At 31.3% G+C, this 144,179-nt stretch overlaps 6 protein-coding genes, 1 long non-coding RNA gene and 1 pseudogene across 10 annotated transcripts; 6 read left to right on the forward strand and 2 right to left on the reverse strand.

Moving 5' to 3' along the window:
- The first annotated feature begins 33,026 nt into the window (after window positions 1-33,026).
- LOC149498371 (Pectin lyase-like superfamily protein) lies at window positions 33,027-37,670 on the forward strand. The gene is made up of 4 exons (XM_089717568.1): window positions 33,027-33,413; window positions 34,249-34,627; window positions 35,786-36,045; window positions 37,339-37,670. The coding sequence occupies exons 1-4, from the start codon at window positions 33,034-33,036 to the stop codon at window positions 37,484-37,486; spliced, it is 1,167 nt and encodes a 388-aa protein (XP_089573694.1). The 5' UTR covers window positions 33,027-33,033; the 3' UTR covers window positions 37,487-37,670.
- An 8,474-nt stretch (window positions 37,671-46,144) lies between these two features.
- Window positions 46,145-54,050, forward strand: LOC105629440 (choline-phosphate cytidylyltransferase 2). 2 transcript variants are annotated; one of them, XM_012211034.4, is made up of 8 exons: window positions 46,146-46,420; window positions 46,877-46,990; window positions 47,321-47,416; window positions 48,006-48,048; window positions 48,126-48,281; window positions 48,441-48,521; window positions 53,347-53,445; window positions 53,544-54,050. In XM_012211034.4, the coding sequence occupies exons 1-8, from the start codon at window positions 46,254-46,256 to the stop codon at window positions 53,745-53,747; spliced, it is 960 nt and encodes a 319-aa protein (XP_012066424.1). In that variant the 5' UTR covers window positions 46,146-46,253; the 3' UTR covers window positions 53,748-54,050. The 2 variants fall into 2 exon arrangements, with proteins under 2 accessions (XP_037492864.1, XP_012066424.1); XM_037636936.2 differs by lacking the exon at window positions 47,321-47,416 and having other exon boundaries at window positions 46,145-46,420.
- A 778-nt stretch (window positions 54,051-54,828) lies between these two features.
- Window positions 54,829-56,368, forward strand: LOC105629439 (anthocyanidin 3-O-glucosyltransferase 6). Its single transcript, XM_012211033.4, has one exon. It carries the CDS (start codon window positions 54,876-54,878, stop codon window positions 56,280-56,282), a length of 1,407 nt encoding a protein of 468 aa, XP_012066423.1. The 5' UTR covers window positions 54,829-54,875; the 3' UTR covers window positions 56,283-56,368.
- Window positions 56,369-71,394: 15,026 nt separating this feature from the next.
- On the reverse strand, window positions 71,395-78,740 carry LOC105629438 (Tetratricopeptide repeat (TPR)-like superfamily protein). Of its 3 annotated transcripts, XM_012211031.4 has the most exons (3): window positions 75,894-78,740; window positions 75,120-75,412; window positions 71,395-71,899 (listed from the first exon to the last, which is right to left on the reverse strand). In XM_012211031.4, the coding sequence occupies exon 1, from the start codon at window positions 78,707-78,709 to the stop codon at window positions 76,214-76,216; it is 2,496 nt and encodes an 831-aa protein (XP_012066421.1). In that variant the 5' UTR covers window positions 78,710-78,740; the 3' UTR covers window positions 71,395-71,899; window positions 75,120-75,412; window positions 75,894-76,213. The 3 variants fall into 3 exon arrangements, with proteins under 3 accessions (XP_012066421.1, XP_012066422.1, XP_012066420.1); XM_012211032.4 differs by lacking the exon at window positions 71,395-71,899 and having other exon boundaries at window positions 74,800-75,370; XM_012211030.4 differs by lacking the exon at window positions 71,395-71,899 and having other exon boundaries at window positions 74,800-75,412.
- Window positions 78,741-83,535: 4,795 nt separating this feature from the next.
- LOC105629448 (uncharacterized) lies at window positions 83,536-89,984 on the forward strand (annotated as a pseudogene).
- A 6,999-nt stretch (window positions 89,985-96,983) lies between these two features.
- Window positions 96,984-99,092, forward strand: LOC149498372 (uncharacterized). Its single transcript, XR_016319391.1, has 3 exons — window positions 96,984-97,185; window positions 97,316-97,385; window positions 98,894-99,092. It is a non-coding gene; the product is annotated as an uncharacterized LOC149498372 (long non-coding RNA).
- Window positions 99,093-118,306: 19,214 nt separating this feature from the next.
- On the reverse strand, window positions 118,307-119,239 carry LOC149498373 (uncharacterized). The gene is made up of 2 exons (XM_089717231.1): window positions 118,746-119,239; window positions 118,307-118,658 (listed from the first exon to the last, which is right to left on the reverse strand). Exons 1-2 carry the CDS (start codon window positions 119,163-119,165, stop codon window positions 118,524-118,526), a joined length of 555 nt encoding a protein of 184 aa, XP_089573357.1. The 5' UTR covers window positions 119,166-119,239; the 3' UTR covers window positions 118,307-118,523.
- Window positions 119,240-123,394: 4,155 nt separating this feature from the next.
- LOC149498374 (uncharacterized) lies at window positions 123,395-124,792 on the forward strand. Its single transcript, XM_089717230.1, has 3 exons — window positions 123,395-123,551; window positions 123,737-124,420; window positions 124,602-124,792. Exons 1-3 carry the CDS (start codon window positions 123,410-123,412, stop codon window positions 124,631-124,633), a joined length of 858 nt encoding a protein of 285 aa, XP_089573356.1. The 5' UTR covers window positions 123,395-123,409; the 3' UTR covers window positions 124,634-124,792.
- Window positions 124,793-144,179: the final 19,387 nt, after the last annotated feature.

Genomic DNA, 144,179 nt, shown 5'->3' on the forward strand with positions numbered 1-144,179 from the left:
TGGGTTGTGTGCTTATGCAGAAGGGCAAGGCGATTGCTTATGCTTCCCGACAGCTTAAGCCACATGAGAAGAACTACCCTACTCATGATTTGGAGTTAGCAGCTATTGTGTTTGCCTTGAAGATTTGGAGACATTACTTGTATGGTGAGAAATGCCACTTGTATACGGATCATAAGAGCCTTAAGTATCTGCTTACGCAGAGAGAGCGTAACTTGAGGCAGCGTAGATGGTTAGAGCTACTCAAGGACTATGATTTCACCATTGATTACCACCTGTGTAGAGCTAATATAGTGGCAGATGCACTTAGTAGAAAGGCATTAGTTGCTCTTTGTGCTATGAATGCACGCTTATCTATGACTAGAGATGGTGCTCTTGTAGCAGCGCTTATGGTGAAACCTAGCCTACTGCTGCAGATTAGAGATGCACAACAGGGTGATGAGACTATTTCCTTGTGGAAAGGCCGAGTCAGAGAGGGTAAGAAGAAGGGATTTGAGATTAGAGATGACTGCTTGTACTTTAGGGATCGGATCTGTGTACCTAAGATCCCAACTTTGAGGAGGAGTATCCTAGAGGAGGCCCACAATAGTTCGTATTCTATGCACCCAGGTAGTAATAAGATGTATCGGGATTTAAGAGTGCAGTATTGGTGGCCGGCTATGAAAAGGGACATTGCAGATTTTGTATCGAGATGCTTAACCTGTCAGCAGGTTAAAGCAGAGCATCAGGTCCTATCAGGTTTACTACACCCTATCTCTATTCCGGAGTGGAAATGGGATAGGATTACCATGGATTTTGTGATTGGGATGCCTACTACACCTAGAAAGAAAGATGCTATTTGGGTTATAGTTGACAGATTGACTAAGTCAGCGCATTTTCTTCCAGTTAGGACCAACTATACGATGGAGCAATACGCGGAACTCTACATTGATGAGATTGTGAGATTACATGGAGTTCCTTCTTCCATTATCTCTGATAGAGACCCGAGATTTACTTCGAGGTTTTGGAAGAAGTTACATGAGGCTTTGGGTACTAGACTGCATTTCAGTACAGCTTTTCATCCTCAGATAGATGGTCAGTCAGAGCGAGTTATTCAGATTGTAGAGGATATGCTGAGAGCTTGCATCATTGAGTTTGAGGGTAGTTGGGAGAAGTACATCCGACTTGCGGAATTTGCCTACAATAACAGTTATCAGTCGAGCATTCAGATGGCTCCCTTCGAAGCACTATATGGCAGGAGATGTAGGACTCCACTATGTTGGTCAGTGTTGAGTGGGGGCAAGATTATAGGTCCAGATTTGATTCGAGACACAGAGGATAAGGTTAGAATTATCAAAGATAGATTGAAAGCAGCTTCAGATCGTCAGAAGTCCTATGCAGACTTGAAGAGGAGGGATATAGAGTATGCAGTGGGTGATATGGTTTTCCTTAAGGTATCTCCGTGGAAGAAGGTATTAAGATTTGGAAGAAAGGGTAAGCTTAGTCCTAGGTTCATTTGTCCATATGAGATCATTGAGCGTGTGGGTCCGTTGGCCTATAGACTAGCTTTACCACCAGACCTGCATAGAATACATAATGTCTTCCACGTATCTATGTTGAGGAGGTATCGATCTGACCCATCGCATGTGATATCAGTTGAGTCTATTACCATAGAGCCAGATTTGACTTATGAGGAGGAACCGGTGAGGATACTTGCTAGAGAGATTAAAGAATTAAGGAACAAGAGAATTCCTCTAGTAAAGGTCCTTTGGAAAACTCACAAGACGGAGGAAGCTACATGGGAGAGAGAAGATGACATGCGACAGCAGCATCCTCAGTTATTTACACCAGGTAAATTCGAGGACGAATTTCTTTTAAGGGGGGGGGGAGAACTGTAATAGTCTGATTTTCTTTTAGTGTCGGTAATAGTGATTTACCGGTCAGCGAATAGTACCATCGGTTCGAGACTTGGTATTATTTTAGTCCGTACAAATTGCTATGCATATTGAATATTTTATTTACTATTTTTGGAGCATGTTTGCATGATTTAGGCGGGTAGAAAATATTTCATGAATATTATTGGAGAGTTTATGTATTAAATGACTATTATTTCTAGTGTGGTATAGTAAGAAATAAATGAGGAATTATTTTAGTGGAGTTAAGTTAATTAATTGGTGGAGTGAAATCATAAGTAGAAGAGAATTATTTGAGGAATATTTAGAGCCATTGGATGAGATTACTTAGGACTTGATCTTAGCCACACATTTGGCATTTAATGAGGAAGTCAAATTTGACTTTGTCACCTTAAAGTTAACTTTCTTTTTCTTCTCTTCTCCTTCTCCAACGCCATTTTTATCTTCTTCCTCTTCCTTTATTTTCTTCATTTTCTTACCTCCAAAATACCTCCAATCTACCTAATTAAACCATGGAATAGTACTTAATTCTTAAGAATTAAGTAGTAAAAGGTGAGATTGGTGATTAAAAGCAAAGAGAATTGAAGTTACCATTGAAGCAAGTAAGTTGTGGTTTTTGAGTTTTGTGAATTACGAAGTAGAATTCATGGTTTAGACATGTTTGATGCATTAAATCATGCTCCAACTATTTCTTTTGTCAATTTTTGATTTTAATGTTGATTTCTCATACTTTGAAGAGGTTGGAGAACCATCCTCAAAAGGTGAAGAGAAAGCCAAGGAGTAAGGCTTTCCAAGCTTATTCAAGCTTGTTCATAAGGTTAGTGCAATCATATTCTCTTTCCCCTTTCACTTGTTTAAGTTGTTTTTTTACATGGTTAGGTTTTTGAATGTATTTTGGGAACTTTGTATGTTTTGGTTAAATTGATGAATTTTAATGTTAGATATGTTCTTAAGTGGGATTGGAAATCATTTTCGACCCCTTTATGCTCCCCATCTGTTTCTAACTTCTTCATAAAAGTTGTAGCTCTATTTCTCAGCTTTCCAAAACATCTTCTTATGTCTAATTCCAATACTTGTAGCTCAACTTATGATTTAAATACCAAAACTGGTTCTGTTATGGTATCTTACCTGTATATCTGAAATGATTGTCCATTTTAACCAGCCAAATGGCAAAATAATGTCTTATGTTCTTCATAAAAGTTGTATCTCTACCTCTTAGCTTTCCAACACATCCTCTTGTGTCCAATTTGGAAATACGTAGCTCAGCTTAGGGCTGAAACACCCAAACTGACTCTGTTCTGTCGGGCCACATGCATCACTGAATTGAGTGCCCATTTTGACCACTATAATGACAAGATTCGGTCTGAGTTCTTCATAAAAGTTGTTTCCCTGTGTCTTGAGACTTCTATCATTCTGGATTGGTTTAATTTGAGTGTTTGGTTAAGTAGGAATTCAATAAACATTGAACTTGGTTCTGCTGAATCAGGTCTGATCTGTTGGTCTGTGTTCCTAGCTTTTTTTTGCTATCTTACCGATTCATCTGGGCTGTGGTCCCTCATAACATTTGTATCATTTTGTCTTAGCTTTTTAATGAATCTGATTTCATTAAATTTAGAGACCCATAACTCAAGTTATGTTTGAAAAACCCAGAAAAGGTCAAGTTTATGAAAATGCCGAAAATTTCTTGATTTATGTACTTTTATAGTATATTAAATATATATACTATCTTAAAAAGAATGTGGTAATTTTTGTAAGTTGTAAGTTGAGAAATTTTGAAATGATAGGTATTTTGAGTAAGTAATAAAGTCCTTTGTGAAAGAATGATTTTGATTTGGGCTCTACTATGCATGATTGAAATGTGGTATGATGAGATTGATTTTGTTATGGGAAGCTATGATCATATGATAGGGTTATCAGCCCTTATAAATAGGCGGACGCGCTTATTTGTGTGATGCGGGTGGCGCTTTCATAGGCCACGATTGTGTGATGGGGGTGGCGTTAACATAGGCCGCGATCAAATCTGCTTATGTTCATTCTGTATTAGTACGAGCCTTAACTAAAGAATAAATATATTTGTATTTATAATCGTTTTATTGCTTTCAAAGTGTTTGAATTAAATTAATGCGATTTCAGTGTTTATATAGTTGAGTAATTTAAAGCATTTGTGAGACTTGCCTTGACTATTCTTGTTATTTTAATTGTTGGTTATTTAGCACCACTGAATCTTCCACTCAGCGCGTTGATTTTTATCACGTGCAGGTTAGGAGCGGAGGATGTTTTTCAAGACCAGAAGAGTAGCATCAGAGCAGATATAACATTTTGAGTAGGATATTTTGTAAATTGTGATTTTTGGCATGTATATACAATATTGTGTTATGGAGGTTGTATATACTAAGTTTATAATTTATTAAGAGTTATGTTTTTTTAAGGAAAAAACATCTTATTATATTTTTGGTGTATAATGATTATATATTCCTTGAAAAGAGAATGTGTTTAAAATATTGTGATGGAACCTAAATATATTGATGGATATTTAGAAGTACTTGTGGCATGTTGTGTTGAATTGGAGTTTTGGGGTTTGGAGAAAATTGAAAGTATATATTTTTTTTTGTGTGGTAAGTTAATGTTTTGGGGAACTTCTTGCGAAATTTTCGTAGGAATTTCCTTAAATATTATTTTTTTAAAAAAATAAATGTTAATTACTTGCCACCTTATGAAAATGTAACCACTTCTCATTTGTGATTTAGCTTTAATAAATGACATAAGACGGTGCTCCGGCACCGATTGTGGCATCCGCCCTCTGGTTCTCCTGGATTGGCCAGTGGACGTTACATATTTAATATAGACATCAATAAGTTTTTGAAACCTAATCCAACTAATAAAAATTTAAAAATTAATATTTTATGATAATAACCAACACTTTTCAATCTTAATCTGTCTAAAACCATTTGACGATATATATTCTTCTTCCATTTAATCTCAATTCTCATGTATTTTATCTCTATGCCTTTTTCTTTAACAATGATTTATAAATAACCTTAAATCAAATTAATTTAGGTTTAAATAGCTAACTATTTGGCTCTTTGTTTGTTGAGTTTTTGATTTTCTTTTTTTACAATTTTTAAGTTATTTATTTATTTTCCTATTTTTTGATTGGATTGTATTTTTAAATAATATATTTTTTTATTAGTTTGTAGATAATCTTTTTTTGTTAAGTATTTTAGTTTTTTTATAATTTTTAAGTTATTTATTTATTTTTCTATTTTTTGATTGGATTGTATTTTTAAATAATATTTTTTATTAGTTTTTAGAGAATAAGATTTTAAATTTTTTTGGATTTATTTATAATTTGTTTTTTTAATAATAGTTTTTTATTTTTTATTTTTCTAATGTTGCTAGTCTACCTATAAAATGTTAACGTGAGCATTATGTTCTTCAATCCATGAAAGTGTCAGATCTCATTTTGAGTGATGTTAATTTTTTTTTTTTTAAGGTTTCTATTGTTTCTAATCAAATACTTTCTTTTAATCAAATACTTTCTAACCAAATATTTTTTTTGATTCTCTTTATCACTTTTACCACCGATCTGTTTACATAGATGGAGGCTTTTTCGTCATATTCTTCCGGCGTTGCTTCTAGTCACAACTTGATAAATGTTCTTATCTCAATTAGACTTGAAAATTTTGTTTCCCAAAAAGTTTGAACTTTATTTTTCTTTTTTAATTTTTTTTTTTTTTGTTTTTTTGTGTTCTGGATTGCATCGCCAGTTGTCCCGTACAATTAGCAGGCGTTGTTTGGATACACTCCCACATACATGAGTTGTACCCATGAACTGATTTTATCATATATATATCTTCATGAATATTGTACATAGTTTTTATGTTGTCCTAAGAAGATTATAGTTATTTATTCAATTTGTAGATTTATTTTTGACAATTTCTTATATCTCAATTAGATTTCAATGTTACTTATAGTTAATTTCTTATTTTTTATAGTTAATAGCTGCTTGATATGTTTGTCTAACTACCGTTATCTGCCTAACCACTGTAACTACCATGATTTGGCATATCTAGTTAAATTCAATTTGCCTAACCATCGTACATATGTGCTCTTTATTTATTTTTATCTTATCCATTTTTTTAAAATTTATTTCAATTTATTTATACTACATATTTTAGTAAAATAAATTTTCTTATACAAATCAATTTGTATTTATATTATAATTTAAAATAATTTATAATCGATACTATTATCTTTTATCCTATCTAATTTTTTAAAACATTATATTTGAAAATAAAATTTAATAAGATAATTATGATTTTTTTTTTCAAAACTAAATCTCCTTATTAAATTTTTTTCCCACACTTATCTATATATTTTAATTGGATAACTTTATTTTTTTCAAATTTATTTTAAGATAACATAAAACTAAACTATTTACCTTCTTTATTTTTTATTCTCACAGAAATATCTATATCTTAAAATTTATAAAATATTAATAGAATATTAATGGATATATACATATTATTTTATAAATATATTTTATCTATTAAAATTAAAATTTATTTTTTTCATTTATTTATATATTTAATTGGATAATTTATTTTTAAAATTTATTTAAAAGTAATAAAATTATTAGATATATACATATTTGTTTAATTAACATATAATTATACTGTTTTTCACAACTATATATCTATCTATTAAAACTAAAAATTAATCCCTCATTTATCTATATATTTTAATTAATTTATTTATTTTTGTAAATTTATTTAATATTAATAGAAAATTAATGGATTATGCACATTATCAAATAACTAGATAATTATGAATTTATTTTTTTAAAAAAATTATATCTATTTATTAAAATTAAAAGTTATTTCGTCATTGATTATATATTGCAATTGGATAATTTATTTTTCAATTAATTGAAAAATAACAGATATATTTCTTCATTTATCTATATATCTTAATTGAATAATTTATTTTTAAAAAGATTATTTTAAATATTAATGGAAAAGTAACATATATATATTTATATATTAAATAATTAGAAGTTTGAAATATTATACGTTAGCTTGCAAAATCTATCATATGTCTAATTTGGCATTTATATTAACTAATCTATATAAATATTATACGTTAGCTTGCAAAATCTATCATATATATAATGTACTTGCAATTGATATGTAGTACTCGTGTAATTGCTACAATCATAAATAAGACATTAATTAATTGATTTGTTATATGTATCGAGTTTGTTCATTAATTTGCATTATCAGCTTACTAATAATTTTCTATCCTATTGTTTACCTATGTAAAACTAAAATGTAAAATTAACTAAGAATATATTTAAAAATATTTATCATATTGTAAATAATGTTATAATTTTCTTATTATAAATCATTTTGATATTTCCATTAATAATTTATTTCAAGAATAATTTTATGTTTCTTCCTAAACATTTGATAACTCATAATAATCTATTAAAAATTATATTATAATTCACTACAATAGTTATTAAAATAATATTTCAATACCCGCGCGCGAAGGATTTAAACTCGAGACCTCTTATTCTTTAAATCTGCTAGGAGAGATAGGAAGACCAATCAGATCACACATTGGCACTTTTTACCAATACTTGTTCTTTTATGATGTGTATTATACGTTGACTTTACTCGTTAAATACTCGTGTAATTTTTTTATTTATATAAAGGAATATAATAAACATGTCTTACAATGTAACAACTAATTGAAAAGAAAACAATGTTTTTGCTTCTCTTTAATAAAAAAATATAATTTTGTTATTAATTAATTATATAAAATAACTAAAAATTTGCATTTCCCAAGATGAAGTTAAGCTGAAATTTTGTCAATTGCATGTAATATTTTTTTTCCAAGTCTTTTATACAAAATCTAAAAATAAATTGCTTGAAGTTCTCAACTCCATATAGGGATCAATATGCAAACAACTATGACTGCAAAAAAATATTAATGTTGCTATCGAATATTGCCATGGACGCAACTCTGTAGCTATTTTGCTATCGATTGGCTACGCTTAGAGATTGAAAAATTCTAATAAAAAGAAAGAATAAATGAAAAAATTAGCTACAGAGTTTTGAAACTATTCTGTAGCGATTTAACTATGGAAACAAATTTCGTAGCTAAATTTCGTAATTGTTTTTTGCACATTTCAGTAGCCACGAAATAGCATCAATATAGCTACAGATAAAAAATGTATTTTCGTGCAAGATAGATAGCTATGAAATCCGTAGCTAGAATGTTAGCTACAGATGTATGGTTAATAAAACGATGTTGTTTTAATTAAATTTTTTATATTCTTATATTCAAAAATAGCCTTCAAACTTTGTAAAAACTTAAATTTTCAGTTGGACATAACCCTCTTTCTGACATAACCCTCTTTTCGTTCATCATTGTCACTCCTAGCAGAGAGTTTTGGCCAGAGGGAGTTTAGTGCAACTTTAGAACTGACAAGAGAGTTTGCGGCAATTGGAAATTCAATGTTGGGCCTCCTTTGCATAGTAAGTGTCTTTTATTTTCTGCATTTTGAGATGATAAACTAATCAACTACCTTTCTTTCTCTTAACAAAAATTTTTTCGCCATTACACTTTTAGGCATTTTTTAGAGAATGGAAGAGAAAGAAGAGAGTTTGAGATTTTATTGCCTAAATTGTGAATTTTCTCTCTTTTGTTTATGATGGCATTTTTTATTTTGGGAAAGCATGGAAAATTTCATGCTCTGTAATTAGTATCTATAATCTAAAAATTTCTTTTTGGTTATTATTTTGTTGATTATTTTCTAAGTGCCATAATCTCAATTCTTTTCTTTTGTTTTCATTTTCTGTTGAAGAAATCTACTATTACTTAAACTGAATCTGCATTTCAAGGTCCAGCCTCATATATAGGTTCAATCTTGGTATTCTTCTTCTTATATGTGTTAAATTTTATCATTTTCAACTACTTTAGCTGTTTTGTTAAAGCTTGATTTTGTATGTGCAATTATTCTTTACTAAATCACCTCTGATGAAATGTAATTTGGAGACCATTATTTATTTAGTACCTTTATATCTTTCCTTATTTTTTATTTATTTAGTAATTGCAACTTTTGTCTCTCAATGTTTTCAAAGATGTATCAGATTCTGGGTAATTTATTTTCAACTAGTTGTTGATAGTTAATTGAATGTGTTGATTTAGTTTAGTCCTGTGTTTCTAGTTCTAGAGATTAGACAAACTGAATATTTTTCATTTTATGAAAAAGCTTACAAAATCAGACTCTGTCTTTATTTGTGACTATGAGTAGTTATTGATTTTTTCACTATCTTAAAAAGATGGAAAGATTTAATAGAGAGGAAGATGAAATGAAATGAGATAACTGCAATATTTTTTATTCTTTCTTGTTTTCTTTTTACTCAGTGATCTGTCATAGCAAATTCATCATTTCTTCTCTTCTTTTCCATCTTGAAGATGGGTAGAGAAAAAGTTATACTTATTGATGCTATTCTCCCTTTTGGTTATGAACTGTTGATGTGTGACACGGATATGATTTGGTTGAAGGTAGGTTATATGTAGTAAACTGTTTCTTTTAGGATAAAAGATCTGCATTACTGGCATTATTCTTGCGAAAATTATTGTATTTTTAGTATGTGTTATTTAAATGAATGGCCTCTATTTTGTTTGTTAGCACTTTCTTTGGTTAGTGAACTAAGGTTTTTGTCGGAACTGCTCTTACAATGAATATTGCCTGGTCCAAATAGAAAGGCTCTTTTGTATTGAATAATGTCTGGTCAAATGTAGTGGATGAAGCAGAAGAAGAAGATCCATATATCTACTCAACATCAGACGATAAAGACTCTGAAGATGATGAATTAGATGAACCTTAGAATGAATGAACTTTGTCAAATTTCCATTATGTTGTATTATTTTCATTATTAGAACAATGTCACATGGACATATTAATATAGACATATTAATTACCAATTGTTTTAGTTATTTATATAAATCATTTTCATTATTTTACATGTATGTAACCAAATGATACATATACCATAAATGCAGTTTATAGAAATATGGGTAGAGGTAAGGGTCGAGATAGTAATACTCATGGTCAAAGTTCATCCTCTTTTACGGGTAGAGGACCTACTAATTTAGGCTGCAGCACATGCTCAACAGGTCATGGTTCACAAATTCCAACTAATGGGACTCAACAACCTCAAACACATCATACCTCAATTTAGGTTGAGGCATCAAATCCTTTACTACAGTCATATGTCGAGCCATCTAGTTCAACTCCACGACCCCCAGCCCTACGTGTGCCCTCTGAGGCACTTCCTAAACCTTCATCGACAGTGCACAACCATCTTCTTCTCAAGGAACAACTGCTACAATGAATACCCCTTCTGCACCTCCATCTGGTAAAAAGACCATTCCATTAGTGGGTGATGTGTAAGTACTCATGACTTTTGGCAATAACATTTTATCTATTATATTACTTAGTTCATTGCTTCATTTTGAGTATACATATATATATTACTTACATATACATGTACATATGTGTGTGTAATACTCTAACTATATGAATATATGGTCGTATCCAACAGGATGGAGCCGTCTGATGATAAATCACAACTTATCACTAGCATTTTCCATGAGAACCTTGATAAGGATGGTGACAGGTTTTTTCACAAGTGTACGAAATTGCAAACAAGTAATAAAGAGTGTGTAGGGTATCAATCCCACGAGGATTGTATACCAAGTGCCAAAATTGTGTTAACCTACTATTATTTAAACGATAATAAGAAGAATAATTTTAAAAATAAAAGAAATAAAATAAAGTGATTAAAAGGAACTCAAGCAAGTAATTATTGAAAAGAAATTAAGGATTAAAAACTACTAGGGATTTTGACTTCTCTTAATTCTATTCGATTTATTCTATTAGTTTGATAATCAATTTTAATTGTTCAAATAGTGGAAACAACCCTCAAATCACCAACAAGCTCTCCCGATGTAGTTATTTTAACTCGATCTAATTACCTATTTTCCAATAGCGCAATCAAACATGAATTAAATCATTAAGTTTTATGGTTTGTTTGTGAATTCATAACCTAAGGTCGTTAACTTATGAAAACCCCCTATGAGTCAAACCATATAGCTTCTGCATCAAGTTATTATTCTCATGTAATTTATTACATTTTTGATATCAAAAACCTTTCTCCCAATAATGATTAATAAAATAAATCAATCTAGGGGAGAAACTCTGCCTGGAAGCATTAAGTTTAATAATATTATAATTTGAACAAAGAAAAGCAAATCTAATATTATAAATTAGGATAGAAATTAATCTACATCAAATCCCTAGTATGAGAATTTAGTTCAACATGGTAATTAAATAAAACTCAATTAATCTTGTAAATAATCTCATAAAGAATAATAAACAAAAAGAGAGTTTAGAAATAAAAACTAGTCAACAATGGGCTTGGGCGATTTTCTTGAATCTTGACACCAATCCTGAACACTTGAAATCTTAAAGAAAGAAAACTAACTAGAGAACAAGAGAATCAGAGATCAAAGACGCCTTTAATATAGCTAATCTCTTTCTTTATATAGATTTCTTGGGGAAACTTCGACTTCATTAAGGAAACAGAATCTTTAATGAGGAAGAAATCGTTTGGGGGTAAGAGACTATTAGGCTTTGTATTTCTTCCAAATTAGGATTCTCCTAGCGGCTTGATAGATTTAAGCTTGAATGACATGTCAGAAGCGTTTTGTACAGGTCCATGCAAGCGGCACGGGCTAGAACTGACGTTTTCGACCTAAGATAAAATCTAGTCTTCAGCACGGGCGTGCTATTTGGCTCAGCCTGGGCGTGCTAGGCTTTGAGTCCCTAAGGTGGTTGCAGCACGGGCCGTGCTTGGATGAGCACGTTCAAAGATCGACAGCTACTTGTGGCACGGGCGGGCTAGACTCCGAGTCTTCATAGTAGTTGTTGCATGGGCCGTGCTTGGATGAGCACGTTCAGAGATCGACAGCATCTTGTAGCACGGACATGCTCTTTGGCACGGTTTGGGCATGCTAGTCTCTGAACCTCTGTTGAATTTATCTTGAACACAACATGGGGGTGCTGGATAACATGCTCAGGGCGTGCCAGCCTTTTTGCTTAGGTACACTCTTTTCTGTATTTTTGGCCGGTTTTCTATAAAAATGCTACAAAATTCCCACAGTCAAATGAAATGTGATTCAAGAAAGCTTTAAACAAAATATAAATAAAATTAAATAAAAACTAATTAAAGTAATTAAAAATACTAAAAATCCTAATAAAAACTATATTAAAAATAATATAAAAATAACATCTATCAGATGGCTATAGTTGGAAGAATGTGAGTTTAGCTACAAAGCAATTCTATTGGATTGAGTTTCAGGTCAGTTACTATTCTAGCATATATATAATTGAAGAATAATAGAATAATCAAAGTAATAATATATAATAGCATTAAAATATTAATGTTCACATTTGAAATAATTGATGTATTATATGATGATATTACCTTAATGAGAATATTTTGAGATACACCATGAATTTTGAACTTCTAACAAGGGAGTTAAGTCCAACTTTTAAAGGAAACTTTGCCGAAATTTTGTTTAATAATATACAAAACTATTTGTTTTTCTATTCATTTTGATTAAAATTTTATTCTGTTGTTATATTGTATATATAGAAAAACTTCCATTGGGATGAAGCGATGAATGAGCTTATAAAGATTACATGAAAGAGAAAGGCAGCTGAGAGATATAGGGATATGCTTCATAAGCTTAAATGTCATGGAAAAAGGACTGTTGTCCAAGATGATGTTTAGAAGAAGTGGAATGAGGATTGGAAAGCACAAGATTATGTTGCAAAGTCTAGACAATTCTCAAACAATCGGTGTACTAAGAAGGGTGGCAAGTGATTTGGTCCATCTCGTCATACTGGAGGCTCTATCTCCCATGCCGAACATGCATGACGTATGATATGTTCCCAACTTCAATTTATTAATTAATTTTAGTGTTTACCAACTGCTATTAATTTAAACATTATTTTGAACTTAATAGGGTGTAGAGACTGGATCAATTCCTCTGCCATGTAAAGAACAACGATCCACACAGCAACCTGAAGGTAGAAAAACTCCTATTGATGAGTACCAGTTGTATTTGGAGACTGCAGGAGGAAAATATAAACGTAGAGTCTGAGGAAAATATAAACGTAGAGTCTACAGCATTAGCTCCCAGGCTTCCCTCTTATACCCGCATTTTGGTATGAGTGGCAGCTCATTTGGTGCCTCATCGACTTCGTCAGATGCCATGGAGTTGATTCATTCACTGAAGGAATGACAAGACGCATTTAACAGATTGCTTAAGCAATAAACAAATATGATTGCCCAAGTTCATAGGCATTTGCAAAGCAAGTCGAGCCAGCCACCGGAATCCTCAGACCATTCAAATTTAAACCCTAATGCTCCTACTTCTAGCTCCCGTGTTGATCCTATGACAGATGAAGACGAAAATGATGTTCAAGGCTTGGATGGTTAGAGGGATATCTCTTGGTGAACTTTTCTTTGTTGAATATCTATGATTAAAATGTTTGCATATTGGAACTTAGATACAAATACGTCTAGTATTAAACAAGTGTGCTAAATATGTTTGAATTATGGAGAATATATGTATAGTTTCTTTTCCATATTTGCTTTATAATTTATATTTTTAACAGATTTGCTGAGTCCAAAATAAAAAAAATTTTAAATACCTAGTAAAATAGCTACAGATTAGCTATGAATTAGTTATCGATACATTTAGTTATGAATTAGCTACACAATTTTGGAAACATATATGTTTAACTCTAGCTACAACATTGCTACAGAATAGCTATAGATTTTCGCCACAGAATTGCTATAGATTAGACATAGAAATTTTTAGCTAGGATTAGCTACACAATTTTGAATACAGATTTACAATAAATAGCTATGAATTTGTTACAAAATGGCTACCGAATTAGCTAAGGCATTGCTACCATTTAGAGACCAAATATGTAGCTACAGATTAGCTACACATTTTTGGATACTGATTGGACTATTTATTACTATAGATTTATGGTAGCTATTTCATGGCTAAATAACTACGTATTATAAATTTGTAACTATATTTTTAGCTACAAGCGTTTTAGGGACGAAAATATTCCATAGCAATTTGCAATTAGCTACAGATTTATTAAACTTAGCTATGGAAAATTTCGTAGCTATATCCCAATTTTCTTGTAGTGTATGTTGGTAATGAAAGATCCTTTCTCAAGTTTATAGATAGATATAAATGAGTATAAATCCAAAAATTTCAGACTCTATATATTTATTTAGAAAAAAAATTAAAAAAAAATTAAAATCTCAAAGGTCTAATTATCTTTATATCTATTTTAAAAATTATTTTAAAAAATACATGCAATTAAATCATAGAAAATTAAATACAATTGAATAAATTTTTTTAAAAAAAGTAGAATAAAATATTTAATAAAAAGGAGGCTCTTAAATTTTCTCTTTATTTTATCTTTAATATAGAAAAACTGGAGGTTATTGATGCCGTCATTATAATAAATAATGTTATTAGCCGCTTTCTCTTTCTCTCCCAAACCTAAAATCTAAAAGCTCTTTTTTCTTCTTCCACGGGTGGCCACCGGTGGCCACTCCTTTTCCTTTTTTCGTTTATTTTTTGCAAATAATTCTCAGATCTGAGTTATTGTCGCCTAATTATTGAGATTTATTGTCGCCCATATCTTGGAATTTTATTTTTAAATCTAATTTTGAGTTATTGTTATCACTATTATGGTGATTTTATTTTGCGTCTTTTGTTATTTAGATTATGCAAAAAGAAGTGCAGATCTCTGGAAGAAATTTGAAGATAATCAGATCGGACTTGTAGAAAGACATGGAGTCAAACATTGGCCATTAATAGCCACCAAGTGGAGCAAGCGATCGCCAGTGACACAAATATTATGCTCTGTCAACTCGATCAGATACTTCAAATCAAGATAGTGTTTTCTTTGTATGAGTGGTTTATTATTAGGCTTCCTATACAAAAATATAGAAACATATTGATTTGTATCTCATATCTGTATACAATTTCCTTTTAATGAAATTTCTATTTTGATTTCTTCTCAAAAAAAAAAAATATAGAAAAACTGAAAATAAAAATGATAGCAAATATACCTACTTTTTCTCATTAATTCAAACTTTTGTAATCTACTTTTTCAAAAAGATTTTATTAGACTAAAAAAGGAAAAACTTTTGTATTTGTTATATTAGTCAAATACTATAATTCCATACTTTCATTGTTTTTGTTAAATTAGAATTATAAAAAAAATTTTAAAATACAATAATATGTAAATAATCCAAATACATGAAAATCAAAGAGAAGGAATATATTTTAAAAAATTATTTTAATTTCATTGTATTTAACTAATAGACTCTAATAGTAAATTATTTAATAATATTTTAAAAAATTCAGAACATAATAAATTAGAAGAATTTAAGTTTTATTTTCAATACTTAAATTAAGGTTTTCGATTTACCTCATAGAATATCACATGAGAAGGAAGATTGTTCAAAATTTGGAGGATTGCTCTTGCCCCTTGTGTCGGACAGCAGTGGAAACTATGGATCACGTTCCTCTGAAATGGCCTTTAGCTAAAGAGGTATGGATGTCACTGATTAACTGGTGGAGAATTCAAGGAGTTTTACCCAATAGCATTGTGGAACTAAGCTGACAATTGGAAACTTAAATTTTCTTCAAGGATTGGGTATGGGTTGGAACGCTTTATTCTTCGTTACGCTTTGGACAATTTGGTTAAGAAGAAATAAGCAGTTATTCTCTAATGAAGAGCAACAGAATGAGGTTATCATAAACATGATCAAATTGAGAAGTTTCGAGCTGCTGAAGGCAAATTTTCCAATGATGCCTTATTGCTTTAGTGACTAGATGTGTTTCCCTATTCTTGTGCAATAGTGTTGCTAGAATAAAACAAAGAAAAATGCACCAAGTTGAATCTCAATCATTAGTGCCACCAGAACATTGGACCTTGAAATTCAATGTCGATGGATCCTCAAGAGGCAAGCTAGGAGATAAAGTTATTGGTGGTGTGCTTAGAAATGCTTTAGGTAATGTCTTACGTCTTTTTCTTTTAGATATGTGGGTGTTGTGGACTCAAATGAGGATGAATTCTTAGTCATCCTAAATGCGATAGAAGTATTCTATGATTCGCAATATAATAGTTGCCCATTGATTATTGAGTCTGATTTAAGCAATGCTATCACATAGGTTATCAACAAAAATAAAAGGACCATGGGAATGGTGGAAAAAATTTAACAAATTTGATGCCTTAGTTAATGTTTTATATTAGGTTCAGTTCTGTCATATAAAAAGGGGAAGGAACTCATTAGCAAATTCCTTGGCAAAAAAAGGGGTAATAGCTACAAGATCTTTTTTGGCATGATTATAAAATTGTATCTGATATACTTATGTTTTTTTGTTGATCAGTAGTTTCTTTTCTCCTCTCATGAAAAGGAACAGCTGCTATTTGCTCTTGTATTTTGGTCTATCTATTGGTTATGGATTTAGATTTTCCTTACTTTTCTAGGATATGATAGGCTGTATTGGGGAAAGCCTGATGGCTTAGGTGTAGTGCCCTGATTAGTTGAGTTTTATCTGAACATATGTTTATTTCTATTTAATTCTTAAATAAAAATTCTTCTTTGTTGATAAAAAAAAATTAAGAACATCAAAATTTATTAATTATAAAAATCATTGGATAATAATATTGCAAGATTAAATAGAGAATATAAATATACATATTTCTCGAACGAAAATGCATAAAAAATATAATTAAAAGAATATTCAAAAGGATAAATAATAGAATCTATTTTCCCAACTTAAAAGACATAAAAAATATAACTAAAAGGATTTTCAAAATGATAAATGAACATATTTTCTCCAATTGAAATGCATTAAAAATCTAACTAAAATAAACTAAGGCTCATATAGGAAATCCTATTATCTCCCATATTTCCAAATTTATATATAATAGTAGATTAGTCCGAGAACTAAGATATTCTAAGATTATTTAAAACAGAAAAAATAAACATATTTCAATATTATGTTAGTGGTTAAGTGAGTGTGTATTTAATTTTATTTAGTTATATATTCAATTAATCAAGACAAGTTATAATTTTTTATCTTTCAAAAATAATAATTAACTTGAGCTAAAAATTACCAAAACAACTTAATATTTGTATGGAATTTTGATTATACCAAAATAATTAAATAATTAAAATTTATATAGCTAATTTTATATTATAAATTATTGACAACTATATTTATATGATAAAATATTATTATAAAATAGTGTTGTCAATTAAAGTTACTTCAAAATATATCATTTATCAAATTAATAATAAAAAGTAATAATTACATATATAGCGTAATTAACAAAATATGTTTACTTCGTTTACCAATTAAATTGAATTCATAATCAAAATCAAATTTATATGTTTTAGCAATTTAAAAAAGTAAGTTTTTCTTCCGTATAAAATAAGCAAATATCATTTGAATTTTGTCATTCTACTCCTAATATTGAGATAGAAAAAAAGATAACATGAAAAATACAACACAAGCAATCGGAAATCCCACATAAATGCGGGAATAATTAAATAATTTATAATATTTTACCTCTGACTAAGGTTATTTTACAATATATAAAATTTCATTAAGGGCACTATAGTTAATTCTACTATTTCCCCCTTCATTCCCACTTTTATATATAGTATTAGTTCTTTTATGACGTGCGTGCAAATCGAGCTAAAGGTTTCATTCCCACTTTTATATATAGTATTAATTTTGTTACTTATATAATATTAAAGTATAAATGCTTATCTAAATTAAAATAAATACAAAGATTAATTACTATTGCACTTTAAGTATACAATGAATTTTTTAACATGTCTTGTACTGTAGCATCTAAATTGAAAAGAAAATGTTGTTTCTGCTTCTCCTTTTAATAAAAAAAATAATTTTATTGTTAATTAATTATATAAAATCACTATAGATTTGCATTTACTGTATTAAAAAAATTCTATGATTTTGCGATGCTATGACATTAATTTAATAAATCAATACTTACTTTACATAGTCACAATATTAAATATAGTTTTGATCTTTACATCAGCTGTTTTCGTCGTACGAAGTTAAGCTGAAATTTTATCAATAACATGTAATATTTTAAATTCCATATCCTTGCATAGAATTTAAAAACAAATTGCTTAAAATCCTCCACTCCACATGAGAATCAATATGTAAACGACAATATTGATAATGAAATATACTTTCTCAAGTTTAAAGAAGATATAAATTCAAAAATTTCAAAGTCATATGTAAAAAATATTTGAAAAAACATTAAAATCTCAAAGGTCTAAATATCTTTATATCTATTTAAAAAATATATCCAATTAAATTGTAGAAAAATTAAATAAAATTTCATAAATTCTAAAAAAAAAAGAATAAAATATTGAAAAAAAAAAGAGCTCTTCAATTTCTCTTTATTTCATTTTTAATATAGAAAAACTGACAAAAAATGATAGCAAATTTAAACATTTATAATCTATTTTTTAAAAAAGATTTCATTAGACTAAAAAAAGAAAAAACTCTCTTTTTAATATTAGTCAAGTACTATAATTTCATACTTACATAGCTTTTATTAAATTTTAAAAAAAATATTAAAATACAATAGTATGTAAATGATTCCAATAAACGTACATCATCCTCTCCAAAAAATTAAAGAGAAATAATACATTTAAAAAAATTTTATTTTAATTCCATTATAATTAAGTGATAAAGTATAATAATAAAGTATTTAATCACATTTTAAAAAATTTAGAACATAATAAATTAAAAGTATTTAAGTTTCATTTTCAATAGTTGAATGGAGGTTTTCGATTTACCTCATAAAAAGCAATATAACCTAAGAACATATAATTAAGAACTAAAAAAATCTATTAATTATAAAAATCATTGGACAATAATACTACAAGATCAAATAGAGCACATACATATTTTCTTGAATTGAAATGCATTAAAAAATCTAACTAAAAGGATGTTCAAAATGATAAATGGAATCTATTTTCTTCGATTAAAAGATATTAAAAATTCAACTAAAAATAATATTCAAAAGGATAAATAGACTTATTTTCTCCGATTAAAATGCATAAAAAATCTAATTAAAATGTTATATTAGGAATCTCAAATTGTACTAAGACTATTGTAGAAAATCTCATTATTTTCTCCTCTATTCCCACATTTATATAGATTATAGATTATAAATTTATTTTATTACATATTAAGTTAAAGAGAGCAAAGACATATATAATAAATGTTGGAAGTATGTAAGATATATTTAACTCTAATATTTAATTTAAAATTCTTAAAAATTGAATAAAATTAAAAATATATATAGGAAATAAAAGAATTTTTAAGTGTATAGTTAACGTTAATTATTTATAAAGTATAATATTTAAAATAAAATTTAATTGATCATCATTAAGATTATTTTAGAACATTTTACATTTCAGTAAGGATGCTATTGAAAATGTCATTATTCCCCCTTGTCCCACATTTATATATAGTTTAAATAGATTTAAAAATTTTTTAAAGTTTCATTAAGCAATGAGATGATAAGGGAACATTAAGCACAGTCATTTAGATTGTAGACAACATAATAATATTTACATGCCACATGGTAAAGTTTAAAAAAATAAAAAAAACTTAAAAGTTTTAAATCCTTGACATACGGTATAGTTTAAAAATTAACACATAAAAATTTTCAAATGTATTAAAAAAGTATTAAGTTTAAAAAATAAAAAAATTAACAATTTAAATGTTTAACACACGGTAAAGTTTAAAAAAATAAAAAAGAAAATAAAAGTTTTAAATAATTAACACATGGTAAAGTTTAAAATAATAAAATATACAAAATTTCAAATGTATTAAAAAAGTATTAAAAAATTCTAATTTATCACTTATTAAAAACTCAAGTTATTTAATAAACTCAAACTATTATTAATTATTCAATGACTAACAATATTTTAAGATTTCTAAACTTTCACTAAAAATATTATAGATAATCTCATTATTTTCCCGTCATTTCCACTTTTATATATACTTTGTTTTTTTTTTTTTTAAGGATAAATACAGAAGATATTATAAATCAAAAGAGGATAAAATCAGCTTGTACAAGAACATCTAAAGATGAGGAAATTTCTTGAATCCATATGAGCTCCTCATAACTAGAAGGGAGAACTTCCTTAGCTAAGAAATGAGCTACTCTATTACCTGCTCCCTATACATGAGAAAAAAGAAGTAAAAGGAAAAGAGTCCAAGGTATCTTTCAGTGTCAAAATTATGTTGCTTAACTCAGATAGAGGGACTTCCGCTTTCTGCAGATGATGAACCAGAGATAAACAATTAGATTCAAGAGTAATTTATATGAAGGCCGAGTGCCTTTGAACATTTGACTGCAAAAATCGCCGCTTCAATCTCGTTTTTTCTGGTGAGAGATCACTTAGAAACCTTTTGATGCCTAATGCCATAACCTTACCCCTACTGTCTCTAACGACCATGCCCTATCCTTGAACTCCATTAGCAGCAATCACAACATCGCAGTTTAATATATTTTGTTATTAATAAATATAACAGTCAAACTAATATATATATATATATATATATGAAAGCTCAAACAAAGAGAATGTTTTAAAAGCATTTTTTTTGTTCAGCATTTAATTTATCTTTTTTTATAAAATTTTTCTTATTTTTTGTATTTTGATTGACCAATATAATTATTTTTTTAATTTAATATTTAATATATAGTAATAATAATTTATATCTTTTAAATTTTTGAACCTAAAATCTAGCTATACATAATTGAACTTGGATGTAAACCGTTTGCACTACAAGTAAGTTTGTTTTCCAACTCTTTTATTTTTCTGTGTTTCTGGAGCACTATGTGATTTTATTATCAATATTATTCTATATTTCTGTCTCAAAGCTTTTCATGAATAGAGGCTATTTTTTTTTTAGCTTTTATATTTATTCGTTTTCATTATTACTTTATTATAGTTTTTTATTACAGTTATCTTTAATGATTCTTCGCAGCTCATGCTTGATGTGTTTATAAGTGTAACGATTATATGCGGGGTCTTTCTTTGTATTTTTGTCTTTGCAGTATAGAACATGCTAAAGAATTAGTCTTGTGAATTTTTTTTTGTCTTGCAGATTGTTTTTTTTTAAATACATAATTATCTTGAATATATTAATTTTTTTTGTTTTCCGACCACCTGGAAAGGTCAAAAGAAACATGTTGAACCATTAGCACCACATGTGTTACCATGAGAGTTGTGTTGTAGGAAAGTGGTTGACGGTGATTACTCTGTCATTCGGATTTTTTTTTTGTCTTGCGGACTGTTTTTTTTTTTTTTTTGTTTTGCGAATTGTATTTTCTTTTTTATCTTGCGAATTGTTTTTTTTTTTTTTTTTTTTTTGGCAAAGCAGTAACGATAACAAAAAAATTATTAAAATGTTTAATAGTTTAAGATGAATAAAAATTATTTGCATTTTTTATGAATTTATACTCTAATATAGTTATAGTATTTAAATATGACTCTAATACAGTCTATTAATTATTATTATTAAATCATAATCAATACTCTCTTAAACATCAAATTGAAATTTAAAGTACTGTGGAAATAAATTAATTTTTTTTGATACATGGAAACAAATCAATTTTATTTGGATGTTTATTAAAATATTAACAAAAAAAATATTATTAAAATATTTAATAGTTTAGTTGATATTTTTATTTATTAATTTTATATTAATTATTTAATAATATTGAATCTTAACCATCATGTGATTAGCAAGAATTACTGATCAAAGTAATGAGACAATACACAAATAAATACATAAATATAAATATAAATTTTTATATTTAAAATTTATGTAATAAATTAAATAAAAATATTTAAAGAATTCTTCTTTTATAGCATATTCTTTTTTAAAATTTTCAATAATGAATTATATTTTTTGAGATTTTAAATATATTTAATTATAAAATGTTTGATAATAATAATTATTCAACTAAAATATAAATAAAAATGAAATTCTACATGGTTCTCTTTTTTTATTTTCTATTTTCTAAAAAAATTTAAAATTTTATTTTATTTTTCTACAATTTAATTTGATCTTGAATATATTTTTAAAATTTCTTTATATTTACAATTATTTTAAGATATATAGATTATTATAAGTTTATAATTTTTAAATTATTTTATTTTATTTAATTATTATTTTTAAATTAATTATATTTAGATAATATAAGTAACTGCGCGCGAAGCGCGAATTAACGACTAGTTATTATTATAATATACTTCTCAATTTTCAACTGTATTCAAAACATTTTTCATGATTTATTTATTTTTATCATTTATTTTTACTTCTTGTCATTTCCATCATCGTCATTCTCAAAATTATAATATAAATATTAGATATCAAGTCCTGTTGTACATAAAAGGGGTCCAAAGTAATTACTAGGACTATTTAATAAAAAAAAGTCTAAATTTTTAAGAAAATATTATAATTTTATTCATTTAATTTGTTGTAAATTACTTGTTTATCCCTGCATTTTAAAAAAATATCACTATAATATACCCATAATTTGGTCCAGTTATAAACTTTTGTCCTTTCTTCCATTTTATTTCAATTTTTAGTATATGTCAAACAAAAAATAAATAGTCAAATGAGATGCACAATATTGTTATCCAAAAATACCCTTAACAACTCTCCTTTTTGATTTTGATTGATCTCTCTTTTTCATTGCTGCCTGAATTTGCAACTCTTGCCCCATCTAAGCAATCTTAAAACCAAAAAAAAAAAAAAAAAAAAAAAAAAAAAAAAAAAAAAAAAAAAAAAAAAGATTTTTGATGATAATGGTAGTAATGATTATTCTGTCACCGTTGGATCTCATCTCTATATCGTACTACCGGTGCGCGTCAGTTCCTAAGCGAGTCTAGGCTGAATATAAAAACTCATGTCCTTTTCGAATCGTGTTATTGGATCAGACAGTTCAAGAATCGTGTTATCGGATTAGACAATTCAAAGTTCAGTTTTTGATCGCGGACCATTTGTACATCAACATACGTGCAATTACAATCACATTTCACTTTTAAAATTGATACTAAGATATGTTTTAGTTAATCTTTTATGAAACAAATTGGGTTACTGAATATGCATGAACTTTTATAGGCATTCATTGTTGGTGAGCATGGTGATACCTCAGTGGCGTTATGATTATATCTCCGTGAGCTTTCTCCCAACAAGGCGAGCGTCCCATGAGAAGTGGTTATTTTGCAATATTGTTTTGCACAGCCGTTGGGTTGTTAATGCAAGTTTAGGATTTGGTGTCGACTAAGGGCATTTTAATCTTTTCATTACACATTTAACGGTAAGGTTATACAAAATGGATAGAAGAACAAAAGTTTAGAGAATTTATAAAGATATTGTAGTGAATTTTTTAAAATATAGGATAGATTAGTAATTTATGGTAAACTACAATAACATAATTATAATTTTTGCAATTTTTAATCATTTTGAATTCAAATATGTTAATCTCAAATAATATTTAGAGATAAGTTTAATTAATTATTTTGAGGGGTTTTCATGATTGACTTCTCAATTTGAGACTTTGAAGATAGAGGTGATAGGTGCCATCAATTCATAGTTGAAATATTCATCCAACAGAAAAACTATGGTAAAGGTGAAGAAGGAAAAAGATTCACTAATAGAAATTAAGTAGAATAAGAAAAAGATGTTAAAGAATAACAACTCGTTGAATGTTACAAAACTTAGATTCTCTTGCAATGTGACAGAGCGAGAAATCAAGGTTAAGGGGATAAAAAAAAAAATTTAAATAGTTTAAAAATTTACCTTGGTGCCCCTCCTTTCGTCAACTTGTACAAACACAATACATTCAATATTCTAGTTATAATCTCAAGTAGGAATCTAACTCTATGCAAGATATAATTTTACCGAAACTACTATTTCGATTCTATTATTTGAAAAAAGAATAATTATTGGGTCTTACCATACAATAAAGTGCAACGAAATAAAATAATTATAGCAAATTATGATATCAAAATAGATTTGTTTAAATCATTAAAACAATAAAATTTACTTAGAAAAAATACCTCTTAGTTTGATCTTTTGAAACTTCATTTTACGCGATTAAATTGTCGCAAACCACAAACCGTCCAATTGCACAATCTATAATAGTATCCACACGAACAGACAATAAAAAAACTCTAAATTTTAAAGAGTTGAGAGAACAAAGAGTATAATGATGCTAACTATCTTACGATTTGTGTTTCTATACTAGTGGCTATCAACTTTTTGACGGTTTCTTCAATCTATTTGTTTGAAATCATTAAGTTATAATTATTATATTTATTTATTTAAACAATTTAAATAAATAAATCATAATGCTTACAGCATTAGGATTTTCAATATAATTAATTGTATATATTTATTTAACTATTCAGATAAATAAATCACAATTAAACTAGTCATGTACCCGCACAATATGCATGTTGTATAATTTTATATTTTTTTTAATTAAATTGAATGTAATTTTCAAGAAAACTGTTGTAACTTATATTTTTGTGTTGCTTTGATTTAAACAATTTGCCATGTATTTTTATTAAATGATGAAAGGTAAAATTACAAACTCTTTTTGAAATTCTCAAGAAATAAACTGAAATATTAATTAGCACAATTAATTATTTTATATAAATTATTGTAATTCAATTGATAAATTTGTTAATTATTTATTTTTTCTCTTTGAAATTTTCATATATTTAAATTAAATGATGCATAAGAATATTTAATTTTAATGAAATAAATTTCAGTGAATTGGAATTAATATTCTAATTCTATTTTTTAATGTAATTACATCATTTAATTAATTTTTATCAACTATGACTATTGTAACTCCATTTTTTTCTATGAAAAAACTATTTAATAAAAAACTTAATATTTATTAAACGAAAAAATATTAATTATAATGAAATTCTCTATTAGATTCATTTGTTTATAACTCCATTATTTAATAAAAAATTTAATTTTTATTAAATGAAAAAAAGATTAATTATAATGAAAAATAAAATGTCACATCATCACTTCCATATTTCAATATATTGCCACATAATCATTTATACTTCAAAAATTATATATTTATAGAGATAGATAGATAGATATTAGGTTTATGTAATCTAAAATTTAATTCAATAAATAAATTTTAGACATAAACTAATTAAGTCAATACTTAATAATTCATGTAAAATTATAATTAAATGTAAATTACAATTTTGCCTTTAATGTGTCAAAGTTTATTTGTTATCGAGTCACACTTTTTTATTTCTCATTTTTACTTTTCTCATATCTATTCTTATGTATGTGACCCATTATATTCTAAATATATTGGCGATGAATATAATTTACTAATTAATTAATATTTGAATGTCAAGAATATTAGCAACATATGACTACCCAAATATTTGACTTAAGTTTTTAGTGCATGGTTCATAAGTGTAATTCATATCTTTTCATCATTAATGTTTTGATTTAGTGTGTTTACTTTACTAAATCATGTTAGTTCTTTTAATTTTAGATATTGATCATTTGAATGAAATTTCAAATTTAATTTACTAATTTCATTATACCTTGCGCAAGGATTTCTTGTTCAATACTAATATCATATTTTCCCTAATTTATCTAGGGTAATGAATCCTATCTTAATTACACTAGTATCTCCATATAATTCCTGCTATGTCCAATTTTTCATTGCTTATTATCCATAAATGAATAATGTGAATGAAGAATCCAAATATAATTATACCTATACAAGATAGCTTAGTAATTTCAAGTCAAAGGATCACTTACACAACCATCGCTCGAGTATTCCATAGACATATGTAGCTCTACTTATGGAACTCTCATGTAGGTCAATTCAATGGACTTGTTTAAATAACAAACACCTACATATTAGTTTTATATATCACATATATCTCGGATTATGAGAACAACTACTTCCTTTCATAAAGGAAAGAACATAATATGTACCAATCTCAATAATTCTAACCATCGTCTAATAATGAGCAGAAAATTGATTAGAAATATTTAGAGACATTGTTTTAATGTAAAATAAAACTCATAATTATAACCACATTATAATTTACTTTACAAAGTAATATAGTCTCATGGATTTTATCCTTTAATCGAGGTTCATTTAGTAAAATATAAAAGATAAATAAATGCCTTTTATTAATAATGAAATTTTATTTCATAAAATCTTATATTGAAAATACAACCAATCAATTTGCTATAGGGCATATAACTAACAATCTCCCACTTGCACTAAAGCTTATACCCATGTGTTTTATCCTATGGCATCGATGTATCCATGAACTCTTAGGCTATGTTTGGTTTGATGTAATGCAATGTAACATAATCAAAGATGTAATACAATGGAAAATATAATGTAATGGAATGTAATTAAGATTCCATTAATATAGTTGGTAATGTAATTGAGAAAATTTATAGAATGTAATCGCGATTCTATATTTATGTTTGTTTATAAATATTTAATATAATTAGCACACACCACCATCTAGGGGTGGCCAAAATCCGGTTTTCGAAACCAGAACCGTCGGTTCCAAATCGATCTAAACCAGAACAGAACTGGAATCGGTCTGAACCGGTTCGATTTCGGTTCCACCAGTTTTGGAACCGTGAAATAATGGTTCCTAAAACCAGTCAGAACCGACGGTTCCAGTTCCGGTTGGAATTGTCCAAAATCGGTCGGAACCATCCAAAACCAGTTGGAACCATCCCAAACCAGTCAGAATCAGTCGGAGAACCTACCGTAGAACTGGCCCAAACCGTCACTTTTGGAATCGTTTAGGAACCAAAATCGGAACCGAACAAACTGTAACCGGAACTGTTAATTTTCAATTTGATTCTGATTCTAAAAAATTTGGAATTGGAACCGGCAGTTCCAGAACCGTGGCCTCATCTACCACCATCAATAATAGCATCACCACTACATTATCGTCATAAACACCACCACCACAGCTCTACCACCATCATTACCACCTTAAACACCACTCCACCACCATAGCCACATCATTATTAATACAAAATATTTGACCAAAAAACCGTAACATCCCGACCCGACAAAGTGATCCTAAGAGAGTGGGTAGAGCAAAACTCCTGGCTAACGTCTAGGATGGCAGGCTAGCTATGGGTAATGGAATGCAGGACACAAGAATGAATCGAATCATATATCGAAAAGGGAAAACTAATCATTAGAGGCCCCTTTTGGTGGAATGGCCTGGATAGTTGGAAGAACTCTGAGGTTAAGTGTGCTCGCTTAAGAAAAATTCTAGGATAGGTGATCTGCTTGGAAGTTTTCCATTTCACCTACGGGAAAAAACCGTGCCGGACTAGCCAATCCAGTATGGGATGATATTGGCTTGATCCAACACAGAGAATTCCTCTGATAGCTGGAGTCGAACGTGAAAAAAGGTATGCACTATATTAAGCTATTAAATGCCATTTAGATTTATAAATTTTTTTGAACTAAAAAAAATTAAAAGAAGAAGTCAAAAAAATATGTAATATAACAAAATAAATGTTAAATATATTTTTGTTGAATAAATTAAATTATAATATAAAATTAAATTAAATTAAACGTTAAATTATATTTTTGAAACTTAAAGCTTAAGAGGTTTGATATGGCTTAGCATCCTCTAGAGTGAATTGTCCAATTTTCACAAGGCGGTTCGTGATATTGGGCATGAGTGTGAATCGTGCCTCCACACCTTGGAAGGGAGTCATGGCCTCGAGTTGTGCTTGCTTAATTTTAAGCAAAAGTTGATGAGCTTGTTCTAATTGGTCTTCTTTAGTTAGTGTCGGGATCGAAGGAGCTTCCCTCTTAGACATTTGAATTTCGGCTTTATAATCAACATTTGAAATAGCTCGTTTGGCTCGTTTTGCTTCTAACACTTCTCTTAAGTCCTTTGCCCTTCGACGCTTCTCACATTGGGATCAAGCCATGATAGAATATACTTATATGGCTACAATAAAACAAGTTAAGTGATGCATGAATAAGACACAACACAATCATAGCATAAGTGTATACAAACAAAGGGGAATGGAAGTTGGAAAATGCATGATCTCCACCCTTATATCTCTCACACACGATTCAAGGTCATAGGTCTTGAAAGGCCTATAAACCATCATGGGGTTTTGGACCAATGCCTCTCGTATTTATTAAATGAATGACACAATCATTATTTATTAAGGTAATTCCTAAAGAAAGGAACTAGGTCAACTACATGAGCTTTGGTCGGGTTTATTAAGTCTTGGGTTCCATAAGTGAGAATTAATTGTTTTCTCTCATTTTGCTTTGGGTCTAAGCAAATGGTGATAGCGGATTGTGCCAATTCTTTTGATATACCAAAAGGTACTTGACTTATGGATAGTGTATATTGATGGCGGATGCAAACAGTCGAATAGAGTGAAAGGATCACAACCCCCAATATCACCTTTAGGGTTTAGGGTAGAAAAGAGATTGAGAAGAGATAAATGAATGAATGACATTTATAAGTGCAAAAAGTAAACTCAATTTAAAGTTAATAGTATTATTAAAGATTGTGAATAAGTGGACAACTTTCGGGACAACTTCCGGAGTCAAACCTCTACTCGAACCTAAAACCGAAAATCAAAGATTATAGGTTTGATCACTACTGGAGCTGCCAGATTGAGGAAGAGTTATTTTTTCTCAATTTTTTTCAAAAATGTGGAAAGAATCGATTCGGAACGGGTTTGGTTGATTTTATTTAATAAAGCGATTTTCTTTTTTTAAAACTCATTAATTAATCCTTAGAAATGGCGATCCTTTTTGAAAAAGAGATTTATAAAAGACCTCTTATATTGGTAAGAGTTTTAATTTTAGGAGTCGCTACCCTCTTTAGGAAAAATTTTCAAATTAGTTGATTCATTAGAATCGTCTAACTCGGTTTTAAACCAGAGATAGGGTTCGAGAGCTAAGTATGATATAGGAAGGTGTTAGGCACACATGTCATCCGGTTTCAACCGACATCCTCATTGTCCATTAATTAACAATAACTTAATAATACAATTAACTAAAATTGAGGTGTAAAACATTTTTTCATGCAATTTTTGGAAAATATGTCAATCAAGCATACAATCTCATCCATTCAACATGAAATAAATCATCCAAAGAAGAGGAAAAGGAGAAAAGAATTACAAACCATCTCCTATTAGTACAATCTACCCATTAATCCCTTCAAATTTTCCAATTCCACTTAACTAATTACATACAAGTAATAAATAGGACCCATTAAGATTCCTTACATTTAGCCAATATACAAACTAGAACTAAGCAAGTAGAGAAACATCCACCTAACAGAAACATAACAACAATATCATTCACAAAATTAAATCATACATTCAGAACCATAACACATTCATTCACCCAAATAATGCTTTAAATGATGCATGTTCATATTACAAAGTTAGTAGATCATGGGTTAGTGCAACAATAATTATAATACAATGAATAAAGGGGCATAAAATTAAAAGATAGAATATTAAAAGTGCTTGAAAATAAAAAAATATTAATTTAAAAGACAACAACTTAAAGGTTTGAACAAGATTAGAGTTCATGGTTTTGATGTTCATCATGAATGATGAAGAAATATACCAATCATTACTCAAAACCTTGCTTATTAATGTTTATTAGATCTATTTGTGGACAAAAATGCATCCCAGACCAATTATGGTTAGAGCTTTGCCACTGGATATCCAAATCGGAATAAATTTATGGATTATTAGCATTATGGACCTCTGAATTGAAGTGCTTGGCGCTACAGGAAAAGTGGTGTTCGCCACACATAGTGGCGTTGAGCCCTTCCCTGATAAGGAAAGTCACAAAGAAGAAATAGAGCAACTGGGGCAAACTGTGGTGAAGAGGCGCACGCCAGTGTGCATAGAGGCACAGAAGGCCCCTTTTGGTTGATCCCAATTTTCCCTCACAATCAGGTTCAAAAATGGTGTTTCAACACCAAAAGAAAATAAAAAGAAGATGAAGAAATTCAGTAAAGGTCCTCAGGTATTAGTTTTTTGGATATTTCCATAAAGTTTTTGTAAGAATGGATAGAGAGACCCAAAGGTTGAGTTCTAGATCCAACAATCCGAGTTTGAGGTTAGATGAATGTGTTTTTGGGATTTTCAATTGATCCTTAGGGGTTTTGATGATTGAAAATGAACAAATCACAACTTAGATCAAAGAGAAACACAAGTTTTCTTTGATTTTTTAGTTGAGTTTTTAAAGTGCAATAGTTTCCCTAAGTATCCAAAAAATCCTCCCTTTACACATTCCCTAATGCTCTATTTATAAGCAAATGAGAGTGTGTGGCCTATTTTAGGGCTTACGTGGCAAAATGCCACTAGTAGGCCAAAATAGAGTCGGTTTTATTTTTCTCAAATCAGATTGGGTGACACACAAAATGAGGCGGTGCACCGAAAAGCACCTCGGCTCGATTTCATCACGAAACGCACGATAATCTGAAAAAGTAAAAATGATTCAACACGAGTATTACCTCAGCCACGAACGATTGGTCTGCAAATCGAGATGTTCGAGAATCTCGATCCAAACTTATGTGAAAAGTGATTTATCATCATTAAGCCTTTAGAGGCAAAATTTGAGCGTTTACACATTCCTAGTTCAATGCAAACTTATAGTAGCGTCAAAATCACATAAGGATAAAGAAATAACCGCAAGACACACTGCTAAATTCGGACCCAACAACCCATGAACTAGAGGCATGTTCCAAAAATGATGTGCATTATCAATGAGGTCAGCAACACGAAGATGCTTAGACCCAGGGACAGCAGGCACATTGACATAAAAGGAGGAGTCCCATGGCAATTATGGGTCGCGCCATATATTAACAAAGTCACCAGTACTAATATTCAAAATAAAATATTTTAAATTATAATTAAAATAGAAACAAATATTTAAAAGATAAAATATAGAAATTTTCAAATGTCTCATTATCATATATATTTATTAAACATAAATTTAAAAAAGATAAAACTTAAAATTTTGAAATACTTAATTATCTATATGTATTTATTTTTAAAAATAATTTTTATAAATATATCCATTCAACTAATAAAATATAATTTTATAATGGGTTATGACTAAAGTTATTTTACCATATTCTAAATTTCATTAAGGGTACTGTCAAAAATCTCATTATTCTCCCCTTTATTCCCATATTTATATATAGTATAGATAGATATTCAAAATTGCAAATCAAATCAAATCGAAACACACACACACTTGACATTATTAATTTATGAATTGGATTGGGTCTACAGATTTATCTAGTGAACTTGTGATCCAAACCAGTATATTAGATCTTCAAACCCACCAGGTCAGGTTGGGTTGGCTTGCTCAAATTAGGTCAGATTAGAATAAATCATGTGCGGCCAAGACAACATAAGCTTATTTATAGTTTTTTTTTTTCACTGTCTTTCACAAGTCAGTTTACTAATTATTATTACTCATTTTATTTCACTCAAACTATCAACTTTACATTCTTATACAGATTAAGAAAATGATTAATTTAATGTACCTTAGTTCTATAAAATTTTCATTTAAAATTACCTCAGTACCATTTTTATTAATTTTCATGGTTAATGGAGTACTATATTAGTTTTCTTTTCCAATGTCAATAAATAAGGGTAAAGAAATAAAATAGTAGTAAATTCTTTCTTGAATTCTAAAAAAAAAAATGACATTAAAGTGGAATAAGAAAAACTTCAAAATTGACTAATTGAGTAGAATAATATATTATTATTATTATTATTATTATTATATTTTTTATAATTTTTAGATTTTTCTTAATTAATAACATCTAAACATTTCTATACTCCTCCATTCATTCTCAGATGCTTGTCACATTTTAAAAAGTATTATATTTCTAAATACTTATCATATTTGTGGATTTCAAAAATAATAAATTATTTTTTTCATTTTAACCCTTTGTATATTTCCAATAGTGATATTGCATCACTTCCTCAATAATTTATTATAATTTAAATAAATTAAGGGTAGTATAGTCAATTCATTCAATAATTTATTCTAACTTAAACAAATTAAATGATTTTTTTAAATGACATAAAAATCTAAATGTGACAAATATTTGAGAACACATAAAGCATTATGTTAAACATTTAATACGTAGATTATCTGGATATTTTAAGTAAATTTAGATTTTCTAGATGGATTTCCTACATTAAATATTAATTAATAGCGTTCTAAATGCATTGTGGAAACCTATGTGTAATAATAAGCAAAAATAATTTCAATAATTTACTACTCCCTCTATTCCTAAATACTTATCATATCTGAAAAAGTAATATCGTCTAAAATACTTATTACATTTATGATTTCAAAAAGTAATAAATTTTTTCATACGTTTACCATTTGTTTATGACAAATAATTATTGCTACAATTCTTCAAAATTTTAGTATTTAGATATATTAAATTAAAGGTAATATAATCAATTTACTTAATAATGAATTATAATTTAGACAAATTTAATAGTTTTCTCAAAGGATATTAAATTTCAAATGCAACAATTATTTAGGAAAAGAGGAAGTATAAATTATAAAAAGTAAAGTGAGGATACTTAACTTATACCTTTGTGCATTATTTTTTTCCATTCTTCAATGCCATTTCCTATTCCCAATTCAAGCATAACCTACACGAAGTTAGGTAGCTTGGAATTTCTCCTAAGAATGCACAGGGTCAGGGTGATTTGTAAGGCATGTTATCAATATCAACCCTTTCACTTCAAGCGCATACATTCCATTTATATATACCTATTCTACTGTTCTCTCACACCCATTGTGATTATGAATTTCAAAAGCATTTCTCTCGCTCTTTTGGTTGCCATTTTGGCAATTTTGGCTTCATCACTTATCTTCAATAACCCAAACCCTTCACTTAAACAACGAACTGAACTTGATTTCTTCATTACCTCATCACCCATTCTTCCAACCATAATCCCATGCAATTTTGAGTCACACCATAAACACCCCGACAGAGGTAAGGTAGTGAATATTTGTGATGATTTTCCACCTGATATTCCTCCTCCAGACACCAACACAACCTCTACTATTTGTGTTGATCCAAATGGATGCTGTAACTTCACTACAGTGCAATCTGCTGTTGATTCAGTTGCAAATTTTACCCAAAAAAGAACCATTATATGGATAAACTCAGGCATTTACTAGTAAGTTACAATTATTTTTTCAATTCTAGTCAGCAAAATGTGTTATATATATATCCTATGTGCAATATTAATTACAACTGTTAAACTCTCACGCATGAATTAAAAGTCTATAAATGAATTTCGTAAAATTTTATAAAATCTATTTAATGTTTCTTTTTATATATATTTATATGAATGAGAATGTTGGTTTTATCTTATATATTCAATTTGACCCAAAATTTTTTTTAATATAATACATTTATGAATTTTATTAATTACTACAAATCCATACAAATAACACTAGGAGGACATCGACTACTATATTACATTTTTTTACCAGTTTTACCAAATTTAACACAATTATAAATGGAATTTTTTATTTACAAACCTATTTTATAATGAAAATAGTGTGATACATGAAGAATATATTTTTGAAATTTTTGTGTATACTGTTTAACATATCTAATCTAATACATGTGAAGCATAGGCACAGACCCGACAAATATATTATGTTGCATTATACATATCTAAACCGGATTTATGGCTCCACTTGTTATCAAATCAATGAAAATAAAAATTTTTTTTAAATTGTTTCTAATTTATTTTTTTTCTCAGTATATATAAACCCGGTTTAAAAAAGTTAATCCCTATGATGATATGTATGCTTTGCAACTTTCATTAATAACATCATAAAGTTTTTGTACCAAAAACACAAATAAAAAATATTATATATTTACAGACACTAATTTGATGGAATTAGAATTGCTGCTGATTCCGTTTTTAGCAAAAAAATAATAATAACTTGCATTGCATGAAAATAATAACTGATTACCATTTCAATTGATGACTTGCTTAGCGAGAAAGTAATTATTCCAAGAACCAAACCGAATATTACATTTCAAGGACAAGGCTACACATCTACTGCTATTGTATGGAACGATACAGCAAATTCTTCAGGGGGCACATTCTACAGTGGTTCTGTGCAAGTTTTCTCCGACAGCTTTATTGCTAAGAACATTAGCTTCATGAACGTTGCACCGATTCCCGGCCCTGGTTATATGGGAGCACAGGCTGTGGCTATTAGAATAGCAGGAGATCAAGCTGCCTTCTTGGGCTGTGGATTCTTTGGAGCTCAAGATACCCTTCATGATGATAGAGGTCGTCATTACTTCAAGGACTGTTATATACAAGGATCCATTGATTTCATTTTTGGCAATGCAAGGTCACTCTATGAGGTTAGTTTTATCACCTTCAATACAGTTTTTGGCAATGTCCCAGAAACCCCTGATTTTGCATTGGTGGTTTTAGCCACATTCTAGTCGCAGAAATTTTTTTCTTTTTTTGTCGGTTATATTAACTAGAGATTGCCAAAATCACGTTTTTGGAATCCGAACCTCCGGTTCTAAGTTTTTTTATGAGAACCATGAATTAACAGTTATAAGAACCGGTCGAATCCGGAGGTTTTGATAATTGGTGTGAACCACCGGTTCCAACCAGTTCTAACACAATTTTTCTTTTTTTTTTTCAAAATTTTTTATCTAAATCCCCAAACTAACACTCATGCTCCTAATAACTATAAATAACTATATAACGGCTAGTTTTAAGGATATTTGTGAAATATTTTTGAATTTACTAAATACCCATTATTTTTGTTCTCCAATTTGTAATTGTTGTCAAATAATTTCTACAAGCTCTAATTAAGTTCAAGCTCTTTTTAAAATTTTTCTTAAAGTTATTTTTAAAAATTATTTCATAAATATTTATATTTTAATTTTTTTAAAAAAATTATTCTCTAATTTTTTATTTTAAAATTATGCGAATTGCCTGTAAAACCGTTCAGAACAGTTGTTTTTTGAACTATTAAGGAATCGAAAGTGGAACTAGAATTATAGCTGGCCGGTTCCAAAATATAACCGACAATTTTCGGTTCGAATTCGAAACTGTGGCAACCCCTGCAAGTAACCTAAAGGGATAATTCAATAGCGAAAAACACATGAGGGGTTGAGGGATCAATGAATTCTGGATTCGAGCCCCTCTCAATACAAACATCTGCACAAACCATCTCCTGTATCACTCAGAGCTAATGAGAAATATTGGAGTTACATAAACTGTTAAATGATAAACCGTTAAATGGATACGGGCTTAGACACCTCTTGATTAAAAAAAAATGTCGGTTCTACCATTTCCAGCCAGGTCTAGTTCGAAATATTAGAACTGGGATCGTTCTGAAACCCTCTGAAATTTTCGGTCTAGTTCTACCATTCCAAGCTGATTTTAGTCTGTTTTTTTTTTTTTTTTTTTTTTTTGGGTGATTTCGATCAAGTTCCAGTTTAAAACCAGTCCGTGGCTGGTTAATGTGTGTGTATAATATAAAGTATTGAAATTGATTGCAGAATTGCCAACTGATTTCCATGGCGAACCCGGTAGCCCCAGGACAAAGGGTGATAAATGGAGCAGTAACAGCTCACGGTCGAACTTCGAAGGATGAAAATACAGGTTTTGTATTCGTTAACTGTAGCTTGGGAGGTAGTGGAAGAATATGGTTAGGCCGAGCTTGGAGACCATTTTCTCGCGTTATTTTTGCTTACACATCCATGACTGATATCATTGCTCCTGAAGGTTGGAATGACTTCAATGATCCCACAAGAGATCAGTATGTTTCTCCTTCCTCTACAATCTTTTTCTTTCATTTTTGGACATAGCATAGCTTAATTAACCTAAATTTTTGGTCATTTACTTATTATTATATCTTATTTAAAATTTTTAACTATTAAACCACAGTTTTTTTTTCTTCTTTTTTTTCTTTTTGACATTAAATATTAAACCACACTTATACTATATCCAATTAATTACAAAAAAAAAAAAGAAGAAGAAGAAGAAGAAGAAATATAATATAATTAAAAATCATATACTTTATTCTTTGGCTATTAGTCCCAATTTGCAATCATACTTGAACTGATGTGCAAATGGTAAATTCTGTCAAAATTAATCCAAGTCGGGCTAACTAAATAAATAAAAATTTCTTACAGTAAAATCTAAATCAATGAACTTTCTATAGCGAATTGTACTGAATCAATTATTTGTCTGTTCATTTTGTTTTTTTCTTTAATTTTGTGATTTAACTTAAAAATTAGTTAAATAAAAAAAATCGAAATAACTAAAATAACAGTTGAAAAACAAGATATTTCAATTTTGGTTTTGTCCGATTTGATTCAATTCATTTTATAATTCAACTTGATTTTTTTAATTTTTTATATTAGAGAGAACCAAACTTAAAAATATTTAAAAATCAGAATTTCCAAATAACTGAAACATGAATATAAAACTTATTATTTGGCCTCATGACAAAATATTACTAGTAGTAATAAAAATAGCCATCTATTTTTTTTTTTTATAAATAAATAAATTATCACAATGAATAAATGTTTATTATGACCAAGCACTTTTCTTCATGTTAAACTTAAAGAGCATAAGCTAGTTGTCATAAACTGAGTGATAAAAAAAAATAATACCATAATGGCAAAATGATCACAACCAGACCACCATTCATAGTAATCACAAATTATTTTGTTGTAAGAAGCATAAATACTTCGTAGTATAATAAAATTTGCAAATAATCCAAAATAAATTTTCAAATTAACGAAATTTATTTTGATTTTTCAGTTAAAACCAATGGAAATTTAAGATAATATATTTATTATTCAAATTTAGGTTTCATAGTCAAAAAATATAAAAATAAAATGAAAATATAAAATCATATAAAAAATACATTGTAAACAGAAACATTCAGTGCTAGGTGACAAACTTGACAATTTAGTTATTTTACAAAGTAATGCCATGGATCATCCTAGCAATCATGGTTACTTTATTACTGATAAGGGTAATCAATTAATATAAAGTAGCTAATTTTTAAAACTAATTGTGTGATCTATATATGTTAATGCAGGACTATTTTCTATGGAGAATATAATTGCTATGGACCAGGAGCTAATATGACTATGAGAGCACCATATGTTCAAAGGCTCAACGACACTGAAGCTTCTACTTTCTTAAATGCATCTTTTATTGATAGGGATCAATGGTTGCAATTATAACATTCTCTATTTTTATTGATAGGGATCAAATTGCATTCATTTCTTCATTCTTTTAGCCCATGTAATAAACCAATATTTAGCAAGGAAAGTTGCATATATGTGAAAAAATATGTATAATATATCATTTACTGATATTTAAAGAGAAGAGAAAATAAAGGGCCACTATCGCCAATACTTTTATACATGTGTAAGGAGAGTTAAAACTAATATTAGTTAGTTAACTAGTGTTTGGTACGAGAGATTCATTATTTTTATTTTTTAAAATTAGGTCGATCGTTTGGTTCTCATTAATGAAGAGAATACCTACTAGAAGTGCTCTAATCTTAGTGAGCTAACCTGATGCGAATAAGGAGTAGTCGAGTATCGTATGACAAGTTATAAAAAAATATATTATCATTTACTTGACAAAGAAGGAAGAAGTGGGAACTCTTTAATCACTCGGTAATTAATCTTTACCCTAGGGATTTGCATGCGTATAATCGCACTTTAAATTTAAAAGGAAAAAAAAAAAAAAGAAAGTTTTCATTCATATCATCTGAAAAACTCAGTAATTTTTTTGCAATTAGACATGAAGTAAATTTAGAAACCATATAATAGAACCTTACCATAATATAACATAATGATCAAGTTATTGCCATGTTTGTGTGGGTTACTCTTTTTTATTAAGCAAGTTGGAGAAGACCAGGTCTTGACGAAACCAGATTCAATCTTGAGGATTTAGTTTTTCTTTGTTGTCTGTAGTAATAGATGGCGATGGTACTTGTTTTGGACCCATCCATATAACCATGTAAAAGCATCTGATCAAATTGAGCTTTCCAAATGGTCGAATTATGGCTTCCGAGTAGTTTGTTTAGTAGTTGAGTTGAGAAACTAGGTTGAATTGAACAAGATGGCTGGTACTGTTAGTAGGAACAGTTGCATTATCTAGATGAGTGAACAATAGGTGTTTGATAGGTCCCAGTCAAAGCTAAAGGAAATAGATTAAGTGAATAAGAAGATTTTTGGATATTTTTCATTCTTATTTTCTGCTGCAGCTACAATGAATTTGAATAGGAAAAGAAGTCAACTGTTTATTCCTATTCTAATGGCCACAATCGGCACTTATGAGATATCTTAGTCATATTTTGTTGACAGCATCATGACTAAGTAAACAACATTTAAAAAGAAAAATAATTGCAGCAAAATAAATATAGCAACAGAATTAATCTAAATACTTCTTATTCCTGATGACCACCCTTGTTGACCGTCGTGGTGGTCTATCATTGCTTCCCCCATTGAGAGGAACCTTGTCCTCAAGGTTCAAAGATGGAAATCGTGCGTGCAGATCTACAGAAAGTTCCCAGGTGGCATCCTCAGGGGGCAAATTTTTCCCCTGAACTAGAGTTTCTTCAATAAAGCGAGAGCCGCTTTGAACCCATCGAGTATCTAACACTGCTTCAGGCTCCAGTACAGCAAAACCATCATCAGTGAGATTAGGCAAGTCCAAAGACACAGGAATAGCAGCTCCAACATGTTTTTTCAAAAGCGAAACATGAAATACAAGGTGAACTTTGGAACCAGAAGGCAACTGTAACTTGTAAGCCAATTTCCCAATTTTTTCTTCTACTCGAAATGGTCCATAAAAACTACTAGCCAGCTTTTGAAAGGCACGTTTGTATACAGAATGCTGTTTATAAGGCCGTAACTTAAGGTAAACAAGATCACCCACCTAGAACTCAACATCTCGCCTCTTCAAATCTGCAGTTTGTTTCATCTTATGAGCAGCCTGTGCAATATGAAGTTTCAAATCCTGTAATATCTCATCCCGCGTAGCTAATGTCTGATCAACTTTATAAACTGGAGATTGATCCAATTCATAATGAGGTATCATAGGAGGATGTCTTCCATATAAAGCCAAAAAAGGGGACATGCCAATTGACATGTGAAAAGATGTATTATACCAAAACTCAGCCCAAGGCAAGAACGAACTCCATTTGTATGGCTGTTGAGATGCAAAACAGCGTAGGTACTGCTCCAGACATCTGTTGGTGACATCGGATTGACCGTCAGTTTCCGGATGATAAGAAGAGCTCATATGTAATTGAGTACCGGACAATTTGAAGAACCCTCGCCAAAAGTGGCTTATAAAAATTGGATCACGGTCACTAATAATAGATTTGGGCATGCCATGGTATTTCACAACGCCATCCACAAACTTGTCAGCAACAATTTTGGCAGAATAAGGATGAGATAATGGCAAGAAGTGTGCATACTTACTTAAACGATCAACCACCACCAAAATTGAATTTTTACCACAGGAAGATGGAAGTCCATCAATGAAATCCATGGTGATCTCGTCCCAGACCTGGTGGGGAATGAGTAATGATTGAAGAAGACCCGCCGGCAAGGAAGTTGATGCTTTGTTCTTCTGACAAACTGAACAAGCCGCAACATATTGTTGGATCTGATGTTTCATCGAAGGCCAATAAAACTGTTGAGCAAGTCTTTTGTAGGTGCGCAATACCCCAGAATGGCCGCCGCATGGAGAATCATGAAACTCTTGTAAAAGCTTAGTAGTCAAGTCAGATTAAGGGGAAATTACCACTCGATTTTTGTAAAAAAGTAAGCCATTCTTCGACGAATATGGTTCACCAGGCTTCTCTGCGGCCAATTTGCCCACATTTAACATAAATGGATCTGTGGATATAGTAGCTCGAATCTGATCCCATAGGGAAGAATGAGGAAGGAAGAGAGCATGTGGACTGGGGTTGCCACTAACACGAGACAAGGCATCTGCTACTTTATTTTCCTTGCGCGGCTTGTAAATGACTTCATAATCATAACCCAGCAATTTGGACACCCAATTTTACTGTTCGGGAGTGACAACTCGCTGTTCCACCATGTACTTAAGGCTGCGTTGGTCCGTTTGAATGTAAAATTTACGACCAAGCAAGTAAGGACGCCAAGTACGAATAGCTTGAAGGATGGCCAACATCTCTTTGGCGTATGTAGACCAAGATTGCTTAGAAACTCCCAAGGCGCGACTCATGAATACAATGGGCCTATCTTGCTGAGATAATACAGCTCCAATGCCAGTATTTGAAGCATCCGTGGTGATGAAAAAGGGTTCATCAAAATTAGGCATAGCAAGAGTAGGAGTGGATGTCATGGCTCTTTTCAATGCTGAAAATGATGCTTCTGCTTCGGCAGTCCAAAAGAATTTCCCCTTTTTCAATAAATTTGTTAAGGGTTGCGCGAGAACACCATAATCACGAACAAACTTCCTATAATAACCTGTAGGACCTAAAAAACCATGTAATTCAGAAATATTAATGGGTTTAGGCCAGTCAAGCATAGCTTTGATTTTTCCTTGATCCACACGAACACCATCATGAGCGACAATATGACCCAAATACTCAATTTGCTGCTGTCCAAAGGCACATTTGATGAGTTTAATAAAGAATATATGCTTTCGCAATAATTTAAAAGCCTATTGAACATGATCCAAATGTGTCTTCCAATCGGGGCTATAAATGAGAACATCATCAAAGAAGACAAGTACTGAAAGGTGGATGGGGCATTGCACAATTCGAAGGGCATTACCAGATATTCATAGTGGCCATTGTGGGTACGGAAGGCAGTCTTATGAATATCGGCAGGATGAACCCGAACTTGATGGAATCCCGAAATAAAATCGAGCTTGGTGAAGTAGGCGGCTCCATGTAGCTCATCTAACATGTCCTCGATAGTTGGGATTGGGAATCTATCCCGAACGGTGACATCATTAAGGGCTCGATAATCTGTACAGAATCGCCAAGAGCCATCTTTCTTCTTAACTAGTAAAACAGGAGAAGAAAATGGACTTGAACTAGCCCGGATTAGACCTGATTTCAACATATCTTGGACTTGTTTTTCAATTTCAGCCTTTTGATAGTAAGCATACCTGTAAGGCCGGACATTAACTGGATTAGTACCTTCTTTGAGATTGATGTGGTGGTCAATTACTCTATACGACGGAAGCTGGGTCGGTCTCTGACAGATGTCTGAAAATTGGCATAATAAATTCTGCATCTTTGGGTGTATCCCGTCGGGCAGAACCGTTGATGAGGATTCCACACAGATTGCAAAGACTGAGTTGCCATGTCGTAATTCTTTGGTCATAGCTTTCAAGGAAAGGGGCTCAATTTACTGTTGGCGAATACCCTGTAAATGTCGCTGCTGATCCTCCCATTCAAAATCCATAGTCAAATTTTTCCAATTACATCGAACTGTTCCCAGTTGCTGTAACCACTGCACTCCTAAAACCACATCCAAACCCATAATTGGTAAAGAGTAGAATGTAGCCACAAAGGAAATACCTTGTAGGGAAAATGGAATATCCCTAAATTTGCCATTGCAGAGTAAGGGAGTTCCATTGGCCACTTTAACATTGAAAGGCGTAGTCGGCTTCACCGGTAATTTGATCAATTCCGCTATCTTTTCATTGATGAAATTATGGGTGGAACCGCTATCAATGAGAACAATCAGTTCAAAAGTCATAATTTGGAGCGCGACTCGCATAGTACCTGTTGATGACCAACCAGAGAGTGCGTGTAAAGAAATTTCAAGCTCAATGTCATATTTGTCGTCCTCATAATCAATTCTGCCATCAAGGAGGAGAAGCTGTGGTTTGGAACACCGATGGCCCGGAATAAATTTTTCGTCGCAGTTAAAACACAACCCCTTTGCCCGCCGATTCTGCATCTCTTCCCAGGACAGCTACTTAACTGGGGTAGTCGTTTTGTTCTTTGTTGGGGACGAAGAGCTTGTTTGATAAGATGGACGAATTGCCTTTTTCTGACGCAGCAATTGTTCATCCCTCATTTGCGCTAGGCTGATGGCATCCTTTAGAGTTTTCGGCTTGAACATTCGGATTCCCTCGGCAATTTCGGGTTTAAGTCCACCCATGAACGTCCCAACTAATGCCTTTTGTGTCCATCCTTTTACTCTATTGCCAAGTCTCTCGAACTCCCATTGATAATCTCGTAAGAGTCCGGTCTGGCGAATTTTCGGTAAGGACTCATCAAAATCTTCACAGTCGGTGGGCCCAAAATGAGACCATAATTCTTCAGAAAAAATTTTCCACGTTACTGTTTTCCCTGCTTCGGTGAGAGTTCTGCGAAGCCACTGCCACCATTCGTTTGCTTCTCCCCGAAGGTGATAAGAGGCCAAGGATACCTTTTCTGGATCCGGGGTTCCTTGGTATTCAAAAAACTGATCCACTCTTGTGAACCATTCAGTGGGATCATCTTCGGAATATTTTGGAAACTCCAATTTTGTCAATTTCGCGGAATACAACGGCTTCCCTCTATCTCTGGATTCATCTTGGTTGGTGCGATTTTGGCTAGATCGGTCACTTGCACTGCCATATTCTTCTCTGCTAGGAAGTGTAAGTTCAGAGAATTTAGTGATGGCTGCTTTGATTTGCTGCAGTTCATCACTAAGTCCTCGTTCCATTCTTGACAGATTGTCTTGGAGCTGGCCAAGGCCAACTTCCAAATTTTCAATTCGCTCTTTGTTTGTTGCCATGAACAAGAGGAAAAAAATTAGGATAACAGGCTTTAATACCGATGATAGGTCCCAGTCAAAGCCAAAGGAAATAGATTAAATGAATAAGAAGATTTTTGGATATTTTTCATTCTTATTTTCTGCTGCAGCTACAATGAATTTAAATAGGAAAAGAAGTCAACTGTTTATTCCTATTCTAATGGCCACAATCGGCACTAATGAGATATCTTAGCCATATTTTGTTGACAGTATCATGACTAAGTAAACAACATTTAAAAAGAAAAATAATTGCAGCAAAATAAATATAGCAACATAATTAATCTAAATACTTCTTATTCCTGATGACCACCCTTGTTGACCGTCGTGGTGGTCTATCAGTGTTTCGGAAGGTTATGAACTGCTGGCCATGCTGAAAGAAGGTTTTAAGAAATAGGTTACTAGTTACATATTTAGCAGCTTTGATACCATAAATATGTAAAGTACAAAGCGAAGGAAAGAAACATATCTCCATTGTGAGCATTTGAACACAGCAGAGAGCCACAACTAACTTCCTTAACAATAGATACATGATTGAATTGTACAACCAACTTCCTAAACAACAAATATAATATCCAAAACAATCACAACTGAAATGGAGAGATCCAAGGCTAAGGATCAACTACTCCTCTATCGCGCTGGTACTGTACTCTATCTGCATTTACAACTGCTACTTGCATCCTTCAAAGTGATAATATGGTGATGATTTGATTGATTTATTTATATGCAATCTTCAAAACACTCATTGTGCCTAAACCTTGAACAAACTTATGAACCTTGTATTTCAAGAAGACCGACTTCTTCTATCCTTTAAATCGGCCAGCATTTGGTTGTTTCTTATGAAGGGATTATCTTCGATTACTTCTCTCCTAAACACTAAATCTTCCCTTATTCAAATTAAAACTCAGCAATTTTGTTATTCAAATTTCAATCGTGATTTCTTGGCTTCCCTTGTTTACTATTACCATCTCCAACAATTACGGGCTAGTCGAACAGTATATCAACCCTCTTTTGAATTATTGTGGGTTAAGAAGTTGTGCGCTCGTGGAAAATAGTTTTTTATTATTAACTCTAAACCTAAGCATCATTATGTGCACTATATATAAATATGGGCACGTGGGGGAATAATGAGATTTTCGATATCGGCCTCAATAAAATTTAGAATATTCTGCAAATCAGATGGTGGTCTGGTTGGTCTTCTCACTTACGTGAAGAGTGAAAGGTCTCGAGTTCGAGTCCTTTCAATTACAGGTGTTTTCACCACTTTGATGAGCCAAGTCAGGATACCTGTGATTAAGACGAAAAAAAATTACATTTTATTATTTGATTAGATATAATTTCTAAAAATTATTTTTAAAATAAATAAATATATATAATAAAAAAGAAAAAATATACTCATCTTTTTTTATGGTTGTAGGAAAAATTATGGGTTTATTTGAAAATGATATAACGTTTCTTTTAAGAATCTTTTTTTATTACTTAATTAACTTATTTATTTATTTTAAATTTGCAACTTAGAACAATAGAGAAACAAAATACTTGAATTAACTTGTTAACTGACCAATATTGGATCCTAGCATGATTTGTTTTGTAATTTTCATTTATTGACTTGGCTTTTTTTTTTTTTTTTGTCCATCAAAATCAAATTTAATTAAATTATAGCATTTTCAAACTTATTTTTGAAATTTAAATTGGTAATTTTTTTATATAATTTATTTCTTGTTATATGTTGAGTTCTTAAAAGAGTTTTATTCTTAATAAAAATTTGTTATTTTTTATTTTCTTTTTCATTATTGAATTAATTTGTAGCCACTGTCACTTTAATTTAGTAAGAGATTTATATCTCTCTTGCAATAAATAGATGGCCTCCTAATTAAGTATTTTTAATTTTCTTGATATTTTTTTTATATCCTAAATATGTTTGGCTTGAAAGAAAATTGTGTTTATGAAATTGAAAAAAACTAGAACTATATTTCTATTTTGGATTTCAAGAGTTTGTGTATATGTTCATATATTCCTTTCTCCAATGCACTGGGTAAATAATACTATCACTATAGTCAAAATAATTACCATTGTCAATTTAGATCATCTTCTCATTTCTTTTCTTTTATCTACCAATAAAAAAAATTTATTATTATTTTTCATTATAGCTGTATATAGATATTGATTTGTGATTGAGGGCAAGAGTTGGAGATTGAGCGATAACTTAATTTTCTTTTTGAGCACCTATCAGGGTTTTAAGAATATGTATTTATAAATCAGGAACCGAAGGATTAGGTATAATAATTGGATTGAACTTTATTTTGAAACCACTTCATTATATAAAAATAAAATCAAGTACATAAGAAATAACATTTCAAGTAGCTTATGCGAGAAAGTTTTATACAAATTAATCAATAGTATTTATTTTAATCTAAATAAAAACTTATGCTTTAATATTATATAAATAAAAAATTAAAAGAGTATAAAACACGATAATATAACGAACATTGTCAATATACAACACACGTCATAAAAAAAATTAGTATATATAAAAATATGAGAATCATTAATTGTTTCTATGTGCTGACATGATACTTTTTTGAAAGAGAAACTCTCTAATATTTTAACATTTGTCTCTATCTTATTTGAGAAATTTTTGAGCATTTATCTTTTTATCTCCCATAATTTATTTTTCAATAATGATCTGCCTTTTATTTTTATCAGTTTTAAATTCATTCAATTATGGCATGTGAAAAAATGTAAATTTAAAATTTAAAATTTAAAATTTTAGATATATATTATATTAGTTTTAAAATTTAAAATCAAACCAAATATGCCATTTATTTTTTTTGGTAGAAATCAAATATGTCATAATAGAAAAACTATTTTATCTAAATTTAAAATTTTTATAATTTATAAATATAAATATTTTTATTTTTATGTAGTTTAAATTTCGAATAAATATAGAATTATATTGCCTAGTTTGGATATATGGTGCAATTAATTTTATATTGCATAGATTGTGTTTGTGAAGATATTAAAAATAGGGTGCGATTACAATAAATTGCAAAATTTGAGGGTAATTTTTATGCATTGGGTCATTAAAAAAATAGGGGTAAAAGGCCGAAACTCGAGACAAATAAATAATGGTGGTATGATAATTGACATGCAAAGAAGAACAGAGAAATTGTGAATTCCAAGTCGGATGAGCGAGGAATAGAGAATGAATGGAAATGTGATCTCCTGTGAAGGTCATTTGAACTCGACCAATGATTCTTCTAATTCAGATCCCATGAGTCCTTCTGATCGGCCTGTTCGTGTCTATGCTGACGGGATCTACGATCTCTTCCACTTCGGCCACGCTCGCTCCCTCGAACAAGCCAAAAAATCGTTTGTTTCCTCTCTATATATTGTATATATGTCGCTTTATGCATTTATGGTGTTTTTTGCTTTTTCAAGGAATTTGAATTGAAAGCTCTGTGTTAAGGAATTTCATGTCTAAATATAATCTCAGTTTTCTTAGTTCGCTTGAAATATTGATTTCATCCTTCTCTTGTCTTTCTGCATATAAGTTATTTTCTTATTCCTTTATGCAGAATTAGCGGTAATCAAATTCATTTCTAGTCTAATACATTTTTTATTTGACTGTTGATTTGTTATTATCTTTTCATGTTCTTTTACTTTCGATTTCCAGTTTGTTATTGTATGCATATGTAATATTATGTCGTTGACGTTATGCAAGATTTGAGTTCCTTTTTTATTTTTTCCTTTTAAATTTCATTTCACACAATATTTAATTTTTTTTGCAACTTCTTTCTTTTATTTAATTTCAAATTCTTAAATCAGGTTCCCAAACACTTATTTGCTGGTTGGATGTTGCAACGATGAAATCACCCACAAGTACAAGGGAAAAACTGTTATGACAGAATCTGAGCGATATGAATCTCTTCATCATTGCAAGTATGTTTCATCTCAACTATTCAACCCAATAATAATGAGTTGCTTAATGATTATAGATGTCAAATAGATATAATGGTGTACCTGAATTGCAGTCTTTTATAGTGAAAATTTTATTTTAAGGTACTGTTTTTGGATAAGGACATGGTGCGTCGAATTAGAAACATTTCTTTAGCAACACTGGTTTGAATGCAAGCATTAAAAACGGGTTTTCTCATGTTTGAATGGCAACTCTGTCTTAGATCTGTTGATACTTTGTTTTTATTAGATGAGAGACGTGAAGCCCCAAATTGACAATTTTGATTTGATTGAGTTTTATTATTGAGTTTTTAGGTGGGTTGATGAAGTCATTACTGATGCTCCTTGGGTGATCACACAAGAATTTCTTGACAAGCACAATATTGATTATGTAGCTCATGATTCACTCCCGTAAGGTTTCTTATTCAAAATGGTTATCTTAGTAGCCGTTGGTCAATACTATATTAGAAATAATGCTCAGTTTGCCTCTTGAACTTGATTCCGATATATAATATACCAAAATTTGAGCTTGTGATTCGATTTTAATATAAACCAAAAGATCAGTTTGGACCTTTTTGTTTTTACTAGGACAAGATCGTTGATCAGGTTATTAAGTGAAAATGAGTAACTCATTTGAGGTGAGAGAAAACTAGGTCACTAGCTTTTCTTCTTTTCTATATCACATACTCATTGACCTGCCAAAAAAAGCAAAATTGGTCTTCTGTTAAAAATTCTTGTTAAAATTGATCCAAAAACTGATCTTTGAGTAAATCGTACATTGCAAACAAGTTCAAAGGTCAAATTGAGTATTGTTCTATTCCTACTGTATATGTTAATTGATGAAGTATTGCTAATTCATTTTTCAAAGTTGATTCTATATTTCACTATATATAATGCCATATGTGATGCTGGCTCAGGCCTTAAGTGACCTAGCTAGTTTCCTAAACCTATTTAGTTTCATCTAATCCCTTATAACTTGGCAATTGAATATGTTACATAGCTATGCTGATGCTAGTGGAGCTGGAAAAGATGTTTATGAATTTGTAAGTTCGATGAACTTTATCTACTGGTTATTTTTTATTATTCTGGACATAGCTTTGTCAATTAACTTGTAATGCAGGTGAAAAAAGTTGGAAGATTTAAGGAAACAAAAAGAACTGATGGAATTTCTACATCAGACATTATCATGAGAATCGTTAAAGACTATAACCAGTATGTGATGCGCAACTTGGATCGAGGATACACGAGAAAAGAGCTTGGCGTTAGCTTTGTGAAGGCATGGTTTTTACCTAATTTTGTTTTTTTCCCTGCTTTCCTTTTGGGTCTTATTTAGTTATCATTGGATTCTAGACAAAGGTCTGCTGTTACTTTGACTTGATTTGTTTCTTGCTGATAATGAAACTTATATATGTTTGGTTTGGGTCATGTTAAACAGGAAAAGCGCCTGAGAGTGAATATGCGGTTAAAAAAAATACAAGAGAAAGTAAAGGAACAACAAGAAAAAGTTGGAGAAAAGGTAGGTCTTGTCTAAACCCATAATTGTTTCTTTTTTTTTTTTTCTTCCTTTTTTTTTCTTTTTTAAGCTATAATGAGTATGGCTATGTTTGATTCTTCTGGATATATGTTGTTTTCTCTGGGTACCACTGATGTAATCCTATCTTTATCATGTGGCCTTAGAAAAACTGATTTTATTTCATACCCTATCGAGCTTATGCCATGCATTTTTTAGGTGTTTCTTAGCTTCGTTTTGTACCTATGGAACCAAATTACTGTTGTAGACCCCTCTCCTGCCATCTTTGTTGCTTGTTCCCATAAATCCAAGGGCAAAGCCTACCTTTTCAATTAAGGGGGAAACTATTGATCACTGAAATCAAAAGGGGCAAATGGTTAAAGACAACAAGAAATTTAGTGTGTGTCTTGTGGTTCCCCTTCTGTTACACGTTGTTTTGCTTCTACATAAATCAAGTCTTATTTTTCTTTAATGTAGTTGAAATGTCTTCTATCTTGATTAATGTAAGCCCACCAAAATATTAAAGCAGTCATTTTAATATAGAATATGCATTTTTGGTTGTTGAAAGTGTTATGTCCAAGTTTGCTCTATCTTGGCTAGTGCGTTGCCACACATGAAGGAAACATGTCACCATTTTTTTATTGTCCTATGCTTCTATTTGCAATCCCATTATCATCCGCATTTGTTTTAAGGTGGTCATTTAGCAACATTTCTTTAAAATCTACAATGCAATAGTGTTAGCTGTATGTCAATTTAGCGGCAAGTCTCATTATTATCTTTTTTTTACTCTTTTCATTTAATTTTTGAAGAATGTGCATTATTGCATTTAAAGAAAAAAAAAAAAAAAGAAATACTAATTTCCTGTGACGGGTGATTCTTTGCTTGTAGACTATATGAGTTTGAAGCCTATGTTGTATGCTTGCACTTTTTCTTTCTGTGTTCTGTATACACAAGGATTATCTAGTCATTTATTATCATTTCTTCTTCTTTTTCTTGTTTTCTAGGAGAGGATTTGATTTTTGAATTTTAAGAGTTAAGGCACCAAAGCAATAAAATTTGCTTGAAATTTTGTAAGAAACATCAATCTTTCATAATACAATTAATAAGTAGTTAGTACTCCGTGCAGGATAATTTATGCAATTATTACTTTTACGAATCACTAGGAGTTGTATTCCATATAAAGTGCATATATTGTCTTCTTATGGCTGAAGGAAAGACATTATTCTAGGTTCCCTTAGAATACAAATAGAAAGAAGGAAAAGGAAAGATAGAACTAGGTCAATGAATGGCTTAATAAGCATTTTTTTTCTAAATTTTGTACATTTCTTGCAATGGTATACAAATTTTTTGGCAATTTTACCCTAATTTAAAAATAATATCATTTTATAAGTCTAAGTAAAAAATATATTACATTTGTTTTCTCTCTCTTCTTAAGCACCAAAAATTTTCTCTCCTTGCCTGCACATTTTTTTCTTTTTCTCCACCCATGGCTCTTTTTCCCACACCAACTTCAATCTTCACTTTCTCTCTTCTTCTTCCTCCAAGTTTCAATTTCCTTCCTGTTCTTCTAATTCTTCTTTCAATTTTACTTTTTCCTTCTTCTCCTTGCTTCTTTTCTTGCTATGCTTTCAATTTTCACTTCCTACTTTCTCTCTCACATTATTCTTTTTGTTTTGGAAGAGATATTGAAGTAGGAAAAGGGAAGCCATGGAGAGAGAGAAAGGCTAGGGTAGGATGGGAGAAGAGGGGAGAGAGAGAGAGAGAGGAAAAAAATGAAGTGATAAATGTGAGGGGGAAAAAAGAAAAATAAAAAATTAATTTTAATTTAGATTAATAGTGTTGGTCCTCGTATGCGTGGCTCACAAGGGGGGTGAATTGAAACTTTAAAATTTTCAGAATGCAGTAATAAATCCTTTCCAATTTCAAGCTGTAAAAATTATCAGAGCAACAGTGCGGTAAAAAATAATCACAAGATGTTTTATGTTCTTTCAATAACAAAACATAAAGGTTGAAAGTAGAACGATATTAAATGATAAATCCTCTAGCTTTTCTTAAAAGCTGTGACAGACTATTACATTTTATGATAGAGTAAGGAACTGAGAAAACAAACACCCAAGCAACAAGCAATAGATAATTCGATCCAACCAGAGGTTAGAGAAGGAGAACTTGAACTGAAGTGTTTGATTGATGATAATATTCCAATGCAGAACAGAAAGAACTGTTAATGGACTGAGCTAATTACAGGAAATCTCTCAAGAAAAGAAATAACAGAAGATAAAAGAAAAACTTGATCCAAAAGGAATCAAGCCAGGAAACACAAAGGTCCCAACAGAAAATTCTGCTCAATTATCATAATTTTCCAAAAGATGCTCATACCAAAAACACAACTCCCTTTTATCGATTAGTGCCAAGTCAGTTGTAACTAACTGGGACAGCTGTCTCTATCTAATTATGTCTCCTCCTTGTGTCTCCTTGAGTAAACTTTGAGAGGCTTTCGGCTGGGCCTATCAATTTAAAAATACAAATATTCTTTTTTCAAATTTCAGCAAGAACTAAAATTTGAATTTAACAATATTCTTCTTTCAAATTTGAGAAGTAATTAAAATTTGAACTTAAAATCTGCAGTAGCTAGAAATGAATAGAGTGACAGAGTAGCAGAAGAGAAAGACATGGTCAGAAGATGAGTTGTTCTGATGTAAAGTAAATAGACTAAATATCATTCAACTAGAATTTTCAAGTAAACAAATAACTTAATGGGAAAATGCTGTAGTATTAGGAAATTAAGTCAATTCAGTGCAACAGAATAAGAACTTGGATGGCAGCATGTGTTGGTGGGGTTTTGCTATTGTCTACACAGAACTTAAATTGGAAAGAGAAATAGAGCATACAGTGCAAAATAGATAAATTTGAAGTTGCTAGCTGAAGAAACCACAAAGTTGTGTAAAATAGAATAAAGAATTTGCAGAATTTAAGGATTCAAAGAAATAAAAAAGAATATAAGAACCACCAACCAAATTTCAGAAAAGTAAAAGTGCGGAAATATAAATGAGCATAATAAAGAAATAGAAAGTTGAGACACCAGAATTTTTATGGTATATGTTTAATGGGCCAAACGCATGCTCAGTAGAGCTCTACTTGTTTATAGACTTAATGGAAGGGAAAGAAATATGTATGACAAGAGAAAGGATGAGTAGAGCAGGGGAGGGAAAGATGGTGAGAGAGATAGAGGAGGAGGGGAAGGGGAAGGGGAAAAGAAACAGAGGACTAAGGAAGAGAGGAGATGAGAAAAATCAAAAATTAAAAGCAAAATTAACCAAAGGGTTCTAATTTATGATACATGAGGATGAAGAGATGAAGAGACGAGATTGTTTAAGGGGAATTGTGTACTGTATTTGGAGCAGCGTCTTCTTCTCATGGGAGTTTATTAAAGGTGTGGTTATTGGTGATTATTGTTATTATTATATCTGCAATGGAACATACTACGTAAGTTTTATTTTTTATTTTTGTTACATGCATGATGTGAGTTTTTAACCAAACCAATCCAAATAACCTTTCATTTGCTTAGTCCACATTATTTGTGGCAACGGTTGTGTTGGACATGTAGTAGTTCAATTATTGCTAATGCTATTAGTAGGCATATGTCCACTCAATTTAACAAGTGAATGAGACCTTATTTATTTCGAAAACCTATCTGGTATAACCTTGGGAGAAGCATGCCTCAAGAGCTAGTTGATGGGGTTGGAGCCGAAGTTCATATAAATCCCACATTGAAACCCATAGAGTTGGTGTATGATCCAAGTCCCATACTGTGGAACTAGAATCATAACAACCCACCATGGTAGTCCTGATGCCCATAATAGGTTAATTTTATATTAGGGCTATTACTATCCATAGATGAACACTGTAATAATGTTGTCTCCACCTAGCCTTGAGTGAAAACTACAGTGCTGGTGTAATTTCCCAAATCACTCGGTCGCAATTGGGAGTAGTCTAGATCTAACCTTAAGCTCATTCAAAGTATGCTCTAAGCCTCTAACCTTAGGGTTGTTAGAGAGTCTAGATCTCAATTTAGTTGAAAATAATTGTGATCTCAATTTAGTTGAAAATAATTGTGCTAAATTGTTTTATTAAAAATTGCTTCTTAGATTGAAATTACATCATTTTGCCTTAACCTTCAAAATAGGAATATATATTTGAGACTTTTATTAAAATAGGAAAGTACTAAATTAAGAAACTACTAATTAGAACTTCTTAATGATAAAACTTCTAAATTAAGAAAATTGGCGTAGTTGCATCTCTAACTGCCATAATTGCATTCGTAACGACATTAGAATAACCATACCTCAAAAGGCAGATGTTGAGATTAGAGAGTCCAACTTTACATAAACCTGTGTTTAAAGGTTCTGTACTTTAATTGGAGGATTCAAGTCCAACACATTGAAATTAGAACCAGAACATGCTGATATATAGTGACCATATGTATAAAGCATGGCATAATAATACTAGAGTGTCAATTGATTAGTCGTCTTATCCACTGTGAACAACATAACTTGACTTTTGTGTTGATTATTAACAAACATAGACAACTTTGAAGTTGACTAAAATATTATATTTGTGTTATTTACTTTTGTTTTCAGTGGATAAATTCCTTTCTATGAGTTTTCTATTACAATTTGCTGATTTCCTACCAGATACTGTTAACCATTATTAAATCGATGATATGCCTGGATGGTGCTTGTTGCTATCTGAATTTCCATGCTCATAACATTTTGTGATTTTTACTTGTCCTATATTGTAGGATTTGATATGTTTATTATATCTAATGTTCTAGATTCATACTGTTGCTATGCATCGAAATGAATGGGTGGAGAACGCTGATCGTTGGGTTGCTGGATTTCTGGAAATGTTTGAAGAAGGCTGCCATAAAATGGTATGCTTCCATCATATTCAGGAACATATTTTAAAAGGCTTAACTTTTTGAATAAAATATTTTCCAGAATTATTATCTATTTATTAAATATCTTTCAGGGCACAGCCATTAGGGATCGAATTCAAGAGCAATTAAGAGGGCAGCAGTTGAGGCAGCTGCGACAAAATGGCAAGGGTGATGATGATGATGAAGAGGAAGAATATTATTATGATGATGATGATTATGATGATGATGAAGAATATTATGATGACGAAGAATCATATTATAAGAATGATGAAAAAGATGCAAAAGGAAAGAAATAGAAATTTGCATGCTTTACTTATAATAGGTCCGACTAGAACATGCATTACTTGTATTTCTTTTGTGAAGCTCTACAATAGGATGAAAAAATTGCTGTGCTCACCGAAGAGAGCTTGGATTTGGGGCAAAACTTACTGTAATATTTTACTTTACTCTTTAAGGGAAGTTGGGTTTTTAGTGTTTTAACACAGTATAAAGGCATGAAATTGTAATGTTAGTGATTATATTTTGTAACAAGAGGATGATGCACAATTTCAGTTCATGCTTTGATATTTAATTTTAAGGCTAACCTTTTATATGTTAAATGCAGCATTGTAGCTTGGAGTATTTATATGATACCCTGAACCTTGGTAATTTCCTTGGACTTTTTTGCTTCTTTTTCAGATTATTTCGAAGTTTTGGACTTTTCAGAATGCCCTTTTCTTGATTTGCATTTCCTGTTTTTCATGGCTGCTTGCTGGAATGCCTTCTAGAAAATTTCCTTGCTTTTAGCTTGAGTTTATAAAATATAGCTTCTTTTTACAAAATACTAGAAATTTTTACAGAATATTGGAATTTAGATTTATTATTTTGCAAGTCACTTATAAAAAATAATTGAAAATATTACAAAAAAGTCACTTATAAAAAATTTTATAAGACAACTATCTTTTACAAAATTTTCATGTTATCCCAATTTCATCGCAAGTTTAAATAATCTAACCGTGACCTCAAATTTAATAATTTAATCAATTTCTGGTTGAAATTGAAAAACATATTATTAATGTCATATATTGTTGACGTTGGCCTAATGAGCCTAATGCAATAAGAAGAACTCCATTTATTGTCTTTTAGTGTATAAATGGGCCAGCAGATGGAGGCAAATCTTATCCCTTCCTAAATCCCAGACCACCACCACACAATCCTTCTGGCTTCGTGTTCTTGACTAAGGCCAGAACTCCGCTGCCAGCAAAGCCATGAAGTCATTCTTTTCGTCTCTTTTATTTTTTGTCCTTAATTCATTCTTCTGTTTTTTACACAGTTATCCGAATAAATATCCACTTATCATTTCCTCTTGAAAACAACAGTATAATATATATATATATAATATACTATTATTAATACAAAACTGATAAAACAAACTCTATAGTCTAATGAAGAAAGTAGAACTGGTGTTTGTGCCTTCTCCAGGCGTCGGTCATCTTGCATCGACATTAAAGGCAGCCAACCTTCTCCTTGGCCGCCATGAACGAATTTCCATCACTGTCTTTGTCATCAAACTTTCTTCTGATCTTAAGATCGCTAAATATATCGATTCTCTTCCTACATCTGATCGTATCAGATTCATCCACCTACGACCTAATGATGACTCTAACGATTCACCTCTCACTTTTATTGAAAAATATAAACCCCATATCAAAGAAGCCGTTTCTAAACTTACGGCGAACTCCGATTCCTCTCTCGCAGGATTTGTTCTCGATATGTTCTGTGCGCCGGTGATAGATGTGGCCAACGAGTTTGGTGTCCCGTCTTATATTTTCTATACTTCAAGTGCTGCTTCTCTTGGATTTTGGCTTTATGTGCAGTTTATTCATGATGAGCAACATGTGGACCTTACCCAGTTCAAGGATTCCAACACTGAGTTGGTCGTGCCGACTTCGGTGAACTCAGTTCCCGGAAGGGTTTTCCCTTCATCGTTCTTTGAAAAGGAGCGGCTCGTTCCTCTTCTTGCCCATGGAAGAAGGTTTCGAGAATCTAAAGGTATTATGGTAAATTCATTCATGGAACTAGAATCTCACGCGTTCAACTACTTTGGGCACAGTGAAAGTAGTAAAACTCCTCCGGTGTATCCGGTGGGGCCCATTTTGGGCCTTGAAGGCGACGTTGTGTCAGACGGAAGCATCGGAGATAAGGAAATCATGAAATGGCTTGATGATCAAGCTCCAGAGTCTGTGGTGTTCCTTTGCTTTGGGAGCGGTGGAGGCTTTCCTGAGGATCAAGTGAAAGAAATTGCTTGTGCATTAGAGCATACAGGATACCGATTCTTATGGTCCCTACGACAGCTTCCACCCAAGGGTAAAATGGGACCTCCAAGTGATTATGAAGATCTTGCACAAGTTCTACCAACAGGATTCTTAGATCGCACGGATGGAATTGGCAAAATAATTGGGTGGGCTCCACAGACTGCTATTTTGGGCCACCCAGCGATTGGAGGCTTTGTCTCACACTGTGGATGGAATTCTATTCTAGAGAGCCTATGGTTTGGTGTTCCAATCGCCACGTGGCCAATGTACGCAGAGCAACAATTTAATGCTTTTGCAATGGTGATTGAGCTGGGATTAGCGGTAGAAATAAAAATGGATTATAAGAAAGATAGTGAGATAATTGTAAGTGCTAAGGACATAGAGAAAGGAATTAAGTGTTTAATGGAACATGACAATGAAGTGAGAATGAAAGTTAAAGAAATGAGTGAAAACAGTCGGAAAGCCTTATCCGATGGTGGATCTTCATCTTTTTCGTTGGACCGTTTGATTCAAGATATAATAAATAATGTGATATGAACGATGAAATAATTAGTCATTGTTGTATAAAATAATAATATATGACATGTAAATTTAATTTAATATAGTTTATTTAGAATTTTGCATTTTTATGATTGTATATATCTTATTTTAACTTTGTAACAGCTGAGTTGCAATTTCAAAATTTATGTAAAAAATGAGAATAATAATGATTTTTAATGATAGTTTAAGCAAAAATTTTTATTATTTTCTTTTCTTGGTCACCTGTCTCATCCTTTTCTCTTGCGTTTCCTTCCTCATAAAAGTCATCCTATTAATATAGAAAGTCAAACATAAAACTGATGCCAACTCTTGGTGGCATCTGTAATTTGTTTTTTGTAAGTTTTGAAATATAGCAAATCCTATACACTTTAAGCTAAGGCCATATTCATTACGTGAAATGGAATATAGAACAAATTCTCAATTCCTCAACTTATTGTTCACCAGCAATGATAGACACCTATTTTGTTGTATACTGGAGAAATAGAGCACAGCTAAAAGACTGAATAGCAAATAAAAGATTTAGGTTTGATATTAGGAAATAATGCTCCTAATATCGCTCCCCTAATCACTCGTATAATCAACTTTATTTAATACCCTGTATATCAGATCAAGGCCTTCTCCAGAGAAAAGTTTAATGATCATTCTTAATCCCAATATAATTCCGTTATCCAATATTTCTGAGAATATTACATCCTGAGATTATCAAATTGATGTGGTGAGCGTGAATGTTAAATTGTCAGATTTGCAGTCTAGTAGCTCGCCCCTCCCCCATTGCAAAATAGCTATTACGCCCTCAACAATGCTATGGAAAAAACACCTGCTACAGGACTTGGGGAAGCTAACAGGGTCTGGAGCTCTATGGAGAAATTAATACCCATGCCCCCTGACGCATCTGTTCTAGATCTACAGGCGACGGTGTTGCTAACTCAAGCCTATAATAATTTTGCAACTGTCTTGAAAAGGATAATGGCGAAACCCATGAATCCTGTGTCCTAGATACCCCTGGAGGCGAACGCTGAGTTAACATCATGACAGAAAAAGGAGACACAACCAATAGGACCATGGGCGATGGAATGGAAGACGGGGACTCCTCTTAGCACACGGACACTCAGAATAGAATCCACATGCACGTGCAATCCACTACGTTGCTTGGAAACATGTGTCACAACGATGAAGAGGAATTCCGAGCCAAAACCTTGCAAGTCCTAAAGGATTTCTGTGAAGCAGGGAGCAATACTGACTTTGAGTTGAGAAATGACTTGCCCTTGAGACCGAAGATTATGTCGGTGAATTCTCCACACAAGTTCAAGATGCCAACATTCGAGACCTATGATGGTACCATCAATCCTCGGAGCCACCCGGCAAATCTTCGAACGGTAATGCATATTCAAACAATAGTGGACGTACTGCTATTCCAATCTTTCCCCATCACCCGGAAAGGGCCTACGCAAGAATGGTTCCAAATTCTCAAGACCGAGTCCATTGCAGCTTTGCTTAGCTCGCAGTGTCATTCAAAGCTCGGTTCATTACATGTATCCTGAGCAAAAAGATATCATCAAACCTGATAGACTTTAAGAGGGCAGATGACGAGTCTCTTCGACATCACCAAATTTCAAAAGCTCATCTTGCAAATAGAAGACCTCAACACCGAAATGGTCATCAATGCAATGGCCAAAAATTGTAACTATAATAAACTTTTTGATTCACTGTACATTGATAGGCCTCACTCTTTTGTAGAATTAATGGCCCGAGCCAATAACTTTGCCCGGCTAGACGAAGCATGGAAAGCACAACAAGCGTAGAATAAGGAGAGTGAATCCCATAGGAAGATGCATAAGACCAGAAGATACTCTCTTGTGAGAGTGAGTAGACCGGATAGAACAAGACTGAACTATTCCATCTGATCACCTTATTCTAACAACAGCAGCTCGGTCATAAAGGAAGGAGACTTCACACCTTGGGCCAAGAGCCAGACAAATATTCTACGTTGGCTGAAAGACAACTAAGAAGAAATTCAGTTTAATTACCTGAGAAAATTGAGAGGAATCTGTAGCCCAAAGAGACAAAAGCAAGTATTGTGAGTTCCACAAGTATGTAGGCCACAGTACTGCACATTGTGGGCAATTGAAGGAGATTCAGTGCCTGATCCAAAGAGGAGTGCTAAAAAGATTCATTAGAAAAGACGGGAACTAGGAGAGCCCTACCAAGCCAGTAACAGAGTCATCTAAGAAAGCAGGCAAACAATCGATAAGAGCCAAACCCCTTGGTACCATTAATATGATTTGTGGTGGTGCTATAGGAGGAGATAGTAGCTTGGCGACAAAGAGGCATGCCTAGGAAATTTACTCAGTGCATACTAAAAGAGTAGCAGAGCCTCTACACAAGACCATCACTATCTCTGAATAGGATAACAAGCATGTTCATTTCCCATATTTTGATGCCCTAGTAGTTGAAGGCATGATGGAGAACTATAATGTCCGAAGAATGCTCATAGATGATGGTAGCTCGGTAAACTTGATAACCTTAGAAGTCTTCAAGGCCCTCAAACTCGACATTACTAAGATCAAATCCATGTGAACCCCTTTGGAGGGGCTAGCGGGGAGACAAGTATCCATGGAAGGTAGCTTAGAAATAGCACTAGAACTCAAAGATAGAGAGCACACCAGAACAGAAATGCCTAAGTTCGTGGTTATGGACATCCCTTTTCCTGATTATGCAATACTTGGGCGGCCGCTGTTCTACACCTTAGGCACCTACACATCAATCAGGTATTTAGTAATGAAATTTTACTCTAACTCAGGTGATATTATAATAGTTAGGGGAAATCAAAAAGTCGCCAAGGAGGCATATGTAGTAGCACTTAAAGGGGCACAACTCATACTGCCCCTCCAAATGGCACAAGATCCCAAGCTGGAAGAACAAGAGTGAGAATTACTTGAGCAAACAATTATAGAGCCATTCGATATCCCTTGGACAGAATTGAGCTAAATCCTGAGCTTGAGCGGGAACTATGGTACATCATCATAGCTAAATCCCAAAACTCTAAAAGCAGACACTGACCTTAAAAGCCACCATACTCTCTTCCATTTAAGATGTGCTGAAGAAGAATAAGCAAAGCTTCGCTTGGACAACATCAGACATTAAAGGAATTGACCTAGACATAGTCAACCACAAGCTCAACATTGACCTGAGCATAAGCCCGTCAAATAAAAGAGAAAGAATCGGACACTCATATGTCAAAAAGTGATCGCCATAGAGGTAGATAAGCTTATCAATGCAAGTTTCACAAGAGAAGTACATTATTCCCAGTGGTTGGTCAATGTAGTCCTTGTTCCAAAATTAAACGGCAAATGGCGCCTCTGTGTGGATTCACAGATCTAAATAAAGTTTGTCCTAAGGATCCTATCCTTTGCCAAATATAAACCAACTGGTGGACTCCATAACAAGGTCTGAGAAATACAGCTTCATGGACATCACATCAAGTTATCACCAAATAAAAATGAACCAATTGGGAGAGGAAAAGATGACCTTCATCACTGATCGAGGAATAAATTGCTACGAGGTCATGCCTTTTGGACTCAAAAATGTCGGAGCCACATACCAACGATTAGTGAACATAATGTTCAAAGATAAAATTGACAAAATAATGGAGGTATACGTGGACAATATGATAGTGAAAAGTAGATGAGCTGAGGAGCATGCCAGAGACTTAAAGCAGACATTCCAGATATTATCAAAATATAATATGAAATTTAACCCAAACAAATGTGTCTTTAGTGTAACTACAAGTAAATTCCTGGGCTTTATGATATCTAGAGAGGAATCAAAGTTAACCTAGAAAAAATAGCTGAAATCACAGAAATGTCGCCTCCAAGAAACATCAATAAAGTTCAGCAGCTAAAATGGGAGGATTACAGCCTTAGGGAGCTCATATCTGATAGCCTCGCGAAGCGAGCAAATTTATTAAGTTATAATCACATGATTTGCATGATTGCGTGTTTATTTTTATACATTTTACGTTTTCTCGTATTGTTTTTGGTTTAAAGTTGTTTTAGGAATGCATTTGAGTAAAGGATTGGAAAGGCTTGATGTTATGAAGAAGAAGGATCAAAATTTGACTAAGTATGGAAAAGAGAAGTCCTGCCAAGCAAATTCACGATGCGAATGAAGTCGTGCAACATGGGAAGAAATGAAAATTTGCGAGCGCGACCAAAAATGCACGGGCGCGATTTGTATAGCAGAAGTTCTAGAAGGCTTCAAGCAAAATTTGCGGGCGCGACATCATAATTCGCGAGCGTGAAGAACACAACCAAAACGGTAGAAGAGTACCAAGCATAATTCGCGAGCGCAACATTAAATGCGTGAGCGCGAAAAGCACTCCAGAAGAGGTAGAGAGATCATAAACAAAGATCGCAAGCGCGACTCTTAAACTCGCGAGCGTGAATCGAGTTCCCAGGAGATGGCAATTACTACCTTTTCACCAGAAAATCATGTCCTCCCATGAATAGGTCGGAACTTTTCCCAACAAGAGTCATCTGAAGCACCTTTTGGCTAACCAATCACCATCACAACCAACATCATCATCCTCTTCTATAAATTACAAACAAATGAAGAGGGAATCATTCAGAAATCGCTCAGAAAACTCAGAAAAAGAGAAGAAGAAAAACTAGTAGTAGAAAGTGTAAAAGTAGTACTTAGAAATAAGTTGACGAGAGTCACTTATTATTGTTTGTGCAAAGAACATCAAGAAATTCCTCGAGGTGTGACGCCCTCCGGAGGCTTGAGTTTGACTACTTAAATCTTTCTCTTGTTTTATTAAAGACTTGTTGTATGTTGTTCATCATTACTTTTCTATGCAAAGCAACAATATTTGGTTTCATTCAATAAAAATTCTTTAAGTTATCTTTTGGTCTTTGTTTAATCAAGTTTACTTAGTTATATTCTCAGAAAGAAATAATTTAGTAAAGATCAAAGAGATAGAGTTCACTTAGTTGGATTTGCATATGCATCTTTAACTTGTTTTGTCAAAGTTAAATCTGTCTTATTGAAATAATCAAAGAATAAGAAATAAGTTCAATATTTGACAAAGAAAGGTATTTATTATAAGTAGAGATACATATAATAAATAGAGTAATTCTACGCCGAGAGGTTGAATTATACTTTACCATAGGTGATTAAAGAATCCTTTATTGTATGTTACAGGCTTTGTTATAGAAAAAGAAAATCCAGTGCATAATCAATTCTTCTAAGAATCCTACTACACTTTTATCTATCAAATTAAGTAGTATATCTAATTATAGTTTAAATAGGATTATAGTTTAATTATTTCATGTTTATTGCTGTAAACATAATTGTTAAGGATAAGCAGTAGAGTGGACATAAACTGTTCCTCGTGGGATCGATCTTTTTATTACTACGTTGCGATCCGTATACTTGCGGGTAATCAAAGAGTGCAACAAGTTTTTGCTCGACCAAGAGATGCATATCGTTCTACCAAACCTTATAGAATATAAAGCAATTCCAGTGGTCAGAGGAATGCCAAGTGGCGTTAGAAGAACTGAAGACATTCCTCAGCAATCCCCCACTACTCAGTCGACCTCAAAAGGCAAAACTCTATACTTATATCTATTAGTCATTGAAACTATAGTGGCCTCGATACTAGTCAGGGAAGAAGGGGGAGAGCAGTTCCCCATATATTATGTCAGTAAAATATTGCGGGGCACAAAGCTGAAATATTCAAGAATAGAAAAATTAACTTTTGTTGTATTTACTGCATCTACAAGGTTGAGATATTGTTCCCAAGCACATAGCATCGTTGTCATAATAGACTTCCCCTGAAGAAAGTCTTACACCGAGTGGAAACTTTCAGCAGGATGGTAGAATGGTCCATCCGATTGGGAGAGTTTGACATACAATATACTTCGCGCTCGACATTAAAAGTGCAGGTCCTAACAGACTTTGTAGCAACTATGACGATGCTCGAGCCAATAGACAAGTCAGACACTCACCGGCTATAAAGGAAGCTGCAAATAAATAGGGCATGCAGGATGGCAGGAGCAGGAGCCGACATTATCCTAGAAGGTTCGAGCAAGATACGATTAAGCTATGCAGTCCAACTAGCTTTCCCTTGCACCAATAACATGGCTGAATACGAAGCGCCGGTAATGGGGTTGAAAATAATTATGGAAGTTCGAGCAGAGGAAATATTGATTCTCTTATATTGACAATTAATGGTAAATCAAGTGACAAGAAGATTTACAATAAAGGAACCTCAATGAACAAATACCAAGCCCTAGCAAAAAGCTTGCTAGCCCAAATAGAGAAAAATGGAAGAAGTTGGGAGATCAAATAAATACTCTGATATAAAAACAACGCGGCAAAAATGATCGCCAAAGCAACTGCTAAAAGTGAAACCTTGCTAAAAGGAACCTTATTTGAGAAATAAATATGCCTGTGCATTGGAGTGAGTGAAACCATGCCCGTATTGGCCGAACCAAATTGGATGACACCCATAATAAAATATTTGGAAACATGAGAGCCCCAGCCAAGCGAAAAGAATCATTGAAAGTAAGCAGACAAGTAGCAAACTATTCTCTAGACTGTGGAATACTATATCGAAGATCTAAGTCACAACCTTAGGCGAGATGTCTAAATGAAGATGAGGCCAATTATATGACCAGGAAAATATATAAAGGGCTCTGTGAAGCCCACAAAGGGGGAGATGCAACATTAAGAAAACTTCTCTTGCTCGAATATTTTTAGTCCATAATAAAGAGAGATGTATACTATGCCAAAAACACAGTAGGGTCCTAAGAAAGCCAGCTACCATATACAGCCAATTCGAAGCTTCGTGGCGCTTTGCTCATGGGGAATAGATATCCTCATACCTATTTCACTAGCTATAGGACAAAGAAAGTTCGTTGTAGTCACAATGGCTCATTTCCCAAAAAGGGTCAAGGCAGAAGCTTTAGCCACGATAAATCCTGTTCAGATCATCAAGTTTTTCAGAAATGAATTACTATTCCGATACGAAATACCAAGTAGACTAGTTATAGAAAATGGCAAGCAATTTGCCTGCTCAGAGTTTAAAGATTTCTGCAATGATTGGAATATCAACTTGCATTTCACCTCAACAGCGCACCCTTAGACAAATGGGCTAACAGAAGTCACCAACAAAACTATTTTGCAGGGCATCAAGAAAAGGTTGGAAGAGATAGGGACCAATTGGGCCAAAGAATTGAATAGCATGTTAAAGCCTACCAAACCACTCCTAGAAGGTCCACGGGCCACATGCCTTTCTTCTTAGTTTATGGTGTGGAAGCCATCATCCCGGTGGAAATTTGAATGCCAAGCAGAAGAAGACAATCCTACAATGAAGAACAAAACATCGAATCTCTAAGAATCGACCTGGATTTAGTAGAAGAAAGGAGGAATGAGTCTAATACGAAAATGGCTACCAAACAACACCAAATGACAAAGCACCACAAATAAGAAGGAAATAAAAACAAGTTCAGTGGGTGTCAGCAAGTTAGGATCCTACTGGGAAGGCCCGTTTAAGATCAACCAAAAATGGGACCCAAGCACCTTCAAATCTATCCCACAAATGGATCAGAGCTCCCCTATATGTGGAATTCTGAAAACCTAAGGCACTATTTTTTGTAAATATCTACCATTTCATTTAAAGATTATTGTGAAAATGAGACAGAGGTACTTATATAAAAGTCAGGTTCTTTTCACTTAGAATTGCAAAACCTATAGGAACAGGGTGTAAATGGTAGCGCCTGGCGGCTCGAAATAGATCATACACAAGGCTAAGTCTTTTCCTAAGCTTTTACGAATGAAAAAGAATAATTGAAAAAAAGTAATAGAGTATGAGTACTCCTCTAGAGAAAAACAATGCCCTAAAGTGCAACCTAGCTTTATTAGATCGATGGAGAAAATATCTAATATGGTTGTTGCTAAACAAAGGCATAGTAGACCGGTGGTGTATAGAGTAGAACAATGCAGAGAGAAGAGACTTGCAGTCGTGAAGTTGCGAACTTGTAACAACACATATCGGTGGAGAAGAGACCTACAACCGTGGAGTAGTGAAATCATGTTTTGTTGTTGCATTGTGTTTGGGTTGTGTTTATTTATTAATAATTAATATTAATTAAAAATTAAAAATATTAATTTTTTGATAGTGACATACGTGTATCCAATCTAATTGTGAATAAATAAAAGAAAATTCCAAAAATTCTTGAAATAAGATAAATACAATACTGAACGGAGAAAGTAGCATTGAATCCTCTCTTTGTTTCAGCTTTATATATATATATATATATATATATATATATATATATAATGAGAAGATTCTAAGAAGTGAAAGGGTTTACAAAAATGAGACAAACATACTCTTACCATTCACTAATTATGTTCATTGAGTATGTCCAACACTTTGATATGTGCTGGTTCTAGCCTGATAAAAGAGAACCCTTTTTCTACATGGAACTCATCTCCAATTCCAAATCAAAAATACTAATAATGGGTTTGGTAGGTAACCAAGTACACCTTTCGAACAGGTCACCTCCTTAGAAAAATAGAATATTCAACAAATCTTCGAAATGAAAACCAATAGATCTAACAACACCAAATTCATATACATGGTAAGAAAAATGAATAAAAATTACTATATAAGAAATAATAAATTAAATAAATTAGAGGCTTAATATGCAGGGTAAGAATTGAAACGAAAAAGATAAGAAAGAGAGAAGTTACATTTTGAGATTTTTATCATTGATAGAAAGAGACACCTCATACAATGGGCAAATAATAACAGAATAAAAAATATATAATTTAGATAATTTAGAAGAAAAATAAGCAGATGTAGGAAAAGAAAAAAGAACAAAAATTACTAAAAAAGAATAATAAAATCAGATAATACAATGAAAGAATTAATACGAAAAAGATAAAAAGAGAGAGGTTACCTATTGAGATGCAACTATTGAGAATAAGGGGAGCGAATTAGCGTGTGATGTAGAATATTACATTTTTTTAAAAAAAATAGACTTCCTAACAAATTATAGCCTCATTGAGCTTGTAGTTTTTGATATGTTGGCTTCAACATTTAACACAAAAAAAGGGAGTAGCGATTTTCCATATCTTGCTCTTCTTGGATTAAAATAAGACTTAAAATAAACAATTGTCTTTTAATAAGCATGAAGGAAATTTATGGCAGGTAATAAGGCATTAATGACAAAAATAATATGTCATGCAAAACACATTTGAATTTAAAGAAAAGGAATTCAACATTTAATTAAGATTAAAAAAGCAATAAAAAATACAAACTAAAAATAACAGCAAAATTTTAATTTTGTTTTTAACTATCATTTTTTTTTTTTTTTTGGATTCGTCTAGCTTTGCGCACTCTTTTCTTTTGAAAATATAGGGTCATACAATTGACATAAGCGATGCCCGATTTAATTCAAATGAAATATAGCAAGCAAGAAAAAAAAAAAAAGAAGAATATTTATGCATACTTTCTATGAAAATATATCTTTCTTTGTAATGTAAAGCACCATAAGAGCCAGTAACCTGCAAAATTTGCACGGGTAAAAAGATTTTTGTGAATTTACGCTCATAAAATTTAATATGTTATTAAATTGCTTTGTATAATTGTTGTAACACTTCTTTAGTAAATGAAAAAAGAAACATCATTGTATCAAACTTAATAAAACTATTAGCTTAATAATGATTTCTTTTATAATGAAAAATATATTACCAATAAAATAATGGTAAAACTTAGTTTATAAGTACTTTTCATGTAGAAGTTGTTACACATATATTTTGAAAGATTTCCATGTAAACTATATACTTCACTAATGTTGAGTCTTCCATTTCCTAATCACCATTTAATATAATTAATCCTTCTCTTCGGGTGGCTCATGATAAAGCTACATATAGCTGACTATGTGTGAAGGCTTGTTTTGGCAAGAATAATCCAACGCAGTTGAGTGACTGTCCTTGACTCTTGTTAATGGTCATAGCGAAACATGCAGACAATGGAAGTTGCCGCCTTTTTAGTTTGAATGGCCACCTCGATTCATTAGGAGACATTATAATTTGTGGAATTGCCACTTTGTTGCCAATATTTATTCCTAAAATGATTGATGCGTTACAGACCATTTGCTAAGATGCTCTATAATTAACCTTGTTCTGTTGCATAAACCCTCTGTCTGGTTAAGCTTCTTGAGAAGCATGACAAGAACACTGATTTTTAATTGTACATCATGATTTGGAACTCCTAAAAATTTTAAGCTGTTTAGAAACTTAGTTGTGTATAACATATCCTCATCATTTGCAACAGCAGTGGCTTTGCAAATGCTATCAGAGCTTAAATATGTAGTTCCTTCACCCGATAATAGCTCCATAATGAATTCATTTAACTGGTGGACCATTTCATTTTTAGGTGTTAAAATAGCTCTCTTTCAAATAAGTAAAGTCTCAATATTTTTGTTGAAGTGATGGGTAAATAGCTTGCACAATGCTTTTTATAGGATCTTCGTCATGTTCTAAGATAATATCAATGGGAAGTTTAACTAATTCTTTTTCTTCATGATCATATAAGGAGGTACCATCTCTAATTTACAATAACCATTTATCAAAAGTTGCTATTTTATGAGCTTCCAAATCACTAACTGTTCCAGTTGAAAGTTGCATGTTTTGCTTAAGCTCAAAAATATTGAGCTACCATAAATAAGATGAATTGAGTGAGGCATCAACAATATCTACTCTTCTACCTTTAGAGATGACTAGGAGTATTTATCGAAAATCACCTCCAAGAATAATTGTAATACCTCCAAAAGGCTTATCATTGCTATTTTCATATCTTGATTGAAGAGTATCTCTTAAACTCTTATCCAAAGCTTTAAGGCAAAATTTGTTTGCCATTGGTGCTTCATCCCATATGATTAGAGATGTCTTACAAAGTAGATGAGCTAATTAGGTTCCATGTTGAATTTTACAAGATGATTCTGCCGTGATATCTAAAGGAATATGGAACTGTGGGTTGTTCTACCATTTGGCAACAAAAAGGCAGCTATACCTGAACTTGCAATTGACAGAACTATTTTTGATTTTGACCTAAGCTTTGAGATAATTGTTTTCTATAAATGTCTTTTCAGTTCCTCCATGACCACTAATGAAAAATAATTGTCCTCTCTCAGTAGGTACAGAATCGATAATAGCTTCATATGTTGTTTTTTGACACGTGTTCAAATCTATGTATAATTCTTCATGCATGTGTTTAAATTAACTGCAATCATAGTTAAGCTCTTTGTTCAACGGTCAATTACCCATATCTCTTATCAGGGAAGAATCTGGAAGAGGCATCCCATCAATTCCCTTCAATGTTTTGCCCATTTTTAGAAGGATGTTTTCAATCTCGCACAAAGCATAATTTTGCATTTGTTCTGCCGATAATTGTAGACCTTGAAATTGAAGTCTTCTTCTCTATAATTGAATAATATCTTTTGATAGAATTGTACAATTAGATTTCTAAAGCTCAGGTGCATCAGTCACCTGGCAATGTAGAAGTATCATTACGAACAGATGCCTTAATTCATTTCCAGTTGCCCATATTGCTACTTCGGCAAGACAATCATTCCATTCCTTATCATCATCCAAAAGGCCCAATGCATAACATGCAGCCTTAAAAGTTGGATAAAGCACTCCATTTATAGTTCGAATGCTTTCAAATGAAGTGTTACCCTTTATAATGTTCAATAACATCCTTAAATAATATTTTTTTCACCACTTGAAGGATGTGCAAAATAGATCCTTCCAATCATTTTTCCGACTTTTCTCCTTGTCCAAATTTTGTCTTTTCCATTCCACACCAAATGTATTGGGAATTCAGCATAAGTAAGTTGTGTTGCATCATTGTACCTTTTATTAGTCTCAAACCATTTAGTGAACTTTGTTTTTTCTATATTAGGCATGTTCATAATATTATTCAATGAGCTATCTTCTTCAAATATTACAATATGCTGTCCTGGAAGGTGAAATGGCAATCTTTCTACAGCTGGTTCTCTATAATGTATGTCAAATTGGAAGATTCTCCAGCAAGCTTCAATAGTTGATATATATCTACAGTCCAAATAAGTCTTAATCTTGTCAACCCCTTTAGAATTATCAATAGATTCAATGATAGCAACTGCTTGATTAGATCCTTTATGGATATATTTGAACAAATATTTGATGGACCTTGAATAGTTACATAGCTCGACATTAATATGAGCATCAAACTTCACAATTAAGTTTATATTGTATGGAACCACATATACCGATTATCTAATAAGATCCCTTTCTTTTCTACTTTTAAGGCTGTATTCCTCCTCCTATACACTGGGAATCCATCTGCACTGCATCCAATGTTGTCTGGTCATTAAAATTTTTTGAACAATGCTTGGTACATCTACCATTCAACATACATGGTGAATTTGCATTAAATTCACCACAAGGGCCATGGATCATGAATTTCTTGACAACATTATATCCATTAGGATTAATACTTTCATCGGGTATTTTTACAGTTTTTATCATGTTAATATGCTCAGGGGATGGATTTTTGGCTTCTGGATGAAGAAACAGCAAGATATGTGCATATGGTAAACCTCATTATTGGATTTCAATTGTGTAAAGTACTGTAATTTATGAATAAATTATTACTAATTGATTTAATGCTATTAAATGGTTGTGATACGCTTTATTTTTATAGTTAATTTTTATAAATTTTATTTAAGTTTTCATTTAGTTTTTATCTATTTTTTTATTTCAGTTAATTTATTTTTGTTTTTCCAATAAAGCTTTCTTGAATCACATTTCATTTGATTTTGAGAAATTTAGTAGGATTTTGATAGAAAACTAGGCAAAAGTTCAGAAAAGAATGAAGTTAAGGAAAACTTTAAAAGGTGGGCATGCCTTGGACATGCAATCCAGCACCTCCATGCAGAATTCAAAGGAAAACACTATGGAGACTCAAAGGCTAGCACACCCAAGCCGTGCCAGAGAGCACGCCCGTGCTACAATGAAGTGTCGATCCAAGAGCGTGCTCACCTGAGCACGGCCCATGCTACATCCACCCTGAAGACTCAGAGCCTAGCACACCCAACCCGTGGTAGACAGCACGTCCGTGCTGATTGCCTGACTTCATATTGGGCTAAAAACGTCAATTTTACGCATGAGATGCTTTTTTGACGTGCCAATCAAGTTTAAATCCTATCAAGCCACTGGAAGAATCCTAAATTGGAAGAAATACAATGTCTAATCAATTTCCTACCTCAAAACGATTCTTACTCATTAGAAATTTTATTTCCTAATTAAATTTGAAGATTGCCTAAGGAGTCTATTTAAAGAGAGAGACTAGCTAGGTTATTGCCATCTCTTATTCTATTAATTTCAAGTTTAATTGAATTTTATTTAATTACTATGTCGAACTAAACTCTCATATTAAGAATTTGATGTAGCTTAATTTCTATTCCAATTTATAATATTAGATTTGCTTTTTCTTGTTCAAATTTAATTTATTATTAAATTTAATGTTCCTAGGCAGAGTTTCTTCTCTGGATTGATTTATTTCGTTAATCACTATCGAAAGAATGGTTTTTGAGATAATAAATTACATGGGAATAATAACTTGATACGGAAGTTATATGGTTTGATTCATGGAGGGTTTTCATAAATTAACGACCTTAGGTTATGAATTATTAAATAAACCATAAAACTTAATGATTAATGTTTTGAATTTGAAATAGATGTTCTTTAATTTAAATAATTTTCAACAAAATTAACAAATATGAAATTAAAAATAATTTAAATTATAAAATTTTTTAATTAAATTATATATTTTAAAATATTATCACAATATCTCTAAAACTATAAATAAAGATATTTACCGTGCATATCACAATCACCGTGTTAGTATTTATATTTTTGGGCTTTCGAGAGTCCCATGACGATTTACTGCTACACTAAAGCAATCTCAAAAGAAAATGCTGACCTGTTAGAAAATTTCTAGATCCAACTCATTACATCCAGTCAAGTCCACAAGCAAATGAAACCACATCCAACTGAAGGGACATTTATGTAAGTTTCAACTTTGTTAGAAAGGTTTCATTGATGCCTTTTAGAGCTTTTTATTCCTATTTTTAAGTCTTATCTCGAATCCTTATTGGGATAAAAATAGCCTTTTAGAGGATATTGAAGAGTAGTTTCTAGAGTTCAATGTCTCAAAGGTTAAGGGTCATTTTAGATCTGAAAATACTCATGCCCTACATCTGTTCATTATTATTAAAAAGGCTGTAAGAGAAGTATATATATATATATATATATAATTAAAGTGAAGATCTCAAATTGTATTGTCCTCGATTTAGAGAACACAACTTGAGAAAGGACTGCCAAAGGTTTAACGGTGAGTTTTGAAATATATATACACGTCTGCTCTGCACAACGGAGATGAAGTTTCTCATAAAAATCTGATGTTGTACTCTCCTCGATCTAGAGCAGGCAACACGACAAAGGGCCACCAAATATATAGGCTGTATGAACACCTCAAAAAGTTTAACATACTTGTATTGGACCCCCACATCTCTTGCACTAGCTCGTACATAATGTTGGCAACGGTCAGGTATAGATCCTAATAACGGCATATCTCTTCTGATTGTTTAATATTATTTGTAACGAACCAAACAATACGCATATTTCAGTATATTTTTTAAAATATAGAATTAAGTAATTTACCGTAAATTACAAAGATAAAATTATAATTTTTCCTTTTAATTAGATAAATATATTTATAAAAATTTCAAATTAATGATTTAAATATAAATGGAAATTTATTGATATTTAAATAGAAAATAAAAGATACATAAGAGACAATTTGTACCTCTAGTGTATATCAATGGAAAAATTATTATTTCGTACTTGAAATATGATCAAATTATTTAATTTTTCACTGTTTGGTCAAACATACGGCGTTACTGAAATTTGATTCCATAGTGCTAAATACTCCTATCTAATTTTAGGGATTTTGCATGTTAAATCAGTGTGAAAAGAATAAAATGTCCTCCGATAAGTCAGATTTCAACCCAAATTATAATAGCAGAACAGAACAGAATGTTATGCACAACCGAATGCTATCCAATCCAAATGCAACAACAAAGAATTTTTGCCATCAATTCAAATTCCCAAAACCCCATAGCACAAACCCCGAAGAACCTAATTACACGAAATGATCCTTGTCGACCCCAAAACTAAACATGACAGAGTAAAGAATAAAAGAGTAACAAAATCCCATGCAGACCATTTTCTTACCACCTTCATTTACACATGCAAACTTAGCTCTTCTAAGCGCATAAACTCCCTTTAAGAGATCAAATTCTACTCCTTTGCTCTTCAACTCTTCTACACCATTAGCCAATAACTTCTTATATTCTTTCTCTCTCTCCAACTTCTCTTCATGACATTCTACATCTGTTCGATATCGAATAACCCAGATAATCCTCAAAGAACACAAAAGAGAACACAACGGTGGGATCCATGATCTTTTACAGTAGGATCCACTTCTAGGCGAGTCTCTAAAAGAGGCATTAGAGAGAAAAAGTAAGGAAATGGAGTAGAATGAGTAAAAAGAAAATGTAAAGCTGTGTTATTTCTTTTATGTACTGAATCAATTTTGGATTTCTTTAAGAGCGACTCTATTTAGGATTAGCTCCTCTTTTTTTAGCCATTGCTTCAAAAGGAGTTCGTGGATCGGTGTTTCTGCAATCTGGTGGAGTGGCTAGAGTGGCTTTGCTAATGTTCTATCATGACCGTGAATTTGTAGAGAGAGACAATAATGAATAAGAGAGAAAACTTTGTTTCTGTTCACTTCGAAGAAGAGAGAACGAAAAGAGGAGCCTCTTTGTTTGTGTTTTTTTTTTTTTTTTTTCCCCATTAAAATCGTCCTACATAACTACAGCTCAGCTCACCAGGGGCATTATGAGTCATTTTGTAAAATCTCTCTCACTTCTCTCTTATTCTTGATTTAATGGTAAAATTGGACGGATTGACTACTTAAGATATTTAGGATGACGGAGTCCAACTTAAAAATATACTGCATACTCATCCACAAAATGAGGATTACTTAAATAATTTGGTCAAACCTCAAAGACCGAATAATTATTTTTTCTATATCAATTATCAAATTTAGACTCCATTTGTTTCCGTAAAATAATTTGCAGAAAAATATTTTTCTCTTTCATTGCTTTGGGCTTTTAGGAAAATAAATCAATAAAAAATATTTTCCTAGTTAAAGGAAAATTAAGTCATATTTTAAGGAAAACAACTTTTCATTTCCAAGAAAAAAACATTTTCGGCACATTGACAAATTTTATAACATTTTTTGCTTTAATTTATTAATCATCATGGTCATTAACCACTGGCCATGGCCAACGCAGCCGCCACCACAGGCAACCGGCAGCTTTCATAATTTACTGTTTTTTTTTTTTTTACATTCTTCTCATATTTAACATTAAAATGTTTAAATTTTAAAATTTCTATTATTTATATAATATTTTGGTCCTATGAGATAAAAATTTTAATATTTTTAACTAATTTTTAATATTACAACTAAATAATGGAAAATAAATAATTTAAAAAATATTATTAAAAAAATATTTTTCATTAAAAATATTTTTTTAACAAATTATTTTCCTGAAAGTTATTTACAAAAACAAGCAGAGCATTAAGAGCTAGATTGCAACATTAATTTGAAATTAGGAATTCATAAGACCACAAGAATCGGTACGTTTTTTTAATACTTGGGTTTTCCTTCCTTTCATTTTTTATGTTTTAAAGAGATTATATTATTCTTTTTATTAATATTATTGTTATCACTTAGTTTATCATCTTTTCAGGGGCTAAATCATTGAAAAAAAACTTCAAATTTTGCATGTAGGTTTAATTGTAACCTAAATTCAATTTTCTTCTTCTAGTACTTCGAACTTCAACTTTAGTTACAATAGCACTCTAATTTCAAATTATACCCAATATTAAAATAAAAAATAAATATATTCATCTCAAAAATAAAATATTTTTTATTTATTTATATAATAATGACAAGTAATGATTCTCTAAAAATAAAATTATACCGTAACAAATAAAACCTATTTTTATAAGAGATGTAACTTCAATATAATTTCAATAAACTTTAACTAAAATTCCATGCTTAAAAATGGCAAAACATAAACCTAAACTAATATCTTATACTTATAACTAACTAAAATTTATTATTTTACTTGGCTTTTTATGAATTTAAAAAAAATTCTAACCAATATTAGTGAGAGTATTGCTAAAAGTTGGACTTTTTGTTAACCTGACCATGTAGGTCCAATGAAAATAATATTTTGTTCATTAAATTGGATATAATTTAAAATTAAGATGCTATTGTATCTAAAATTAAAATTCAAAATACTTGGAGAAGAAAGTAAGAAAGTTGAATTTAGAGTGCAATTAAAACTATCTGCAAAATTTAGGATTTTTTTAATGATTTAACCGTTTTTAGAGACAATATTGTATCTTTTTCATGTTCATCATGATTATACTAAATTTTTAATTCATTACATAATTTAAGTGCATTGAAATTGTCATGTTACGTATACTCAGAGAATAATTTCCTATTACAATTGGACTGGCCCAATGGTTTGTCTTGGGTTAATATCCTTTTGCAAATGAGTTGACAAAGCACATACCAAAGATGTATGATGTTTAACCAGATTTGTGATTAAGAGGAACCTAGAAGTATGGAGTAGCAGCCAAGAGTTTATATGTGCAACTAGCAATGGAGGGACAAGCAAAAAGGGAAAAAAATTGGGGTATAGCCTAAATGTAGCAGTGATCCATAAAGCGCACACTTTCGATTTCTGGGTTAATATACAAATTGGATGAAGAAAATGCTAAGGATGTCAACTATAGGGTTAAAACAAAATGGATGAATTGGAGAAGTAATCCAATGTGGTTGCGACCAAGGTGATCGCAATATTCCAAAAGACCATAATTCAACTAGTTATGATATATGCGTGCAAAGATTAATGTTGAAACTACAAAATGCTAAATCTTGTGTTCGAAAATATAAGGATGACTTTATAAGAAATGAACGTATTTGGAAAAAGGCAACTTACACCTGTTGAAGAAAAGTTGAGAGAATAAATGTTGAAATGGTTTTGACATGTATATCACTGACACAGAAGGTTGAGACCGTTGAAAATTCTGATGAAAATAAAGCAACAGACTTCAGATGACACGGGGAAATAAGTGAGCAAAAAGTAGCTTATATTGAGTATAATGGAGAAAAAGAATTCATATAGCTGACCTAACTAGAATTGGCATTAAGGCAGAACTGAGTCGAGACTCGAGATAGATTGAGTTGATCTCTATACCATGGTTTATCCTTTCAAGAAAAATATTAAGCTATTCAATAAAACAATAATTGAGGAAATTCAATAGAAAGTTAATTCACTTCTATAGATATGGAAATGTTGGTAGTAGGAGAACAAAATGAAGCATGAGATACACGCATTGCTTGTTTCTTTACACATTTTGCTGGTTCATTGCTAGAATTTGGAGTAGGGATATGAACCCAAAGCACTAAATTAACAATTTACGTACATATCACGGCTTATCCTTTCCAGAAAATAGATGAAAGAACTAATAATTATAACAAAGCAAAGAAATTCCACCAGAACAGTTTATCATATATTGAAATAAAGCAAGCAATTGCTTATAAGAGAGATAAAGGAACAATAAGAGAAGTAGTACCTTCAGGATCTGGAATACTCATGCCCAGACAGCATCTTCTTGAAGCTGTCACATTTTCTAATTTAGCGAAATATTGCATTGATGTATAAAAGGCCGAGCAGGCAGTAGATGATATAGATTTCCCACAGAGTAACCTGATGAGAGACTCCAAAATTTGTTGCACACAATTCTTATATACTGAAGTGACGAGAACATTTAGGATCTTTTTAGTCTTGATAAGTACAAGATCAGGGATTGTATGCCTTTGTATTCTGTAATTGATGAAATGTTTGCCCCCGTTACAAGTTAAATTTCTGAATGAAAAAACAAATTTTATCAAAGAAAAGGAACAAATGCAAAGTCACAAGGATACAAGACATTCTCATTCAGAAGTTCACAAGGGTAGTTAAATATTGACTAAAATTTAATCCCTCTGCTGACTGAAAACATTACCGCTATGAACTGAGATGATCAGTTCATTGGTATAACTGACCAAAATTAATCAAGTTATTTTTCTCTTGCAATGGATTTACTAATACTTGTTTATGATTGACAGAAAATCTTCCATGAACTCACAGAAACTCAAATTTATATATTTGATATTGGAGCTTCAATAAGCATAGTAAAATTTACCGCCACCATAAAAGCAAAAAACTAAGCAGCAAATACACATATTTATATAAGATGTAAATGAGAGGCCCTAACTACTTTTGTATCTTGTAAGACCCTATACACATGTAAGTTCATTTATCTAACACAAGGAAATAATGTATGAGAAGTTTTTTCTGAACTGACCTGAATAGTTGCATAAAACTCCTTTTTAAAAGTCATTTCAAATAGCTTAATTTTGCTTAATCTCACTTGATCACCATTGCAGAACTGAACGGCAACACGAGACAGGAAAGCATCCAATAACCATCTTCAAACAAATTATTCACATACTTCGGCAGTCCAAGCCAGCAATCAGCGCATGGTTTGTAAATTGTCACTTTGGACAAGCATTCAAATAATCATGTTTTTCATTTGTTACCAACTTACCATAAGCACAAACCCTAACACACCATTTGCTACCAACAATATTTGGTTTGTCAACTGCAATTTGCCCCCAAAAAATCTCATCTAACATCAACATTATCAAATACATAACCAGGAAAAGGACTACAATCAGTATCTTTCATCTCCATGGCCAATTTTTCCAGCATTTCATATATCTCATCACATTGAGGGTGATCCAAGTCTTTAGACACAAAATTCATGACATGACCTCCAATATCGATCCAACTACAGCCAACTTCCTTTCGCAAACCCTTTTCCCTCATCTCTTTCCTCAACTTATTAACACTTTCCCAATTTGCTTCTTCAGCATACATATTGGAGAGCAAGACTTGATAGCCTGCCAAGCTGTGCACTGAGCCCATTTCAAGCAACTTATTGGCAACAACCTCACCCAGTTCAATTTGTCCATGAAGTCTGCAAGCCCCAAGAAGAGATCCCCAAATTTCCATCACATTTCCTTCTTCACCCAGTTGTGTAACAAATTCAAAGGCTTCGATCACTCTCCCAACTCTCCCTAACATGTCTGCAACACAACAGTAGTGCTGAGTTGTAGGCTGAATCTTAAAGTCTCTCTTCATTGACTCAAAAATTTGAAGGCCTTCGTCAACGAAACCAGCATAACTACAAGCCGACAAGATTGCAACAAAGGTAATTGCATCAGGTTCAATGCCAGATTTCTTCATTGAGTGAAACAATGTCAGAGCTCTCTTACCCATCCCATGTTGACCATAACCCAATATCATTGTCGTGTACGTGACAGAATTTTTCTCAGCAGATGTGGTGAAAATGCTTTCAGCATAGTTGATTCCACCGGATTTAGAGTACATATCAACAAGGGCCGTCCTCACGAAGATATTTTGATCCAATAAAGAACGAATGGAGACTCCATGGAGCTGCTTTCCTACATCTACTCTTCCTAATGGATTACAAGCTGGGAGAATGGACGCTAAGGTCACAGCATTAGGCCTTAAATTTTGCTCAAGCATTTTTCTAAAGGTAAGAAAAGCTTCTTCAATCAGTCCATTCTGTGTGTACCCAGCAATCATTGCATTCCAAATGGCTTGATCTCTATTTTTAATATCGTTCTTCTCAAAAACATATTGTGATTCCCTAATCAAACCCGATTTAGCATACATGTCTATAAGATAGCTGTTTATTCCATCAAATCTTATGCCATGCCTAACAAGATACGCATGAGTCTGTTTTCCAATCTCTTTGTTTCTAAGATTAGATGCTGCAGAGAGTAGACAAGTTACTGTCACCGAATCAACAATAAACCCTTGCTTCTGCATCTCATACACAAGCATTAGCCCTTCATCATCTAGTCCATTCTGTATGAAACCCGAAATAATGGTATTCCACGAGACAACATCCCTATCTGGCATCTTCTCAAAAATTTTGAATGAAGTATGGACAGAATTGCACCTTGAGTACATGACAATGATTGCATTCAGTATTGTCACTGATAAGACTGTTAGGTTTTTAATTATGAAGGCGTGTAGCTGTTGACCCAAGTCCAAACACTGCAGCTGTGAAACCGCAGTTAAAACTGAGAGAAAGGTTACATCATCAAGAGCAGTCTGTTCCATTTCAATAGCTTCAAGAAAGAGATCAATTCCCTCGGAAAAACAATTATTCTGTACATACCCACTAATCATAGTGTTCCAAACTTCTGTATTCTTCTCCAAACAGCAGTCAAAAACCTTTCTAGCAAGATCAAGGCAACCAAGTTCAGCATACATAGATATTGCTGAACTCACAACGAACGAGTCAATAACATATTCATTACCACATTTAAGAAGCATCCCATAAAGAACGTTTGCATTCTTACAGTCCCCAATGCTGGATAAAGCAGGAAAAACATTGACAAAACTAACTGGACTGGGTCTAATCCCCATTTTCATCATTATCCTAAATTGCCTAATTGCTTCCTTATATCTCTGTGTCTTCACATACCATGAAACCATAGTATTCCAAGCAACCACATCTTTCTTACGCATTGTCTTAAAAACTGTATTTACTAAATCATACTTAGAAAAATCAAACTCGTTAAAAGATCCCATGCTGCTCAAACATGCAGAATACATATTTAAAAGAGAATTATATACAATTCTACTTGGGTGTGATAAACACCGAATAAAATGGCAATGAATGGCTTTACCTAACATTAAATTACTAGTTTCTGCGCAAGCTTTGAGGGTAGAAGAGTAAGTATAAGAATCACATTTAGGAATAGAAGAGGCATTTTTAAGTTGGGAGTAAAACAAAAGAGCTTCTAAGGGCATATTGTTGCAAATGAAACCGATAATAATTGTATTCCAAAGAACGGTAGTTGGGCGAGGAATTGTGTCGAACAGTTGTCGAGCAAGATGCGGGTGGCCCTCTTGACAGAGCCTGCTAAGGCGAGAGCGGATTGTAGGGGTTTTGAGTGTGGGATTTGGCGGTGGCGAAATGGTGAGGAGAGAGGCTTTATGGTTGCTGTTGCGGAAGGAGGAGTCCGCCTGACGAGAAGTTGTGGAGGGAGGAATAGGAAGAGCAGAAGATGTGGAAGCCATTATTTGGATGATGACCACTTGCTTTTTACGCTCTATTATAAGTTGTGATATCGGGCGGTTGGTTAGTACTGGGCAGTTAAAATTTTAAAATGCCGTCGTAAACGGGAAAATTTTAGTTAGGTGACTCCAATAAAAATAATATTTTTTAATAAAATAATGATATTTTTAACTATATATTGAAAAAATAAAATAAAATCGAAACACTTTTTAAAAAAATTTTATTGTCATTAATTTGGTTCATAAGTGTGGTTGTAGACTGGGTCTAAGCAAATAATTTCTATTGTAAACCGGTTCAATATATAAATTTACCACAATGAGCAATATTCGGTCTGGAATAATTGAACTGATTTATTTTGATTTGACTCGATTAATTTTTTAAAAGATCGATTACTATTTTATATGAAAACTAATTACCGAATACTTTTTAGTTTTCGGATTGGTCAGTTGCATAGGTAATTGAATTGATTTTAATAATAGATGATTCGATTTGGAATAACAAATTAGATACAAAACAATTTTGATTTTCACATTTTCGGCTATTCAATCATGAAATCTATTCTGTCATACCAAATGAACCAATTTGGTTTGGTGTGATTCAATTTGGTTAAATTGAATGCTCACTCTTATCATGTACTTTCAATGAAAAATTTTATAGCACTTTTAATTTTTAAATTGTCTCATTAAGCACTTAAATTTATAAAATTGAACATGTTAAATAATTTATTTGACCAATTAAACACATCAATTTATAAAATGAAATCGATTAAACACTTGTTAGATAATTGAAAAATATAAAAATTATCCAAAAGTTGTATTAACTACATGCTAAATCAATATTTTACATATAAAAGTAAAAAAAAAAACTTTAAAATTATTGTTTTATTGCACGGAGGAGTATGATTAGTACAAAAAAGGAAGATTAAGGTACCATAAAATTTTTTATCAAAATTTAAAGGTTAAATTATATATTCGACCATTGTAAACCAGATGATCCACCTATAGCTTATAAAAAGTTTAATAATTTGACTTTTTTTTTTTTTTTTGAGTATTGGGGAGGGGAGATTCGAAATCTATTGACAGATCAAATATATATTTATCACTGGGCTATGCGTTGATGTCAAATTGTTATTTTTATAATTTATGAATAACAACTTGTCATATTTGTTTTTTTTAAAAAAAAAAAAAACCGTGTCTTTTTATTTTTTTTTATTTTTGGAACAAATAACAACTTAACTTTGTATGCAATTAGAGGGGTGTATTGGATTAAGACTCTATTAGATTTTAAAAGATTTTAAAATTTCAATAGTATTCAATTTAGATTCTTTTGGAGTCTATTAAAATCTTGTGGAACAAATAGAGCGGTGTATTGGATTAAAACTCTATTAGATTTTAAAAGATTTTAAAATTCTAATAGTAATCGATTTCGATTTTTTTGGAGTCTATTAAAATCTTGTGGTATTCAATTCAGACTCTTATAAAATCCATAAAAATATGATAGTATTCAATTATGACTTTTAAAAGCCATACAAATTTGATGGTATTCAAAAAATTATTGATTTGGAAGGATTTTATAACATTATTGATTTCTTTAGATTTTAAGGTGATATGTATGAATAAAAGAGTTATTTACAAATCCATCCTCCAATCTAAAGATTTCAAAAATCTTTTAAGATCTAACAAAGTTCTAATCCAATACACCTCTTAATAAGGATGGAAGCGAAGCGTGTACCTTCAAATTTTAAATATATATATTTAAAATTTTAATACTCATATCCATCTAAATCTATTTGAATACTCATTAAGTATCCATATTTGAACTCGTTTAAATTTTACTACCTGTATTTGTCCAAAACTCGTTTAAAGTACCTCTTATACGGTTAAGGTATTGCAAATCTTAAAATATTCAAATTCAAACTTATTTAAAATATAGTTTTTTACTAATAATAGATAGGGTACTAGTGGGTACCCACTATCGAACATGTTTAATATAATAATTAATGGATACCCTGTAACATTCCTTCCCGGTCCACCCAGTAACCCGAATGAACCGAGTCGAGACGCTACAATCTGGTTGAACCTATGTCCTGTCATGCTGATATCATACTGTATGCTAAATATGAATATAAAACACTCCCAATTAAATTCTAAACTTTCAACATCTCCAAATAATCATCAGAACACAATAACACTTTATATATGTTCATAACTGTATAAATCCTCAATAGCATTTGATATCCAGCAATTAAGTGCATTCATGATCTATATCAAGTCTTCATGAACTAATCACACCAACTATTGTAAAATATTTCATATTCAATCATTTCATAAGTATTATTCTTATCTCCAACTACTTACACCAAAATAATTACATGTTTCACTTATATTTCCAATCACATAAGCTCTAACAAATGTAATAATTATACATGCCATAATTCTTAATTATATAACTCTCAATCTACTACTCCCAAATTAGTCACTTCTGCTTTGATAGTACTCTTCAAGTCTTCAAGTAGCAACCACGATCTTCAACCTACGCGTGATAAAAATCGACGCGCTGAGTATAAAATTCAGTGGTGCTCATAATTCACATACTTAACAAAGTGCGATGGCAATTTACTTAAAATACAAAGTTCATAAAAGCATTGATAATCTTAGAATCAGTAAATTTCAACATAAATGTATCTTTATAGTAAAGAATAAACTTCTAATTCATAACATAACTAATTGAGTTCTAATTATCTCATAACTCCTTTACATGAACCTTTAATCACACATATCATGATACTATCATGATCTTACCTGCTGTTCATTATGCTGTATGAATTAAATAAATAAACATGTAAGAACACATAACATTATATTTTCATTGTCTTACTTGCTGTTCATTATATTGTATGACTTATGCACTTTTTAGTCACATCATATAAGGTATAAATAATAAAATCTCATAATTGTATGACTCCATAAGAACTAAATAAATAAACTAGTAAGCACACATAACATTATACTTTCATGATCTTACCTGATGTTCCTTATGCTGTATGAATTCTACAACTTTTATTAAAATTCAGTGAATATCGCAACGAATAAAGAAACATGTAAGCACATACATATGTATAAATAAACATGTAATCACATATGGATAAATAAATATGTAAGCACACATATCATGATACTTTCATTATCGTACTTGTTGTTCATTATGCTGTATAACTTAAGCAATGTTTAGTCAATATAACTGTATAGCTCCATAAGGTTATAGTGAAACCAAAGTGATAAGAAGAACTGTATGAAACTAGATGAATACTGTATGACTGGGCTGCTATGGCCATTATATAATCATATTCACTCAACGGCCTGTAGCCGGAGTACCAAACTGTATGGGGCGCAGATCTGCTATCCTATGTCACGACATAGCCTTATCTAAGTGGTTTCTACCTAACCTCAATGGAGCATATTAGTGGTATGTCAATATATAAAACAAAAACATATTAACTGCTTCATAATTTCATAAAGCATACTGCTTACCTATATGCTGATAGCCTCGCCAAGCGGGCAACTTGTGTCATGTTAGTTTCACATCATTTGCATGCTTGCATTTTGTGTTTATACATGTGTTCATGTTGTCTTTTTGTTTTAAAATGATTGGAGGCATACAAGTTGAGCAAAGGAATACAATTGCATAGAAAATGAGGTCCAAAAGAGCATCAGAACACAAGTCGCGAGCGCGCCATGCAAAGTCGCGAGCGCGAGAAGCACACAAGAGGGTCAGTGAGTTTACAGGCAAGATTTGTGAGCGTGCAATGAAATTCGCGAGCTCGAGAAGCACAAAATGAGAGTCAGAGAGTTTACAGGCACAATTCGCGAGCGCGCGTCATGTTTTTAGCCTGTGCAGTCTGTACTATTTTGGTCATATCTCTCAATTTATAACTCTAATTTGGGTGATTCAAAAACCCATGGAAAGCTAACACATAGAGGAACAAATAACTCTTATAGACCACTTCCTAATTCCATCATTAAATGGGGTCAAAATCAAGGTGAAGTTACTGGTAAATTTTCCAGCAAAACCTGTTTCAGTAAAAACTCAATATTTACTCCATTTATTCATTTCATCCCATGCTTTCTCACCATTTTCAGTCCTCTCACTCAACATTAAGCAACATATCTTCTCATTATCAACACACCACACAAATTCTCATGCAAGGAAATTAATTAAACTAAAAGAGATAGCACACCTTCACTCCAAAAAGCTTGAGCACTTCTTTTTAGCTTCCTTCTACCTTTGGCTCACCTCTCCTATACATAAGAATTCTTATGAATCATCTAAAAATATCACCAAATGATTCAATTATGAAATTCAAGAAGGTTTACTTACTTGGATTGAATAGAAGTTGAAGTTAAGGCTTAACTACCATTAAAATCTTCACTATCATGAAAATTGATGGAGAAAGGAAGGTGAAGGAGGAAAGTAGAGGAAGAAGATGAAGATAAAGATGAAGAAGAGAAAATGAAATGGAAGTCTCGGGTACATCTCCAAAATATCAATGATTTTTATGTGAAAATTACCAAATGGTACCTCAAGTCTCAATATGTTACAACTTAATACCTAAGCTTTATATTTTAGTGCAAGTCAGTCCTAATCCTTATACTTTGATCTTTTTGCTTCCTTCAAGTAAGTTCACTTCTTTTCATTATTTCAGTTACATCCCATTCTACCCACTCTAGACTCTAATGGCTCGAACCGGATTTTGAATCAGCCCGACTCGACTCTAAGCAACGACTCGATTCAGTAGGATGTCACAACTTACTATTTCAGACATAGAAAAATGGGACGTTACATAGCCGGTATCCAAATATCTATCCATGTATCCTACCCGTATCCATTATGAGTAGTAATTTCACTACTTGTATAATTAACCCTTCTAAAATTTTTAAATTACATTTTATCAGTTGACTGGATATATTTATAAAACTTATTTTTTAAATAAAAAATATATATAATTAAGCATTTCAAAATTTTAAATATTATAAATTTATTTTTGATAAATATATATGATGAGGAGTCATTTGAAAATTTTTTATGCTTTATTTTTTAAATATTTGATTCCATTTTAATTACAATTTAAAATATTTTATTTCGGAGAGAAATAGAAAAAGAAAAAATATTTTTATTAATATTAATTTTTCTCTATATTCGTATAATTTTGATTATATATATTTTTTGAAAAATAAATTTTCAAATAAGATATACATAATATTTTATTTAGGAGAGAGATAAAAAAAGAAAAAAAAGTATATTATTTTATTAATATTTTTTCTTCATGTTTGTATGGTTTGATTGATTATATTTTTTAAAAAGAAAATTCAAATTGAAAACACATTACGCCTTTCAAAATTTTGAAATTATATTCTATTAGTTGATTAGATATATTTATAAAACTTTTTATTTTTAATAAATTTTATGATGAGGACACATTTAAGCATTTTTCTATTTTATTTTTTAAATATTTAATTTGATTTTAATTATAATTTAAAATATTTGATTTTGGAGAGAATTAAAAGAAGAAAAGGAGTTTTCTTTCTATTAATATTCTTTTTTTCTTTATATTTATAAGATTTGATTGGATATTTTTTAAAAAATAAATATTCAAATAAATATATATAATATTTTATTTAGGAAGAGAGATAAAAAAATTTTAAAAATATATTATTTTTATTGATATTTTTTCTTTTTATTTATATGATTTAATGGATATATTCTTTTTAAAAAATGTAAGATATACATAATTAAATCTTTCAAAATTTTTAAATTTGTACTGTTAAAAATTTATTTGAAGCAGAATGAATCGTGTGTGGGATTGGCGAATAGTTTAGAATTTTAATTTTTTTTAAATATATATAGTGTTTGGTTGATATATTTATAAATCTATATATATTAAAACTTTTTTGTTCGATGAGTGCTGCAAAAGAGTTTTATTCTTGGTAATAATTTTTTAATTTTTTTTTTCGTTATTGGATAATTTGTAACTATTATTATTTTAATTTATTAAGAGATTCAATAAATAAATGACCTCTTGATGATTAAGCATTTTTAATTTTTTTGATATTTTTTTTCTCTTATATCCTAAATCTATTTGAAAGAAAATAATGATTAGAAAATTAGAAAAAAACTAGAACTATATATATTTCTATTTTGGGTCACTTTTTAAGAATTTGTGTATATGTGCATAAAAATACTGCTACTGTGACCGAAATGATTATCGTTATCAGTTCAGTTTGAGACCACTTTATTATATAAAAAGAAAATTAAGTATATAAGAAATAGAATTACAAATAACTTGTATGGCAAAGTATAAATTAACCACTTATATTTATTTTAATTTAAATAAAAACTTATATTTTAATATTATGTAGATCAAAAATTAAAAGAGTACAAAAATGAATAAATAACGAGCATAGTCAACGTGTAACACACGTCATAAAAAAGACTAGTTATGATAAAAAGAATGTTGTTGATTGATTAATAGAGTGATGTTTGACAAGTTTAACTTGAATTCTTTCTAATCTTTTATCCCTACCGGTCTTTCACTATAATCCTAATCCTATCTATACTATATAATAAAAAGGAATAGGGAGGGAAATATTAGATTGACAAAACATACTCCTTACTAGATCTATACATCGACAAAAATAGCTTTAATACTTTTTAATTTTTATTGGTTGAAAAAATAAAAGTAATTTAATTGGATTAATTATATCAGTTTTCTATCTAAATTCAAATTCTATTGGCTATAAAATAAAATGACTATTATCGCAAAAGATTATAGTTATATGTTTTAATTTAGTAAGTTATTGTGTAGCGAGAAAATTACTTTAATCACAATTTTTGAACAGAATATTAACTATGCATACATAAGTTAATATTATATGTAAAATTATATATAACTATACTAATATTAACGTAATTGTTTGAAGAAATGTAAAGAATTGTATCTTAAATTTTGACAAAGGTAAAAAATTTTATTAAATCTAACACACCTTAAATGATAAATATTGATATTATATATCATAGTTATCATTAAACGTACCTGATATTAATAAAGTTATACTCTCTATATTTTCCTTTGATTTTTTTAAATAAATTGTGATTATCTTCGCTGTATTTTTTATATTTCTATATCTATAAAACTATAATTAACATAATAAAATAAAAGATAATTTTTACTGTACTAATTATCGTTATTGGTGCTTATAATTTTTTAAAAAGTATATTGATTTAATTATTTTTTCTAACTTTTATTTTTATTGATCTTTTAAAGTGTCAATTATTATAATTTATGCTTATACTTTTTTTTACTAGTTTTTTTTGACGTATTTGTACTCGTTAATTAATTTTTTATCTTTATATTATATAATATTATTAATTTTAATATCGTTATTTTTACATATTAATTAATTTTTTATTTTTATATTATATAATATTATTTTTCAAAATCTGATAATTATCATAATTTCTTATTTATTATTTGTATTTTTTTTAATAAATTCTTTTGATGTATTAATTGAATGTCTTTTAAATTTTTATATGTATTAAACATACATTTTTTATTATATGTTATTTATTGTTCTCACTTGTAGTTAGGTATTTCGTACAACCACTATCTTGCAATTGTACAAATTTATTAATGTATAAAAACATTATCCATCTCGTTGTTCCTTTTGATGTGTCCTCTAAAATAAATGAATACAAGTCCGCAAATTTTTATATTTAACGACTCGCAAAAGTTAAAATGTTACCCTTTTGTTGTACCTTTAGGATAACACTCTAATACTCTTTTTTTTTTTTTTTTTTTTTTTTTTTGGGAGCATGAATAGAAGTATCATTCTGTCAAACATAGTTTGATTTTTCATATTGTTGTTGTCTCCAACAAGATTATTAAAACAATCAAATAATAAATATTATAATATATTTCTTATTAAATAATAATAATTATATTTTTTTAGATAAATTACTCATAGAAAATAATTATAACCTATCAAATTAAAGATTTATTAAAAATAATAATCAAACATATTATATTTTGTCATATTTAATTTAATTATCTTTATTTTTTGACCAATAAAATTAAAATCCTTAAAGATGTTATATTTTTATCATATTTAATATATACTTTATTTTAGTGTATAATAAATTTTTTATTTTATCCAATAGAATTTAGATTCAAATAAGCAATTAATATAACTAATCAAAACTAAATTATCTTTATTTTTTTCCAAACTATAAATTTAAAATTATTAAAGATATTATATTTTTACTATATTTACTATATGCCTTATATAGTATATAATATAATTTCTTATTTAATATACCTTATAGTACATAATATAATTTTTTATTTTATTCAATAAAATAAAATAACTTTTGCTGTCATTCGGGTATGGTCTGATTGGTTTTTCTACCTCTCGTAAAAAATATAAAAAGTGAGAGGTCTTGAGTTCGAGTCCTCTCCACCACAAAGACTATCGTCAATTTAGTGAATATTATTCAAAGGGGAGGACTGCTCTCTGCTGTGTAGTATACAATGTTATTTCGGCTCATTTAGTTATTAAATTAACAAAATAGGAACTATGAAAAGTAGAGTTTATAAAGAAAAGGAGAAAAAGAAAGCTAAAGAGGAACTATGAATTCTCTTTCCAAGTAAGCATGTTAAGCTAAAATCAGAATTATGATATTAGCATTAGGTACTGCTCTTGCGAATCTAATCCCATAAACTGCTCCTCTTTTATTATCTATTGAGGTACAGTTTCTTTATATCTAACTTTATGCATCGTTCATGTTTTGTTCTTTTGGCACCAATTGTGAGCTCAATACCCCTCATTGGAAATAAAATATATAAATAAAAATTATTTTATTAATTTACAAATATAGAGAATTAAAACATAAAATGAATATATAATTAACAATACATATAGCGCTAAAGGCTAGAGATTATGATATCAATTCATAGAATGATGTTATACTTACCGCAAGAAAAATGTATAATTGCAAACTCAATAATTCTAAATTAGTAAGAGCTTGATGTAATAATTTTTCATAATTTTTCATATATATAGTTGTATGATATAAGACAAATTCTAGATTAGAATGAGATTAAATTTATAATATTAATATAATATATTTCCCTTTGTTTCTCACTAACCAAATAAATTTTATAAAAATTTTTTAATATAATTTTTCTGTTATACGATAGTTTGTAAATTTTCATTAACCAAATAAATTTTATAAATTTTTTTAAATATAATTTCTTTGTTATAGGATATAGTTTTTTTTTTTTTTTTTTTTGCATCTTTGTTATAGGATATAGTTTGTAAAATGAGATACTTATTTTTCTTTATATATTAATTTTACATATAGCAATCGTTAGTTAAATTCAGCTAACCAATTGAATTGAAATTTTTAAATAATAATATTTTATTTTATTTTATTTTTTAACTAAATTAAAATGGAAATAAACTGAACAATTTCTTATTTAGAATTAGATTAAACTTCCTAATAGAATTCATATTCAAATAGGAAATTAACATGAGCAATCACAATTAAACTACCTTTATTTTTCAACAAATAAAATTTTTAACCAACGAATGATATTTTTCTCAATTCATAAATTTAACAGGGGCGTTTTAGTAACTCAACGTTCCTCATTCACACTTTTATACGTGTACTCATTATACATATTTGTGATTTAATTTTTTTATAAATAATATATTAAAAAGTACAAAAATTAATCAAATAAAAGAAAATTATAAGCATAAATTATACACTTATAAAAGATAAATTTATTAGAAAAAAACAAATTAAAATTTCTATTCAATTATTAATCTGTTCCAACTTTAGTCAGGGAAGAGTTCTTTATTTTTTTAACCAATAAATTTAAAATCTGTATTTAATTGGAAGACTTATTTTCTTTAATAATAATAATAATAATAATAATAATAATAATAATGATAATAAAAGAAAACCAAGAGATATTATAATTGTTGTACCCTACAAGTAGCTACGTGTGAATTGGCAAATTTTTATTAATTGATTCCTAAGAAAATCTTAAAATTTTTACTAATAATAAAATAGGTAATATATATATATATATATATATATATATGATCAATATTAACATAACTAATCAAAAGTATACTTTCTTTATTATTTATTTATTATTAGATTAAACTTACTAATAGAATTTACATTCAAATAGGAAATTAACATGACTAATCAAAATTAAAATATCTTTAAAAAATTTCTAATTAGAATAAGACTAAATTACCCTTAATAATATTTTTAATCATCCATTAAAATTAAAAGTTTATATGGGCATTTTAGAGAGCCAATGTTCCTCTCATTCATATTTTTATATGTATAATAGATAAATTTGATTAATTTTTCTACTTTTGTAATATATTGTACGTAAAATACGTATATCATGGATATGTAAAACAAGTGCACCTACAACACACCATCCAAATTTTCAGTTCTTTCTCTCACCCTTTAAATATTCAATCTCTTGCATTCGTTTTTCCCTTTCTTTTCCTCGGACAACTCTCTCTCTCTCTCTCTCTCTCTCTCTCTCTCTCTGAAAAGGACAGAGAGTGACAAATTAACCCATGGAAATTGACCACTTAAAAGTCCGCAATGGAAGATCAGATGGAGATAATAACGATGATGATGATGGATAACCTTCCTGAGTTCTACACTCCGTATAACGATATTACTGATTTAGCTTGCCCCGTTGAGTTTCCTGGTGCAACTACTAACACTCACTACATTAATGGTGTTAATGCTATTCCACATTTTATCGATAACCCACAAATTGTAAATTCAAATTCGCCTCCTTTTGTAACTCTACCTTCTAATATGCCATTTACTAGCAATACTAACTCCACTACAATTCACGAAGAATCACACCAACCTCATTTCCTGTCAAATACACTGCCTACGGCCAATCGAGAGGTGTTGGAGAATTTCCCACAATGAGTTCTTCTTATTCTACACAATCCCAGAAGAGGAATTCAATGGCAGCAATGAGAGAGATGATATTTTGAATTGCAGCCATGCAATCAATTCATATAGACCTAGAATTTACAAAACCGCCAAAGCATATAAATGAAAGATATCGTAAGATCCTCAAAGTGTAGGAGTGCGACATAGAAGGGAAGGATAAGCGAGCTGATAAGAATTCTTCAAAGACTAGTTTTATGCAAGAAAAGCATTTATAAGTAGTTGGTTCATATATATTTAGTGTTTTTAAAACCGGACCGTTAGTGAACCAGCACATTGACTGGCCGCAATTGCACCGCGTCAACTCGGTTCAATTGAATTTTTCTTTTTTAATAATTATTTATGTAAAAATTTTGTTTGACTAACAGTTGGAGAAAAAAGATGAATTGCCTAGAAAATTCTCATTTAAAAAATTAAACAAAAAGAGTTTTTATAGATTTTATTGTAAATAATCTTGACTATTTCTAAATTTAGCTTGTTAACTCAGTTAACAATAATCAAAAAGTTTAGTATAATAATATTAGATATTATTATTTGAAATAAAGGTTAATTTGATTCTTGAATTTGTTTAGCAAGATCAAAATGTTAGATTTGACATTTTAGGCCAATTTAACCCTTAAAGTTTATAAAATGATTAAAAATATCCGATTTCATTTTTTAGGTCAATTTAACCCTTCAATTTGTTTTGATTTTTATAAATTAATAATTGATTTAATTTAACGTGATTGATTTTTTTCCCTTTTTTATCCCTTTTTATCCTACACTAAGAACACCTAGATCAAACTTTTTCAATACTTACGAGTATAAATTTAAAATTCATAAAAATATAATTTCTTGTAATATAATAAATTTATAAATATGTATTATAACTTTAATTTATTCGACATGAAAAATGCATAGATTTTATAAGCGATAACATAGTAATAGAGGTTAATTTTAAAATGTTCAAATTAATACATATTTATAAAATCAAAATCATCAATCAAAGTAAAAAGAGATACAATACTTCATAATCATTTTTCGATATTTTATAATTAATTATTTTTTTAATAAATTAGTCAGTTCGATCCCAACTACAATTTTAATAAATGTCTATATAACAATTTTCACATTGTAAGTACAATGAAGAATTAGAGGTTAAATTGATTCAAAATGTCAAATATGATTTTTTTAATCATAATGATTTTCACATTATAATTACTATGAAGAATTAGAGGTTAAATTGGTTCAAAATGTCAAATATGATGTTTTTAATCATTTTAAATAAGTTCAGAGGTTAAATTAGCCTAAAAGGTGAAATTAGATCTTTTTTTAATCATTTTCTACAAGTTCAAGGGCTAAATTGGCCAGAAAGGTCAAGTCTGACCTTTTTTATCTTGCTAAATAAGTTCAGGGATGAGATTGGCCTTATTCTATTATTATTTTCATAATATTTCATAAAAAAATTAATATAAATTAAAATTTAATTAACCACAATATAAATTAAAGAATATAAAATAGTTGTGAATACATTCTCAAGAAGAACAATAAAACTTATACTGATATTAATGACATTAATTGGCATTTTAATAGCTCCTAAATTCACTTCCAGTATGATAGTTTGTTCAATCAATAACTTGTAATTATGTTGCCAATGTGTCAATGATGCTGAAATTGCTTTCATGCATAAATTGTGTAAATATGAGTTGTCAATGTATTGAATAGTATTGAATTGATTGAATGAAAATTCAAAATATAACACAGATTCATTTTCTCTCTTTCTCACATTTTTTTTATCTCTCTCTCTCCATAACTGCTTATTTTTTCTTAAGAGGATAAAAACTACACGAACAGCTAATAGCTAAACGTCACTAAAACAGCTAACAGCTATTGAAGTAACTAATTTTGTCAGACAGATCCTAGACTTATTTTCCCTTTATAACTGTCACGACCCGATTCCATGGGCCGGACCGGCACTAGGGCCCAGGCAAGCTTAAGGTCCTCGAGGCCCGTATTAAGCCTGAAACACTAAAAATTTACTATCTCAATATAATTTTAAACATCCAGCCCATATTTATAGGAAAATAAACCTCAAGATTTTATTTATATCTCGGCCCAAATTTATCAACTACCACATTCCACAGTTCGGATCCAATTAACAATACATCACATTTTTAATATGGGCTCACGGAATAATTTCGTCTATGATAATACACGACTAAATGTAAGTAAATTCTACAACTCCGGAGTCACTAACTATTTGGTATACATAGCTTTTTATACATATAATTACATAGTAAAATAATTATGAAACTGGGAAAATTTTTTTCTAGCCCTGCGGCAAAGGAACATAACTTAACCGAATTAAAGAGAAACTCACTTCCTAAAAAATTAAACAAGATATGTGAGCCTTCTGAGAAGTAATACCTATTGCACAGTACACGCATTCACACAAATGAATAAATATATCAATCTAGTCATCCGACTAGTTATATGCTCAAGCAGTCAGTCACACAAATGACATATCATCAGCACCCACAATCATTAACATCTTCATGTAATCACATCACGTGGAAATTAGTCAGTGGCGTCACCGAAACCCCGATGAGCCGTCCTCCCACATGGCTCATCCACTCACATGTGCACCAGGGAGCCGATCCCCCATACTGGCCGACCGGTCTAATCCTCACTTGACCAGCCCTCTCATTTTTTTTTCCATTCTCTTTATATATATATATATATATATATATATATATATATACCAACAGGAGGCAACTCGGTTGTCTCCATCCAATCTAGATCATCAGGCGCACACAACAGGAGGCCACCCTGCGGGCTGCGATCAAATCTAGATTTTCAGGTGCGCAACAACAAGCGGCCATCCTGTGGTTAACAGTAACGGTAACGGTAAAACTAAGTGCACACGGAGGCGCCGATCTCCCATTTACCCGGCTAACGGTAATGGATCCATATAACAGTAACGGTAATCAGGATCCTTATAACGGTAACGGTCTCACAAACCCATGGTGACCTACTTCATCCCAATTCCACACAAACAAAGCATAGCATTATCACAACACAATTAATCAAACATTGCAATCAAATGCAGACATATTAATCAATTAAACATCGTAATGCAATGCACAATTAAACATCCAAAATCAATGCAAATAAATAAATAAATAAATAGTATTAACAATAAACAATGATAATAAAATAAAATAAATAACAATAATAACAAAAAATAATGAAAATAAATAAATAATTAAATAATTAAATGAATAATAAAGATAATAAATAATCAAAGCACTCTATTTATTATGTATTAAGTTATAGAATTAATCTAAATAAACTTATTAATTATGTCATTAATTAAAACTAGTCTAGGTTTTATTGAAATTTCGGCAGCACCTTCCCTAAAATTTGACTAAACCACAATTCAACAATATAATATCTAAGCCCATCCGTCGGGCAATTCAAATCAACTCATCCCGTTCGCCATAACCTTATTTATCAATTATTCGATCAATCAATTCACATAGCCCATCCATCGGGTAATCAATTCAACCATCCCATCCGCTTCAACCTACATGTATCATCCATCAAACTCACATATATACACTTAATAGTTCCAAATTAATTAATTAACAAACTATATTAACCTCCAAGCATGATTCAATGATATTATTAATTACCCTATAACTGTTTACTTGTCTAAGCCTTAAATTATAACTTCTCCTAACAATATTTATCCAAATTCCTAAATTAGCTTACATCAATATTATACCGACTGATTCTTAGCAAAATTATACTTGATTGATTAATCATTCAAATTCAATTTAATTAACTAATAATTATTAAGTTTATAATTTATACCGAAAATGGAGAAATTGGTCTTAGAACGTACCAATTGAGAATCGGGCAATGATTCCATGATCAGCGCGAAGAGAAGAGAATTCTGTCTCTCGGGGCCTCGCCGGAGTGTCGCCGGCCGGTCACCGGACCGCCACCGCCAGCCGCCGTGCACGGTGCTCGAAAAGTCGCGGATGCCCAGAAATTTACAACGATCACACCATTCGACTCAAAAAGTTGCAAGGAGTTCAAATCCGTCATTTATTTATGGGTTTAGTGAGCCAATCGATTGGAATCGCGCTTGGCAGCCATTGTACCTCCACCTTCAATGGTGTCTTCGTAGAACCGAGCCAAACGTCGATCTTCGTGGAGGGGAAAGTGTTCGTAAGTCGTCTAAGGGCCATTCTAGCCCAATCTCCTCACTCACAGCGATCGAAAACAATGGAAAGTCGCCTGAGATCAAAGAGCATGACTGTCGGAGGAGACGACCTTGATTCGCGTCGCTGGAGGTCTGATCGGATCGAGGGAAGGTTGGAACCGTGCCCAGCATCACCAAAGGAACCGATCGCCACCTCCATCTTGCTGAACAGTGGCCGGAAACGAGAAGGAGAGGGAGGAGGAGGGGCTGTCGCACGCGAGGAAGAAGAAGGAGAAGAAGAAAGAAAAGAGAAAGAAAAGACGGTTCTAGAGAACTCTAGGTCATTCCGGTTCGATTCGAACCGGTTTGATTCAATTCAGTGATTTAGCTCGATTTTTATTTTGTTATCTGGTTTTTCACTTGGTTTTTAGGTTATTCGCGTGGTTTTCGAAAATCAATTTGATTTCTGGGTCCGGTTCGATTTATTTTTAATTCTTTTACTAAGGTTCCTTAACTTTTTCTCCATTTACTCAATAATAATAAAAATATTAATAGTAATGATATTTGATTTTAGGATAATTAATTTATATATATTCATAATAGATTAAATTGCTAGAGTTTCATATTATTTCTTCAAAATTTTAACTGTTCTCAAATCGAAAATTCCGATGATATATTTGGGTTTAGGCCCAACTCGCAAACTTGGGCTCGAATTGAGATTTTATTATACTTGCAGCCCACACGATCAAAATTTCTGATTTTTGATTTAATAAAAATTCCAAGGTTTCGAAAATAAAAATTCGGGGTGTTTCAATCTCCCCCCCTTAAGACAATTCGTCCTCGAATTGGAATCTAGTAGGAGAGAGTAAGAATGGACACATAGGGAATTTCAAAGTCATAAGAAATTACTTCCAATACCAAGGAGACAGCTCAAGAGTGGATAATATGAACCGAGGAAAGAAAAGGGTCAAGTATTCTAATTGTATTTCTATCGTCAACCATCCTATTTAGTGCCACCTGGCTAAAGTTTACAAGAAACTTAAGCTTATTATCTAAATCTCCAACTACTATCTTCAGACAGCTACTGAAATTTTTAGAAAATCTTTCTTTGAATTAAGTCTTATAATAAAACCGGGTTTATCAAGAAAATACATAATATATATTTCTCAAGATTATATAATTTCATTTGAAAATTTAAATATTATTAGGCATTTCTTCATAAAAACCAAACATATATTTTACAAAAAGCAAAACAATTGAAATTTGATTTATTTATGGTAATAAGAATTAACTCACATAATTACTAGAACTCCTCTCGATCAAAAATTGGAAAACTTATTACTTAAAGGTAAAATTTCAAGAAAAAATTTCCTTTGTAACTCCCGTTGTCTATAGTATCACAGGGCAACTCGAACTCACACTCTCTCAGTTCTTATCTACACAAGTTCTATTTTCCCCTATAATATTCTTTCCTTATGTTAGTGTAGCTATTAGACAGCTCTTGATTCACCGCACCCCTTAACTATCTCAATCATTTAAAAGTTTTGACCCTTTCCAGCGCTTATTCCTTATGTCACCTTAATACTTATCACTAAAATTAAATTTCATAACAATGCCTTTTAACGGTCCTTGTTTCGGTTCATGATCTTGACTCCCTTTTTTGGTAACCTTTTACTCTATTTGAGTTACTAATTAACATACCTTAAAGATATTAGAATACTCTCAACAATTATTTCATCTACTCTTTCCCCTTTTCATACTACTTATCATTGTAATTCATGAGTTATTTACTATCAGCATCTCATCCTAACATTATTATTTATCCTACATACTCTCTTATTAATTATTTCATCCACTTGGTTTCTTTTGTACTACTAATCATCATTATTCATGATTTATCTACTCACCAACATTTTAACCTAACCTTTATTGCTTGCCTTAAATATTCACCTTCTACCTAATTCTCATCAGTACTAATAAAATTCCTTAAGTCCCAAGGTAATGCTACTTTACCATCCAAATATCACATCAAATCAATCTCATCAACTCCTTAGAGTCTGATTTACATATACTATTAACTACTTTACTCTTTTGTCCATATGCTCCTAGATTACAATTTCAAACCATAGTGCTAACATTTTAATTAGTCTCATTTAACTAAGTATTAGGTACCATAAGTGGAACTATTTAACTTAAAATTAGCATCTATCTATTACTCACTTATATCAAATTTTGATTCAATTTACCTGTCTCACCTATCTAAGACTAATCAACCTTTTTCAAGCCTCATCATGTTCTATTCCTCTAATTTTTATCTACCACATGCTCCTAACATATATTACAACTTGTTATATATATCATTTCTATACCCTTAAATCATTCAAGTCCATTCCTAATGTTATTTCTTCCATTTATTACATTATACAATCATGTACTCCAAATCTAATCGCCACTTAACTTCTATACCAAAATCGGCTACCCGACATTTCCAGCATTCATGTTCTCAACTTGACTACTAACTGTCTACTTACTTATTATTATCACCACCAGTCTTATTTTTCTTTCAAATTTTACTTGTAACGCCCTATTTTTTTCTGTGTTGAAATAGTAGTTTATCTGTCTGTGAATAGTACTATCGGTCCGGGAGTCGGTATTATTTTGGTCTAGAAAAATTATTATATATAGGTAATAGGTTCTATCACATTTTTGGAGCATGCATGCATGGTTTTTATGGGTAGAAAGTAAGTAATGAATATTTTTGGAGAATTTTAGAGAATTAGTGCGTAGTGACTTAAGGTGTGATATTAATGAAGGAAATTAGAGGCAATAGTTGTGTGGATGAAATTTGAAATGGTGTTAGATTAATTAAGGAACTTCAAAGAATTATTTTTATGGAGTAAATTTGAGAATTTTGTTGTGTTACATAATATTTTGAAGGAATTTAATTTGGAGAATATTTGTAGCCATTAGATTAGATTTACATTCAATCCTAGCCATCCAATTTTTATGGAGTAAATCATTATCTCCTCCATTAATTGGGCAACACTATCCTTCTTCTTCTTTTCCTACGTCTTCTTCTTCTTCTTCTTCTTCTTCTTCTTCTTCAATTTTTCCTTAGTAAACACATCAAAATCACCCATACAACTTGAGTTAATTAAGACATATTAGAGATTGAAGCTAGAGAAGTAATATTTGGTGACTAATTTCAAGGAATTTGGTGATTTTTCCTACTTGGTAAGTGATTTTAGGATAAGGTATTTATGTTGGGGTTTAGAGTTTTCTTTAGCATATACATGCTAAATCATGCTCCACTTCTTCTTTTGTTTGTGTTTTCTTTGTTTGATTTTGAGTGTCTTACATGTAGAGGGTGGAGAGCCTTCCACCAAGGATAAGGGCAAGACCAAAGCTTGAGCTTGTTAAAGCTTGGTTTGAAGGTTAGTGCAATTATACTTTCACTTGTTTAAGTTGTTTTTACATGGTTAGGCTTTTGAATGAATTTTGGGAATTTTGTATGTATTGGTTAACTTGCTGAATTCATGTTAGATATGTTCTGCCGTGAGATTAGAACTCATTTTCGACCCCTTTATACTCCCCATCTGTTTCTGACTTCTTCATGAAAGTTGCAGCTCTATTTCTTAGCTTTCCAAAACATATTTTTATGTCTAATTCCAGTACTTGTAGCTCAACTTATGATTTAAATACCAAAACTGGTTCTGTTATGGTGTCTTACCAGTATATCCGAAATCATTGTCCATTTTGACCACATAAATGGCCAAATAACGTCTTATGTTCTTCATAAAAGTTTTAGCTTTACTTCTTGTCTTTCCAACCCATCTTCTTGTGTCCAATTTGACGATACATAGCTCAACTTATGGCTAAAACACCCAAACTGACTCTGTTGTGACAGGCTCCAGGTATTACTCAATTGAGTGCCCATTTTGACCACTATAATGACATTAGTAGGTTCTGAGTTATTCATAAAAGTTGTTTCCCTGTGTCTTGAGAATTCTCTCGTTCTGGATTGGTTTCATTTGAGTGTTTGGTGAAGTAGGAATTCAAGAAACATTAGACTTGGTTCTGCTGAATCAGGTCTGATCTGTTGGTCTATGTTCTGAGCTTTTGTTTGCTATCTTACTCTTTGATCTGGGCTGTGGTCCCTTCTGAACATTTGTAGCATTTTGGCTTAGCTTTCTAATGAATCTAATTTCATTCAATTTGGAGACCCATAACTCAAATTATGTGTTAAAAACCCAGCAAAGGTCAAGTTTATAACAATGCTGAAAAGTTCTTGATTTATGTACTTTTATATTATATTAAGTATATATACATTTATAGTGTTTTGAGTAAAATATTTGAACTGATGAGTACTAAATGAAGAGGTTTTGATTAAGAATTATTGCTTTTGTGAAAGAATGCTTTTGATTTAGGCTCTACTATGCATGATTGAGACGTAGTATGATGAGATGGATTTTCTTATTGTGAAGCTATGATCATATGCTAGGGTTATCAACCCTTATAAATAGGCGGACGCGCTTATTTGTGTGATGGGGTGGTGCTTTCATAGGCCACGGTGGTGCTTTCATAGGCCACGATTGTGTGATGGGGGTGGTGCTTTCATAGGCCACGGTGGTGCTTTCATAGGCCACGAGTATGTGATGGGGGTGGCGCTAACATAGGCCACGATCAAATCTGCTTATGTTCATTCTGTATGAGTATGAGCCTTAACGAAAAATGAAATTTTATTGTTGCTATAAAAGAATGAAGACATATTTGTATTTATAATCTTCTCATTGCTTTCAAAGTATTTGAATTAAATGAATGCGATTTCGGTATTTATATAGTTGAGTAATTTAAGTTTTGCCTTGGCTATTGTTAATTAAATTGTTGGTTATTGAGCACCACTGAGTCTTCCACTCAGCGCGTTGATTTTTATCACGCGCAGGTTAGGAGCGGAGGGTGTTCTTCAAGACCAGAGGACGAGCATCAGAGTAGATATCACATCTTGGGTAGGATATTTTGTAAATGGTGATTTTTGGCATGTATATAAATATTGTGTTGTGAACGTTGGATATAATAAGTTTGTCATGTATTAAGAGTTATGATTATTTAAAGAAATAACACCTTATTATATTTTTGGTGTATGATGATTAGAGATTCCTTGAAAAGAATGTGTTTCGAATATTATGCGTATATTGATGGATATTTAGAAGTGCTTGTAGTATGTTGTTGAATTGGAGGTTTGGGGGTTTAAGAAAAAATTGGAAGTGTGTATATTTTCTTTGTGTGGCAAGTAAATTTTTAGGGGAAACTCTTGTGAAATTTTCGTAGGAATTTTCTTAAACATTATTTTTGTAAAAAAAAATAAAAATTAATAATACAAAAAAAACTGGTAATTACTTGCCTCCTTATGAAAATTTAACCACTTCTAATTTGTGATCTAGCTTTTATAGTGACATAAGATGGTGCTCCGGCACCGATTGTGGCATCCACCGTCTGGTTCTCTGAGATTGGTCTGTGGGTGTTACAATTTTTGGTATCAGAGCATAGGTTTAGACAATTCTAGGAGATATGATTTGGTATGAGAGTTTATCCACTTTGGAGTAATGATATAAGTGATTTAAGTTAAATACATGCCATATTAGTCTGTTGTGGGAATTTCTCTCTGATGCGACTCCGCTGGTCTTTGTAGGTGTTTAGTGATGTCTCAGAACTTGCCGGATGAGGAGGTGGATAGTTATGCCCCTCCAGAGGGTGCTATGGTAGAGGGTGATATGCCAGCTGGTGGTGTCGCTGGTGGCATTCTGGGTTCCGATGCAGTGCGTGCCTCGGTTGTAGGGCAGGCTACTATGGGTCCTGCGGGGCCTAATCAGGGTGATTTGGTACAACAGTTGGTAGCTGCATTGAGGCAAGCTGCGGGAGCTGTTCCCCAGACTCCAGTCGCACCAGCCCCTGTTCCAGTTCATACCCCGGTAGAGAGACTGAGGAAGTATCGTGTTGAGGATTTTATGGGTCGGAGAGATGATGATCCTTCTGCAGCAGAATTTTGGCTCCAAGCTACAGAGAGGGTTTTGGACCAGATGCAGTGTACTCCTGCAGATAGATTGATTTGTGCTGTTTCCTTGCTAAAGGAAGAGGCTTACCTATGGTGGGAGTCTATGGTGAAGACAGCAAAAGCTGAGGATGTTACTTGGGATTTCTTTCTCTCTGCTTTTCGGGAGAAATATGTAGGGGAGTTATACACGGATCAGAGGATAGCAGAGTTCCTTGAGCTTAGACAGGGACGGATGACTATCTCCGAGTATGAGCGAGAGTTTCTGCGGTTGAGTAGGTATGCTTGTAAGTTGGTCCCTACTGAGGCAGATCGGTGTAAGCGGTTTCGGAAGGGGTTACTGGATGAGTATAGGATGCACTTGACATCCCAGCCCCACACTACATTAGCTGGTTTAGTGAAGGCTGCTACAGAGCTTGAGCTTATTCGGAATGAGAGACAGGCTAGAGGTCAGAGGGCCCAGCAGAGTAGTCAGTATAAGAGATTTCAGAGTGCTACATCTGGACAGACTTTAGGGGTCCAGTCTAGTAGCAAGAGATTTAGAGGCGGACCGCAGATGGGGGTCAGACCAGGTCAGACAATTGGTCGGGGTATATATACGAGACCAGCTCCTCCGGCTTCATCTGTTGCTAGTGGTGGAGGTACTGCAGGGTTAGGTCTACCGATTTGCATTCACTGTGGCAGGAGACATGTGGGAGTGTGTTGGGGCATTAAACCTTGCTTTCGATGTGGATCCACTGAGCATATGATCAGGGATTGTCCTATGACAGTGACTAGTCCAACTCACCAGGTTGGGAGGCCAGCTCCCTATGGTCAGAGAGGCAGAGGTAGAGGCCGTAGTGAGGGCTCTGGTACGAGGAGTGAGAGACCAGTTTCTGAGACTGTGGAGAGACCCGAGGCTAGAGCACAGGCGAGGGCTTATGCCATCAGGACCAGGGAGCAGCGGGATGCACCGGATGTCATCGCAGGTACCTTCTCTATCTTTGACACTTTTGTACTTGCTTTGATTGATCCGGGCTCCACGCATTCATACATATGCATCCCTGTGGGTAGATTGGGTAGTATGCATGCTGATACATTAGAGCACAGCGTTGAGGTAACGAGCCCTTTGGGTCAAAGTGTAGTAGTTAATCGGGTGTATAGAGATTGCCCTTTAGTCATTCATGAGTATGTATTTCTAGGTGATTTGATAGAGTTGCCTTTTCAGGAGTATGATGTGATATTGGGTATGGATTGGCTGTCTAGACATGGGGTCATTGTTGATTGTAGACTTAAGAGGATTACACTCCAGACTTCATCTGGTGAGGAGATTATAGTTACGGGTGAGAGGTCGGATTACCTCTCTAATTTTATTTCTGCTTCTTCTGCTAGAAGACTGATCCAGCATGGTTGTGAGGCCTACTTAGCCTGTGTACTTGCTCCAGAGTCAGAATCTCCTAGTGTTCATGATATACCCACAGTATGTGATTTTTCGGATGTGTTTCCAGAGGAGTTGCCTGGTTTACCTCCTGAGAGAGAGGTTGAGTTTGGTATTGAGGTTATGCCTGGTACTGCACCGATATCCATTGCTCCGTATCGAATGGCACCTGCTGAATTGAAAGAGTTAAAAATACAGATTCAGGAGTTGCTTGATAAGGGTTTTATTCGTCCTAGTGTATCTCCATGGGGTGCTCCAGTATTGTTTGTAAAGAAGAAGGATGGCTCACTTAGATTGTGTATTGATTTCAGACAACTTAACAAAGTTACTGTGAAGAATCGATATCCATTGCCTCGGATAGATGATTTGTTTGATCAGTTGAGAGGGGCTAGTGTATTCTCGAAGATAGATCTAAGATCAGGTTATCATCAGCTAAGGGTGAAGGGATCAGATGTACCTAAGACTGCTTTCAGGACACGCTACGGTCACTATGAGTTTTTAGTGATGCCATTTGGGTTGACTAATGCTCCAGCAGTGTTTATGGACCTGATGAACCGGATCTTCCATCCTTATTTGGATCAGTTTGTGGTGGTTTTTATTGATGATATTTTGGTGTACTCTCCGACTAGAGAGGATCATGATCACCACCTACGAACAGTTCTACAGACCTTGAGAGACCGACAGTTATATGCCAAGCTCAGTAAGTGTGAATTTTGGTTGACTGAGATTGCTTTCTTAGGGCATGTTGTTTCTGCCAAGGGTATTCGGGTGGACCCGAAGAAGATTGAGGCAGTGCTTGATTGGAAGCCACCTACGAATGTTACAGAAATTCGAAGTTTCTTAGGTTTGGCTGGATATTACAGGAGGTTTGTCAAGGGGTTTTCTCTTATTGCAGCCCCTTTGACTAGACTTCTCTGTAAGGATGTCCGTTTTGAGTGGACTGATAGATGCCAGAGTAGTTTTGAGCAGCTTAAGGCGATGCTTACTGAGGCTCCAGTTTTGACACAGCCAGCTCCAGGCAGACCATATGATGTTTATAGTGATGCTTCGCATAATGGTTTGGGTTGTGTGCTTATGCAAGAGAGCAAGGTGATTGCTTATGCTTCCCGACAGCTTAAGCCACATGAGAAAAACTACCCTACTCATGATTTGGAGTTAGCAGCTATTGTGTTTGCCTTGAAGCTTTGGAGACATTACTTGTATGGTGAGAAATGCCACTTGTATACGGATCATAAGAGCCTTAAGTATCTGCTTACGCAGAGAGAGCTTAACTTGAGGCAGCGCAGATGGTTAGAGCTACTTAAGGACTATGATTTCACTATTGATTACCACCCGGGTAGAGCTAATGTCGTGGCAGATGCACTCAGTAGAAAGGCATTAGTTGCTCTTCGTGCTATGAATGCACGCTTATCTGTGACTAGAGATGGTACTCTTGTAGCAGAGCTGATGGTGAAACCTAGCCTACTACAACAGATTAGAGATGCACAGCAGGGTGATGAGACTATTACTTTGTGGAAAGGCCTAGTCAGAAAGGGTGAGAAAAAGAGATTTATGATTAAAGATGACGACTACTTGTACTTTGGGGATCGAATTTGTGTGCCTAAAATGACAGAGCTGAGAAAGAGTATCTTAAAGGAAGCTCATAGTAGTCCTTATGCTATGCATCCTGGCAGTAATAAGATGTATCAGGATTTGAAATCACAGTATTGGTGGCCGGCGATGAAGAGGGATATCACAGATTATGTGTCGAAGTGTTTGACGTGCCAGCAAGTGAAAGCAGAGCATCAGTTCCCTTCTGGTTTGTTACACCCTACTGCTATTCCAGAGTGGAAATGGGATAAGGTTACAATGGATTTCGTGACTGGATTGCCTTTAACTCCTAAAAAGAAAGATGCTGTATGGGTAATAGTTGACAGACTAACTAAGTCAGCACATTTTCTTCCTGTTAGGACCGACTTCACTATGGAGCAGTATGCAGAGCTTTATATAGATGAGATAGTGAGATTACATGGAGTTCCTTTATCCATCATTTCAGATAGAGATCCGAGATTTACTTCTAGATTTTGGAAGAAGCTACATGAGGCCCTGGGTACTAAACTGAATTTCAGTACAGCTTTTCATCCTCAGACAGATGGTCAGTCAGAGCGGGTTATTCAGATTTTGGAGGATATGTTACGAGCTTGTGTTATTGAGTTTGAGGGTAGTTGGGAGAAGTACATTCGACTTGTCGAATTCGCCTATAATAACAGTTATCAGTCGAGTATTCAGATGGCCCCTTTTGAAGCACTATATGGTAGGAGATGTAGGACGCCACTATGTTGGTCAGAGTTGAGTGAGGGCAAGATTATAGGTCCGGATTTGATTCGGGACACAGAGGATAAGGTCAGAATTATCAGAGATAGATTGAAAGCAGCTTCAGATCGTCAGAAGTCCTATGCCGACTTGAAGAGGAAAGATATAGAGTATGCAGTGGGAGATAAGGTTTTCCTTAAGGTATCTCCGTGGAAAAAGATATTGAGATTTGGAAGAAAGGGTAAGCTTAGTCCTAGGTTCATTGGTCCATATGAGATTATTGAGCGTGTGGGTCCATTAGCCTATAGACTAGCTTTACCACCAGACCTGGACAGGATACATAATGTTTTCCACGTATCTATGTTGAGAAGGTATCGGTCCGACCCATCACATGTGATAGCAGTGGAATCTATTACTATTGAGCAAGATTTAACTTATGAGGAAGAACCGGTGAGGATACTTGCTAGGGAAGTCAAGGAGCTAAGGAATAAGAGAATTCCTTTGGTAAAGGTTCTTTGGAGAAACCATAAGACCGAGGAAGCTACATGGGAAAGTGAAGACATTATGAGACAACAGCATCCTCAGTTATTTAATTCAGGTGAATTTCGAGGACGAAATTCTTTAAGGGGGGAAGAGCTGTAACGCCCTATTTTTTTCTGTGTTGAAATAGTAGTTTATCTGTCTGTGAATAGTACTATCGGTCCGGGAGTCGGTATTATTTTGGTCTAGAAAAATTATTATATATAGGTAATAGGTTCTATCACATTTTTGGAGCATGCATGCATGGTTTTTATGGGTAGAAAGTAAGTAATGAATATTTTTGGAGAATTTTAGAGAATTAGTGCGTAGTGACTTAAGGTGTGATATTAATGAAGGAAATTAGAGGCAATAGTTGTGTGGATGAAATTTGAAATGGTGTTAGATTAATTAAGGAACTTCAAAGAATTATTTTTATGGAGTAAATTTGAGAATTTTGTTGTGTTACATAATATTTTGAAGGAATTTAATTTGGAGAATATTTGTAGCCATTAGATTAGATTTACATTCAATCCTAGCCATCCAATTTTTATGGAGTAAATCATTATCTCCTCCATTAATTGGGCAACACTATCCTTCTTCTTCTTTTCCTACGTCTTCTTCTTCTTCTTCTTCTTCTTCTTCTTCAATTTTTCCTTAGTAAACACATCAAAATCACCCATACAACTTGAGTTAATTAAGACATATTAGAGATTGAAGCTAGAGAAGTAATATTTGGTGACTAATTTCAAGGAATTTGGTGATTTTTCCTACTTGGTAAGTGATTTTAGGATAAGGTATTTATGTTGGGGTTTAGAGTTTTCTTTAGCATATACATGCTAAATCATGCTCCACTTCTTCTTTTGTTTGTGTTTTCTTTGTTTGATTTTGAGTGTCTTACATGTAGAGGGTGGAGAGCCTTCCACCAAGGATAAGGGCAAGACCAAAGCTTGAGCTTGTTAAAGCTTGGTTTGAAGGTTAGTGCAATTATACTTTCACTTGTTTAAGTTGTTTTTACATGGTTAGGCTTTTGAATGAATTTTGGGAATTTTGTATGTATTGGTTAACTTGCTGAATTCATGTTAGATATGTTCTGCCGTGAGATTAGAACTCATTTTCGACCCCTTTATACTCCCCATCTGTTTCTGACTTCTTCATGAAAGTTGCAGCTCTATTTCTTAGCTTTCCAAAACATATTTTTATGTCTAATTCCAGTACTTGTAGCTCAACTTATGATTTAAATACCAAAACTGGTTCTGTTATGGTGTCTTACCAGTATATCCGAAATCATTGTCCATTTTGACCACATAAATGGCCAAATAACGTCTTATGTTCTTCATAAAAGTTTTAGCTTTACTTCTTGTCTTTCCAACCCATCTTCTTGTGTCCAATTTGACGATACATAGCTCAACTTATGGCTAAAACACCCAAACTGACTCTGTTGTGACAGGCTCCAGGTATTACTCAATTGAGTGCCCATTTTGACCACTATAATGACATTAGTAGGTTCTGAGTTATTCATAAAAGTTGTTTCCCTGTGTCTTGAGAATTCTCTCGTTCTGGATTGGTTTCATTTGAGTGTTTGGTGAAGTAGGAATTCAAGAAACATTAGACTTGGTTCTGCTGAATCAGGTCTGATCTGTTGGTCTATGTTCTGAGCTTTTGTTTGCTATCTTACTCTTTGATCTGGGCTGTGGTCCCTTCTGAACATTTGTAGCATTTTGGCTTAGCTTTCTAATGAATCTAATTTCATTCAATTTGGAGACCCATAACTCAAATTATGTGTTAAAAACCCAGCAAAGGTCAAGTTTATAACAATGCTGAAAAGTTCTTGATTTATGTACTTTTATATTATATTAAGTATATATACATTTATAGTGTTTTGAGTAAAATATTTGAACTGATGAGTACTAAATGAAGAGGTTTTGATTAAGAATTATTGCTTTTGTGAAAGAATGCTTTTGATTTAGGCTCTACTATGCATGATTGAGACGTAGTATGATGAGATGGATTTTCTTATTGTGAAGCTATGATCATATGCTAGGGTTATCAACCCTTATAAATAGGCGGACGCGCTTATTTGTGTGATGGGGTGGTGCTTTCATAGGCCACGGTGGTGCTTTCATAGGCCACGATTGTGTGATGGGGGTGGTGCTTTCATAGGCCACGGTGGTGCTTTCATAGGCCACGAGTATGTGATGGGGGTGGCGCTAACATAGGCCACGATCAAATCTGCTTATGTTCATTCTGTATGAGTATGAGCCTTAACGAAAAATGAAATTTTATTGTTGCTATAAAAGAATGAAGACATATTTGTATTTATAATCTTCTCATTGCTTTCAAAGTATTTGAATTAAATGAATGCGATTTCGGTATTTATATAGTTGAGTAATTTAAGTTTTGCCTTGGCTATTGTTAATTAAATTGTTGGTTATTGAGCACCACTGAGTCTTCCACTCAGCGCGTTGATTTTTATCACGCGCAGGTTAGGAGCGGAGGGTGTTCTTCAAGACCAGAGGACGAGCATCAGAGTAGATATCACATCTTGGGTAGGATATTTTGTAAATGGTGATTTTTGGCATGTATATAAATATTGTGTTGTGAACGTTGGATATAATAAGTTTGTCATGTATTAAGAGTTATGATTATTTAAAGAAATAACACCTTATTATATTTTTGGTGTATGATGATTAGAGATTCCTTGAAAAGAATGTGTTTCGAATATTATGCGTATATTGATGGATATTTAGAAGTGCTTGTAGTATGTTGTTGAATTGGAGGTTTGGGGGTTTAAAAAAAAATTGGAAGTGTGTATATTTTCTTTGTGTGGCAAGTAAATTTTTAGGGGAAACTCTTGTGAAATTTTCGTAGGAATTTTCTTAAACATTATTTTTGTAAAAAAAAATAAAAATTAATAATACAAAAAAAACTGGTAATTACTTGCCTCCTTATGAAAATTTAACCACTTCTAATTTGTGATCTAGCTTTTATAGTGACATAAGATGGTGCTCCGGCACCGATTGTGGCATCCACCGTCTGGTTCTCTGAGATTGGTCTGTGGGTGTTACATTACTATCCTTGTAATCATTTCATTTTATGATCTAATCCAATTGGCCTCATGATATAAATAGACAACTTTCAAAGATAATTTTCTCTATAAATAATCAATCAATTTCAAATATTTATCATAACACAATTTGAATTCACAATTAAAATGGGGTTTTAAATTTAAATATCAAATATCAAGTAAATAAAACAATAAAAAAAATTATCTTTTGAATAAATTCTAAAGAAATTCAGTAGCCGAGCTGAATACTAAAATACCGATTCCTAATCACCCAAAGTTCATCAATCCGCCATACAAATGAAAAAAAAAAACCTATTTATTCTCTACACTATCCTATTCACTGTAGGAATAGAGCTCACATGAAAAGTAGTGTACTGGGTGATCAGGCCAATCCACTACCATCAGGTATTACTCTATTCCCTAGCCTAAGGGTTGATACCAACTCTAGCCCCTATAGGTATTGCAATGGATTTATCTTATTGTCTACTGCTTTCACTTCAAACCTTGAATTACTTCTTCTATAGTCTATTGATCTACATAATAGATGTGGGTTTTCCCACCGCATAGGGTCTAGTGCGTCCACCATCCCTAGGGATGAAAATCGCAAAGTTTTCTTCCTTATGTTGGTTACGGCCGATCCCAACATAAAGAAATTTTTTATACTCCGCAGTTGTGTCCTAAAACCCTAAATTAAGCTCTGATACCAACTTTGTCATGACCCAATTCTATGGGCCAGATCGGTACTAGGGCCCAGGCAAGCTTAAGGCCCCCGAGGTCCTTAGTAAGCCTGAAACACTAAAAATTTACTATCTCAATATAATTTTAAACATTCAGCTCATATTTATAGGAAAATAAACCTCAAGATTTTATTTATATCTCGGCCCAAATTTATCAGCTACGACATTCCACAGTTCAGGCCCAATTAACAATACATCACATTTTTAATATGGCTCACGGAATAATTTCGTCTATGATAATACACGACTAAATGTAAGTAAATTCTACAACTGCGGAGTCACTAACTATTTGGTATACATAGCTTTTCATACATATAATTACATAGTAAAATAATTATGAAACTGGAAAAATTTTCTTCTAGCCCTGCGGCAAAGGAACATAACTTAACCGAATTAAAGAGAACTCACTTCCTGAAAAATTAAACAAGATATGTGAGCCTTCTAAGAAGTAATACCTATTGCACAGCACACGCATTCACACAAATGAATAAACATATCAATCTAAGTCATCTGACTAGTTATATGCTCACGCAGTCAGTCACACAAATGGCATATCATCAGTACCCACAATCATTAACATCTTCATGTGATCACATCACGTGGAAATTAGTCAGTGGCGTCATCGAAACCCCGATGAGCCGTCCTTCCACATGGCTCATCCCCTCACATGTGCACCAGGGAGCCCATCCCCCATACTGGCCGACAAGTCTAATCCTCACTTGACCAGCCCTCTCATTTTTTTTTTCCATTCTCTCTTTATATATATATATATATATATATATATATATATATATATATATATATATATATATATATATATACCAATAGGAGGCAACTCGGTGGTCTCCATCCAATCTAGATCATCAGGCGCACACAACAGGAGGCCACCCTGCGGGCTGCGATCAAATCTAGATTTTCAGGTGCGCAACAACAAGCGGCCATCCTGTGGTTAACGGTAACGGTAACGGTAGGTGCACACGGGGGCGCCGATCTCCCATTTACCCGGCTAACGGTAATGGATCCATATAACAGTAACGGTATATAACGGTAACGGTAATCATGATCCATATAACGGTAACGGTCTCACAAACCCATGGTGACCCACTTCATCCCAATTCCACACAAACAAAGCATAGCATTATCACAACACAATTAATTAAACATTGCAATCAAACGCAGACATATTAGTCAATTAAACATCGTAATGCAATGCACAATTAAACATCCAAAATCAATGCAAATAAATAAATAAATAAATAGTATTAACAATAAACAACGATAATAAAATAAAATAAATAACAATAATAACAAAAAATAATGAAAATAAATAAATAAATAAATAATTAAATGAATAATAAAGATAATAAATAATTAGAGCACTCTATTTATTATGTATTAAGTTATAGAATTAATCTAAATAAACTTATTAATTATGTCATTAATTAAAACTAGTCTAGGTTCTATTGAAATTTCGGCAGCACCTTCCCTAAAATTTGACTAAACCACAATTCAACAATATAATATCTAAGCCCATCCGTCGAGCAATTCAAATCAACTCATCCCATCCGCCATAACCTTATTTATCAATTATTCAATCAATCAATTCACATAGCCCATCCATCGGGCAATCAATTCAACCATCCCATCCGCTTCAACCTATATGTATCATCCATCAAACTCACATATATACACTTAATAGTTCCAAATTAACTAATTAACAAACTATATTAACCTCCAAGCATGATTCAATAATATTATTAATTTCCCTATAACTATTTACTTGTCTAAGCCTTATATTATAACTTCTCCTAACAATATTTATCCAAATTCCTAAATTAGCTTACATCAATATTATACCGACTGATTCTTAGCAAAATTATACTTGATTGATTAATCATTCAAATTCAATTTAATTAACTAATAATTATTAAGTTTATAATTTATACCGAAAATGGAGAAATTGGTCTTAGAACGTACCAATTGAGAATCGGGCAATGATTCCATGATCAGTGCGAAGAGAAGAGAATTCTATCTCTCGAGGCCTCGCCGGAGTGTCGCCGGCCGGTCACTGGACCGCCGTCGCCAGCCGCCGTGCACGGTGCCCGGAAAGTCACGGATGCCCAGAAATTTACAACGATCACACCATTCGACTCAAAAAGTTGCAAGGAGTTCAAATCCGTCATTTATTTATGGGTTTAGTGAGCCAATCGACCGAAATCGCGCTTGGCAGCCACTGTACCTCCACCTTCAATGGTGTCTTCGCAGAACCGAGCCAAACGTCGATCTTCGTGGAGGGGAAAGTGTTCGCAAGTCGTCTAAGGGCCATTCGCGCCCAATCTCCTCACTCACAGCGGTCGGAAACAATGGAAAGTCGCCTGAGATCGAAGAGCATGACTGTCAGAGGAGACGACCTTGATTCGCGCTGGAGGTCTGATCGGAGCGAGGGAAGGTTGGAACCGTGTCCAGCATCACCAAAGGAACCGATCGCCACCTCCATCTTGCTGAACAGTGGCCGGAAACGAGAAGGAGAGGGAGGAGGAGGGGTTGTCGCACGCGAGGAAGAAGAAGGAGAAGAAGAAAGAAAAGAGAAAGAAAAGACGGTTCTAGAGAACTCTGGGTCATTCTGGTTCGATTCGAACCGGTTTGATTCAATTCAGCGATTTAGCTCGATTTTTATTTTGTTATCTGGTTTTTCACTTGGATTTTAGGTTATTCGCGTGGTTTTCGAAAATCAATTTGATTTCTGGGTCCAGTTTGATTTATTTTTAATTCTTTTACTTAGGTTCCTTAACTTTTTCTCCATTTACTCAATAATAATAAAAATATCAATAGTAATGATATTTGATTTTAGGATAATTAATTTATATATATTCATAATAGATTAAATTGCTAGAGTTTCATATTATTTCTTCAAAATTTTAACTGTTCTCAAATCGAAAATTCCGATGATATATTTGGGCTTAGGCCCAACTCGCAAACTTGGGCTCGAATTGGGATTTTATTATACTTGCAGCCCACACGATCAAAATTTCTGATTTTTGATTTAATAAAAATTCCAAGGTTTCGAAAATAAAAATTCGAGGTGTTTCAATAACCTATTGAGAAAAAAAAATAAGTTTTATTTGGAATAACAGCTTCATTTATAGCAGCAATACATGATAATATTCAACTTACCTTTAAATGTTTTGAAAACCGAACCAACTAGTCAGACCGTTTAAACCACGAACTGATAGTTGATATGGTCTGGTTTAACATCAAAACCCATAGGAGCTAAAAAGCAAACAAACTCAGAAATCAAACTAACCCGTTAAAATCATATTTTGTTTTGACCCATCTTTTTCCATTATTTTTGCATGAAAACCAGTGGCCTTTTTCATTTTACTACTGCATTATGATTCACGCCTTCCTTTTAAGGGAGAGATCATAGATATTTGAGATAAAAGAAAGGAAATAGCTGTTGCTTAACATAGAAATGCGGCGTGTTCAAATTCTGGTCACTTTTACGCGAGAAAGGGGAACCACACTCTATGCATAAGTATTCCTCAATGACCGATAGCGTACAAGTACTGTGAGGAAAATGTGAAAAATCCTAATCCTGAATGAATGAAACGTTCAACAAAAATAAAGATGGAAGTAGAATTTTGAGTGTTTTTTTCATTATGGCAAATATTTTATATCCATTAGTGCAATAAAACCAATGCGATATTTGAGAAAACTAAATACAATTATATATAAATGAGTGCCATTTAAGGCATTAAATCATTTTTGATGATTCTTGTGGCATGTAGAGTTACAATCAACTTTGAACCATTTCATGGGGTATCAATTCCAAATAATATGATTTGATGTCTTTGTACTATACCAGCTGGGATTTGTGCTATAAGGGCGAGACTTTTGGTAGTAGTCACAGTAATAAAATATTGGCTACCATGAGTGCTTGTTTGCTCAATAGAAAACCTAGCACTAATGAACATATGAGCAGAATGTTCAATAAATTTTAGAGGAGTGTATTGGATTAAAATTTTAGTAGATTTTAAAAGATTTTAAAATTTTAATGGTATTCAATTTAGATTTTTTTTTAGTCTATTAAAATCTTGTGGTATTCAATTCAAACTCTTACAAAATCCATAAAAATATGATGATATTCAATTATGATTTTTAAAAGTCCATACAAATTTGATGGTATTCAAAAAATTACTGATTTGGAAGGATTTTGTAAAATTATTGATTTTGTTGGATTTTAAGGTGCTAGGTATGAATAAAAAAGTCATTAACAAATCCATCTTCTAATCCAAAGATTTCAAAAATCTTTTAAAATCTAAGAGAGTTTTAATCCAATACATCCCTTAATAAGGATGGACACGAAGCGGGTACCTGCGAATTTTGAACGTATATATTTAAAATTTTACCACTCGTATCTGTTCTAAAATTCATTTAAATACTTATTTAAGTATTCATATTTGAACCCGTTTAAATTTTACTATATGTATTGTCCAAAATTTGTTTAAGTACCTCTTAAACGGGTAGAGTACCTGCAAATCTTAAACTATTCAAATTCAAACTTATTTAAAATATATTTTTCACTAATAATAGATAGGGTACCGGCAGGTACCCACTATCGAACTTGTTTAAAATAATGGCTAACGGATAGCGTGTATCCAAATATCTATCCATATACCATATATGTACCATTATGAGTAGTAATTTCACTACCCATATCCATTCCAGGTAGTAGTTTTACTATCCATATCCATTCCAAACCAAGTTATAACTATCCATATTCTTTTTAAATGGATTAGAGCAGAGCAGGTATCCTAAAATACTTATACCACTTCCATCCTTACCCCTTAAGATGTAAACCAATGTATTAATTATTGGATTAGTTTGGAATTAATTCATGTGCTGAGAATTTGATATTTTGACAAAAATTAATATTAATGTTGTTGCAAATTTTAAGAATTAATTTGATTATTTTTTGAAATTTTTATGGTCAATTTCAATTAAATAATGATTTAATCAAATAAAAAAATTGAAAAAGCTTTGAAATAGTCAAAGAACTGAAGAACAAAATTTGCCATTATTGTGGCTAGACCACTTGGCTCCGTGAGCCGCAAGAGACGGGCTGTGCGTCGGTTTTAAATTAATATAAAACCACCTCCTCGCACGAGCTCGGTAGTTGGCGCAGGTCCTAGCTAGCGGTGGTCATTGGTTTTTGGTTATATATATATATATATATATATATATATATATATAAACTTGCGATTTTCCAATAAGACAGTCGTCGTTCATTCAAGAAATGAGAAGTCTGTGGTCTTTTGACCACATTGTGTCTGTTTTGAGAGCACAGGATGGCCACTGGCAACGCTACTATTGCCCTTTCACTATCGGCACTGGTAAGATTTTAATGAAGAAAAAAAAAGATTTTTGAGAAGATGACTGTCATCCCCGACTCCAACACCAGAGGAATTGTCCACTTTAGATCAAGCCGAATCCATCCCATACTGGATTGGTAGGATCTGCACGGTATTGTCCCACAGGTAAAATGAGAAACTTTCCAAGTAGTCACCCATCTTATGATTTCCATTAAGCGAGCACGCTTAACCTTGGAGTTCTTCTAACTCTCTAAGTCATTCCACCAAAAAGTGCCTCTATTGATTAGTTTTCCCCCTTTCGATATATGATCTGATTCATTCCTGCGTCCCGCAGTAGGGATGTTACATTGACGCGTTAACTTTTTGGCCTCTCATTGTTTTTCAATTTTTCAATTGGGCTCTAAAACCTTTTAATTTGTTCAATTAGGTCCTGAAATTAATTTTGATTAGATATATAAAAATCACTGTAATTCCATCAAAGTCAATCAAAATTTATAAAAAAAGTCTCACCAATTCTATAAAAATCTATGTAGAATTCTAATAAAATCTGTGAAAATCTTAGAAAATCCTTCAATTCCATCAAATTCAACCATTCTTTTAAAATCTTAAACAATTCTAATCCAATACACCCCTTGGTTTTATCAAAACTAAAACTAAAAAGTCTACATTACGTATATTTATGTAAGATTACCCTATTGAATATAGTGAGTTCTTGCTCAGTTGGTTAGAACATTTATTTTAGTAAGCGGGAGGTTTTGAATTCAAATCTCAACAAGAGCAAAAATCTTTTACTGTCAGCATTAAAATAATAGCCAAGTATATATTTAATATTGGTTATCATATTACTCTATTTTACTTTATTATTCAGTATTAACATATGTTTTTTTAAAAAACAAATTGACATATGAAAAATTGTTATATATAGATTTTGAATACATAATTAGCACCGTAAAAAAAACATTGTGCTAAACTTTAAAATAGATCTTTTGGCACCCTAAACTTCACCTTTTATCATAATTTCATAATTTTTTATATTAATAATAACAATTTTTTAAGGTTTTTGGCTTTTATATGCGAACATTGATTTGATATCTGGTTAATACAGCTTTTGGAATAATAATTTTCACATTTTCAACTATCTAATAAGTGTTTAATCAATCTACTTTTTTTGAGGTGTTCAATTGATTAAAAATCAAATATTCAATAGGTATAATTTTGTAAATTAAATTGTTTAGTTGGATCAAAATAAAAATTAAGGATTTCCATAAATTTTTTTTATAAAAATATACGGATAAATTTATATTTTACCCATATAATAAGGCATGACATATATGTTGGAGCAATTCTTGATTGATGCATAATGTGGTAACATAATGTCTAATTAGAAAAAAACACATATATAAACATACAAATGACAACGGACATAAAATAATTAATGAATAAATAGCTTTTAAGGAATTCTAACACCCATGATAAATCTAAAAGTAGAATTTCAATTAATAATTAAATTAAAAAAAATTAAGAGAACACAAAAAAAAAAAAAAAAAAAAGAAAGTTAGAAATCCAAACATCAAGATTCATAAATTCCGATTTTAGATTCCCTCAATTTTTCTTCAATGAAACTTTAATTATTATTTTTTTGACTGGAACTGAAACTTTAATTAATTACAAAGAAACTTTCAACCATTATTCTACTGCATACCATCTTTAAAATTTTGGTAAAATTCATGTAAACTAGTTTTTAGCATTACTTGTTTCTTTCACCTTTTTTTTTTTTTATTTATTTAGAAAAAAGAGAAACCTCAATTTCATTAATTTGAATAAAAGGATAACAACTCATGTGAAATTACATTTCATTCTTGGAAGCGAGCATTTTATAAGCTGCTCTTGTAAGGTATGGACACTTATAATGACTTGTCTATAACACCATCTAATAGATACATTGGATTAAGTTAATAACAAATTTTTACAATTTCTTTCACCCGTTTTAATTCTTTATATTTTAATTATAGTTTTGTTACAAGTAATATTTTTACACTTTGAATTAAGGAAAAGAAGACTAAGACTTAATCAGACATGATGGTTTGGAAGTTAATGGAACAAAACTTCTTGTTGGGTTGTTGCCGTACGAAGAGGAAAACTAACGTGTTGTTCAAAAGCAAGGGAACTACCTATAGTGGTTTCTTTCTTATCTCAAGAAATTCTACTTCAAGCCTTTTTCCTTATTCTGTGGCTTAAATTTTACAACAGGTATTCTTCTCAACTAATTGGGGATCAGAAATATATTCGGACATGAGAAGAAATTCATTGGATGAAGTAATAGAAGTTTGTAAGGAAGGTGGCCTGCAAGGAATTGTATCTGAAGTCATGGCTAATTTTAAAAATCCAGAAGCAGTAACAAAAGTTAAAGAGTCTAATCTTTCAACTCATCAGTTATGGCCTACTAAAGTAAGCATTGAATTGTTCGTGGCTTTTGCCTTTCAGTAACATTTACTAATTGGAGTTGTGCACAATTGATCAGTTTCACTATCACAGTAAAAAATAGTTAATTTCTTGAAATGGGGATATAATTATTATATCTGTTAGATGTCTTTGGACAGAAAGGACATGAAAATTGCGTATGAGCAATAAGAATCTGAGAAGCTTATGTAGAATTGAGCGACTTCTTTGTAATCTATAGGACCTAAGACTGTGGTTTCTCATGGGATTGATGCTGAAAGAATGTTTGCTAATATGTATAAAAGTGCTCATGATGATGTATTGTAAGGGAAGCAAAAACCCTTGTTATCAGTCGATGATTATAGTTCAATTCAAACTTAAAATTTTAAAATTGACATCTTTTTGTTTTATAATTTATATATTTGTATTTGAAACAATACATTGCCCTGTATATATTAACATCTCTTTTCAAATAAAAATTCAAAAATATTTTCCTTAGGAACAAAGTGAAGATTAAGTCTAATTAGGTATATTGAATGAAGACAACTTTTTAAGTAATCTGAACAAGTTTTGGATAGTAAAATCTCCAAGAATAAATGATTTCTGCAATTTGAATATTCTATATTGTAAAGTTAGTAATATAAATATATTACTTGGAATAATATGGATTGTTTTGGTAATAGTGATGGTCGGTAGAAATACGAGATGAAAAATGCAGTGTCAATTCAAACAAATCTGTAATTTTTATGTTAAAAATTTCAACAACAATCCATCAAAAATTTTATATTAAAATATTAATTTTCAAAGCTCACGGTCGTTGATGCTTTTGTTGGATTGAAAAATGGAAGTCCAACAAATCAAAAGGTTTTGCCGGTGGAGATATCATATGATGATTGCTTCTTTTGCACTAACTTTATCTTTTTGGATTTTTCTAGTGTACTCTATATTTTCTTTTGCACAAATTAAATTCTAATTTTAAAATTTATTATCAAGTATTCTCTAAATTAAAACTGACAAAATTTTTTATTATCTTGTTATTAACTAGAAAGGATAAAGTAATTAATTTGATTAATGACAATTTGTAAAAGTTGCAAAATTAAAAAACAAAATTTACTATAATTAAATTTAAATTTAGGTGTATATATATATATATATATATATATATATATAGTTTTACCCTAATTGGAAAAATAGACTCCTATGTAAATTAGGAAGTATACTTTTATCTTATTAAGGATATTCACTAATTTCATAACAGGGATTACATTGTTATTTTTTCATTTTATTGTATATACCGTTGATAGACCGTTATCTTATAAGATGTCTACTAATTTCATAACAAGCCATTTCATTTATATAGTCGATAAAATATATCTCTTATAAGGTAAAGATTAGAGATATATTTTATCTCCAAGTAGTTAATTAGAGTCAAAAATGGATGTTACCTTGGATTTTCTCCCACAAAAATTAAAATAAAATGGCGATTCCAAAAATAAAATTTCCAAATTAAAGATTTAATTTGCCAATAAGGAGATCACCGCTTCTTTTATTAGACTAAATCCAAATGAGGATCCCAATCTCTTTAGTGGATTGGACCGGTACTCAGACCATACTATTATACTGTTTCACCCGATTAGTACATGGCTATCCGCATTTTGACATTTTTACTAAATACACCTAAAAATCACTTAAGGTTAGATACATGAATTAAAAAAATAATTAAAATAAGATTGTTGTATTTATATGTGGTTAACTAAATTATACAAATAATTACATAGCAGAACACACCATTTCGCTCTAAATTTTAAATCCTAAGACCTCTTTAATAACAATTTTTTAAGTAAACTCTTAAAGTCTTGATCGTTCAAAACAGTAAATATTATTTTTTATAATTTTTAATGTTTGAACTAACTTTTAGACGTTAAAAATAGCATTTTATAAAAGGTTAATCATGTGACATTTAATTCTCAACGTTTTATGAAAAGCTAATTAAGCTAACTACCAAATCATTAATTTTGCCGAATAAACCTTAAATCTAAAAACATATTATCCCTCTAATCCTTTTTCTCGTGTTCTCCACTTCGCTATTCAAATTTGTATAAATCCTGTTTCTTGAACTTCGTTAGCTTTAAAAAATGGTTTCTCGAATATTAATTTCACAAGAGCTAGAAAAATAATAATAAAATCGAATAATTTGTTCAAAAAAAATCTATAAAATTAAATAAAAAAAAATCATCAGTAAAAATACGGATTCATCATATGCTAAACACACAATAGAAACGGCAACACTAAATCACCATCGTCAAAGATCATAGACCCACCCAATAGGGGGAAGCAAGAAGCTTCTATCAAAATTGTGGATCGAGTCCGACGAGGCCGTGAGGAGGCTCTGTTGCTGCAACTCGAGCTCACTAAACTGCTACTCACGTACGGTCCATCTCGGTGGTGGGTAGGGAGTGGGACTACTAGAACGAGAAACATATTGGTAGTACAATTAATTTATAGAATTTTTCTATATTTTTATATCTTGATGGTTGTGCCCCTGACATGAAAATGCAAACTATTCAAACTGATACACAATTAATAGAATCTCTGTTTGTCACATTGGAACCAAAGATCCCTGTAAATACAAAAAAGCTTAATAATGCTGGCCTTATTGGAACAAATTTATAGTACAATTCAGCTAGACCAAAGATTTAGCTGTACTTGAATCGTTCAATCTCTCAAATAGTTGGAAAGCTTCACGTGGCATGAAGGATCTTTCTTCTTCTTTTTCTTGAAATGTTTGGAAGGCAGCTTTTAGCACCTTATTCCATCCCTATCACAACAGTAAAACACAAAATCAGAAATCCAGAAACTGCGAAAGAGGACTAATAGTGTTTCTAGCAAGAATTAATTAATTTACCTTGGTAGCAAAAAGGGCACAAGAACCCTTGATTGGAGTTGGAGAAAAACCAGAGGCCCTAACTTTGCATTTCTTCTTCATTTTCAGTTTCTTCTCAAGGGTAGATGTAACTTTCTTGGAAACACTTTTCTTCTTGTTGCTATCCAATAACCCAAATCCAAAACTGAGTTTTTTTGGTGTAATCAAATCCAAATCCAAATCCATATGACTGTGAACTCGAGGTACTAATGGAGACCATATTGAACTCTGCGAGTAATCGAAATCCAAATCAGAGTTATCTGGAAACTTGAAGAGAAGCTCCTTTGACATTAATGGCTCCAAATACTCTATTACTTTACAAGTACTAATAATTAGCCTCTGTTTCTCTTCTTCTTCCTCTTCTTCTTCTTGTTGTTGAATTTTCATTCTCATATTTAGCATTAGAGCTTTTGAACTGTTGGTGACCGTTGCTTGCTTCTTTGATAGCCCACCTAACTGTGTACTCTGATTTCGATCTCTTTCTTTCTTTTTAGACGTTTAAAAGTGAAGGTGGACAAAAAGTTACCGTTACAAAAATTAAATACAATTTTTTTGTCATGTTAGGCTACATGGCTGTTTTGCCGTTTCTGCCTTCATCATCTTTTATTCCAACGAGTCCAATTCTAATTGGAAAAATATTTATGAACTTTGCCTTTTTTTTTTTTAATTTTAATATTTTATAAAGAAAGATTATTAACCCCTTATTTAAACAAATAAATTCCATAAAATTTTGCGAAATTCATGTAGAAATTCATATTTTCATGTTTGGAGTGAAAAAAATATAGATTTTTAATTTTAAAAATTCAATTCTATAGAATTAAATATAATTACATCAAATTCCACAAAAATAGGTGAAATTTTCAAATGAATCCATAAAACTACTATTAACTTTTTATGATAAAACTACCTTTCTTTTGCAAAGCAATTTTTTAATTTTTTACTTTATTTTTAGCTTATTTATTTTATCAAACTTGATTAAAATCATGGTTTTGAGGACCAAATCAAACCAACTGGTTTGACCGGATTGACCGAAAACCGGATCATGGTCTGGTTTGAATTCACTCTCCAAAGTGGAAGATAAAAAACCGGATATGAATCGGTGAGAACCGTTAAAATCGGACCAAAATCGGTGAACACAACTGGACATTAAATACGGTTAAACTTCAAATATGTGAAAAACGTTGTTGATCTTTCTTCTTCTCCATTGCCCCATTAAAATTAGCTGAAAGACACAATCAAGCCAGTCGCAAGCAAATGTGGCAGTTAATCGATCTTATCATCTCATTGAACCCTTTCGAAAACTAGATCTAGAATAGCAAGTACAGGCTTGAATTCAACTAGAGAAAAATAATAAAGCCTGTAAATGGGTTTTTGTTGAGGAATTGGGTTTGCAAATGGGTAACTTTTATTTGCATGGTAAAAAGAGACAAATGAGACGGGAGAACTTCATGTTTTGGTTTTGGGAGGTGAATATGGAATTTGATTTGATTGGATGGAGAGTTAATGTGGTTAGATATTTATTATTCTCTGTTCTCTTTATTGGGAGAAAATTTCTATTTTTTTTTCATGTTTTTTTTTATATAGAAAAATTTACTGAAAATTTTGAAAAGAATGCAATCGTTCAAAGTTTAAAATACCCTCGTTTAATTTGAGTCTCTGTGTTAATTATGCACAGTTAACGAGAGAAAGAGACAGACAAAAAAAAAAAAGTTGGGCATTTAATGACTCTTCACGACGACTCTTCTAGATAATTGCAGAATTAGTGTTTCCAAGTAAAGAAAGTCTCGAAGATCACCTAAGACTTGAAACCACCTCCACCTCCACCTCATTGCTAACCTCAGTGATAGTCTCGAAGATCACCTAATACTCACTAATTATGAATTTTTTATGCAATTAATTTTGGGCTTGGGGTTTTCAGTGTTTAAATCTTTACTTTGAGTCTTTTGATTGAAAAGTCTCTTGGAGCGATGGAGAAGGGTAGTTAGAGTTACTACTACGTATATATTTTTACTTGATTTAGTGCCATAGAATTCATGCCATAAAAAACAAAGAAAGTTGGATTTTTGCTTATTCCTATTTTGGATGTTGGTTTATTTGGTAATAATTAGTGAGTATTGGTTTTTTAGGTGAAGAGATTAGGCTTTGAGGCATTGTTAGTCAGAGAGAAATAAGGGAATTGTAGGTAACTATATCGAGGGATTTAAATTTGGAATTACAAAATTGCAAGAGATTTCTTGGACAACTTTTTGGAGATACAAAAGAACGAGAAACGAGAGAATCCTTATCCCCCTCCATTGCTCTTAGGTTCCGGTAGTTGCTCTACTTTTGAGTTGTTGTTGTTGTTATTCTTGGTGTTGTGGTTGGAGTTGTTTGTCGTCTTTTCCGGTGAAGTCTTGTTCTCTTCTGTTGTGTATAATTGAATGCAGAAAAACATATATATATATATATATATATATATATAAATTTTGGCCTGATGCATAATTTTACCCTTGAACTATCGCCATTTCTCCTAGTTTCCCTCTGAACTTTGCAGGGTTCTATGATGATCCCGTATTAACAAATCCTTCAGTAACCATATCCCTCACCCGTAGGATAAGCAGAGCGTGCATTCAATCATGTTTGGAAGAGTAAGCACTGATTTTCTTAGCCACTGAGTGTCCAACATGGCATGATCAATGGTTGTTATTGTCAAATAGCTTAAGGAGTTTGTTCTTTACCAATTTCTCTCTCTTTAAACAATCTCAGGAATGACATCAATCTCTCTCCCTCTCTCAACTGATTTTGTTTCTCCAACTAGAATCGATTCGAAAATGGCAATATATGTGAAGGAATTAAGAGCTTGAGAAACTGTCGGCAATTGATTATAATCAGTTAGATTTTTGTGTTTCTGGTTCAAGTTTTATTAGAAATATAAGCAAAAAGCATCAATATTAGAAATAGAAAATTACAAAGGAAGTAGAGACTGAAAGAGAGAGATGAAAAAGTAAAAAAAAAAATAGGAAGTTGCTGGTTGAAGAAACCAAAACTAACGGAGAGTCTCAGATTTCGTCAAACTGTAGATTATCATCTCTTTTGGACTCTAAAAATTATGATTTTCTTCTCTCATATATATATTTTTTTATTTTCTATTTTCTTCTCTTAATCAATTTCTTGAGCTAAAGATTGTAAAGTATGGTTTGGATTATGATGTGGCTGAGTCAAATGATGATGTGGCTTTAAAAATTATTTTTTTTATTCATTGGATGGTCCATATCAACATTCTGGTGTAGCTTTTGCCAGATTATGAGTAGAGTCCCTTTACTATTATAGAATTAGAAATTGAGAGAATTTTAAGGGACAACATTAAAGTTTTGGTACAATAAAGCAATATACTGTAAAGTTGAGTCACAACAGATGAAAATAAGCTGTAGATAAACGCACTTTGTAAGTTAGAATCCTTGCTTTGATACTTGGACCCGTCCCAGTAAGTGCAGGAACTACGTTAGTAAGGAGACTTTTATGATAAGAGGAGACTGTCGTATTGTAGAGTTACATATTTGGTGTGGAACCGATCCGATTAGAGTTTTGGTTATCTTACATTTGTTTAAAGTATTTCATAAACGGCTCTCGCCTATTTGCAAGTTTAGAGAGCTAATTGATGCACTTAATATCTGATTTGCACTGACAGCTAAATTAGAGTATTTGGTAAACATTTTAATAAGTAGTTGATAATTGATAAAAATATCAATAAACGTTAATCTATTTGTTGTATTTTAGAGTTTTTTTTTTTTTTTTTTTCGAGCGTTGGTTGATTCATAATTATATTATATTTTGATTCTATTAACTTTATAAAAATAGTGACTATTAAAATTGCATTTTTTTCAAATTAATATTTTATATGATCATTTTATATATAATTATTTTAAAATAAATAATTTTGTAACAATTATAATTATTTTATAATTATTATAAAAATTAAATTTTTTATATAACACATTAAAATAGAAAATTATATTTTTATTATATATATATATATATATTAATCTATGAAAATAATTATAGTTTTAATAGTAATTTTATATTTCAACCGCAACCACTATTAAAATTTTACTAAATAACTAGCATTGATAAATTTATAGCTACCACCGATCGAAATTGACTTGTTTAAACTTAATCGGTAGACTACCTATAGACCATACTAATTAAAATAATTTTTTGTTAAAGCAAGAGTACCGTTGGCTAAAAAGAAGATAAAAAAGGAACATCTTTAAAAAAAAATCTCTATTTTAAATGCGTTGATACTAATTAAAAGACTGAAAAATTATTATGATACGGTTGAAGCTTTATCATACTGTAGAATCTTTACCATCTATATGATCGAATTATACCATATTAAAAAAATCCTTATTAAATGGGTGAATCTCTCTCACTGATGATGAGATACAATTGAAAAGGTTAAAAATGGTTAAAAATGGAAAGGTTAAAAAGAAGACGACTGTAGAACACAATGATAGTGAGACCCTTGAGTGGGAATTAAGCAAGCAGATTAAAAGTGCAGGTAACTTGTTTTCTTTAATATTTCTCTCCTTCCAAGCAAGAATATATTCACCATAATTATGGTGTCTTTTCCTGTACTAGGTTCTTACCTTATATATAGAGAGACACTCATGCAGAAACTCCATAAGGAGAAGTCTTCTGAGTTCTGTCTTAAGGTTGCGTTTCATTCCATGGAGCCAAAATTTTACGCTATGAAATTTAGGATCTTTGGTCTATACACTGTTATCTCAGCCAGCTTCTTCCTTCTCAGTGGTAAGAATATGCAATTTTAATTTCAATTGATGTCTGCTTTGGAAAATTGCTGCTCATTCATACATTTCCTTGTTATGTGATTATTTAAAACATGAAGTGGACATTAGAACTTGAAATAGGATATATTATTCTGTTTATATTAACTAAGATTAATAAATATTATGTGTAATATTTCTACGTTGCAGATACAAGATTATTGCCCGAGCAAATGTCGAACAATCCAGAAACATATAATGTACCCAACCTTAAGTCACCATTACAACCTACATACGGGTTACCGTATGGCTTCGGCTCTTCATTTTCTCCACCACCTTTAGAATCACTACCACCGCATCCACTACCTGTAGAAAATGCTCCTCCTTCTCTAAACTCACCCTCCATATCGTCGTCTCCGACAAGCTATCTACTACCACCGTCGCCAACTCCTCCGCTATCCTCTAATTTTCCTATCGAAACCCCGCCCAATAACTTTGCTGGCCCGCCAACATATTCATTTGGTGCTCCTAGCCCACAATACCATGGACCTAGTCCACCGAAGTTTGTTCTCAGTCCACCAATCTATAAGCCGCCAACGCCAGGAGTTCACCCAACGCCATCTGTACCACCTCCTCCTCATAAAGGGCAACAATTTGCGGTTTGGTGTGTGGCAAAGCCCACCGTACCGAGTCCAATAATACAACAAGCGTTAGACTATGCTTGTGGATCTGGAGCAGATTGCAAGTCGATTCAGCCCAATGGGCCTTGCTTTCAGCCCAATACGGTGATAGCGCATGCTTCCTATGCTTTCAATAGTTACTGGCAGAAAAGCAAGGCAGCCGGAGGAACTTGTGATTTTGGTGGGACCGCCATGCTTGTTACGATTGATCCAAGTAAGTAAAACAACAATTTGATGGAATATTTAAAATATATAAATAGCAATAATAATTGAATATTTCGTTTTCCAATAAAATTGAATACTTTTTTAGAAAAAAAAAAAAAAACAGAAGAGAGAGAGAGAGAAGAGATTGAAGTTTGTTAAGTTAATGTTTGTAATCTTTGTAACTGTGACAGGTGTCAACAACTGCAATTTCATATTGAATTGATTACTGAAGACTTGGCACTTTTGTGAAGGCACTACGTTTTAGAAGATTGTATGTCGTTTTATCGGAGAACATTTTTATGAGATTGTAATTTATAATGATTGGATTTAGGATTTTTACCATTAATACTACTTTTAAGACTTGTTTTAGTACTTTAAATAATGCTTTAGTTGTCGTACATGATACACTTTTTTTTCTGGATCATATACCTGTATATATCTATATTTTTTTTATATCTACTTTATAAACAGAAGATGTCTTTAACTATGCGTATAAAATAATTTGGGGTTATTAAGTTGTCTTTGATTAATTTTGATTTGTTGTGTTAATCTTTTAAAAGTTAGACTTAAATTGTGTTCAGCAATAGCTTTTTAAATAATTATTTTGCATAGTGTTCGGTAACATAGCATTTGAATTATTTTTATAGGTTAAAAATAACGTTTTATGAAAAGGTAATTTATGTAATATTTAACTTTTAGCGTTTGATGAAAAGCTACTCTCAAATAATTATTAGCTAAACGTTACCCAAATAGTTAACAATTATTAAAATAGCTAATTTTCTCGAACAAACCTTTGAATGCATAGTTTTTTTCTAAAAAAAATTTATTTTTAATTTTTTCATTGCAGTAATATACACTACTTAAACCTCACAATAGATAGCCAATTAAATATACTGATTGATCTTTTATCTCTTATAAAAAATATAAAAAGTGAAAATTTTAATTTTAATTCTTTTTACTATAAAAATTATCGTCAATTTAATAAATATTATTTAAAAGAGAATACTGTTTCAGCGGTGAAGGCCACATGTTATTAGTCGGTAGGCAACAGTTAACCCATTTTCCTATTTCTTTTACTAGAAACGATGTCTCACTCACTCCTCATTTTGCACTCAAAAACTCTTTTTTTGCATTCCAGTTTATCACTAAGGAATTGACCTGGCGACACGCGAGCTGTTTCTAGTTGCGACATCATCAGTTTTTGTCCCCTTATTATGATCATCATCGTTATCACTATTATTTTTGGGATTCTTTTCTTTTTCTAATAATGATGATTGCCTTTTTGTTTTCTTTTCCTTACAATGTAACTCATGGCTAGCTAGGATCTAGGTTTAGATAAAACTGACCCAATCACAAACTAGCCAGCCATCCAAGTGTGAATAGACCCATCGTAACCGCCTTCCTTCTGTTCATGCATGTAATCTTAAGATCGTGATTTGCTACCCCACAAAACAGAAACTTTATATGAATTTGTGAGTTCCACCACTAAGTATAACTAGGGATTTATCCATAATTTATATCCAATTAAAATTTTATTATCTGCACCATAATAAAATCATTTAAATACTCTATTAAAATCATCTTATCAATAAATTTTAAATTATCTAAATCTGGATATTTAATTTTTTTTTTTTTTTAAGAAATTGACGATCCATAACCAAATTGGTTTAGTATGTCGGTATATTCATTACGTATAGTAATTTCACCGTACTCATCTCAAATTACACGTACTCTCGTTCAACAGATTGAAATATATTTATAATTACATATAGTCTCGTTAAACGGATCGAAGTGGTGTAATATCTTAAAATACTCATCCTCTTCTATCTTTGGCTACAACTGAACAACCAAAACTCTTTCCCCTTCCATAAGTGCATGAAATTATAGCAAATAAAAAAAATGATGAGTAAGTGTTGTCTTCACGAGAATTGTTTACCAAGTATCAAAATCATCTTAAACTTAATTTATTATTTAAGCTATTAAAAATATCTCTGAGTAAATTAAAACTAAAACCAACTAATTTAATTTAAGAAAATCAATCACAATATATTTCTTAGGGAAAAATAACAGGTGTATAATTAACAAGGTTCTTGACTTCAATTAAACTAGCACAATTTACTCTTATTCGTTTTTATAATAAATTTTAATTATTTCATGCAAAAATAAATTAATAACTCATAATTATTTGATTTTTTTTTTCAAGTCATAACAAACATATTGATTAAGCCTATTACTTATTTTTAAATAGTTATAATCAATATATAATAATCCATTAATTAAGTTCTGTAGTTATTCTAAAAAATCTCCAATAGGTAAAGTATTTGCTCTCATTCCAACTGTTATTTTTATGAAACTTATTTATTTTTATATCAATAAACTCTTCTTCTAATATGGATCATTGAAATAAATCATTCAAGTTATAAGCTATAATTAAAAACATTAAGGCTATAATTGGTTTAATGTAATGTAATAAAAAATATAATGTAATGCAATGTAATTAAGATTCTATTACTACGTTTGATAATGTAATGAGAAAATTTTGGAATGTAATCAATATTCTATTTTTATGTTTGTTTATAAATATGTAATGTAATTAGTACACTACAACCAATTACACCATCGTCACACCACCACCATCACCACCACCATTACCACCACTACAACTACCACTCTACCACCACCACCACCACCACCACCACAACCATCACTCCACCACCACCAGTATCACCATATCATTATTAATATAAAAGAAATATTTTAACCAAAAGCTATTCATTATATTAAGTTATTAAAGACCATTTAGATTTATAAATTTATTTGAACTAAAAAAATTGAAAGAATGCAAGTCGAAAAAATAATTAATATAACAAAATAAAAGATAAAGTCATTATAAATTAATTTTTTTCATATATTTTCATTGAATAAATTACCTTACAATATAAATTATATGTATTTTGATATTTTTAGTATTTCTGTTTTTTAATTTCTGTAATAAAATGAAAGAATAAAATATAATTTTTTATTCCGTGTTGCATATTAAACACTAAAATGTAATTTATGCTATGCGGTGGTTGAGGTGGTGACGATGGTGGTGGCGACGGTGGCGGCGATTGAGGTGGTGGTGATAGAGCAGTGGTGGTGGTGCTGGTTGTAGTGTTGGTGATGCTAGAGTGGTTGTGGTGGTCATAGTGGAGTGATGGTGATTGTGGTGGTGGTGGTGGAGCGATGGTGGTTGTGGTGGTGGAGTAGTGGTGATGATAGACTGATGGTGGTTGTGGTGGTGGTGATGGAGGAGGTGGAGTGATAGTAGTTGTGGTGGAAAAATGGTGGTTGTGGAGAGGTGGTGGAGTAATAGTGGTAGTGGAGGTCATGATGGAGTGATGGTGATTGTGGTGGTGGTGATGGTAGTGGAGTGATGATGGTTGTGGTGGTGGTGATAGACTAATGGAGGTTGTGGTGGCGGCGATGATGGCGGAGATGGTGGTGTTGTGGTGGTGGCGGCGGTGGCGGAGTGATGGTAGTGGTGACAGTAGAATGATAGTGGTTGTGGTGGTGGCGGCGGCGGCGGCGATGGTGGAGGAGGTGGTGATGGAGTGATGGTGGTTATGATGGTGGCGGTGGTAGAGTGATGGTGGTTGTAGTGGTAGTGGAAGAATGGAGGTGACGAGGGTGGTGGTGGTAGTGGTGGAGCTGTGGCGGTGGTGGTAGTGGAGTTGTGGCGATGGTGCTAGAGTTTTGATTGGAGTAAATTGATATAATTAGTTCTATATGTGCTTGATATAATTGACAATATATGGATTTTTTTTATATAATTATGAATATTATATCAATTTAAGTAATGAAGATTATATATATAATCTCAATTACGTTACACTATTAAAAAAAATTCTAAACAAACAATGTAATCAGTCACGTAATGTAATTCTCATTTCATTATATGGTTGATTACATCATACCAAATATGGCTAAGTAAAATAATAAACTATTGCATGGATAAAAAACAAATCAAAGCTGGTGACCCTAATAAAAAAACAAAAAAGTTCAACATAATCAAGAATGTACACTACAAAAAAATAGGTAAATTGCGACCGATATGATATAAGAAATCGGTCGCTAAATGGAAATAGCGACCGATTTGCGACAGAAATTAATCGGTCGCAAAAGTGCTCGTCGCAAATACTTTTGCGACCGATTTTCTAAGCAGTCGCAAATTAGCGACCGAATAATCAGTATCAAAATTATAAATATTAGTCGCAAGCAAAAAGTGTACGTCGCAATTATCAAACGCGGTCGCAAATCGGTCGCAGATTCTAAAATTAATTGGTTAGCAACCTGTCACAAATTTAAATTTAACGGGTATAATTTGATTGCAGTTCGGTCGCTAATCGATTGCAAAATATAATTACGGGCACAAAAAAAATAATAATATTAAAACCAAAATTTTTTCCACTGTCAAAAATTGACATATATATACATATCACAAGCATGATCAGAAACAATAACAATCTAAGAAAGAACTGTAAATGTAATGTATTATACAAAATATGAAAAAATCAACGACAATCTAAGAAGTATCATCCTCATCAACGTGTACTGCGTCCTTGGCCACGACCTCCATGCGAACCACTGTCGGACGCATCTGAGTCAACCGCCTTGTCTCTAGTCATCTGTACTAGAGATAACATAACTTGTATATGTATATACAATTATAAGAATTGTAGAACATGTGGTAAATATATATAAATATGTATAAGGGTCACTATATATGTGTAAACTTACCAAGGTTAACTATATATATATATATAAACTTACTATAATATCAGTAAATGTACGATTCCTCATTTTTCAGTTTTTAAAAAAATTTCGGCAATACTTTCAGTATAATATAATCAAATCTCAAGTCAAAATATATTCACATAAACACTTATATATAATCTCTTTTCTTTTTTTTTTTTTTTTGAAAAATCGAGTATTATTTTTATATAGTAATTAATTACATATAAAATAATTTCAAAAAAATAAATTTCAATACACTTATTAATTTGATTACTAGAAAATTTGATTAGTATTAAATTATACTCATTAATTTTTTTTACAAGTTATAATTATTTCTAATAATTGTGCATTATTTTTTACAATTTAGACTTAAGGTCATTTTTTTATTATCCATTCATTAATACAATTTTACAACAAAAAAACATTATCCATTCATACAAAATTACAACAAACAAAAATTCTCATAGAGGAACATCTGACAGTTGAGCCTTGCAACGAATATATTCAGAGCTGTGATATTATTGCCTTCAACAAAATATAAGCAAAATACTTATATGCTACTGATTCTAATGTTAGCCATTTTGGCAACTTAGTATTTTTGGTCTGTGATTTCTTTCTTTCTTTCTTTTTGTTTTTTTGCTTTTTTTTTTTCTTTTCCCAACATTTTTCCATCTTCTGTTTCTATTCTCTAGATCGGTGATAATTGAAAAAATGAACAATTAAAAACCTGTTCTGTTGGTTACCACCTCAAAGTTCACAATTAAAAACATATTTCTAATAATTGTGCATTATTTTTTACAATTTAGACTTAAGTTCATTTTTTTATTATCCATTCATTAATTCAATTTTACAACAAAAAATATTATCCATTCATACAAAATTACAACAAACAAAAATTCTATAAAAAAAGCAAATACATAAAGAACAAAACTTAAAAACTTCAAATTTTCCAACAAATCCTATTTATAACGAAAAAAAAAATTATTTATTCAAAATTACAACAAAAAAAATCACCAACATTCACACAAAATAAAAAACAATTTACAAAAAACAAATAACAAAATCAACATAAAATAAAATAAAATATAAATTACTTTGCAACATATATAAAAACAAAAATGCAGGTAAAATAAAAGGGTAAGAGCACCTACCTAACCGGGCGACTGACATGGTTTCTCCGGTGACAGGAGCTTCTCCGGCGATCGGCGTTGCATCTGGGAGGCATGCTGGAAACAGAGAGAAAAGAGAAAAGAAGAGAAGTGGCGCTGCAATTGCGCCCAAGGGGACTAAGGTGTTATAAAGCCCTAATTTTTTGCGACCGACAATTCATTTAATAATCGGTCGCAATTTTTAATCATGCGTTGTCGTTTTATAATCAAACAAATTACGACCGAATTGCGACCAAAGATGTTTCGATTGCAAAAAATTGGTTGTAAATCCGTCACTAATCCGTGGCAAACCAAATACTAAATTTGGCGCAGAAATTTAGCGAAACAAATTGCGACCGAATTGCGACCAAAGAAGTCGGTCGCAAAAAATCGGTCGCATATCTGTCACTATTCCGTTGCAAACCAGATATTAAATTTAGCGCAGAACTGCGATGCGCAATTTAGCGCTAGAATTAGCGACGGATACGCAGTCGGTCGCAATTCCGTCACTAATATTGTCGTAGATTGGTCGCAAATCCGTCGGAAAATATTTAATCTCTGTCACTCCAAAATTGGTCGCAATCGGTCGCAAATCATCGCAATATTGCGACCGATTTATGTCGGTCGCAAAAATCGGTTTCAAAAACACGTTTTTTTTGTAGTGGTATATAAAAATTTAATAACATTTTAACCTAAATATGGGGAAATAAAGAATTAAAAACAAAGAAAAAAGGATGAAAAACTTTAATTATGCTTTGCATAAATGTTTTAATTTCTTGATGCTTACTTTTAGTAATTCCCTTTATTATTATTTTTAAGCCTGGATTCTCTTTAATTTCGCCTAAATTTATGTCTCTTTAGCTGGTTAATTCCTCTCCTTTTGTGGAACCAAAAAGCTATGTAAATTTAATTACGATTCTTGGTTCCAATTTTGTGGATTAATTTTAGACAAGAAGACGATGAAATTAAGAGTTGAGATTTTTATAACATTTTGAATCATTTCAACCTGAGATCCATATGAAAATTATATTCAAAATTCTAAATAGTATTCAGATTAAATTTCCTAATCTTTAACCACAATAATCAGAAAAAAAAACCTGTAGATTCATAATAAACCATTAAAAGACATGTGAAAAAAATTAAATCAAGAATATAAATTACAAAACATAAATCTAATTAAAACTTAAAAAATTAAAACAAGATATAGTCTAAATTAAAATGAAATGTCTGTTTTAAATACTTATAAATTTGCTCAAATCACTAAGTATTAACCATAATTCAATATATTATGATTTCTGTTTAAAAAATGTTAAGATTAAGTTGTTAGCTTATAAATATATGATTAGAGATAAATGATATGATGAAGAGGTATGTTTCTAGGTTGTTAGCTTATGTATAGTTACAAGCAATTGTGAAACCAGCCCAAATAGTTAGGGGCTAAAAAATAATTTTATTAATTATAGGAAATAAAACTTTTTTTTTTAAAAAAATTCATTCTAAAAATTTTAAAATTTTTTTAATTGGCCCCTACACCCTCTTGTTCCGTCCTAGTCAGAAGCACAATATGTGAATTACTGAATTTATTATTAATCATATGTAGTTATACATTTCAAGAAGACTTATGTAATGGATTATAAATTTTGAGCTTTACATTTATTAAATTCTCTTTTTATGTATGTAATGAATTATCAACGTCCATGATGGTGGTGTGATAGTAAAAGCATCGATCATCCGTTTACTTGATCCAGTTTCAGACTCTATTGTCGAGGATTGAAGACCACAACACTATGATTCTGCAGAAAGGATGTAATGTCTCTTATCAGCATTTGAGAGGTTGTACGCTTACGATAGTGTATTAAATCACGACGTAAATACCTAATTAATGGGCCCAGCTGATAGGACATTGACTAAGACACCTAGCAGAGTTTCTAGATCGAAAAATATATGGTGTACAGTTAACTTAAAGAAATAATCAAATAAAAATTGTTTAATTTATAATTAAAATATTATTTCTTAATGTTGAATATTTACAGTCGAAGTTTGAATTCTTGGAATTTTCCTACATGCTTGAAAAGGACAAGAACAATGTCACTGTACAGTTAGATACACATGACATGACTTCAAGTTAAAGACAATTCCTTGTTTGAACAAAAACCCATTCGTTGTACGATTCATTTATTGAACTTTGGATTTTAGACAACAATTTTTTATTATTAAATATTATAAATTTTTATTTATCGATATTAAACACTTTAATTTCTCTATTTATTAAAGCTAAATTTGTATTTATATGATGTCATGAAATGTGGGACATTATCCGATGAAGGAGGAAGACAATGTTAATGAAAAGATTAACTTTATTTTTAACTTTGAAATGAAGACTCTTTTCTTTTTTGATTTTTATTTTCCTTTATTTCGGTCTCTATGCAGAAGTTTTAGGTTTTCTAATGCCACATTAAATATGAAATAAAAAAATAATTAAAAATTACCTTGACCAATGACTTTGAGTTTATAATTTTTATTAATTTAAATATTTTAAAATTAGCCTATGAAATCCATACATTTCTCATGTTGAATGGATTAAAATTACACTACATGCTTTGTAAATTTACTGTGTTAGAAGAAATAATATTTTTATGGATTTTTTAATTTTTTAGTAAGAAGTGTTGGAAAAGTCTGATCCGGGTGTTTATGTTAAAATGAATTCATGAATATATATATATATATATATATAAAGCCAGAGATTAAATTAACCTAAAGGTCAGATTTAATTTTTTTAATTATTTTAAATAAATTAAGAGATTAAATCGACAAAAAATTAAATATGACCATTTATTATATTAAACAAATTCAGGGTTAAATTGATTTTTATTCCAAATATATGTTTTGCCTAAAAATACGTTATTTAAGTCCCAATACATAATAAGGCAATGGAATTCTCAAATCACAGATTTGTGGCCGACATTAGGGGTTGTAGTCTATCCTTTCGTGGAAATTTTTGTGACTTGTTTGTCCTAACATAACAACTTGCTTTTTCTTTTATTTTTATTTTTTTTTTTATTTTTATTTTTTTTTACAATTTGGGTAGAAAAGAAATGTGCTACTTTTGGTGGACAGCTAATGGGTAATAAATGCTTCCAATTAGAGTCAAGATGCTGATTCAATCAGATTGAGAAAGAAACTTTTATGATTTTTTAAAAAAAGAAACAAATAATTCTTTGTAAATCACTTTTTTTTTTTTTTTGTATAAATACTTAGAAGTTTATTTAAATAAAGTAAATTAATAAACCCTTCAAAAAGTTAATTAATAGGTAGGATTCAGTTTTAATAAAATTTTCAAAATCTGAACCTTAATGAAACAAAATTCAAAAATTTTTTTTTTTGACATTAAACAAAATTCAACTTTTAGTAGCACATATAATATAAATATATTAAAATTTCTAATACAATTTTTTTTAATATAATTAGAACGTGTAATCTCTATTGAAACTTTACAGTGTATAGGCTTATAGCTCTCCTAATAAGTGCTATTCTCAAAAATAAAACTTTTGTTCTCGCTCCTACGAAGATTAAAATCGTTTACCGCTTTAACTAATATATTATTAATTATTTATATAATTTTTTAATTTTTAAGAAGTAAGTGGTAAATTAACTAAAAAAGTAAAAATCTATCAAAAAAAAAAAATATATATATATATATATATATATATATATATATATATATATATATATATATATCAGAGCCATAGATTTAGAGCTACGTGGTAGAGATACATATAAAGTCTTCATTTTATGATATATAATAAAAGGTTTTGGCTTTGCCTACTGAACCCACGCCTACTGAACCCATGAGTAAGTCCCATGTGAGTGGCATCTGACGGGTATAACCAGGAAGGGTATAACCAGGTAGTCAAAAAATTTTATCGTATATTATAAAATGGATCCTTTCTTATGTAGATCGGCTAGTAGTAATAGATCTGAAGACTCCGATAACTCAGAAATTAAAAGAGTCATAAATAGAAATGAATTAATTTTGCAAGATTTTAGTAAAGCAATTGATGAATGGGAAATTCCTAAAGTTGATAAAGAACAAATATATAAAGTTTCTAAATTTAATTTATTTAAAACAGATTATGTAATTAAAACCGAAGAAAGAGATTTTCAATTAAGTAAACCCTTTGAAAGAATAACTCTTTTATCTTCTAAAATTTTGCAACATCATAAAAGTAAAAAATATAAATATATTCATATAGGATTAATTCAAGTAGGAATAAAACCTTTAACCAGAAAAGGATTAAATACTAGTATACTTGCAGTAGTAAGAGATGCTAGATTTTTAAATTTTCAAGATTTTTTATTAGGATCAGTTGAAACTAGCTTAAGTGAAGGACCGATCTCCTTTGAGGTCTATCCAGATATGACTGTCTCATTAAATGATTTAAATATTTTAGAAAGTATAGTTTTGGAAATTAAAACTCATAATTATAAAATGAAGCAAGGATCAATTCCTATAGCTTTAATTTATAAAATTCATTATAAGGCAATGAATTCAGCTTTTGGTACTAAATATAAATTACAACCTAAAATTGGTGAAACAAGATTTCTTCAAACAGATTTGACTAAAACAAACACAGTAATTCCTAAAACCATCCAATGGAAGGATATAATACTTCCAGATGAATGGATTTTAGAGGGGGTTGTACCTCCTCCAGTTATTGATAAAGTAAAACCAAACATCAATTTACAAAAAATAGAACAATTTGAAGATGGTAAAGTTACATTAAAATTTAATAGAAGTCAAAGTATGAGGTATACAGGGTCATCTTCCTCTGTAACTACAGATGAAAATGATAAACCTACTTCATCTATACCTTCTGTTATTTATGCTAAATATAAAGAGACTGAGCCTAAACCAATAATTCAAATATTAGTAAAACCGAGATTTTCTACTTCTGATATTCCAAATTTAAAAATGAAAAGTGTTGATTATAGTAATTCAATCCCACAGGCAGTTTATAATCCTGTAGATAATTATGTTAATCAACAGTCCAACTTAGTAAATACATCTCCAGAATCACCAACAGCTTCAGCTATAACTGAAAATGTTAGCGATATCAACAGAGAATTAAATGTCCTTAGTAAAGACGATATTGAGAAAAGCTTAATCAAAGAAATATCTAAAACCAAAAATTTAATTAAAATGAAAAAGATATTAAAAACTTACTCTTTTGAAGAATTAAAATATGAATATTTAGATTATAAATTAAGTAACCAAACTGAACTTAAATTCTTTGAATGGTATAAATTAATTAAAGAAAATAAATCTGATAAAAGTGTAAATCCAATTACTATAAGAGATAAAAGACCAGAATGGATAGTAAATGATCAAACATTTAAAAGTGATTTTCCTCCTAAAACAATTAGTAAACTAAAATATCAAGACAATGAAATTATTTGTGCACCTTATAAAATTGCTCAAGATAATGATGTAAATAAAAAGGTAATTGAACAAAATAACTTTAGTAATGCAAGTTTAATTTGTTTAAACTCACAATTAAAACGAATAGAACATATGCTAGAAGATAAACCTTTAGTATCAGAAACCATAAAAGGAAAAGAAACTGTAAAAACTCACATGTTTAAACCTTATCAAATTTCTCAATCAAGTAAACAAGAATTTGTAAATAAATTAAAAGATCAATTGAGTAAACTTGAGGTTCATTCAGCAACTAATCAACATGTAGCTCCTGACACTACTGAAGCCTCTAGAAACATAAACACTATAGAAGAAAACACCAACTCTGATGACAGTGAACCTGACTCAGAAAATGCTAAACAATTTGATTTAAATCCTATAAATCATCATCGAGAAATAGTAAATAGAGCACCAGACTTAGACATTATTGATAAACCTAACATTATATCTCAATTTAAATATAATGCTTCAACAATCTATGAATGGAACATAGATGGTTTAAGTGAATATAATATATTAAGTATTTTGCAACAAATGACCATGACTGCAAATGCTTATAAAACGCAGTCAATTATTTCTGATAAAGCTATTGTAGAAATCCTCATTGCTGGATTTACTGGACAACTTAAAGGTTGGTGGGACTATCATCTCACTGAACAACAACATCTAGAAATTTTAAATTCAATTCAAGTCAATGATGAAGGTGAACCTATATATGATGAAAATGGTGAAGTAATTCAGGATGCTGTGTTATCTTTAATTCTCACTATTTGACTTCATTTTATTGGGGATCCATTTTACTTAAAAGATAAAAATGCAGAATTACTTAGTAATTTAAAATGTAAACACTTAGGTAATTTTCAAGAATATAAAACTACTTTTCTAACTAGGTTAATGTTAAGGGAAGACTCTAATCAAAGCATTTGGAAAGAAAAGTTTTTGGCTGGACTCCCTTATTTCTTAGGAGAAAAAGTTAGGAACAATATTAAACAACAATATGGTCAACCTATACCATACAATAAATTAACTTATGGTCAATTAATTAGTATAATTCAAAAAGAAGGTTTGCAGATTTGTCATGACTTAAAACTTCAAAGAACAATAAAATATGAAATGCAGAAAACTAAAAAAGAATTAGGATCATTTTGTAAACAATTTGATTATAGTTTAAAATATCCACAGAAATGTGATGGACAATGCTTGCGAACACATAAATCTAAAAAACAATATAAAAATAAATATCATAAAAGACAATACAGGTCTATATCTAGTCAAGATAAATTTTATTCTAAAGAAAAATATAAACCCCATAGGAAGTCTAAAAGAAAGCAACAAGCTAAAAATTCCAATAAAACCTCTTATATAGATTTAACTTGTTATAATTGTGGTAAAAAGGGACATACTTCAAAATTTTGTAAATTTAATAAAAAGTTAAATGAATTACATTTAGATGAAGAAGTGTTAAATAAAATCCACGAATTATATCTTGATTCTGATTCTTCAGGATCTGAGGTTATAGAAAGTGGAAATCAAATTGATGAATTAGGTACAACAACTAGTTCATCTGATAATTCTATAAATATGTTAACTAAAGATCAAAGTACGCTTTTAGAAGTAGTAAATTCTATAGATGACCGAGACACTAAAGCTAAACTCCTTCAAAAACTCATTAAAAGTTTTGACGAAACCCAGATAGTAAAAGAGGATATAACTCCTAAAATTCAACATAATACTTATGATCTCACAACTATATTAAATAAAAATAAGCATAAAAAAGTAGAAGCAGAAAATTCCACTAGTAATTTAAAAAATGAAGTTAGAAATCTAAAGAAGGAAGTTAGTGAATTAAAAAGACAATTTCAACTTCATGATAGACTAATAAAGGTATTAGAATCTCAACTTATTTCTAGTTCTTCTTCTGATGAAGCAGAACCAGATAAAGATGAAATAAATCAATTAGATGAAGATGTAGATAGTAATTTTCTAAATTTATTACAAGAAATAACTTCAAGAAAATATTTGGTAAAAATAAATATTCAGGTAAATGATTTTGTGATAGATGCAATTGCACTGTTTGATACAGGTGCAGATTTAAATTGTATAAAATCAGATTTAATCCCTAAAAGATATTGGTCAAAAACTAATGAAAAACTAAGTACTGCAAATAAATCTAAATTAGAAATTATAGGTAAAACAGATGCACAAATAGTAAATCAAGGTTTAGAAATAAACACAGTATTTTTATTATCACCTCAAATAAATTATATGGTTATATTAGGAACCCCTTTTATCAATCTAATAACACCATATTCAGTTAAAGAGGATTGTATTAAATTTAAAATAAGAAATAGTACAGTTAAGTTAGAATTCACTGAAAAACCTAAGAAGAAGCAATTAAATCTCTTAAAAGCTCATTCAATTAAAATACTAGAGATTAATTCTTTAATTAAATCTAGAGAAGAAGATTTAAAAGATGCACGAAATAATATGTGTTTAAACAAAATTAAACAACAATTAGAGACTAAAGAAATACAAGATAAAATCACAACATTAAAAGAATTTATGGAAAAGGAACTATGTGCTGATCATCCACATGCTTTTTGGGATCGTAAACAACACATAGTAGATTTACCATATGAAAAAGATTTTGATGAAAAAACTATTAAAACTAAAGCTAGACCAATTCAGATGAATCCTGAATTGATAGAGCATTGTAAAAATGAAATTCAGGATTTACTCAATAAAAAATTAATATCTAAATCTAGAAGCCCATGGTCTTGTGCAGCTTTTTATGTCAATAAAAATGCTGAAATAGAACGTGGTGTTCCGAGATTAGTAATAAATTATAAACCATTAAATACGGCTTTAAAATGGATTAGATATCCAATTCCTAATAAAAAAGATCTTCTAAAAAATTTATATAAAGCAAATATTTTTATTAAATTTGATATGAAATCTGGATATTGGCAGATTCAAATTGATCCTAAGGATAGATATAAAACTGCATTTACAGTTCCATTTGGTCAATATGAATGGAATGTAATGCCTTTTGGACTAAAAAATGCTCCTTCTGAATTTCAGAGGATTATGAATGATATTTTTAATCCTTATTCTAAATTTTGTATTGTATATATTGATGATGTACTTATTTTTAGTACAACTCTTCATGAACATTTCACACACTTAAAAACATTTTGTATGGTAATTCGGCAAAATGGTTTGGCCTTAAGTAAAACTAAAATGGACTTGTTTAAAACTAAAATCAGATTTTTGGGTCATTATATTGAGCAAGATAAAATTCAACCCATAGAAAGAACTTTGGTATTTGGAGAAAAATTTCCAGATGAAATTACTAATAAACTCCAATTACAAAGGTTTCTTGGTTGTTTAAATTATGTCATTGATTTTTACCCTAATTTAAATTGTATGTTAAAATTATTGCATGATCGATTACGAAAAAATGCTAGTCCTTGGACGGATAAGCATACTCAAATAGTTCAAAAGATAAAATCTTTAGTAAAAGAAATACCATATTTATATATTCATAATCCTACAGCATTTAAAATAGTTGAAACTGATGCTTCTGATATAGGCTATGGTGGTATTTTAAAACAAAAACTTGATAATAAAGAGCGTATAATCCAATATACTTCAGGACATTGGACTCCCGCTCAAGTTAATTATTCTACTATTAAAAAGGAAATTTTAAGTATAGTCATTTGTATAAACAAATTCCAATCTGATCTTTTAAATCAAAAATTTTTATTACGTATCGACTGCAAATCTGTTAAAGATGTTTTACAAAAAGATGTTCAAAATCTTGCCTCTAAACAAATTTTTGCACGATGGCAAGCATTATTAAGTATTTTTGATTTTGATATTGAATTCATTCCTGGTAATAAAAACAATATTCCAGACTTTCTTACTCGTGAATTCTTACAGAACAATGGGCAAGAAAAAGGATAAGGGAAAAGCCATTAAAGAAGAATCCGACTCACCCACTAAAGCTCTTTCTGAGCATTCTGATGACCTCACTAAAACCCCAGCCTTAAACACTAAAACCTCTAAAGATCTTCAAAAATGGATTGAACAACTTAGTCAATCTCCTGAAGTTTTAAAGGCGTTGCAAGGTATAGCATCTTCTTCCACAGAGGATGCAGGTATGTCTTCTAAACTTAAAACGATCGTACCCGTTCATGGTACGGCTAGTCTGTCTCAAACGGTAGACAGTAAAGACTTATCAAATCCGTTGATGGCTGTGGATTTGCCAAAAATCTAGTATACTCCTCAAAGTATACATAAATGGTTTGTTAAAAATATTTTTGATTATGAAATTGAGATCGAGGATGGGTATAATAATATTAATCCTTGGTCAATTTTAAAACACTACTACCCTGAGGATTGCTATTTTACTCCAAATGATCTTTCAAAACCTCAGGAATATTATCATAATATCTTACTTGATACTGACTCTGTAAAAATTAAACATAATTTTGATCCTAATAATAAATCTATTATTTTGTATTCTTCCACAAAAATCCAAAGAGTTATTCATCCTAAAGATTGGCCTGCTCCATCCCTTTATACTCCAGTAAAATTCAAAATTTTATATAAGCATGTGCATAGTACTACTTATAATTATTTTGATTATAAAGACGCATGGGAAAAAGTTTTCTATATTCAAAATCCCACTGCTACTCATTCGTGGTTAATTTATTTTGATCAGTCTTTTCGTACTGATTTAAAGATTCCAAACTGGTTTAAAAAATGGTGGCAAACAAGGGGTTTATCCAATGATATTCTCCCTCCTCCTATCATCTCTTTATATCAGTACTTTAAAGCCCATTATAAACCTAGACCTGAAGAAGCCCATATTCCATCCTTAATGTACTATTGTATGGCCTTCTTTACGCCCTGGGTATATCAATGGTATTTGGACACTCAGTATGCCATAGGAATTCAAATTCCTATGTTGGTAAAACGACACAAGATTAAATGGTGGGGCTCTTTCAAGAACTCTACCACTGAACTTAAAATCGATCAATGGATTAGAACTAAACTTTCTGGTACACCTACATTAACCTATGCTACAACTCTTGCTTTAAAGGATCAACCTATATTTGGAATCCAAAAAGCACAGTGTCAAGCCAGGTTAGTAGCGGCTAAAACACCTGATGAGTATAAAAGAATTTGCCAGGAAATGTTCCAGCAGCTTTCCACAGGTTCAGATTCTCCAATAAAACCCTCATCAAGTAAACCGCCAGCAGTCTCTTCAGATAAATCGTCATCCAAACCCAGTCTTAAAGGCAAAGCCAAATGGGCAGACATGGCGTCCTCATCTTCGTCAACATCATTATCTTCCCTTGTTTCAAGTAAAGATAGCAATGATGATATTCTTCAATCAATAATAGTAAAAAGTAAAACTGACAAAAAAGAAAAAGGAAAAGCAAAGTTAAAACAAAAAAGCAAAGTGAAAAGAAAAGAAAAGAAAAAGAAGGACACTTCGTCCTCATCTGATTAAAAGGCAGAAGGAACCTTATTCCTTCACGTGTCTCTACAGTAAAAGGCAAGCTCCAATGGCCGACCAAGCACTATTTCTCTACAGTAAAATTCCGTGGTAAACAGAGTAATGTGCATCAACAGTAAAAAATAAACAGTCTACAGGAAAGAAGATTCTTTGTTTTTTCTATATAAAGGGAGCCTCTCCCCTTGTGAAGGCATAAGTTTAGTTTTTAGTTAAGATAACCATAATCCCTCTCTCCTTCTTTGCTCCTAGTTCAAGCTGTAAGCGTTCAAGTTGGAGAAAGTCTAAATCTAAAACTCTTGTAAGTTTTAGATCTTGTATTTATATTTTATAAATAAATAAAGTTTGTATTTTATATTAAACTGCTACGAATATAAGTCCGTGTTTACGGCACCTTTCTCTTCTCCCTCCATACTCTGACTTAATTCTGGGGATCCCAGGTTAAGGTTGCAGGAACCCTAAACCTTTGTGTTAAATTGTTGATTAAATTTGTCATAAGTATGCTCTGTGGATGCAGCTTAGTCTGATCTTCCACATCAGAAATATTGTTTAAACTGTATGTTAATTTTGAAGTAAAATCATACTTAATGAATTATATAAGTATTCATATAAACCCAATTAATCATAGTATTTTAGTTTACAGTTATAATTTATCTTTAAATATTTGTATCTGTATTTATTTAAATCCGAGTAATAATCTTAGCTCTCTACATATATATGACTTGTAATTCATTAGTCTTTTTCAAAGAAGCGATAAAAAATTAAGAAGCATAAGTCTTTAGTTTAAAAGTATAAGTCTTTAGTCTTAAAAGCAAGTCATTAGTCTTTAGTCATAAGTCTTTATTATTTTTAGTCTTTTGTAAGTCTTTAGTCCTTAAAGTTTATATACGATAAAAATTAAAAAGCATTAGTCTAGTCTTTAAGTCTTTTAGTCTAGTCTTTTGTCATTAAATATAAAGTTTTTCAAAGTCTTTGGTTTTTGTTGGTCATTAGTCTTAGTCTAGTTTTTGCTGTGTCTTAGTCTAGTTTTTGTTGGTATATATATATATATATATATATATATATATATATATATATATATATATATATATATATTAGATGAAGCCAAGATAGGATGCTGCATGCATAGGTAAAAACAAATGCTAATTTAAGTTAGCCCTTGAATTTAGAAACTTACGCTCCGTCTAGTATAAATGAATTTAAAAATATAAAATTCATTTATAAATAAATTTTTATGTTTGGTATGATTAATTTAAAACATGTAATTAAATTGAATTCTATATAATCATGTATAGAATAAATTCATGATTAAAAATTCATTTGCTTTTATTTTCTAAAATATCCTTGTAACAGTAATTTCACAAAAATAAATAATAAATACCAATTGTATTTGTATTATACTATATAATTTTTATATTTTTATTAAAATAAACATATAAAATAAAAATAATCTTAATAAAATTATTGCATTTAATTAGTGATAAATGTATATTTAACTTGAATCTCTCTCCTCAATAGTAAGAAAAATGCTAAAAATATTAAAATAAAAGATAAAAATATTAAAATAAAAAATATTAAGAAAATATTTTTCTGTATTAAAATAAAAAATATTAAGAAAATATTTTTCTGAAAAATAAATTTTTAAGTGGTTTTGGTGAAGTTTGATAAATAAATAAGTTAAATAAGTAAAAAAAAAAATTAAAAAAATTGACTTTATAGAAGGAGAACGGTAGTTTTGTCATAAAAATTGGATTGCTTAGTTTTGGAAATTTATTTGAAAATTCCATCTATTTTTGTTGAATTTGATGCAGTTATGTTCAATTTCACAGAATTATTTTTCTAGAATTGAAATCTACATTTTTCATTCAAAACTCAAAAATATAGATTTTAAAATGCATTTTGCACAATTTAGTAGAATTCATTTGTTCCAAATAAGGGGTTAAAGTTCAATCTTTTTTTTTTCCTTTTAACTTAGACGGACAATATTAAATTCAAAAGGAAAATTACATAATATCTCTATGCCATTTTGTTAGCAGTGGACCTTCCTTAGGGCACAAGGAGCCGATCGCCCTCTCTATTTTTTTTTTCTTTTAATTTTCTTGAAAATTTGAAATATTTTTTAAAATTCTTTTGCCTAATTTGGTAGTTAAATTATGTTTTAAGCCCTCATTAGCACCGCAATAATTTGGTTAAGGTTTGGTATTGCATACAGTTCATACTCTATTAGCTTCTTCAAAGGTTGCTCAAGCACATGGACTTCTTTACTCATAGATAATACACTGTTGGATAAGAAATTTGCTTCTCTATAAATCTTTTAAATATGATCTATTTATAATCCCTCCAACAAACTTCTACAAACAAAAAGAATATTTCTAAACTATAAAAAAACCATAGATTGTCTTTTTAAGATCTCTACAAAATTCTACGAATCAACATCCCTAAATCAAAATCCCAAGCAAGGGTAAGACCTTGAAATATTCCCCTAAAACTCATTTTCTAAGGCAACACAATATACAATATTCCTTGCAAAATATTTAAGCCATTTGCCATTGATGTTTCTAAAAACTCCACCATAGCTAGCTCAGGCATTGGTAACTCAAAAACAATTATTAGTTGTGCTTCCAAAAAAACTTAGAAATGACCATTAGCTGTGCTTTTAAAAAATCAATCTCCACCTCTTGGAAACTTCTTAATTCATCCATATAACTAGCGGAACCAAAACTCTATAGGTTAATCAAAACAAGGCAAGCATAACTTTTTTGAAGGAGATCAAGAAGGAAAAGATGAAGCTTCTTGGTAAGACAAGACATATTGTGACAACCCGACCTGGCTAACGCTTAAAGAG

Source organism: Jatropha curcas, chromosome 2, assembly GCF_041381405.1.
Source record: "Jatropha curcas cultivar XTBG-Jc1 chromosome 2, XTBG_Jcur_1.0, whole genome shotgun sequence".
In the NCBI taxonomy this organism is placed as follows: Eukaryota; Viridiplantae; Streptophyta; class Magnoliopsida; order Malpighiales; family Euphorbiaceae; genus Jatropha; species Jatropha curcas.

What these genes read in the sequence shown, in the direction of transcription:
- LOC149498371 (XM_089717568.1), top strand. Translation starts at nt 33,034, where the DNA reads ATGAATTTCAAAAGCATTTCTCTCGCTCTTTTGGTTGCCATTTTGGCA. An exon ending in ATGCAAGGTCACTCTATGAG is followed by an intron (nt 34,628 to 35,785) that starts GTTAGTTTTATC and finishes AATTGATTGCAG; the next exon opens with AATTGCCAACTGATTTCCAT. An exon ending in AATGATCCCACAAGAGATCA is followed by an intron (nt 36,046 to 37,338) that starts GTATGTTTCTCC and finishes ATGTTAATGCAG; the next exon opens with GACTATTTTCTATGGAGAAT.
- LOC105629440 (XM_012211034.4), top strand. Translation starts at nt 46,254, where the DNA reads ATGAATGGAAATGTGATCTCCTGTGAAGGTCATTTGAACTCGACCAAT. An exon ending in GAATCTCTTCATCATTGCAA is followed by an intron (nt 46,991 to 47,320) that starts GTATGTTTCATC and finishes TTGAGTTTTTAG; the next exon opens with GTGGGTTGATGAAGTCATTA. An exon ending in AAGAAGGCTGCCATAAAATG is followed by an intron (nt 53,446 to 53,543) that starts GTATGCTTCCAT and finishes AATATCTTTCAG; the next exon opens with GGCACAGCCATTAGGGATCG.
- LOC105629439 (XM_012211033.4), top strand. Translation starts at nt 54,876, where the DNA reads ATGAAGAAAGTAGAACTGGTGTTTGTGCCTTCTCCAGGCGTCGGTCAT.
- LOC105629438 (XM_012211031.4), bottom strand. Translation starts at nt 78,709, where the DNA reads ATGGCTTCCACATCTTCTGCTCTTCCTATTCCTCCCTCCACAACTTCT.
- LOC149498373 (XM_089717231.1), bottom strand. Translation starts at nt 119,165, where the DNA reads ATGCTAAATATGAGAATGAAAATTCAACAACAAGAAGAAGAAGAGGAA. An exon ending in GTGCCCTTTTTGCTACCAAG is followed by an intron (nt 118,659 to 118,745) that starts GTAAATTAATTA and finishes CTGTTGTGATAG; the next exon opens with GGATGGAATAAGGTGCTAAA.
- LOC149498374 (XM_089717230.1), top strand. Translation starts at nt 123,410, where the DNA reads ATGCAGAAACTCCATAAGGAGAAGTCTTCTGAGTTCTGTCTTAAGGTT. An exon ending in CAGCTTCTTCCTTCTCAGTG is followed by an intron (nt 123,552 to 123,736) that starts GTAAGAATATGC and finishes TCTACGTTGCAG; the next exon opens with ATACAAGATTATTGCCCGAG. An exon ending in GCTTGTTACGATTGATCCAA is followed by an intron (nt 124,421 to 124,601) that starts GTAAGTAAAACA and finishes TAACTGTGACAG; the next exon opens with GTGTCAACAACTGCAATTTC.